The 142894-nt window shown below is 49.2% G+C and overlaps 1 protein-coding gene and 1 long non-coding RNA gene across 11 annotated transcripts; one reads left to right on the forward strand and one right to left on the reverse strand.

Moving 5' to 3' along the window:
- Positions 1–3397: 3397 nt before the first annotated feature.
- LOC147995576 (uncharacterized) lies at positions 3398–5622 on the reverse strand. Its single transcript, XR_015684506.1, has 2 exons — positions 5388–5622; positions 3398–3589 (listed from the first exon to the last, which is right to left on the reverse strand). It is a non-coding gene; the product is annotated as an uncharacterized LOC147995576 (long non-coding RNA).
- A 117-nt stretch (positions 5623–5739) lies between these two features.
- Chst1 (carbohydrate sulfotransferase 1) lies at positions 5740–70125 on the forward strand. Of its 10 annotated transcripts, none has more exons than XM_087650870.1 (8): positions 5751–5836; positions 9599–10044; positions 47502–47795; positions 51546–51683; positions 53839–53952; positions 54028–54165; positions 66679–66808; positions 67998–70104. In XM_087650870.1, the coding sequence occupies exon 8, from the start codon at positions 68040–68042 to the stop codon at positions 69273–69275; it is 1236 nt and encodes a 411-aa protein (XP_087506996.1). In that variant the 5' UTR covers positions 5751–5836; positions 9599–10044; positions 47502–47795; positions 51546–51683; positions 53839–53952; positions 54028–54165; positions 66679–66808; positions 67998–68039; the 3' UTR covers positions 69276–70104.
- Positions 70126–142894: the final 72769 nt, after the last annotated feature.

A 142894-nucleotide genomic window follows, 5' to 3' on the forward strand; every position in this document is an offset into this window, starting at 1 on the left:
AGCCAAGAGGATGAGACTTTCGAAAGAGTAGTGCTGAGTACCACACCTTTATTTTTAGAAGATGGGACTAGAGATGAAGGGAGAGAGGAGACAAAGAGGGGAGTGGTGGGGAGTATTAGAAAGGAAGGATTGGCTACAATAGGAGTTGAGAGCTGCGCTTTCCAGAAGCCCTGAGGGGAAAACCCGTGCTTGGCACTTAGCTGTCACTCAGTAAGTGCTAGCTATTATCAATCCTCTGGGAGGGGCAGTGGAGGGTCTACCTGTGTCCTGTGGTTTGGATAAAAAAAAAAAAAAGTGGAACTGAGTGGAGACTTTAAAAGAGAGAGCCAGGAAAACAGGCTGTTACAGTTGCCTTTTTTGTCTCTCCCTGGGTTTGTTAGAGTTGCAGAGGCCAAGTCCCATTAGGGAATGGGAGGGAAAGCTGGAGCTAAGGAGTAAGGCATGTGCTGCGGCTGGTAGCCCAGTGACTGAGCAGCGCCATGAGGGGTGGGGTGCAGTGACAACTCTTTCACATAGGGCCTTCGAGCAGTGAGGACAAAGAAGTGGAAGCTGGAGAATGGGACAGAGTATGGGCAGGAGCGGGCGGAGCCACGTCAGCCTATAATAGTGGTTGTGGTTGCTGGGGGTGGGCAAGAGCCCACCTACTCATTTCTTCTAGTCAAAAGAACTAGGGTAGAGAATGTTTACTGGGAGATGTCTCACATATCACTCTCTAAAGTGACAACTTACTCAGGGATCACTGATTGTTATGGTCTGACAGGAAAAATCCCCCAAACCCAACCCTGCAAAGAGAACCAGAGACAAATGGATTTCCAAATCTGTTTGACAGGAATGCTCCGAATACAGAGGGAATAGTGCAGTCCATCCACTGAGGTTTAATGAGGTTCCCATGCTGCGTCTATTTCTCTTGGCCTTTCCTACACCCACTGTTTTGTGTTTCCTTTTATCAAGCCATTGAATCTGAGGCATCTGTTAGGGTAGGGGATGCAGGGTGGGCCACTCTTGAGGCAGCTAAGAGAAATCATATGATGTTGATTTTGAAAGAAAAAGAAGTTGAACTTCAAAAGTAAGGGCTGAGGGAACCAGAAAGGCATTTTTTTTTGCAACGAAGTGAAAATTGAAAAGCCACTTGGGTTAGTCTACCCAAGCTAAGGAACTCTGGTCTATGATATAGGGAGAAAGCATGTGGGAGAGGGAGACACCAAACAGGCAAGGAGAGAGAGAGATGGGAGGAGAGAGGGGGGAAGGGACAGAGGCATGACAGAGACCTGTGGCAGCAGGGCCTAAGGACAGAGACTAGAAAGAGACAGCTCTGAAACTAGCCAGTGCGTGTATTTGCTAAGCTTTCCAAGTCTTCTTTATTCTCATTTCCGCTGACTGTGGTTCTAAGCCATTTTTGCAGAGAAGAGATCTATAAAGTGCCATCTTCGTGTTTCTAGGGAGTGTTGCATTTGTTATTTTCGTTTTCCATTCTCCACGAACCTTCTTCAAAATCTCTCTGATGCTCCAGAGCAAAGTCTGAGAGGTTGTGTGCTCACGGGGTTTAGACGAAGGGAAGAAGAGGCGGGAAGCCATGGAGAGGAGGGAGGAAAGGAGGGCTTCTGAAAGGCCAGAGCTAAGAAGTCAGCTTCTGGAAGCTGTTCTCCTTTTTCATCTCCATGGATGAAGCGCTGACCAGGGGCTTGGAATGACAGCGTGAGGAGACTGGGAAGGTGTGGCAGCGTGGTGGCTTCCCACTTGAGAAAGCAGTAATGGGAAGTGTTGTCTTTGAGGGCGTTGGCCTCACTGTGGAAAGTATGGTGGCTGTGAAGGTGGGAGAGGGTGAGCTGGAGACGGGTCCTCCATGAAGCCTGGTTTAGGATAACACTGAATTGCTGATTTTACTCGTAGCAGGTGACTAGCATTTCTCCCCATCCAACAAAAGGTCGGGAAAGTGGGAGCTACCGAACATGAACAGGGCCCGGAAGCCAAGTGTTGCTAGAATGAGTAGATTTGCACCTCATCCCACCAAGAGGGAACACAAACAGGTCAGAGAAATGCTCAGGCAGAGACAGAGCTGGGGAGACACAACAGAGACGTGAGCAAGATGGTCGGCAAACTGATTCTTGAAGTCAACCCAGATGTCTCCCCACCCACGCCACCCCTGCTCTTTTGATATCCCATATCTGGAAAGCAGTGATAAGCATCTGATAGCCAGTCGTTAGATCTTTAGAAACCAAGAAAGAGTGAGGGAGGGGCACAGAGGAAACTTTATTCTGAAGGGAGAAGTCCCGCCCATGGTAGAAGATCAAGTGGCACTTGAGTCCCTTGTTGTCCTCTGTCTCTTTTAGGCCATGTCCTATGAGAATCCATGTCACCCTTCTCAATCCCCCATGGTTGGCATCTTCATCTCTCTCAGAGCGGGAGTGGAAACTGTGTTGTGTGTTGTGTGTTGTCTGTGTATATATGTATTACCTGTTGGGCATGTAAAGGCAAGAGAGCTAATGGTGGGAGGATTGCTTGAGCCAAGGCAAGGTCAAATACAGAGAAAGATGGGACCTTTGGAGAGGTGACCCTGTCTTCTGCATCTTGTCATAATCTCTGGTTCCACTCAATAGAAGGCCACTCAGCCATTCCATAAAGAATTCAGAGCCCTCTGCTCCGGTCACCTGACTTCCTGATTTTGCTCAACTGATGACTGATGACCGATGATTCTTCTTGCCAGTTGAGGAGGAGCAAAAGCAACTCAGACAGAGCACTAAGTCCTAGACAAGGCAGGGCACTCTTGGGAGACAGTCCCTAAAAATTGCCCACTTCTTTTCCACATTGGCAACTGTGGAGCAATGAAGGCCGAATCAGACACAAAGGTGGAAGAACAGGCCTGTGCAACTGTGACCTTGCCTCTGAGCAGGCAGGGAGAGGAGTTAACTGCTTCAGTTTGAAATGGTCTGGTTGAGAGAGGGGAGCTGAGGAGAGTATTATGGTAATGACATAAGGCAAGGCTGAGGAGCTGCCTGTGTGGCCTGGCTCTCCCTGGAGCCGTGTGGAAGAGGACCCTCCGGGAGTAATTGACACTTTGGTGCTATTTAAGATTCAGGAGTGATGTTTTGGGTAAATTGTTTTCTTAATTTTCAAGGAATGAATGACATTGTCTTAAGTAAGACTTAAACCAACTCCCCATTCTCAGATGGCTCTTGGCCCTTCCCTGGCTCAGGGTTCCTCCTGCAAAGCATCTTATTGTGAGAATTGGAGAAGTCCCACTGGGGCAGAGCAGGGGCGGGGTCAGGTCGGGGGCACGGGCAGGGGGCATGGGGCAAGGGGGCGATGGTGTAAAGCTGTATGCTAGCTAGCATTCACAGCTGCCATGGGATGAGAGCGCATTCCCAATTAACCACAGCAGCTCAGGACAAGGCGAGAGTTACTCAAACAGCATCTTTATTTAAAAAAAAACAAAAAACCAAATCAACCAACAAAACAAAAAACATGTGCAAGACAGGAGCGTACAGGTTTTTGTTTCACTGACAGTCTTTGCCCCATCAGCAGTGTGTTGGGGCCATTCCGGTCTTGTGCTAAATGGATTCCTCCTTCACCCTGGGGCATCTCCTTCCTCCTGGTGAGGAAAGAAGCAGGCAGTCTATCCCCAACCTGTTGTTAAGTTCCTCCTCTCTGTCCATCTCACCTCCTGATTTCTCTGTCCTTGGACAGACTTTTCTGTCTTGGCCACACACATTCTACTGTAGGCCTCTTCACTGGGTTGACTGAGGGAACTCGAGCCCTCCCCTGTATGCCAGCTATTTAGGGATATGAAGAGGCATTAAAGCTGTAGAACAGTGAGCACGCTGTCAGCAAAGGAAGGAGCCCTGCCCAAGGCTTGTTAGACATCTTTTTTGAAGGGTCATAAAGAGTCTTCCCCTCCCCGATCCCTGTCTTCATGGTTACAGAATCCAGTCTTTACAGTTTTCCAAAATTAATGTTGAATATTGTGAAAGAGCCTGGTGTGGAAAAGGTTCAGTTCTTTACAGAGCCCAAAGCTCAACGCCTGTGCTCTCTCCACTGTCAACCTAAACACAAGTGCTGTTTAGGCAGAGAATGAATTTAGGCTTGCGCTGAAGTGTTAGGCCGGTGGGCTAGGAGGAAGAGCGGCGGGGCTTAGTGGTCTGAGGTGGACGGGGTATCTCTGGGGACCCTTGGCAGCCTTGCAGCACATGGCTCTTGGGTTTTGGGTGTTTATTAGTGAAGTAAGTGAAGATTATATATGGTAGAGCTCAAGTTCTATGTGATTCTAGGGTGAGCTGTCTGGGGATGGGGGTCAGTCAGCCTGAGGGAGACTTCAGAGACAGAGGGCCCTAAGTCAGTTGGGTGATGTGTTTCAAAGAGAGTGAAGAAGAGGAAGGCTGGAGAAGGATGTACCTATCTCCTAAAGTGTCTTGTTTGTGCCAAGCTGGTGGCAGGAACTGTGGGATCAGTGTTGCAGTACAGGGGTGACTGGCAGGCCGAGGAGGTTTCTCTTGGAGCCAGTGAGAATTGTGGGGTGAGAGTTGAGGAGGTGGGTTGGAGTCATTTTCTAAAGCAGTGCACTGAGTTCCTCACACCCATACCTTCTTAGGGTGAACGAGTGAGAAAACCTGCTGCCTGCTGGATTCCTGGGAAGGCCAGAGCCAGGATCTGGCTCTCCATGCTTTTCATTCCTGGCTTTTCCTAGTTCTCCAGAGTTCTCAGCATTTCCCTCCTTCCCCACTGTCCCTCTGACAATCGGGCAAAGGAATGATGGTAATGGTGAAGAGAAGGATGCTTTGTAGAGGAGGAAGAAAAAATCAAGACAATGTTGAGTCGAATCACAGATGAAAGCCTTGCTGGAGCAGAGTGGGCTGGAGTCTAAAGACAGGTGGCTCAGGATCCAGCAGGTCTTTTGAGCTGGTCAGGAGAGTGGTTGAAGGATCCTTGTACAAAGGCCAGCCAGGACACTTTCTGGCATGGCTCTGAGTGGTATCTGTGGTCTCGCTGTGGCCAGTGGGCAGGGAGGCACCCGGAGGGTAGGTCAATGCAATGGTAGGAAGTACCAGGGATTGTCTGATTGACAATCCGTAGGGCCTGGCATGGCCACCATCAGGGCCCTTCAGAATTCCCAGTGTCATTTCCATATCCTGGGCTCTCCCAAGAACTCCTGGGGTGGGGGGTTGGGGGGTGGGGGTGGGGGGAGGGATGGAGTCATGTCCATCCGTAGGAAGAGACAGTAAGTGTGAGGGAGAGGTTTGTGTAAGAAAAGGTGACATCCTTCCCTCTTTACAATGTTCTTGTGTGCCATTAGTCACAGTATGGTAATCTCCAGTACTTAGAGCATTCTATTAAAAATATACTATTGATACTTTATGTCAGACAACCCTCCTGAGCTTGCAGAGAGTCCTTACCTTCACAGAAGCAGGCCCGATCAGTTGGGTACCTTAGTGGTGGTTTCTGAGTCACTTAGGGAATATGGAGAGCTCAGTGGGGTATGAAGAGGGAGATTTCATGCCAGATGCCTTCTTTTCCTCTTCTTGGTGTGCCATATAACGGAGGAACAATGTTCCCACCCTGGGTGATCCAGGAGAGAAAAGGGTAACAAAAGGCCGAGGGCTGGGGTAAGAGGACGGCTGAGATGACTAGGAAGACAGGAAGCAGTCAGACCCACTTAAATACCACAAGAGGCACAGTGTGGGTTTAGGACAGGAAATCAAGTGACAGGAAGTGAGAGCCTGATAGACAGTTCTGTCCCTCTGCACCACTTAAAACTCATTCTTTATATGTGGCATCTTCACTGGGCCCTGGATGTGGATCTAGATAGGACCTGTTGGGAATCGTGCCATAGCTGGTGGAACAGGTACCCTAATCACAAGGGGGTTGAGGCAGCCAGTGGGCAGAATACAGTATGCTCTGGCTCTCCACTTTTGGTCAGCATGACCAAACTCCTCTTCAAGCTCCTCCTCACTGTCATGGCTACCCAGCTCTGCTTTTATCTTTGTAGTTATCTCTCCAGATGGCTCATGTCAAAAGAACCGGGGAGTCTGGCAAAATAATGGCAAGGTGGTAGCTAAAGGGTGGGGAGTGGGTGCTTGTTCTTGATGGCAAAAAGCTTTAGGGTATGAATCGTCTGATTTTACTTAAGATATGCACAAGTAGAAGACCCTCTGCCAGAGGGTGGCTGGAAGAAGAATGGTTAGTCTTATTCATTGGCAGGCAAAATGCAAGGTTACTTTTTAGGGTGTGTTGGGTTAGTTATGGGAGGTCATGAGTGAGGATGTTTTGGAAGACTGGGTGACTGGTGAGGCAGAGTCATTTCTCTGTAGATTGCCTATGCAGTTTTTAGGCACTGGGGATGCCCTCGGAAATGAAAAGGAGAAGTAGGTTCTGCTGGTGAAAGGTCGGAGTTCATGTTTCCTTCCTCTAAAGCCCACTCTAGGGCTGGTGCTTGAGGGCACCCTTCCTCTACTTCCTGTTTTCATTATTCATACTTTTCGGTGATCATTGTCTCTCTAATGGGGAACAAAATTGGATGAGCAGAAGGAGACAAACAAAGACTGACCCTGTTGATAAGTCTTTCTGTTTTATCCAGCTACCTCTCCAAAGAGCTTCTTCTGATGCAAAATTGGAGCCTTTCAACAGTTCAAAGTGACAACAGAAAAGGGAGCTGCACACAGCTGCCCTTTCCAAGTTTGTCTGCTCCTCAACTATGGGGCTCAGACTTGTGTGCACAAAGAGGACCAGAAGGTAGAGAGACCTTTGTGAGTCAGGGATAGGTGGAAGGCAATTTCTTCCTTGACTGCCTAGAGCAGACTCTGGCAACTAGCACATAGTAAGAGCTCAATAAATAGGGAGTCATTATATAGAACGAAATTATTTGTTGAATTTCCATGTGGGTAAATACACAAAGCTGGTTTCACTAGAGGGAGGAAGAACCATAAATGGAGAGTGTTGAGCAGGAGATGGTCCTCAGAGAGGAGCAGAATGAGGCCTCTACAGAGTGAGGATGGGGTGGATGTGGAAAAGGAACCAGGTAAAACAAAATGGAAGAGGGACAGGCGACAAGCACTGAAAGACCAAGGCAGCCTAGGACAATGGCTGTGACTTCTCAGAACCCATGCATACTTCTTCCTCAGAAAGTTCTTAAGTCTTTCCTGTGAGTCGTGGATCTGGCAAGGAAGAGTCCCCACCTCCTCCTGCCAGCATACTAAGTATGGTCAGAGGTCACCATTGCCAGAACCTAGGATGAGGGGGATGAGGAAGAGGAAGAGGGGAGGGGTAGGAGGAGGAGAAGGAGACGGAGGAGGAAGAGGATGAATCTCCACATGATGTGGGAGCTGTAGTGTCTCAAGGAAGATGGCCTCTGTCTAGGAGGAGATCAGAATAACAGTACAACTGTGAAAGAGTTCTGACTCAAATATAAGCCAGAGGTGCTTGTGAGTTCCAGTGAGATTCAACAACGGCAGAATCTCTTCTCGATTGACCATTTTGCAGGGAGCAGATAGGTCACATGCTGCGTGTTAATGTGTGTGCATACATGCCTTCATCCCCAACCCAATCTTTACAGTTACTGTGTGTCAACCAGAGGAATGACTAGCTCATGGTTGTGACATAGCCTCCATGACAGCTGGAGAAAGGAGAGCTGGTGGCCAATAAGTTCTTGATCTGAGCTCCAGAGAGCAGTGTACAATGAGGTTCCCCACTCTTTGAAGCTTCAGTGTTGGAGGTCCTTCAAAGGTCTGCTCTCCTCCAAAACTGTTGAAGTTTGCTTTTCAAATTTTGGGAGACCAGCTTTTTCTTTCTTTTAGGCTAGGAGCATTACACATCTAAATGTGGTGTCCAGTCACTTCCATTTCACAAAACGTTTTAACTCTGCCAAAACAGAAAAGGATAAAACCTCAAAAAGTGATTCTTGTGAGTCAGACTGTCAAAATGGGAGAGGCAGTCCTAGATCTCAGGACACACAACACTTTCAGATTTCATTTTGGGGCCTAAAGGACTCCTTCCATCTTGCTGCCTTGCCTCTGCTTTGACAACAGCAGTGGCTTTTACCTTGTCACCTGGTGGGCGGGAAAGATGCTAGGGGTGGCCACCAGCATTCTGGTTATGCCAGACTAATAAATCCCAGGTTCCCACCCATGTCCTAGAGTCAAATGCCTATTACTAGCTTAAAAAATCACATATATATCTTCCACTTGTCTCCCCCCCCCCCGTTTAATGAATGACTAAATCCTACTCATCCTTCAAAACCCAGCTCGAGTGCCTCAGCCTCATGTCCACTTTGAGACTCTCATATCTTCCTAGAAGGAAGGAACTTCAGATGAGACCTGCCACTCTGAGTGGTGTACTGATGTGGTGACTTCTCTGCTAAACTGAGAGCTCTTTGGAGGTCAGGGTTTATGTGTGTGCTCCCCACCCAGTGCCTGATATGCAGGAAATTATGTAAAGTCTCTCATCGGGAGCTGATGCACAAGGTGTTTTGTCAAATTGCTTTAAAGTTAGTGACCAAGTATGGCCTCAGGTTTGCTGGCAACGTGCAAGAGATGGTGATCCAGGTTGGCGTCTGTTTGATGTCTGTGAGCTGGGAAGCCTTACTTAGCCATGGGGGTTGGCCCTAAGGACCTGATTATAGACAGACACTGGGGTGCAGAGTGAGGCTCCAGTTCTAGAAAGAGAGGACAGAATGAAGAGCTAATCAGCTCCCACACACTTGAGCATGACTTCACCCTTCACAATCTGTCCTTATGGAAATGACTGTTGGCAACAATGCCCAGGGCTCAGGCTGGAGCTCATATGTTTCCTGTGCCACAGCAGACCCCTCCCCTCCCCCACGCCCCCAGCAGAGCTGACTTGGTCCAGTTGTGCTGGACAGTTCTTAGAATTGGTAAGAAAACTGGCTGGCTGCTTTCTGAGCTATCTGTCTAGGGGAATTTTCATACTACCTCATGGCAGGGAGCGGATCACTGAGGGCAGGTAGCATTTGTCATTGAAAGTTCTTGATGTTCTTGGTGTCTTTTGTTGAACTGAAGCCTATCTTCTTTATAACTAGTCTTTTGGGGTTCTAGTTCAGTCTTCAGTACCCCATTGAAATCAAAATCTCCCCTTCACAAAGCAAGCCAGGAGCTCCTTTAAGTACCTCTCATTGGCTCTTCCAGCTACCTACCACCCCACCCTTTCCCACTGTGTGTTGGAATCTTTCCACTACTGTTTGCCCTTCTTTGGGCTTGCAATAAATCATAGATGTCCCTGACAGTACGGAGAGTTAAATCACCCATTTCCTGGAAATTTAGTTAACACAGTCCTAGGAAGCTGTAGACAGAGAAAAAGTCAGTCATCTGGTATCCCCCCCCCTTTTTTTTTTTTTTTTTTTTTTTTTTTTTTTAGAAATCTGCCCTGTTATGGAGCAAGGCTGCCCATTTCATACCCAGGGAGAGTGATCAAGGAGCAGGATGGGTGGGCGTTTCCTTAGTAAATCTCAGGCCTGCTTGATGCTTCACAGTCTTTTCAGATGCGTTCTGAGTCATGATCCTGACCGGTGATATGAACTGTAGTTCTTTATTTTCTGCCATTATGTACAAGGAAGGGCGCTACCTTTATGCTTTGTTTTCCACCATTTAAACAGGACATGGAGTGACATGGAGCCTGATGGAATATGGCCGGGGCGAATCACACAGCCACAGTCATCTATTGTCCCACCACCCTGCACACACTCCCATTGGACATGAGTGTTATGAGAGGCGCATCACATCAACAGAATTTCCCCATGGCTTCTGGTTCTTAGTCATCCAATCAAAACAGGTGACTTGAGTGTGGGATGACACTGTGATGGGGCAACCACCTGGACAGATGTCTCAACACCTGTTGTCTTGTTGTTGGTAAAACCTCCTGGGAAAGCCACTACTTTCTCTTTTCTGATTCTGTGTTTACCGAGCAATATTGTATTCTGCTGTCTTCATCAAATTGTTTGGCCAAGAAGAATGGGCCCTGTGGAGGTGGCTGAGGCTAAACCGATTGCCAACTGAAAAGGAATTTGCCAATGAGCTATAAGATCAGTTCCTGAGGAACTAGGTAAACTGGAACCTTGTCCTTGGAGCATGCTTGAGGAAATGGACAAACTAGTGTTGCTGGTGCACTCTTGGGATGTAATGACTTAGGGTTAATGTGGGACAGAAATCACTGGTAGAGTTTACGGTAAAGATAGAGGAGGGATAATACTGGAGTAGGGAGAAAAAAGTCTATTGTCTACTGGAATCTTTTAACAATTATTCATTTCCCCTTCCAAGATTCCTAACAGAAGTTAAGAAAGGATCAATCTACTAGCTTACGTGCCCTTGTTAGATGCTCTATGAAAGCAATGAGGCACTGTAGTGAAGGCTGCAGTTGGTTTGTAAAGACCAGTGGGAGTGCTTTCCCATCATGATGTTCCTTACTGGGTCATCTGAGCAGAGGCAACATTGGGGAGTTTACTTTTGAACGCCATCTTCAGTCATTCTTGTAGTTCCAGCTTCTGCCCAGGTCCCAGGGGTGGTCAGGCCTAGGTCCTAAGGAGCATGTGTCTCATCAGACAACATGGCATAGGATCAGGAACTGGCTTCTGGTTCCTGCTTCAGAGGTGGGGTGGGGGTGGGGGTGGGGAATGAAGTAGGGAGGAAGGGAAAAAAGAGGGAGGGGGAGAGGTGGGAGAGGGGGGAAAAGAGATCTTTCTGTTCCCCTTTTGATACTTTCCTAGTGTCTTCCTGGAGAGCACAGTCTAGTCCCTCTTTTGTTTTGAGGACATTAGACAATGTCCTTTCCTAGATTCATCTTACCCTGGCTTCTCCCTCTACCTTGAAACAGGAAGATGGTCTTAATAGGTTTCCCCACCCCTGCTCCCCTAAAGCAGGAACTCCTTTTAGGTGGCTGCCCCTTTCTCCCAAGATGACAGCAGCGAGGCCAAAGATTTGAAAGCCTAAGGCTACCAGGTAGAAATCCGAGAGAGGGGCAGAAATAATAGAAAGTCTTGACACAAAAGCAATCTCTTAAAAGTTTAAACTTCCCTGGTACAAGCATGTTCCTAAATAAAATTGTCTTCCTTCTGGCCCCACTCTTTACTGTTCTATTCCTTGATGCAGTAAATCCCCAGTACCCCCAACTCTTCCCTAATTCTCTACGAACTATCGCTTCTTTCTGGCAAATATATTCAATATGGCGGCAGGCAGGAGGCTGCCGTGCACACCTGCTCCTCACTTCCCTTGTTTGTGGTCTGAGAATCGTTTTTTCTCACTTCTCTCTTGGTGGGATGCTACTTTCAGAATCTGAGTTCAGAACATCTCTAGATGTGCATATCAGTTTGTTCTTAACGGATGTCTCCTTGCTAGTGGCAGAGTTGGTGTGTGAGGTTGGGTGTTTCCTAAAGGTGTTTTAGTCTCTTGATGTGGGGATGGTGTGGTTTCTGCAAGGCTTAGGAGCAGGAACTTGGAGAAAGGCAGAAACAAAAAAGGATGAATAAATGGTCTTTAAGTGGTATTGGAAATATGCCCACATCATGACACTGTTCCCTCTTCCTCACCACTACTATGAAGATAATCGGCCATGCTTATCTCCATTCAGTCCCAGTGAGCCTCAGTACTTCTCCTTTCTATGCCTCTGTTGCTGCAAGCTGTTCATCTACTTGTTCTTAATAGCATTTGACTGAGCCCTTGTGTTGAGGGACACCAATGTGTAATGTCATATGTGATTCATTACATCCTCCTCTCTTTCCTCTCAATATTCAGGGTAGTTTACATGGGGCTGTTAAATGTCACTGGACAAATGATAGCTCCTTGTAAGACTTGGAGACTCTCGGAGGCTGACTAGGATACACATTCAATAAGCCGGTAGGTAGGCTGGATCATGTACAATAAAGATCTGCTGATCTCCACATCGATGGCTAGTTTTATACATTTTTTTCCTGGTGTCTTTAGCTTTTATCATTGAAGCGGTTTGTTCCACTCCTCGGCGGAACGTTAAGACCTTGGTTCAAATGTTGCTGTTTCAGAAAGGCAAACAAGCAAACTGTTTCACAGTGCCATGGCTCCAAGGCTGCCCAGGTCTGGGGGCAATCTTAATATTTGACAACTGTCCTTCTTCTCTGACAGAAGTGTAGGCTCCAAGAAAGCACACACACTGACTTTCATGACTCATGGTATCCTGGGCACCTAGTATGAGTGCTGTACACAGTAAGTGCTCAAGCAATTGCTTGACGGATGCATTAAACTTGCCAAGTGAATGCCAAATGTATGGGAAACAAGGGTAGAAAGAATGCCTTGGGAGAGGTCTTACTGTCTTATTTCAGATCTTATGGTAACAGGCTGTCCTGGTTTTTCTCAGTGAAGTGTTAGAGGAACCATCATACTTACTTCTCTGTCAGTATTAACTCACATTCTATTAATGAAGAGGCTAGGCATGTCAAACTCAGACTCAGGAACTGGAACATGCTAAGTGTGAAGCGGCTCCCTTAGACGGCTCCCTTCGGTTACGACGCTTCTCACGTTCACCACATCACCACACCACGGCCCAAATGGGGCAGCCGAAAAGCAGGAGATTAAGCAGCTTTCAGAATTGCTTCTGAGTCTAGCTTGATGGGAGGTGATAACACACAAAACAAACCTTGGAATCAGTGTCCTTGGCATTGACTTAAGGGGCACAGACCTTGGCAGTACCTGGTGTGGACAGTGAGTGTCACCGATCAGAGTGTGCACTCAAACGGCTGCTGTTCTTTGCTCTTGAAGGTGGCTCTGGAGCTCGACTCTCCCATTAGAGGTGATTTCTGTCTTACTTTGGGCCAGACACCTCTGAGAGCTCCTTTGAGAACAAGAGTACGCCCATCAGTTTTGGAGACTCAACTTACAGTGTACTTACTATGTTCTGTCTTTGTGTGTTCCTGACACAAAAGGCATTTTCAAAGAGAAATTGTGAAGAGCTTCCATCTCCACTGAAGAGTTGAAGTTTTATTTCTTTAGAAAGCATCCTGTAGGTGTTAAGCTATGGCTTCACATCTGTTAGCCTCATGCAAAGACCCCAGGCTTGAGTGCAAATCTACCTCACATTTGTGTATCTGGTAGCATCACCGGAACCAATGGGCCCGCAGAAGAGCAGACGCTGAAAGCCTGAGGCGTTCACTGAGGCAGGTCCCCCTTCAGCTGCTGAGGATGTCTAGGGAAAGGTCCCTCTTTAGGGGGTCCTTGGGGCCAGGAAAGCTGGAAGGGACATAAGACTGAGTCTGAAGGGCTAGAGTCCTATGTCTCAGCATTAGGGTTCTTGCGTAGCATATATGAGGCTCTGGGTACCACCCCCACCCTCATCACAAGAAAACCCAAGACGACTTGAGTCTGAAGAGCACAAATGAAACTCTTGTAGATTAGATGTGTAAGTCTTGCACTCAGGGAAGCTGGCTCACAGTCTGCAAGGAAACAAAGACAATGAACAACTGTTGTCAGCTTCAAGGCAATCTCTAGAAAGTTCAGCAAATGACAAAAATGACCCAGGAGACACAGGAGTTTCTTTGGGTGTATGGCAGGGATAAGAAACTGGAAGACATTTGGGTAAGGAAGCATTTTGTCATGCCCAGTTGGGTAGGTAGGTGGACTGCTGTTGAGAGGCCCTGCCTGGGCCCAGCTCTGTATCAACAGGAGAGGATGGTGTCTAGGCAGCAAGAGGAAGAAGCTTGGCTGGCGTGGAAGACAGACTGTCCACTGAGTGGTTCCTTGTCTTTTCTTTCTTGTAGACTGGGAGCTCGCTCCTAGAGCAGGGCCTACGTCTAATCTAGAGGAACTTCGACTGCTCTCTTTAGTCATAATCTTATTGCCCTTTCTGGGAGGTGGGGGAGGGGTGGGGGGTGAAGAAGGAATGGAGCAGCTCTGAAAACATGGGGGTTTAAGGACAGATTAAGGCTTTGTCTCTGGACTAGAACATCTCAACAGGGGGCACTCAACAGCTGGAAGAAGGAGGGAGGAGGAGGAGGAGAGAGAGAGAGGGAGGGAGAGAAAGAGAGAGATATTGATTTTCCTTTTGTTTGAGATGAGTTGTATGGTTTGTTTGACATGGGTCAAAACCTTAGCAACTGGCCTTCTTTTAATGCTGAACTGGCTACAGGAATCAGTGTGGCCACTAGGTTCTGCAGATAGAGTGAATTGCGCAGGCTCAGGAGGCTTTGACTATGCTGGTGTGGGTGCTAGCTTGAGGGGCCTTTGTGCCAACAATCGCTGAAAGCATCGGTGCAGACACTTTTCCTTGGTCTCTTCCACAGGATGCAGAATGGCATGGCTTCCATTCAGCACCTTCATCCGTTCAGCAGGGAGTCTTCTCTCTGTCAAGGTGGTTTTGACTCTAACCTCTTGAAAGACTTCTGAGTGCACAGTCTCCATGGCTTGCACAGTCGCTGGTGTGGGTGCATGGGAGAAAGAGTTGTTTATAGCTTCATTGTTGCTCGCTCGAAATCTGCTGGTTCAAGGTTCAAACCTGCATCTTCAGATGACACCCTGATTACCTCTTCACGATGTTCTCTTTCAGTCGTCTGCTGACCTCAGGCAACTGTGGCAGCCTCTCTACTCTCGGACAGCTGCTCCTTGCATGATGACACTTTGTGTTTGTTGGGCTGGTTCTTTGGAATCATGTCACTCTGGTTAAACACATCAGTGTCAGTGGAGAGAGAGAGAGAGAGAGAGAGAGGAGTTTCATAGAAGAGTTGTTGGTGGTTGGCTCTGACACCAAACTGAAATTCAGAGTAAGCTGATGAAAAGTTTCGGGTTCTTGATAACAGTACTGAGTTGGCCAACATGGACATTTCTGCTTTAAATACAAACAAAAGTCAGGTGTGACTGCTCAGGCAACGATCAATAAGACTTTGTCTTATTCCTCAAGAAGTGGAAAATTCATGGATAAAAAATGGAGAGGCTGGAACTCCAGGGAGAGCCTGTAGCATAAATTAACATCTCGGTATCTACGTTCAAGGATAAGTGTTTACAGAAGAGTTGGTGCATAGGTAGGCAGTGGCTTGAAGCCCTGTCATGTTCACCTAGGAGACAATGAGATGCCTGTGCCTTCTGAGATGTTGGGGGGTAGGGGTTCCACAGGCACACATCTATCAAAGATCCTACTGCCCATCATGACTAAAGCTCCTGGGCTCCAGAGGTGTTTTGAGTCTGTCTCCCATGCATTTCCAAGCAGGGATCTATCCACTCTGATACCTGCTCTGTTCGCCCGTTTCTCATAGTCAATGGGAATACATTTCATCCCTCCTTTTTACTTTCTTCCACTGTGATGTTTCCTCCAGAGAGCCACTGCAGGTGTGTTCTACCATTATTTATTGCTTCCTAACTATCCAACTGAAGGGGGTGGAGAGGGCAAGTGAAGACACCACCAGTAGTAGGGGCTATCTCTTTGGGGGTTTAATGCAGTCAGGCCTCAATATCCTAAACTTGGAATTTGTGGCTGTGAGATTGCTCTCTTGAGAAAGGACCACATCTGAGTTACTGTGCTTTCAGTCCTGGGCTGGAAAGGTGTGTCCCATAGGCTTAGAGGCCTTTTTTTTTTTTTTTTTTTTTTTTGGCTTGTTAAAGTCAGGGGTATCATTAGGCAGAAGATGTTGACTTTTTAGGTGGGGTATCAGCTTGCCTGACACTGCTCCTATTCCAGCCTCCTCCTCTTACCTGGCCCCCCATCACCAGCACAGAGCACCATAGACATCCTTTTCCCCCTACTGAGAGCCTCATTAGCGTACAAGTAGATACAGAGCTGTTCTCCCTCAATTTCATGCTCAGTGAGCTCGCTGAGGGCCCTCTGCTGCCTGTTGTAAGGTGGATGGTGCCTTTCTCACTAAGAGGCATTGTATGCTGCCTCCTTAGCTTCCAGGATAAAGCAGTGGCAAAGGGGGATTTATTATTACTAATGAGAACAGTTACCAGGAACTTTCCAAAAGTTCTGAAACATAGCCCTTACAAATCTGCTACCCTACTGTGAATTAGAGGGCCTGTCCCCATTTTACACATGAGGAAATAGAGGCTCAAAGAAGTTATATAACTAAGAGGACCGGAGAGGGCTGTTAATCCTCTCTCTCAGTGGCCAGTTTCTTTTGAGCCCTGTTACTCATTACTGTAGTAGTACAGACGAGTGGACTGGCTCTGTTTGCACGTAACCACTCCACTATCTAAGCATGCAGTCTGGAACTCTAGCACCCTGACCCCCTGCACGTCTTCCTGCAGGCACAACTAACGTTTAATGGTCCAGGTTGAATTACTACCTGGTGGGACTGGAAGAGAGACTCAATGGCCTGGCGCAAGCTCACAAATTTTCATACACTACTTTTTTTTCTTCCTTCAGTTTTCTCCTGATATCAAAGCACTTTTGTATCTGAGCTCTCAGTGGACCCTGAGAATAATCTAAAAAGCAGGACTGAGATGATTATTGACAGTTGATAGACAAGGAATTTGAGGCTCTGTGGGCCTGAGCGAAAGGCCCCCAGTCCATAGATGAAAAGATTTGAAGGTGAAGTAGGAGTTCTCTTTGGTTACCTAGCTGTAGTTCATTCTTCTAGGGAAGCCTAGCTACTTGAAGCACTTAGTTGAGGACGTTGTCTTAATCAGAGCGCTTAAACTAGTCTTGGCAAATTGGGGTTCTAGGAATAGAGGCTTGAGGAGGTTTGTAGCATGGTCTCCCTACTGATTTCTTTTGGGGTTAAAAGTGATGATTCACGTTTCTAACTTCAGTCTAATCCTTGCTACTTGGATCATGGTCTTTTCTCCACTGCCAGGGTGATAGAGTTAACTCTTGAGAGAAAATTATTGTCAGGAGAACAAACTGGGTACCCCAAGATAAGAGGAGACTAATGGCCTGCCAGCAGGGGCTGTGTAGCTCTCTCCTTGGGCAGGGAGAAACTGGGAAGGGCCAGGCAAACTTCCTTCCTTTTTAGCTAGAGATGCAGCCAGCGGTGGTGGCAGGGAGAGAAGAGAGAAGGTGTTCTCAGAGTCTGTCAGGTCCAGTTGGTAGACTATGCTGGATGTGACATGGGAGGGAGAAAGCATGGGAGCAAAGGCTTGGTTTCACAATGGGATATCTTCCAAAGTGAGGCAAGGCAGTGGAAGAATCTTGAATAGAGTGAAACATGCACGGCATGGACAATCTTTCGACCTCTGGTAGCTACCCAAGATCAGCTCTTTTCTTTTTTTTCCTTTTTTTGGTTGGGCAAAATTCGAGTCAATTCAAAACAGACTGTATTTCACCCAGAATACAGTTTTGGGTCACTGAGCTAGGTAGAGCCCAGGGAAGGTATCTACTGACTGGAGAGCTGGTCTAGTCTGAGGTGGGATGCTGAGGGCTGTGATGTATCTCCCTGGATGGTCATTTCACGTCTCTGAGCATGCTTCTTCATAGGAAAGATAGAGACACTCTGTTACACAGAAGAGGAAGGCCCTTCAGCTGAGGTTTTAGATGCTCGGTAACTGGAGCTGTGAGAGTTAGGCAGTGTTTGGATTCTTGGGCTTGTGGTCAAAACTTGGAGAATGGTGGCTTAGGAGAGGCTTCGACTTACCTGGTACCTGTCAGGGGTTCCTCATCCCCACTTAAGATGGGTTGGAAATTCCATGCAGTGTTAGTGACAGAAAGTCTTGCAAACCCATCTTAAAGAGATGATACTGGTGGTGAGGACAATCTCAGAGCCCCCAGGTCCAGCATCCCTTGGGGATGCTATTTCAGCCCTTTGAGGTAAGAAAGGTCACTTGGGCCCAACCTGCTTTGGCTTTCAAAGCATCTACATAGCTGACACTTCCCCATGTGACCCAGAGACTTGCTCCTCAAGGCTTAGTTCTAAGGTCACCAGTTACACACTTCCTCATTCTCAAGGCATGAGAGGCTGGCTGCCGGAAGCCTCCTGTTGGCTTCAATAAGCTCTGTGTTGCACCTGCTGTGCTTGGGCTGGGAGAGCGGCTGCTGTCTCCAGGAGAAGGCCCCTGGCCCTGGGAGCCACTCAGGATCTCCTGTTTGTACTTTCCTGAGATGAAGTAGCAAGGGTGGGGATGGGGATGCTAGCCACTTTGGGAGTCTTTTTCATTTTGTGGAATCTTTTAGATGCTGCTGGCTCTTTTAGATGCTTTATGAAATCCCCCATTTGGGGTGATCAAGGCTTCCACCAACCAGGTCTCTAGGGATCTCTTCTTGAACTTCTGGGATCTGGCCTCCTCTGCCTCCAGGCTTGTTGCCTGCCAAAGGTGCCTTACTCCCTCATTGCCCCCATCTGTGGTCACCTGATGACCACATGCTTACCCTCCAGTCATGCACAGGCAGTGCCCAGCGCTGCTGCTCCCGGGAACTAAGGGTCAAGCCACCCTTTTTCATTTCTCATTCCACTACATGTTCTCATGCCAACAGCGTGACCATGAACCCCTGGTCTCATTTTCATGTCTTGTGTTCCAGACACTGGGTGCTAGGACTCTCCTTGGGCACAGCCCATACCTGGGATCTTTTCGGTTCAGGGCTTTCTTGGACCTTTTTTTTTTTTTTCTTGTGTTCTCATCAGGAGCCCCGCCTACTGGCCCTTCGCTCCCCAGTCTGCTCTGTTTGCGGTTTGGTTATTTTATCTTGTATCTTTGGACTTCTGCCTAGGAAGCCTTTTCCACATCTTGCCTACCTGGAAAAGTACTGTGCCTCCCTCCAGGTCCTGTGGAAGTCTTCTAGACAAAATGAGGAAGGGCTCTTCTTAGCCACCCTTGCCACTCACTCCTTTGCTCTCTGCTTTCCGATGGCTAACGAACCCTCTGAGACCAAAAGGGCATGTTCTTTGTCTTTTTAGTGCCCAATAGTGTCAATTATTGCTTTTAGAGCAGGAAGCCTGGTGGGTTCCCCAAGCCTCTAGGAGCAAGGAGTGAAGGAGAAGCAACTCACGATTCACTCTGGGTTCAGCTTTGCTCTAGGTGTTTATGACGTTTACTTGTGCAAAACAGAAAGAAGTTGAGGTTCACTGCCTCCTCTCTGGCCTGAGCTTGGAAAACTGGAAGGGGCTGGGGGAGGGTGGAGGTGGAGGTGGAGGAAAAAGGGGTATGGAGGGAGACGCAGAGGATAAAATGAAAATAATCAGCTAATCTTCCTAATAACAGCCGATTTCCTGATTTGGTATTTGGCATTACTTACAGTTACTTGCTAGGAGAACATGAAGAACCAGCCTGCCTCTGTTTTAGGCTTAAAAGCTAACTTACAATAAAGACAAACTAGGTTCATTCCTGTTTGTGAGTAAGCCTCAGTTTTTCATGGATGCCTGTCCGGGGATGGCACGGGGATGGCAGTCATGGCTTTGTTTTCAAAAGTTATTTATAACTGTCTTGCCACCCTACCTTTGTTTTGGAATGTTATACATCCGCCTATGGCTCCCTAGTTATGACTGTGGCTGCCTTGTTGTACCCAACTTGTAACCATGCCTTTGTTTCAGGAGGACTAACTATGCTAATGTCCTGCTCCTGTAATCCCTCCCATTTTGCCCACCAAATCCTCTGTTTGGAAACCCCCCTACCCCTGAGCTAGAAAAGTCTTCCTCAGGTCCAGTGCTGATCTCTGGAACCCCACCTTGGGGGAGGCAGCCCATGTGCATGAATAAAAAGACTTGCTTTAATTAATTGCTTGCTTTTGACATGATGATTTGGGTAAATGGTCTATCCCCTCCCATCTTTGGGATTAACCAATAGGGCGTTAACCATCACTTGTGGTCCTCTGCAGAGTTGTGAGGGTGCTTGGTGGCTTGGCAGCTGGGATGTTCAGAGACTCCGAGGAAGACAGAAGAGGTTTCGGACAAGGCTTGGGTGGAATCCCTATGAATGCTGCTTGCCTGTGGGTGGTTTTGATCAAGTGAGTCATGCCTGTGTCAAAGTGTTCCTCTGTTTGGGGGCTTGAGGGACACTGTGAGAATGCTTGCCTACATCTGGTGTGAAAGGAAAGTGGAGGGGATCTGTGGTTCTGTTGGAGACATGGGCTCAAGTCTCAGCAAGAGCTGAGACTTCCACTCTGCACATAGTGCTGCTTCCAAAGCCTCTGGGAGAATCATGAGGCAGTCACCCTGGGAGCTAGAAAGAAAGTTCCAGTTCTAGTTAAATAGTATTCTGTTCAAGCTTCAAGGGCAGGTTATGGTTCTGACATCACTGCTAACTGGTAGTGCAGCGTTGGGCTTCTGTTTCCTCTTTCGGTTATGCAAGAGGCAGAGGTTTTTAGAATCATCTAGATTCTAAAAGCATTGGGGGTAGAGCCACATACAAGGAGCCACTTGTCTCCTCTAGCCACACTGTTCAAATCTACCACCATCTTGAAGGTCAATCTCAAGGTCTGTTCTTTGTGAGCCTTTCCTGGGGAGGGTATTCCTTCTTATACCCCAGACCAGCAGTAGTTGGTGTCTACTGCCTTTGTTAGAACATACTAGCTGTCCCCCAGGGCCCTTGTTTCCACTTCCCTTGTGGAATGCCCCCACCCAATAACCACACAGATGGCTGCTTCGCTTCTTCAGGTGTCTTAAAGAGTCTTCCTCTCCATCCTGTGGAAAAGACATTCTCATCACGGTTCCATTATCACCCCAACCCCACCCTTGGTGGGCTGTTATAAAAAGGTATTAACATAAACTTTAAGCATGAAAGTTAAGAAACAGAGAGGCAGGCCCTCAGAAGGTTCCCATCTCACTGCCTCTGACATAGAAAATACAGATAGCATTTTGTGGGGTTTAAAGCTATTGTCTTCAAAGAGTTGCTAGAAACATGAGAACACAGAGTGATTCCTGAGTGGGCACCTGATGGTACTGTAATTGATAAGGCATGAATTTAAGAAAAGTGGATGTCTTTACAAACAAAGTTAATAGTCTGGTTTGAGATTCTCAGGTAACTTCTGGGGAAAGGAAAAGGACCTGCCAGGCCATAAACATCTGGATCATAAGCTTGAGTCTTTGCTTTTTCAGCAAAACATCTGTATAGGAAAGGAGCATTGACAGAGGAGCATTGACACTTTGCTATGGCTGACATTGTTGTGCTGGGATTCTCAGGTGGTTGGAGGCTTTACCTAAATTCCTGGGTGAGGGGTTTTTGTTTTTTTTTTTTTTTTTTTTTTTTTTTTTTGTCTTTTCCTCTCCGTTGCCCTTGTCTTTCTATACGTTTCTTCTTCTCTGCCATCTTGAGACTTGTCCTTTAATCTTAGGTGTTGATGAAGGTCAAAGTCGTGTCTTCTGCAGTTTCTTCCTTACTAGATGGGGACTCCTGCCACACTTCTCCATGGATTAAAAGTCTCAACCCATATGCAATCTGAGGGGGCAGGGTACGAGCACATCTGAGCCTCGTAGGTTGGAGGGTCACTATCTGAAGGGAATCTGGAAGATAGGATGTGACTTGAGCCATCAAAACATCTGTAAGCAAAAAGCATATGGTAGACAGTTACAACCAAGAACAACACCCAAAATACCAGAGCCTTTGCATGGCCCCTGATAATCATGATGTAATTGTTAATTTTTAAGGCAGGAGCTGATGATTATTGGGGTTTGCACATCTTAGTTGGCCAGGACATGCTGTTCCAGTTGTTGGGCATATGCAGAGCCCAGATTCCCTTCCCGTGTCTCCTGAGCATAGCAAAAGCCACCAGTTCTTGGAAGATAAGCTACCTATCATCTGAACTTCCTGAGTTTAAGAGTGAGATTCGTTGATCACTAGGTTTTAAACAGCATTTAACCACTGCTCCCCGTCATCACACATGGAGGCCTCAAAGAACGAATGAATGAATGAATGAATGAATGAATGAATGAGCAGACTGTTTCCATAACCCCCTAGGCTTCTCAGCACTGGGTTTGTTTTTGTTTTTTTGTTCAAGAGCAATTGACTAACAGAAGATACAGTGTTTGGGGCTAGAGGGAAACTATGTACTTTTGATATTTGATATACTTATTTTTTTTTTGAGGTAGGGTTTCTCTGTGTAGCCCCAGATATCCTGGAACTCACTCTGTAGACCAAGCTGTCCTCGAACCCAGAGAATCACCTGACTCTGCCTCTTGAGTGATGGGATTAAAGGCCTGTGCCACCACCACCCAGCCATATTGTCTTCATTTCTAATGAGACATTTGTCACAGACCAGAAACGACTTGAAGTCTTTACATGTTATCTCGCCTGGCCTTCATGAAACACTTCAAGGTGCTGATATTCTTGTTTGTAGATGGCAAAACCAAGCCGCAGAGAATGTGCTTTCCCAGGCCTCACTTTTGCAGGCATGGCTCAGGAAGCAATGGAGATGGGATGGGAACTTGGCTCTGCCTGACACTAAAGTGCTTTTTCATTTCCATTATGCTGCCCACCGAAGGATGCACAGGGAGGTGGGTGCCCTGAGCCTGCCCGAGGCAGACACTCTGCCCCCAGTTTTGGCACAGTGACTGCAAACTGCTCAATATTTTTTTTCCTTCTCGCTTGTCTTCATCTCTTTCATTTTCCTTGTCCTCAAGACTAGAACCTTCCCTCATGCTCCTGATTTTTGAGGCTAGACATTTCCATTTGCAGCTGAGAGACTCACAGACCTCCCAGGCTGGTCCTTCTCAGTCATCTAGCTTCAAGCCCTAGGTTTCCAGGGCCCTGTGGCAGAGCCCGGCTCAGACCCTTGCTGCGGCTTATGTGTGGTGCCCATGCGAGACCGAAAGACAGGCACTTGTCTTACTCCCCCTACTTTTCCAGCTGGATTAAGATCAAAGGGATCCTTTCTTGGGGAGCCATGGATGACCAAGAGGGGCCACACCTCCTTGGGGGATAGAAATAAGTGGCATGTGTGGTGGGGTGGGGGATGGAGAGGATGATACCCCCTTCCTGTCTTTTGGAACTCTCAGTCTGCCTGGGACTCCAAGTAACCTCTTGAGTAAAGAGCTTAAGGGTCGTGCATGAGCCCCCACATCCTAAAATAGTTTAGTTGTATCATTTGTGATGGTTTTGAGTTTGGGTTTTTAAAAGAAACTGCAGTGAAGCATTTGGAGCCCAGTAAACCGGGGAGCCTGTTGAGTTAGAGTCTCTCTTATCCTTTAGGAGAGGGCAATGGGCCTCGGGTGCATGAGGGCAATGGGCAGAGGGAAGAGCTTACAGATGGCCCCAAAGACTCTGGAGCAGATGTCCTTTACGAGTATCTTAAGCATTACTTACACTCTGGATTCCTGGACATCTTTTTGGTCTCTGAGACACTGCTTATATAGATTTGCACATAGTAGGTCTTTTCCAGCCTTCCAGGCATCTCTGGGCCTTGGATCTGATGGAGAGGAGGTTCAGACCTTGAAGGAGCTAGATGGCATGGGTCTTGTTTTAGTCGGATGAGGAGGCCGTGGTTGCTTTCTTAGCTTCGGGGTTGTGCAAAGCAGAGACAGGAGCAGGTGGTGACAACTTTAAGTGTCTTTGGAGTTCTCTTCCAGTTTTTACCTTCTGTAGGTTTTATAGAGAGATGGGTAGTGAGGAGAGAGTGTGCCTCTGACTCTCCAGTTCTTACTTTCCACAAGGCACGTGATGGGTAAACCATGTGACACAGAGTCAGGTCCAGGGGATATGAGAAATTAAAAGGGGCCCTGATGGAGCTCGGAAGGGTGGCAGGCGAGCTAAGAGATAGTGTTTCTGCCGTGACAGGAAAGCAGCAAGAGATGGAAGGGGTGCCGCAGAGAGGAAGGCCAAGTGGGGACCTTACTCCTGCCTCCCGAGATCTGACCAGGATAAAAAGAGGAGCCAAGTCTGTGACAGGAGGTGGCACACAGTGTGTGTGTGTGTGTGTGTGTGTGTGTGTGTGTGTGCGTGTGTGCGTGTGTGCATGTGTGCGTGTGTGCGCGTGTGCATGTGTGCGTGTGTGCGTGTGTGTGTGTGGTGAGGGGGTGGTTGAAGAATTGGGGAGAGGTGGGCTTAAAACTTCCTGGGTAAAGGCAGGGAATTTACTAGTCAGCCGCAGCTCCCTGACTATTCTCCCCTGACCCCCGCCTCTGCAGGAGGAGCCAGGCTGAGTGGACAGACTGCAAGATGGGTATATTGTGTTCTACCTGCACATCCACACCTGTATGCCTGAGGAGCTGGCAAGGATGCCATTTCAGGGTGTTCTGCTCAGCTAGCAACTGACCGCCTGTCACAAGGTGGCTTTCCTGTCCTGACATAGAAAGCATATGGTAATGGAGACCAGAGACTTCCCCTTAATCCAGCTTCCTTTCCTCCTCTCTATGCTCGGAGATGGATACCTAGGCCATCTTTCCAGACTCTGACATGACTTGGAATTCCTGTCCCCAGCTCCTACTGATACAGCTCTTCAGTCTCTGAGGGAATTTGTCCCTCCCAGGATAGCTGAGGCAGGGGACGCATTCCTGCTCTTCCCCGTCTTTCCCTCCTAACAATCCCTGTGTCCCCGTTTTCCACCTTTGCCTCCTTTGGACATGGTGTGGTGAGAAAGGACATGTGCCGAGTACAGAAAACTTGGAGATGTGCACTTGGAAAGGAATCCAGAAGAGAACAGATGCAAACCTTGCTGTACAGCCACGGCACAGGGCTCTGCCTGCTTCTCTTCCTGACCTAGAGACTTGGCCAGCTAAGCACACAGATGGCTTGCATATGACATGCCAAGACTTTCCTCAGAATAATGCCCATTTCCTTATGTCATTACAGTTCTTTAAGATCGTGTTGCAAATACACTCTCTTGTCTACTTTAAACAGGTTATTTGGCTGTCAGACGTTTTGGTGACATTTTGTTTTCTCCAATTATAAGCTCTTCTTATTTTTTTTTAAAGCCTGTTTCTGTACAATGCTTCCATCCAAGGGTGGACTGTAATCCTAAAAGACCCAAAGAGCTGGCTCTGGATCAAACTGCACAAGACTCTCACCTTCCCCTTTCCCCCACTTAGGGTGCGCAGTGCTTTCCATAGCTTACCCTTTAATAAATGGCCAGGGGAGACTGTCAGGAAAGCACCAATTATCACTTACCCTCCCGCCCTCAAGGCAACGCAGCCAAATCAAAGGATCCCGGGTGAGGTGGCTTCTCTCAATACTTCCTACTAACTGTGGGAAGATGTCTACATCCCAGGACCTAGCTGTCTCAGGCCCTGGCCAGGTGGACACGATGGGTTCAGGCTGAGAAGAGAGAACACAGGCCAAAGACTCAGTGTTCATGCACTGTCCCATGACACATAGGGTCTCTTCCAGTTCTAAGTAGCATACGTCGAAGGAATCAAGTCTTACACTGGTCTCTTAAGTAAACTATTTATATGGGTCCGTCTTTAGAAACAGGCTTGGATAAAAAATGAAAGACAGTCATGGTAACACTCAAGTGGTACCCACAGTGTCCAAGAGTCCTTGATGTAGGGAAATGTCAAGTCCTGGTTTTCCAGATGATTGCTAACTTGTGTGTGTGTGTCTAGAGAACACCAGTAGCTATGTCCCATCCCTTTCCACTCATCAAGTATGGATTGGGAAGGCCATGTGTCATGGCTTCTGGGGCTAGATTATGGATAGGTTTGGGGAAGGGTCTGGGGTGGTTTCTCTTCAAGAAGCCCAGAAACAGACTGGGGAGGCTGTGAGGCATCCAGATACCCAGGACGGACTTCATGCTAGTGGCTCCAAGGAACAGGCAGCTCTAGTTAACTCTGGATCAGAGGGTCTCGTCGACTGAGAAAGCAGTGTAATTATGGCAGGGCATTGGGAGAGGGGCAGGGCTCGAGTTGCAGGTATGCAAATAGGCCTTACAGTATGGTGGGCAGAGAAGGAGGGGGAGGGCAGGCATGGCTTAGGGGGCTTCTTGACTGTGTCCCTGAGTGTGATTTTCAGTTTACCTATGGGGGGGTGCAAGCTTTCCCACAAGACCAGGAATAAGCAACCAGAAGGGTGAGGCAAGAAGTTGACCCAAGGAGGTGTGGGAAATGGGTCTCGGTCCAAATGAGGGACTCCTTGGGTAGCTGACCACCTGGGGCAGATCTGGGAAAGCTGTCTCTGGTGGAACCCTGGTTTGAAGATTGCTCTTTGAGTCTCACTTGAGGAAGAGGTGGCTTCATCTTGGGACCTGTGGGGGCAATCATACTTTATACACACTTCTGTGAAACACAACATAGGAGGCTTCTCATGCAGTTCCCCCAACTTTTCCTGTCAGCATAACAGGACCTCATTCCTCACACAGGGATGACTTATGCTTGGCTTTGATTCCTCCTGACTCATCAGGCTCAGGCCCCTAAGTAATTAGGCTGCCTTGCATCTTCCTCTGGGTGTGAAGAAACAAGGCTTAGAGAGGCCCAAAGAATGTAGCACCTCTCTACCCAATGAGGGTCATTTTGAGGGCCAATTCTCTTTACACTGGGAAAGGCCATAGTGGGGTAATGGGATGGAGGTGGGGCAGTGGCCGTAAGGATGTGGATAGCATTCTGAGAAGGAATAGGGAAGAAAAGAAGAGGGTGCTGGAGAACTGGCATTACCATGGCTGTGTGGCTAGGGGCCTCTAGCCTCCATTCTGGATACACTCAAGACATCATCTGATTCTAATCCTCAAATACTTCCCACTCTCAATGGCACGGGGACAAAGCCTTTTGACCTCCACTTCTTTGATATGAAGGGTGCTGTCTGAGAGACTGTCTTCCCTGGGGTGGCTGTGGCCAAGAGTTTGGGCTCTCAGGACCTCACCTGGATCTAAATACTGTCTCTCATATTCGCCAGTTCTGTGACACTGGGGGCATCGCTGACCTACCCTGAGCCTGTTCCCTCATCTGTAAAATGGGGATAATAATAAGCCTGCCTGGTGCTGTGTGCTGTGGATGGAGACGGAATGGAGGGAGGTGTTGGTAGCAAAACTTTGAGTGTTGCTTGTTCCATTAAAAAAAAAAGCCCTTTGCTATGTTTCTCTCACTCCGGCATGCTACTTACATCTCTAGCAAAACCACCTCTGGGTAGTTTCCAGTGCTGTGATTTGCCCCCAACATGTGAAGCTTATGGGACTTTGGGTTCTGAGCCCTTGTGGACCTATCCCTTTCTCTCTGGTCTTCTCATCTTGAATCTAGGATTAATCGAGTCATTATTAAGGTCCCCGAATCCTAGAACCTGAGACCCAGAATGTTCTCTGAGTTAAATTCTTGTTTGTGCCTCAGTCTGAGCTGGAGCTTGTGATCTCCCACTAAGACCTAACACTGCTAGTCCTAGTCCAGTTTTCTACATCCCCTTCCCCCAGAGACTCTTGGAGTCAGATGCAGTAGAGCCCCCTCCCACCCAGGACAGTTGTGAGGCTTCGTTTAAGGTCAGTGCTGAGAAAAGCTCCTTAGGATTGGACAGTTTGGACAAACACACTAGCACGCTCCTGGGTGGGGGAATGGGGTAGGCTGGGGCATTCTGGCTTTGTCTTAGGTAGAGAAGGTGTTCCAAACCAGTGAAACGAGACAGGCAGCTTTGAGGGGTTGACTGAAGACAACAGCAAGACCCAGACTTGCTGGACAGATGGTATGGAGTGGGGGCAATCTAAAAAGTAGTAGGGGTAGGATGGGCAGGAACATAGGGACTTGGTTCTTCTGTTGGATTGACAACTACCGAAGACTTCCAACACTTAGCAGGTGCAGTATCCCGCACAGTCCTCAGCCCCAGGTTGCTTCTGGGAGCATTAGCAATTCCTTCCTTGCTTAGGGTCTGGGTCCTGATCCACTGTTGGCAGGAAGCCCCTTACAGCTGGCAGTCTCCAGAGATGCCAGTTGTACAGGTCCAACACGGAGCCCAGGGAGTCTTTATCTTTCACAAACTTGCTGACTATTCGGGCTTCCAAGATCCTGTGACTACCTGAGAAGCCCGATTCCGGGGACTATAGAGTAGGAACATACTAATCCAGGGAGAGCAAGCAGGCAGTGCTTGGAAGGAACAGTGGGGTCTTTATTGAACTTGGTGTTCATGATCCATGTTGTACACCTACTGGGTTGCACATCCTCAGCCACAAGGCACTAGAGGATGCAAACTGAGACAGACCAAGACCAAATCATTCAGATGGGTCTTAGAATGGGAAAGTATTGTAAGAAAAAGGTTGGCAGGTGACTTGAGTCTGGGAGGTCTAGGACTTGCCTAAGGTCACATAGCTAGTTAGCTGCAAGACCACACTAGTCCCTCTCAAATGAACCCAGTCAAAGTGTATGATACGATCAGAACACTTTAGGACCTCTCTGTGTGTAAGATGTGCCGGATGTGAGCAGTGCTCAGAGTCATTATGATGGGGGAGGAAGGTCATTGTAAGACACTACTGTCAGTCCATCTACTGGGATGTACTTGGAATGATATGGGGGAAAGTAAGTAGAGGACCTGAGAGGGCTTGGAGTTCCCAGAATCCATGTCCTGGTGCTTTTTATATAAAGAGTGAGCACCAGATCTCAACTGAATGACTTTCTTAGTAGAGTCTGGCAGATTCTCGGGTCCTCTTATTTACCAATGGTAAAGAAATAAAGTACCCTAGTACAAATGAGGCACAGGGTTGGCAGAGAGAGTTGTTTCCAGGTCTGTCTCCCAGAATCCCATTCATGCTTCTGACTTACTGAGTGAGGACTGTAGGAAACGAATGTTTTCAATTTCCCTTGAAAAGAATATCCAGCCTTAGCAGGGAGCAGGGTGGCACACAGGCAGGGAACCTATGCAGTACACTCTCTGTGACCCCAGACGGATGTGCTGTGTGTAGAGAGGGGGTGACAGAGACTTACTGTCAGATCTGTCATATTAAGGTCCCTGAAGCAGGCACACTTCTAAGGACCACTGTGGAAACCCAGTCAGGAAGATGGGAAGGAGCTACCTCTCCATCTGACTCTAATCTGAGAAAGGTCTAAGAGTCAGGAAGCCTGGGCCTGGAGATGATGGGTGGACTGGGACAAACCCCTTGACCTTTAGGGACTCAGGGTTTTCAACTGGAAATACTATTTGAACACTTTAGTAGAGTGGTAATGAGGTGGGAGCTTAAAGACCTTTGACCACTCCGGTGAGACCGGGCTTGCACAAAAGTTTACCTGGAAAGGGCTAAGGGCTAGGACGGGTTCAGAGGCAGACTCAGCAGTCTCACTTGGTAGCTTGTAGACTTCCTTTCTGACACACTCACCTGGGTGAAAGGTTGGTGATTAGCTTAAGCCCTACCCGTGCTGCCCCTCGCCTCTGGATCTTCAGTGGGAGCAAGTTGAGATTACAATAGCACGAGGCAGGTTAGGTTGGAACGAAGATTCAGGAGCCGGGTGCCTTGTGAGCATAGATGAGGATTTTTTTTCCTAATTTTTCCAATTCTCTTCAACACCATTCTAGGTGCTACTTCTAGATTCATCTTAAAATACTATCTTTTTTTAATTACACCCCTCCCCCACCCACTTAATCTGCCTTATGTAGTCCCAACACTTCCAATTCTTTGTTCAAAGCAGAACAACCTCTTTTGGTCTATGACACATGACCTTGGACCTCTGAAACACTAGCTGTGGGTCCCTGTAACAAAGAAAAGGTTTCTGATCTTCCCCTGGAAGCTTGTCTTGTTCATTGGAGTCAAGCGAGTGCCAGAAGTACTTACTTTCCTGGCCTCCAGGAGTGTGTCTTATCCAGAGAGACGGGGACAGACAAGACACATGGCAGACGTGGAGTGCCAGTGCCTGTTCCTACATGGAGATTGGAGAATCTTACACTTGATCTTAGCCAAAAGGCTGAGAAGCAGTGAGGTGTGTGTCTTATAAGAAGGCTCCTTTTGACTTAGAGGTTGGAGAAGCAGCCAGGGGTCCTTATTGATTGGAATATTCAAAGCCTGGGGTGGATGAGAGTGGGGAGGGTGGGGAGGAAGGGCAGGAGAGAGAAGAAATAGAAGAGGACAGGAGGAGATAGTATCTGAATTGAGTCCTTTCTATGGGAGCCCAGAGGGGTTGGAGAGAAGCCAGGATTTACAGGACACATCGCCCTCTTCTGAGAATCCATGTTCTGAAAAGAGAGGGGCCTCCTAAGGAACTCTTCCAGGGGCCAGATGGCGGCTCCCATGGGTGGTGGAGGGCTTGGGGAAGAGTGGGTTGGAGTGGCTGAAAAGGGTTCACATGGCTTAAGCGCGTGAGAAGACTCTTGCAGAAATCTATCCAGGACTGACGGGTGTGGAGTGAGAGAGAGCAAGGAGGAGGCAAAAGGCAAAAGGCAAAAGCAAAGTCCGTCTGAGAGGGGCTTCCAGCTGCTCAGTGCTTTTTATCTCAGTTGTTCACGTCACAATAGAATAAAATAGCAAGAGAACCAGAGGTCATAGGGTCTAGCCCCCTTTCCACTAGACAGATGGGAAAAGATGGTCCCAGCAGCGGGACCAGAGGAGACAAGTCCTGCTGCATGTGCACAGGGCCTGTGTCAGGTACAGGTGAATCAGGCGACGTCTTGAAAAACATGAGCATCCCAACCTACTAGGTAGCTAAGAGTAGCATCCAGCTCTGTATGACAAGGACTGGCCAGTGCAGTTCAAGCTGCTTTGAAGGTACCATGTTGGTGCCCATCTACCAAGGAGGCCAGAATGCAGTTTTAAATGTGATTTTTTGCTGGGTAAGGCCTAACATTAGGCCTCTGGGTTCTGTATAATAAAAGAGCTACGGCTTTTAAAACTACCACCTAGAAATGCAAATTAAACTGTTGGAAACTTCCTGAAAAGTTGTCAAGGGATTAGTGTGTGGTTCCCCAGTGACCACAAAACTATAAGGAGAAAGAATTTCCAGGACCTGCCCTAGCATCTGCATCACCTTTAGCTCTGGAGGTTTGATTCTGCGAACTAAGTCTTGGTCAGTGACCATAGAAAGTATCTGAAATAGTACTTGTTCTACAAAAGGAGAGAGAAATCCAGGTTAGTATGTGGCCCGAGATGATGATAAAACATGAGTGATTCTAACTCCTAGAATCCCCGAGAAAGGGCTCGGGGCCACCCAATGCTTTAGTTTTCTGATTATTGTAATTATGTGTCCATAATACGTGTTATAGGCAAAAAAAAAAAAAAAAAGATAAGCAGGTCCTAAGCTATAATACCCTAGCAGCTTGTGCAGCCTCACACATGTTGTTCTCCTTTTTAAAAAAAAAAATAACAAAGGGCTTGGATGTGCTGCAGTCTACTTACTTTGGTTTTCATTACTTGGGTGTTTCTGCAAGGCTATGTCAATGAGAAAAGGAAATTTTTCCTGTGCAGGATAATGCAGATTTTAGTTGTGAACTCTGGTCAAGTTGTTGTTGTATAAACAAAACTCAGGTAGAACATTTCCAGGCATCAGAGGGCCATATCGCTAGGCCTCAGTTTCCTCATTTGTAAAATAAGACATTTGTAGCCTGGTGTGGCAGCACACACGTGTAATCCCCCACTCCCACACACTTGAGAGGCTAAAGCAGGAGGATTGGGAGTTTGAGGCCAGCCTGGGCTACATAGTGAGCTACATAGAGGCTCTTGTTTCAATTAAAAAAAAAAGATAATTTACAAATGTCCAAGCCAATTGCTTCTTCTGCAAGAACTCTTCTTGGCTATGGCATTTTTAGTGGGTGTGAGAAGACTCAGAAGAAACACTGGATGAGGGGATGTGAGAAAATGAGCTCAGTTGGCTGAAGTCCCTTGGAGCATCACACGTTTGTTGAGCTGTGCTTTTGGTCTGATTTTGACTTGCACTCTAGATTCTGTGAGAGGCATCATGCCCCAAACATTGGTTTGCTCTCATGAGACCAGTGTTGCCCTGCTCCGTGAGCCTCTGCTCTCTTAACAGTACCTTGTTACTGCCTCATAGCCTGTCATGCTGCTGATGCAAGACATGTCACCTGATGGGTGTTATTGAGAGAAGAAACCTCCAGGGGGTAACAGGCACCATCCCCTGACTCCCAGACTTCTGGTTTCCTGCATTTGTTTCAAACTTTGCCTTGCCGGATCCCAGTCACTGCTCTGTGCACAAATCCTTCACAGCCCTGAGGCCAACTCTGATTTCTTTCATTGTAGGTCTCTGACTGTCAATACTGACAACGTCTCCCTCTTCTTCATTTCTAGATCCCTGGTTACCTTATTGATGAAGACAGATATTCCTGGCTTAGTACGGCCTAGTGTCTCCTAGTTCTAAAAATGCAAAGGAAGGAAAAAAAGGGTGTTGGGAGTGGGGGTAAACACTGTCCTACCTTAAATCATGATTGGTTATTTCCAGAAATGCTCACAACATAACTTTTTGTTGTTCAGTAACTAGCCAGCAATTTTGTAAGGCAGCCATATAATTTCCCCCTTGACTGAAGCTGTGTCCCAGTTCTCACCAACTGCATCTCGTTGAGTTGTGTCTTATGTGTCCATGCCCCTTAGTTAAAGGCCACCAGAAACATACCTTTGGACAGAGATTTTTGTTGGCTCATTGCAATCAAAGAGATACACACATACACTACTCATGGGATCTCGGGGAATTTGGGTAAGATGTTAGAAAAGACTCAAGGATTTGAGCTTGTTTTAGGTGATCTGGAGACTCAAGGACTTGGACTTCTTTGGACTGGATGCTGACAGGTGAAGGCATTCACCCTAAACACTCATCCTAATACATTTTTGTTGTGTGGTAACGGTGTGCATGACACATGCCTATGCGTACATGAGTAGGTGCAGATTCGTGTGTGCACACAGGAGTGCATGGAGGCCAGAGGTCTGCAAGGCAGGTGTCTTCCTCTACTGCTCTCTGCCTGGTTTTTTGAGACAGAGTCTCTCACTGAACCTAGAGCTCATCGACTGGCTAGACTGGCCAATGAGCTCCAGGCGTTCTCCTGTCTCCACTCCTCCCCCAGCGCCAGTAATACAGTTGTGTATTATCACACCCAAGGTTTGTTTCTCATTGTAATGTGGGTGCCAGGGACCCAGATTCAGGTCCTTTTGATTGTACAGCACCAAGCACTAAAATTGCTGAACTGTCTCCCCAGCTCCTCGCAGTCCACCAATCCAAAGGAAATCTTACGGGGTGAATGAGCCTTCTACCATGATTGGTAAAAAGCAACCCTCTCTGCTCTTAGCTAGACCTGATAGATGGCTGCTCATTTTTCTGTGACTTGGAGGACACCCAGATATAGTCACTATGTTTTGGGGGAGTTGACTGGATTCTTCTTGGGTTAGGTTGCTTCTTCCCTGCCCCACTACTCAGAAGGGGAAGGATGAAGCCAGCTCCAGGAAATGGAAGACAGCACCTGCCCAGGGGCAGACTGTGGCACAGTGTGGGTCTTTTCTGTTGTCAACATTTTCACAGTTAGAGGTTGGTCAGGGAATGGCACCTGTACTTGGATAAGAGTTCATTTTATGCCCTTTGGGAAGAGTTGGTCTTTCAACCTGATGAGACAAGGGTTGCACAGAGTGCAGGAAGACTCTGAAGAGAAGGCGCCAGCAGAAACACAACATAGTCCTAAGAACAGACCCGTTAAGACCAGGCTTGGATGTCCAACTCCAGGCAAGGCCACCATGTCTCTAATCCAAGTGACATCTTTCTAGACATTCAGCTGGCTTTTCTTTACTTTAGAACATGGGCCGTTCTATGTGAATCTGAGGCACACCTTGCCCTACTAGACTAAGTAGGAGGGCATCAAGTGCCACAATATCTTAGAATAAAGAACAGCACCTTCTGGCCTGCACATTCACATGTAAACTAGCTGGTTGGGTTTCCAGAGTCAGGAGCTTGTGTGAGTTAAAGGAGCCCAATAAAGTCAGGGAGGGTTTGGAACCTTTTTGGGATGGTCTTGATTACTGCAGTGTGCACAGGATGCATACAGAGAGTGGTTGCCTGGGAGGGTGTTCAGTTATCCCATGTTTGTCTTGTTTTGGAACTTTCTGGGCATTCCTTTCAGGGGAATCTCATTCTCTAAATGTTTGTAATTTTTAAATATCTCAAAGTCTCTAAAAACTCTAAAGAGAGAGGACAAAGTAATGTGTATGCACGAGACTGGTGCCTACAAGGGAAGCAGAATGGCCAGCCAGCCCAGTGTCCCTGACATCCATCGTCCACACCCTTTGATCTCTGATGTCACTTATTCCAACAAGGGGGAGCTAGGCTTTTACATTTTTAAAGTTTTCCCTCATCAAGTGGGATGCTTCCTTTGAATAGGAGAAAAGTATGGTGGAGAATCTCTGAAAGGAGCCCACTATTACAACAAGAACCATCTCAAGACCAGTTTCCACTTGTAATAGGCCATAATTTGCTAGTGAGGTTACAATGACATAAACAGAAACATCTTTCTGAAATGGGGTTGAAATAGAGATTTCTTGTTTTGTTTTGTTTTTCGAGACAGAGTTTTTTCTGTGTAGCCTTGGCTGTCCTGGAACTTACTCTGTAGACCAGGCTGGCCTTGAACTCATCGAGACAGAGATTCACTGCCTCTGCTTCCCAAGAGCTGGGACTAAAGATGTGTGTACCACCACCTGGCCAAAAAGTCTAAATTTAAAAAAAAATGTTTGGAATTAATCAGAGCTGATAAATTTATGCATCCAAACACTTAGACAGAAAGCTAGCTTCTGATTGATTTAAAGGAACTTAAACATTTGTCACCATTCAAATTCCTTCCGATTTAACCGTGAGCTGACACAACACAGGGTGTTTATTTTATTCTTTAGGGATAGAAGGCCTTGGTGGGTGTGTTAGACAGATAAAAATCCACTGGATTAAGATTAGGGAAGGTTATGTTGAGAAGTCTTTGAATTGTATTTAATTACAATAAGACAGACAGTAATGTGTAGCAGAAGTGTCATAGGCAGATAAAAATCCACAGGATTAAGATTAGGGAAGGTTATGTTAAAAGTCTTTGGATTGCATTTAATTACAATAAGACAGTAATGTGTAGCAAAAGTGTCATGGGCCTTGGCAGGAGCCCCCACTTCTGAAGTCAGTGCTGGCTTCTTTGTGGTTATCTATTCTTTAAGAACATTTCAAACCCCTCAGTTTGAGTTGCCCGAGGATGGATGGCCTGCCATTGTGCGCTCTCTCTGCTTCAGGAAGGCACCACCATGAGGGTCAGCTCTATGGTCTTCTCCAGTGGGTTAGTTGTCAGCAGTCTTTGTTAATGGCTTTCAAGACAACAGGGAGTCCATGTTCATCTACACAGCTTGAGAATGCTAAGCTAACAGACTTCTGGGGGCTGTACAGAGGCTTGTGTGGAGCCTGGCCAAGACTGAGGCCCAGGTTCCTTAGCTGCGTGCACACGCCCTTACTCCAGTCCTGAGGCCTGAAGTGTGCAGAACCCATTTTTCCCATACACCAGAGGCAAACACAGTTGGATTTATGGAGCCAGCACTTCATAACAGGACCAACATGGCCAGGGACTGGGTCAGGGGCTTTTTAAACCCTTAAATCTCTTCCTTGGCAAGAGGGGACAGGGCTCAGTGATGCCTTGTGGCAGGCTTCATGGCTCCTGGCCAAGAACAAAGGAGTCAGCAGGTGCCCTTTAAACTATTAGCTGTGAGTTCTGCAGGAACTCAACCACTCAAAGGGAGGTTGCCATGTTCAGAAGGATCATCGGCTAGGCTTGCCTTTGTCTAGAGGTAGAGAACCAGGGAAGGAGAGCGGGGATTGAGACTCCTCTGAGAGCACAGGGAATCCAGACCCCTACGACTGAGAGATTGCTACCACTCCCCTTGGCCCTGAACTGGGACCATGGGCCTATAGAGGGTTCACAAAGGTGAAGAGAAAGCCGGAAGAAGGAAGTGGGCCCCAAGAGCGGCTGGGCATGGTATGCTCTCCTGTTCTGAGGAGGGCCTCTAAAGTGCTCTCTCTGCATTGTTTTTCTTCTTCACTCTGCCCTGAAGGGGAAGGATGGCCGTGGGGCCAGGGAGGGACAGGGCTGAGTGCTGGCTCAGAATCAGCTCTAGGACATAGCAAATGGAGCATGGAGAGGGACAGACCTGGTGGCTGGTGTGAAAGGAGAGGGTCATGGCTGAATCCAAGCAGGACCCCAGAGGCTGGCCCAAGTCCCCTCTGCCTCCTTTGAACTGAAGAGCCCAGTCCCCTGGACTGAGTTAACCTCATCCCTCCCCAAGCTCTGTAGACAGGTCTGCTTGAGGGCCCCATCCTTTCCCACGAAGGGTCTCTCTCCAACGTCTCTCATTCCAAATCCATCTTCATTAGTAACTATAAACGTCAGAATCTGAGCCTTAGAAGGCTGTTCCCAGATAAGTAAGGCCTTTCATATTTAATTTATGAGTGCCCTCTTTAGGGTGTGGTGGGTTAATTAAGAGCTGAATTAGATGGAACTGCATGTCCCCAAGGACACTCGATTAAGCTCTTTGTGGCAAAAAAGAGGGGGGGGGGAGGGAGAGAGAGAGAGAGAGAGAGAGAGAGAGAGAGAGAGAGAGAGAACTGACAGTAGCTTTAAGAGAAAAGGCCCTGTGGGAGTGACATCTCACCACAGCCTTGACCTTGGGTCTGAAGACCCCTCAGTTTCACCCTTATTTTCAGTTTGAAGACTCCTGAGGCCCTCTGACCTGCTGTCCAGGGACTCTGCAGGACCTTGAGGCTAGGCTGGCTTTCCTGGATGGCTTCAGGTTAATACTTTGCAGCTGGGCAGCTTCCTATACAGGACAGGGCACTGCTAGGGTTTACTGACTTGAGAGTCAGCATTGTCAGCCCAGGATTGCTCTCTGACATTCCAATCCCATTCCTAGGGCATATAGTCCCAGACCTAAACCCTTCACATAGGCTGAGTAGATGAGGTTTTTCGACTTGGAGTTTCATAGCCCAACAGGCAGTGACTGAGAGCCATCTTCTGACAGAACATCTCCCCTGCCCTCTACCTGACCTCACCGCTGAAGACCAGGGTCTGACTGGGAAGGAGGCTATGCCCGGCTCAGGAAGGGGCTGAGGAGAAAGGTCCTTGCCTGTGGCTGCTGACAATCCACCTGTCCCATACTGCTACCGACCACCAGACTGCAGGACTCCAGCAGTTTGATTTAACTGAGGAGGCTGAGATCCTTAGGAGGGAAGCAATATGGCTGCTCTTGAGTGAGTTAGTCTAGAGATGGGGGAAGGATCACAAACTACTGACACCAGCACCTGTGACCGTGTGTCGCACACGTGCACCTGGCTCTTTAGAAACCCTGCTGATGTGGGCTTACTCTTGTCCAACATCCCTGATGTCTCCAGAGGCTGGTGGGGACAGATGTGCCCCCTGGATCTCACCCTGATTCTTTGGTCTCTTGTTCATACTTACACTGCAGACAAGCGCGCCTCCCTTCATGCCTGAAGAGACTGTGACACACTTGGTTGTCCATGGTCTGCACACTTTTAGAGTAATAAATGCTGTCGGCACCCAGTGTTCACATACAGCCCCTAAATGCCAGACACTCACCTTGTCTCTTGACCTCGCCTAAGTTTTTGGCTAGGGAGAGAGAGTCCAGGGCTCAAGTGCAGACTGCCCTGTTGTTGTACTAAGTACAGACATCTCCGTGGCTGCTGCTAGATCTCCTGAGAGGTTAGCTGCAGACTCTGCAGGAAGTGGACGACAAATGTTCTTGGGAAAAGTAGGAAAAAGAGAGCCAGAAAGAGCAGCCCTTGGTGTAAGTGGGCCGGCGATGCCCCCCAGAGCCCAAAAGGTTCTGAAGAGACAAAGACCTCTGTTTGTTCCCTCATCCATCACTGAGGACTTTGTGACATCTTGCATGCTGAGGGCCCATTTCGTTCTCAGGGTTCCCCCTCACTCAGCAAGTCATGTGATCTCCTAGTCTTCTGCAACTTACAAGATCTATAGCTTGACTCTCCATGGGGGAGCTTTCTTGACTTTCTACACTCAGCTGGGTTCTGATTTGGGGCTCACCTCCAGTTTCAAAACTAAAGTCTATTTATACTTGGGGATGGATGATGTGGTTTCTTGGTAAGCCCTTGTGAGCTTCCCATCTTTGACAACGCCGCTCAAGATAGCCATTCACCTTGGAAGCTATCCAAGGTTGGGTCCTCATTCTTACTTCAGGAAGCACCTCAGAGATCACCCCAAGTCCCCAATGCACAGGAAAAGGAGGGATGTGACCAGGACCTGTTGTAGCAGGACAGGGGCATGTGGCAGTCAGGTCTAGGCTTCCTGGCTGCTGTTGGATTTCTCTTTCCTGCCACCATCTCTTTCCCTCTTTGCTTGTGCCTCAGTGTCATGGTTTTTTTTTTGTTGTTGTTGTTGTTTTGTTTGTTTGTTTGTTTTTTGTTTTTGCTTTTGTTTTTATCTGGCTCTAGCGTATCTTGCTTTATATAACATTTAAGTTCTTTGCCACATTAATTCAACATGGTCAAGCATGCGCCTTTTCCCAAAGGAGGTTGTTCTGGGGTCCTATTGTTGCTCCTGTCATTACTTGTAAAGGGGCCTGCATAGATCTTTTGGTTGTTGCAGAGTCCTGGGAAGTCAGTGGGATGGGCTATAGGTGGGCTTCACTCCACTGTTCAGGTAAGGATGTTGAGACCCATGAAAGGGAAGGTAAAACTTCAGCCTTTTGGTGGAAAGTTCTTGCCTACCCTGTTGCTGAATTCCATGTCAGAAAAAATACTTCACCTGGAAACCATTGCTTAGGGCTAGTGGTGTGTTGTCCAAAGCATGTTCTATAGAAAGCTGGTTGTGAGAAATCCTTGCTGGAATAAGGCTTCCTTGGTCACGGTTAGAGAGAACTACCTGTTGGCTTTTCTCTTTGCACACATTGGAGCTTCTAGAAGGACTTGACAGGGAATCCCTGCTGAACCATCCTTTTTCTCCTTGATCATAGAAGCCGTCCTGGAGATAACACCGTTGAGTGAACACACAGTGAAAAACACCGATCTCATTTAGTTTTTATGTTAATCAGAATTTTTCCCTTCTCTGGTTCAGGGGAGAGTAACAGCCACAACATTTCTTTCTTGTTTTTGTTTGATTTTTTGTCTCTTAGGCTTCCCTAGCTTTCTACCTTTAGCCCTCATGGCGTTGTTTTCTCTGACTCCTTGAGTAGAAGGAGTTAAATAAAGCAGGGGAGGGCTCATTGTAGGGCCAAGAGAATGTCTGGGAAGAGCCCATGGGGGGGTACCCACAAGTGATCCTGGAGCTTGCAGGGCGAGCAGACACAGTGTGGATGTGGAGGAATATAGTTTCAGTCTACTGCCCTTGGAGCCTGTTCTGTGGGGCCTCTGTTGTCACTGTCACCCCCTACCGGACTGTGGCATCTGCTCCTTGTCCATCCATATTACCCATGATGTTTTCTGGACTCCCCCACTTCCTTACTTTCTCACTAAATTGCAATTTACACTTATTGTTTTACCTGAACATTGGCCTGGGGCACCATGGAAAGTCAGGCATCTGCCACCTGCAATGGCTTTTCTCTCCCTCCAGGCTCAGTCCAGTGTGGGTTTCTCCACAGGTAGCTGTTGGGTACAGGAGGCCAGGCCTCACAATGAACCCCTGCTTTCGATGCCCTCTTGTCTTTAGAGAGGAACGCAAGGTGGCTCTTGGTCCTTCTCCATCCTCCTCTTTCAGGGCCACATGCAGGACAAACATCCTCTGCCATACATAGCTCCATTGCTGAGTCTTTCGTTTATGGTCCCTGAGGGCTCTGAAGGGCTTCTAAAGGCCTTGTATACTTGGGTCCCTTCCCTGGGTTCACAATTGGCTTTTTTTTTATACAGATAATGGTGCCCTTACTTCTAATGACTTACATTGTTCTAGCAGCCTACCTGGTGCTTGTACAATGGTCCTCAACCTGTCACTCAGTGTACAAGTGTTCTGGATGTGAGGTGGAATGACTTGAGCTCCACAAAGCTAAACTTAATTCATCAAGCCACAAATAAGGGAACTAAGTGCCTTCTACACAGGAATTCCCTGAGGGCTCAATGGAATCCATCTGAAGGGGTTCTATCAACTTGAAGCAACTATGAACAGCTCATCAAATCCTGTTTGAGGATGGAGGACCCCTCCTCAAGGTTTGAATGGAGATGCAATGAGAGGTATCAGCTCAACCACAGGATTTTAGCAAAGAGAACTTTCCAAGGTCTATGGTCAGCATCCTGGCTCTGAATGCCAACCCAAGTTTCCCAGGGTTTTTAGCTCCAATACAAGAACCTATACTGGGGCTGAGTAGCTATGCCACATAGATTATGTTCTGAGCCCTTGAATCATTGTCAGCAGAGTTAGGGTCAGACCTTGGGCCTCTGACAGGCCAGGCTCCGTCTCCCTTCCTCAAATGGCCCATTATATAAGTAATATGGATGAGCAGAAAAAAAGAGATTCATTCGACATGACCACGCTGGGAGGAGGAACAACGAGCCCGATATCCCTCGCCCCAAGTCCCCTTTCAAGGTCTATAATATAAAGTTTAGGCTTAAATAAAAGAGAGAGAGGTGTGCATGGTTAAGCAGCTTGGTCAAGATGTGGTCCTACTCACTGTTAGTGTCTAGGCTGCAGACTCTCCTGCAAGGTGGTCAGACAAGTTGTCAGAACTGCGTGAAATCTTTTCCTGGGCTCTGGGCTGCTTCTTTCTCTGAGCATGATTATTCCTGGGGAAATTCTAATTCCTTGGGGTTCATTGTTTCAATAGTCTGATAACCCAAGTGAGCAACACTTCAGTGTCCCTTCAGAATATCAGAGGGCTGGAGAAATGGCTTAGCAGCTCAAAGCGCTTGCCTCCCAAGCCTGATGACCTGAGTTTAATTCTTGGAACCCATGTTGGAAACAGAGGACAGGACACCCTCATTCCTGCCAGGGTGGCTACAAGATATCTTGATAGGATTCAGTTGTGCCCTAACTGGTGTACTTCCTGTGTGTTGAATGAATGAATGATCCGTCTGGAGAAAACAGTCTGTTGTCTTCCTGGCCATGGGATCTTTCTCAGATTGTCATTCGGAGACTCCCCGGTGTCTCGGGGAGACTATCAATGGATCTGCAGGCTGCAAGGGGCAGCTGCTGAGTATCACTTGGACGTGCTCCAGCGATACTACCAGATTGTGCTTTCTGGACCCTTCTATGGGATCCCTCCTGCTGTGATAAAACCTCATGACCAGAAGCTTATTTTGGCTTATGGTTGTAGAGGGTTAGAGTCCATGGTGGTGCTGAAGTCCATGGTGGCGCTGAAGCATGAGAGCGAGCAGCAGACACAGCAGGATCAGCAGGAAGGTGAGAATTCACAAGTTCAAACCCAAACATAAAGCAGAGAGAGAGAGAGAGAGAGAGAGAGAGAGAGAGAGAGAGAGAACTGGAAGAGAGATGAGGCTTTATATTCTCAGTGCCCCACAACAAGGCCAGAAGTCCTAGCCAGTGCCACCAACTGGAGACCAATTGTTCAAATGCTTGCACATATAGGGGATGTTTTGAATCCCCCTCTTCATGTCAGCGGAGCATTGGACCCTGAAGGCTGACTGAAGCCTGGGACTAAGGGCAGTGGGGTCAGTTGACCACTATGCAGTAAAGGGTAACTGGACTTTCCCGTGAGGCTAGCTGGAGCCTGAGTAGGCCGGGGGACCTCCTTGCTGGCATTTGGATGCAGATCTTTCCTTTCTCCCTGAAGGAAGAGTGCGGAGGGTGTATGCTGAGCAACCAGAGTGGCTGCCCGTGGCCCTGCATTCAGGGCTTTATCCTTGGAGCAAAGGAGTCTCCTTCCCATCCAAGGCTCATGCCTGGGTAGGGGCTCTCTATATAAAGGAAGGGGGCTGTGTGGAAGGACTTGCTGGCCCAATCCAGGGCCCAAGATCCTAGTACCTTGCTTTTCAGTCCTTTGTATGAACTCACTTGTTGGTGGCGTTGACCTCGCTTTGTGTGATCACTCCCACAATTCACTTGTTGGCACGTTAGTAACCACCAGCTATGATAGAGGTTTCCCGGATGCCACTGGTAGGGCAATCAAGGGAGATGGCTCAGGGTCAGGATGGGCCATTGTCCCCTTTGGAAGCCATGGGGCACAGGTGGTGTTAATAAAGGCAAGGGATGGTGGAGCTTGCAGATGCCCCCTTCCCACCCCTATGCTACATAGCATATTAAATGGGACTTTGTCTGGATATGGTCTCCTGCAGAACTGTTGGCCCCTGAGCAACCCCTGAAGTCACTGTGCTATCCCACAGAATGGGAAGAGAGGGACGCAGAGCTTGGAAGCAGAGTTGCCTTGGCTTAAGGAGTGTGACTTGAGAGCTCATCGTGTGCCCTACAGGAAGGCATGAAGTAAAGAAGCTGGCAGGTGGAATGAACTTTGAGAGCAGGCATGGTTCCTGGAGGTCTCAAGGGTTGAACTCCCCCAGAGCTCTGCCTCATACACAGGTTTAAGGCATTGCCCACAACCACCTCTGCCAGTGACTGTGTGCTTACCTTCTTGGGTGCCCACACTCTCTCCTTGCACAACCCCACCCAGGTCTTGCCTGCTGGTCAGATCCTGCCTGGCTGCCTTTAGCAGTAGCCTCTGCAGTCTGCAAGGCTTCCTAGGAACCTGACCCTGCTCTCCCCCTGTGCTTCCGCTCACCACCTCTAGCTCCAAATGCTCTCCTATTTGTGGGCGAAGCCCCCTCCAGGGAGTCCAGTTTCTTCTCCTTATTATTTTACAAGGTTGAGCAGATATGTCACTGGTGGGGAAGGGATAGGAACCAGCAGAAGGATGCTTCTTAGGCAGTCTCAGCCACAATACTAATTCTAGCACTAATAATAATAGCACCTGACATTTATTGAGTATCTACTGTGCTTGTTACTACTGTTAAATGTTAGCTCATGTACTTCTTTCCTTTACTCCTCTCAACAACCCAATGAGGTGTGCACTATTGCTGCCCCCACTTTAGATGGAGGCCGATCGTGGACGAGGAGAGACTGCTGTTTCACCGTACTCTTATCAGGAGACCTTCATCTTCAAGTGAGGAACTCAGTAAAGGTCACTGAGGAAGAGGTGGCCTTGGTGGGCAAACCATGCCCATTGAGAGAGGAGGGGTTTGGTTAAGACTGGAAGCAGGTCTGGGTGAGAGCTGCTTCTTCAGCAGGCCCTTGTACCGTATTCCAGTTCACAAACAGAAGGTTGCTCCTGTGCTCCACCCATAACATATCCCTGGATGAGAGCAGTGTCCATCCCACCTGCCTCACCCTACCGCTGCCGTGCAACGAAACTGTAGGGCTGCAACCCTCTTGTTTCCAAGTTGTTGACTTAGGATGTATCTCTTTGTGGGCTGGGGCAAGGGTCTACACTGCCAAATCCTTCTCTAGGGATCCTTCATAATGCTTCTCTTGGCTCCTCGGAGCTAAACTGCTTCCCTGCTCCAGGCTGGGGTTCTCCTTCCTTCTCTCCACTCTTCAGCGGGGACTAGCAGCAACTACTCTCTGACAGATGTGAAGAACAGGTTAGGAGATGTTGGGTATCTGGATGCCTTAGAATGTGTTGTCTTGCTGTTCCCATAGCCTGCACTGCAGGCTGCTATTGGAAGAGGTTGTCCTCTTGAAAGATGTCCTTCCTTTAGAAAGTCTGGAGTCAGCACCTAGAGAGGGGAGACACCCCCAGAATGGGTGTGTTCTAACCCTGATTCTTGGAAAACAGCTGAGGGACAGGAGTTTAGCCATCTTGGAGAGGGGCAGAAGTAACTCACCCTGGACTATTTAGATGAGCTGTCCACAAGAACCCGGTGAGCACACTCACGAGGCCCCCGTTTTATCTTCAAACTCTGGAAGGGAAAAGGCACTTAAATGCACTAAAAATTGGCAGAGATGAGGCACTTGGTAATGCTGGGTCAATGGCTGAATCCTACCAGAGACCTCTTGGAGAGAGCATTTCTGCTATAGATTGAGAATAGTGAAGGAGAGATGGAACTGTGTTAGGGTCTTTAGAGACCTCATAACCTCAGATGAGGGCCTGCCTGCTAAGGAATAACAAGTGGGAAACTTCTCAGCTCCATGAGGGAGGCTGGACCTGGTGAGGTCAGTCACAATGTTGGGGAGGAAGCTCATGCCAGCCTGTCCTGGGTCCCAGCCTAGCTCCGAGTTGGTTGCCTATTGGAACTGTGGTGTGCTCAATTGAAAAGTGGGGGTATTTCTATTCACCTGCCTCTCTGTCCTCATGGTGTTAGGAGTGGTTGATGTGGTGGTGGTGGTGGTGGTGGTGGTGGTGGTGTGTGTGTGTGAGGGGGAGCAGGATAAAGTCTCCAGAAGATCCCCTTCCTGAATCTGTCCCTCCGAATTCCATGGTCTTCAGCTCCCCCTTAGATCCAGTACTTGCCATCATCTTGCCTGGCCCCTAACATACTGTGTCTACTCCCAACCCAGCACGCCTACTATACTGGCATTCAGTTCTTTGAAGGTGGGGGCTGCTACTGGTTCATTCTGATTTCTTCTGTGCCTGCTCGTCGCCTCTGAGCTGAATTGATGATCCTTTGTGTTGGCTGAGGGAGGGCTCCAGGCAGTGGGCTGGGTCTTAGGGCAAGGTAGTGGGGACAGATGAGGAAGAGGAGTTTCTGTCTACTGGCACCACTGCTCAGAGTCTTTGAAGAATCCATATTCAGACAGTAGTTCATCTCTGTGTGAAACTCAGAGGTTCACAACTTGGCTTCTAGGCCAGCCCAGCCCACGTCTGCGGGTCTCAGTGGCAGGTTGCCTGCAGAAGTTGAAAGCCTCGAGGGCTCTGTGGGATAAAGAAGGTGATTAGGGTAACTGCTGCGACAGGGCAGGAGCCTTTCCCGGAGCTCAGGACTGCCACGCTCCTCCGCTCAGTTTCTCTCAGATGCTTAGAGATAGGTTTTTGACCCAGAGCTACTCAGCTCTGTGACTTTCACTTTCCTGACAACTCTCACGTGTATGTGTGGAGTGGAGAGGGGGAACCCAGGGGACGCACCCAGTCATGGATTCAGGAAGAGGTGCATGTTTTGTAAACTGTTAAAAGACAAAAAACAAAACTCTGTTCTGATTATGGTCTAGGCTGGCCTGGCCCAGTCCTTGTTTAACAAAGGCTCTTAGTGGCTTAATGAAGAAAACTCCAGCTCCAGAGCTTTCTCCTGGGATTGATTAATTTCTTTCATTTTTTTTTAAAGGATGAAAGAATTTATTTTAGCTTATGGTTCCAGAGGGGCTAGAAGTCTGTCATGGCGGGGGAGACAGGCCATCTGGCAGGATCAGGAAGCTGGCTGATCACATTCAATGGAGTTACCTTATACGGGAGTAACAATGGCGCTACTACATGCCTCAGGCTGACACACAAAAAGCTCAGGGGCATAAATGGCTGGTGAGATCCTGTACACCCCTAAACTTTACAGGCTACTGCTCCTGGTTACTCTCCAGAACTTGATGGAAAGACCCTATTGCTGGCTGGGGTTTCTTTTAGGACACATGTACTCTGCTTTAGGCTCAGGGATTAGGGGTCACGCTGACTCAGTTCTCCGCACAACCGTTCAAATAGACAGTAGGTCATTGTCTTCTTACTAGAAATAAGAAAGCAGGTGCAAGGAAATGGATGTCTAGGGTCTGAAGGCCAGGACATTGGTGGGAGCGGGGTTTGAACTCGGGACAGTGAGTCACACTTGATCTTTTCAAAAAGCCGTGTGCTTAGCTGTTGGTCGGCTAAAGCCTCTCAGCCTTTACTCTCATGTCGGGTCTCTCAGCTTAGGTGACAGTTTCCTATAAGCCTCTCAGCCTGGATTTCTGGAATGTCCCCAGGCCCAGACCACTATTAGCTGGGGTTTGTCTGCAGACACCAGGGAGGAGGCAGAGATGCGGCCTTTGAGCCACTGGGCTTGGGGAGTCCACTGCCGGCTGGAAAAGCAGATGACTATCAGCATCCTACAGCACACATCTCGCACAGGCATCTAGGGTGCTCAGCTTTATGAGGTCTGTACCTGCTCTGGTGCTTCAACCTGGTCCATCTCCCGGTCACAGGTGGGTCCTGGAGAGTCTAGAGCGGGGGTCAGCCCAGCCAGCTGTGGGGAGGGGGGTTGGAGTGGCGATAACCAGAAGGGCTTGTGTGACGATATGGGCTACAAAAACCATTGGAAATAATAGCTGGGAACTTGCAGCCCAGGCTCTCTAATCGCTTGTTTTAATTTCCTTTCATTTTTGAATAAGTGATTTGCTCCCAAGGGTGAGGCAAAAGCTGGTCCTGTGGAAATGTTTCCTCCTGCCTCTGTCTCGAGCCAGGCGCCTCTCCCCAGAGCAGACGTGGTTTCTGTAGGTCTATGTGGAGGTGATCTACACACACACGCAGACAGGTAGAGATGGTACGTTAGAATATGTGCCTGAACATTTCCCTGGAACAGAACCTCTTGCATGCTGTTCTCTCCCCTTAATGGACTATTTTGGGAGACTTGTGTGAGGATCCAAAGTACTTCCTTGTTGGAAATTTAATTTTGCGGCTGGAAAAAGTTCCATCTCATGGCAGCAACTTAGACTGTGTTTTTCCTATTTTGCCAGGATCTTCAGTGGGCCACACAGTGGACCTCTGCAGACATGCACACCCATTTGGTTGCAATCTTTAAGGATGGGGTCTCAGAAAGACCCCCTTTGCTTCTTCCTAGTTAAGACTGCTGTGTAGAAGTCACTGTCGCCTCTGTTTTCTTTTCTTTAAAATGTGGTGTAAGGGCTGGCGATGTAGTTCAGTGGTAGAGTGCTTGCCTAGCACGCACGGGTCCCTGGCAACAACAAATAGTATTGGGGTGTTATCCTGGGACTCAACCACAGGTTGTTGTGAGGGTAATGCATGCATACAGTAATTGCTCAATAAAGATGATTGGTGTTCTTATAAATCCCTGCCTGGTGCTCCTTCTGTTGTCTCTGCTTGTGCTCTTTGGTTCTAGGTGCCCCGCCCCTACCTCCCAAAGTGAACATACTTAATGCACTGTCTCGCCACCAAGGCAGACCAATGGGGTCACTACGCACAGGCTGGGTGGTGTGAATGGCCCCATTGTTCCTGGGCTGGGCTCCCAGAGCCCTGCAGGTGTGGCAGTGACTAGGCCTGGGCTGTCCAGTGGGAGAAGTGACCTCAGTCTTCTGACCAAGAGCTGGCCATCCCTGACCTATTCTTCAGAGAGAGGAAGGGAATGATTCTGACCTGCTCCTGGTATGACTACATGCCTACTATTTCCTAAGCTACTGCAGCCATGGTGGGGACTGGATTGGATGGCATTGATGTAATCTGATCTCAGGGATTGGTTGGAAGAGCCTCCCAGTAACCCTAAAGACTCAGGAATGGAAGATGTCCTTGATGGGTGTCTTAGGTATTACACCCTGGATTCCTGGACATCTTTTTAGTCTGTGGCACTCACTGCTTATACAGATTTGCACATAGTAGGTCTTTTCCAGCCTTCCAGGCATCTCTAGGCCTTGGATCTGATGGAGAACATTTGGACCCTTTAGGTCTTGTTTTTGTTGGGTGAGGAGGGTGAAGTTGCAGTTGAGGAAGGGACAGAGTCTGAGCTCCTCCTGGCCTGAGGGGAAGGGAAGAGGTGCCCACCATACTCCACACTGCCTTATTTCCCCGGCGTCAGGGCAGATAATGGCCCCCAAGGGGGTACCTTGAGATAAGAGGCTGCAGTCCAAGTAAGAGACATTGGCTCTGGATATCTGCTTTTGGCCTCTCTCCTGGGATGAGTGTGGGCAGTTCCAGTGAGGGTCTCACGGAGGCAAGAGTCTATAGAGACCTCCACTGCCATGTCTTTTCTCCTTCAGGAAGCCTCTCGGACGGGCACTCCAGGCCACTTTGAGGAAGATTCCTGAGCAAGACTTCGGAAATGGCCCTTTATTTCTGTCTCCTGGCCTTCCCCTGTGGATTCCTGCCTGTTAAAGGCAATGCCTATTCCTGCCTGCCTGTCGCCCCTGCCTACAGAGAATGGTGCAGAAGTGCCTCCAACCTTCTCAAGCCCAGCTGAGGGCTTGCTGCAAGGTGGAAGTGGGGACCGGAAGGTGTCAAACCCCTTGAGCAAGGGGGATGGTGAGAGATGCTGGAGGTGGACAGACAAGCAGGTAGGAGGGAAGAGTGGACAGGGACAGGCCAGAGGCTAAGGAGGGGTATTAGACCTGGGCCTATCAGACAAGGATCAGGTTTGCTGAGGGCTTGTGGTGCAAGGAAGTCAGTGACTACTCTAGATAGCTCTTCTTATTCCTAGCGTTTCACAGTGACCTCAGATAGTCCCAGAATAAGATCTTGAGCTATTCTCTGGACCTGGATACTGTAGCTTCCTTTCTATCTCTGCCACATTAGTAAGGCCTTGTCCACAGGGCTTGCAGCAGGTTATCCCCCCAGCCTCTGCTCTCTGGCACTTGCCAAGCTCTGAGCTGTACTGCATGCTCTGTGTTGAAGGGTCGCATCTGGGACAGTGGCAGGAGCAGAGGAGGGAGCCTTGGGGCCAGGTGCCTGTCTTTCCCCTGGGGTCAGCCTCTATTAACAATGGAAAAGCCCCATAGAGGCCTGAAAACTACTTACAGGAGAATTTTAACTGTAGTCTATAATCTTCCTCTTCTGCTATTTGCCCCCCTCTTAACCTCAGGGCCCGTGAGACAATGACAGTGTCATCTTGTTATTAGTAAGGGACAGGGTTGCAGGGCTACAGACTTTGCTGTCTTGTATCAGAGTGTTTGCCTCCTCAGGACTCTGAGGTCAGTTTCTCAGGAGTTGGCTCTGGTGTCAAATAAATAATTATGGTGATGGAAGAGGAGGAGGAAGAGGAGGAGGGGGTGGTGGTAGAGGTGGAAGCAGTGGTGGTGGAAGTTGTGCTGGACATGGTGGAGGTGTAAGTGTAGGTAAAAGTTAAGCTTGTAGTGGTGGTGGTGGTAAAGGTGGAGGTGGTGGTGATGGTGGTGGTGGAGATGGTGAAGGTGGAGGTGGAGTTGGTGGCGGTGGATGTAGAGGTAGAGGTGGAGATTGTGGTCAAGGTGAAGGTGGAGGTGGTGGTGGTGGCAGAGGAGAAGGTGGAGGGGAAGGTCAAGGTGGAGGTTGTGGTAAAGGTGGTGGTGGAAGTGGAGATGGTGGTAGAAGTGAAGGTGGTGGAGGTGGAGGTATAGGTAGTGGAGGTGGTGGAGGTGTTGGTTGTGGTGGAGGTGGAGATAATGGTAGTGGTGGTGGTGGTGGCAGTGGTGGTGATAAAGGGGTGATGGTGGTGGTGGAGCTTGTGGTGGTGATGGTGGTGCAGGTAGAGTTGTGTTGTTGTTGTTGGTGGAGGTGGTGGTAATGGTGGTGGAGGTAAAGGTAGAGGTAGAATTGGTGGAAGTGGAGGTGGAGATTGTGGTGGTGGTGGTGGTTCAGGTGGTGGTGGTGATGGAGTTAGGTGGTGTGGTGGAGGTCAAATTGGTGGTGGTGAAAGTGGAGATTTTGGTGGTGGTGGTGGTGGTGGTAATGTTGGTGGAGGTGGTGATGGTGGTGGGGGAGGAGGGGAAGATGGATGTAGAGGTGTTAAAGGTGGTGGTGGAGGTGGAAGTTGTGTTGGAGGTGGTGGTAAAGGAGGAGGTGGAGGTGATGTTGTTGAAGGTTAGGCAGTGGAGGTGGAGATTTTGGTGTTGGTGTTGGTAGTAGTGATGGAAGTGAAGGTGGTGTTGGTGTTGTTGTTGTTTGTAGTGGTAGAGGTGGAGATTGTGAAGGTGGAGGTGGACGTAGAGGTGAATGTGGTGGTGGTGGTGGTTGTGGAGGTGAAGGTAGAGGTATGGTGGAGGTGGAGGTGGTGGTGCTGGTGGCAGAGGTGGAGGCTGTGGTGGAGGTGGAAGTGGAAATGGAGGAGGGGAAGGTGGAGGTAGAGGTTGTGTTAGAGGTGGAGGTGGTGGTGGAGGTGGAGTTTGTGGTGGTGGTGGTGGAGGTGGTGGTGGTTGAGGTGATGGTTTTGGTGGAGGTGGTGGAGCTGGGGCTTGTGTTGTTGGTATTAGTCTTGTTGTTGTTGGTGGTGGTGGAGGAGAAGGGGAAGGTGGAGATGGAGGTTGTGGTGGTAGTGGTGGTTGTGTAGTTGGAGATTGTGTTGGAGGTGTTGGTGGAGGTGGAATTGGTGGTGGTGGAGGTTGAGGTAGAGGTAGAGATTGTAAGGTGGAGGTGGAGGCGGAGGTAGTGGAGGTGTTGGAAATGGAGGAGGTGGTGGAGGTGGTGGAGGCAGTGGTAAAGTTGGTGGAGGTGGTGTTGGAGGTGGAGGTGGTGGAGGTGGAGGTAGTAGAGGTGTTGGAGGTCGTGAAGGGGGTGGAGGTGGTGGTAGTGGTGGTGGAGATAATGGTTGTGGTGGTGGTGGTAGAGCTTGTGGTAGTGATTGTGGTGGAGGTGGAGGTAGAGGTTGTGGTTGTGGTGGTGGAGGTTGTAGTGCAGGTGGTTGAGGTAGTGGTGGTTGTGGCGGTTGTGGTTGAGGTGGTGGAGGTGGTAGTGGCTGAGGAGGAGGTGGAGGTGATGGTTGTGGTGGTTGAGGTGGTGGAGGTGGTAGAGGTGGAAGTGGAGCTTGTGTTGGGTAGAGGTTCAAGTGGAGGTAGTGGTTTTGCTGGAGGTGATTGAGGTGGAGGTGGTTGTTGTGGTGGTGGTGGTGGAGGTGGAGGTTGTATTGGTGGAGGTGATGGTGGAGGTGGAGGCGGTGGTGGTGGTGGTGATGAGCCTATTTAAATGAGCTGGACCCAGGTCTGCAGCGATTTTTCCCCTGCTGCAATTCTGTGGAGTAGCCCTTGGGAATCAAGCTCTGAGTCCTAAGAGCACACTTATCCCTACCCAGGCCTCTGAATCTTCACTTGGGCCACAGAGCCAAGAGTGGCAAGGGCTGGCAAAGTGGGCTAGAAAAGGCTTTTCCTCAAAGCATGGCGGGGGCAGGCCTATTCCTCAGAAGGAAGTGGACATTTGGCTTTCTCCAACCTCTCCTTCCTTTGGAAACTTAAGGGATTCCAGTACCACTTACCTTGGCAAGAGTTTTCTGGACCACATTAGGTCAAAGGAAGGAAGGTAGAGCCTGGAGCTTGCCTGCTCTTCCTGATCCTCCGTGTGGAAGGCTCTACTTCTGTTTCCCTATCAGACTCCGGGAAGCCAAGAGCCTCTGAGGGTGGTGTGGAGCTGGGAGCTGTTCAGTAACAAGTGTGTCACAAGATGATTGTTCAAATCTCGGTCTGGCTCCTGACCAGAGCAAACCCTCTAACTTCTCTGTTCCCTCCCTTTCAGGATTTGGTGGCTTCCTCTCTTCTCCCTGGGGGACTTGGATCTGTAACTGGGGAGGAAGGGACTTTCTTCTGGAGTGGCTTATAGGAACAAAACAGTCCAGAGAGAGAAGGACTTTTGTCCTGGGCCCCTCAGCCTGACCTGAGTCCAGGGGTTAGAGGTTAGAGTTGCCAGCAGGACACATGTTTACCACGGTCACTAGAGACTAATATAGTATTGTCATTTTGTGCCACAAGGCACTGGGAAGATGGTAATTTTTCTGCATCTTGGGGGAAGGGAGACCCACCCTTCCAGCCTCCTCTGCAGGAGCAAAGAACACAACAGATGGCTAGTGGTGGTGGCTGGTGATCTGCTGGTCTGGGAACAGCACAATGTCCCTCTGAAGAATTCACAGTTCTATGCATACAGCGGGGAGGCACTTCAAGGGACCCCATCTAGAGGACTTTGTGGGCTCAGCGTTTAGCGCTGGTGTGTCCTGTTGAAGCTACGAGCTCACCAGGGCTGGCAACCTCTGGTTGCAGAGAAGCAGAGGGAACAATCACATGCTACAATGTGGGGGGTCTAACAAGTGTGCAGTCACAGGTAAGGTTCAAATACTTGTTCCCTTCCAGCCATGGAGACATTCCCTCCAATTTATCCAGAAAGGGAACACATCTGAAGTGGGTCAGAGGCAGAAGCAAAAAGCGTATGAGCCTGGTCTCTCAGGAAGCTACAGACTTGAAGCTAAATGCACCCCCGTGTAGCCTTAGGTAAGTCACTTGCATGCTTTGAACCCCAGTTTCTCCATCAGGCTCTCACGGAGTGACGTTCCTTTGCAGGGGTCCTTTCCCCTGCCCAGTGGAGTAGGGCCTGCTGGGCCTACCTACCCTGTGCAGGGTGGTCTGGTTAGGACTTTCTCTACAGGCACTGAAGCTGTTGTGCCTGGATTCCAGAGACCGTTGGGAGTCACCTTCTACAGGCTTGTAGTCTTGTCACTGTCCCAGGGAGACATGAAATGGAGGACCTTTCCTGCACATCCTAAGTCAAAGCCTGGGTCATCAATTTCCCAGAACAGACTGAAATAACAAGGAAGGTGGCCCTGACCGTCACATGGACCCTTGAAAGGGATTAAAGTGCCACAATGCCAGAACCCCAAATCCCTTAACACGTTTCCAGTTGCCTCTGAGACCAGAATGCTGGGGAAGGGGAGGAAATGCCTAGTTTTGAGTTCTTGGGAGACCGAGGGGCCTCTATTCAAGGAAGCATCTATGTTTGGGGGCTCTGAAAAGTCCTACCCTCGAGCTCACCTGGCATTCTGTCTGTCCTTGAGCCAGGCTGGTCCAGTGTGGCCCCTGTGGGATGCCCTGGCTCGGCTACTGTGTAGCTAAGCAGTTCTGCAAACTGGGCAAATCACAGGACTCCTTAGTCCTTAAAGAAGGGATGGCGATTCCTGCCACATCAGGCCACTTTTGAGGATCCAACAAAATGTTCTCCATGAGGTGAACAGCTCAGTGCCTGGCTTGCTCGGGGGTGGGGTGAAGAGCCTGGGCATCAGCCATTACTACAGCCTTCTTACCCACCACCAAAGGGTCAGGCTGGTTGCTGTTTCCTCTCTTGCCTTGTGTGACCTGTCCATCCACAGCTGCAGTTCCTGGAGTTTCCTCCTCCTCCAGGAAACTCTTCCGGAAGGAAGGCTTTTCCTCCAAGGCTTTATTTTATCTTCCTTCCCCTGGCTTCCCAGGCCACTTAGAAAAATTCAAATGTTCAATTCTTTCTAAAGTTGTGTTTCGTTTTTTTGTTTTTTGTTTTTTTAACATTTGTTTTACGTATATCTATGTGTGCGTGTGTCTGTGTGTGTGAATGTAGGCCAGAAGAGGGCATCAGATCCCCCTGGAGCAGGAACCACAGGCACTTGTGAACTGTTCAACATGGGTGTTGAGAACTGAAGAGGCCTCTGTAAAGCCGCATGTGCTCTTAATGGCTGAGGCGCCCCTCCAGCCCCTCTCCCCTGTCCCCCTCCCCCGTGACTATTTGCTGTGTCACTGTGCAGTAGCCAAACTTTCTAGTTTCCCGAGCACAAAGCCTTTGCTTCTCCCTCCCTGACAGCACCTACCACAGTGCCTTCCTTGCACATGGTAGGCAACTAAGAAACATGGTAACTGGAAACAGAATCACGGTACCTCTGAGACCAGGTCTTTGTCTATTTTCAGAGTTTAAATGTATTTTCCCCAATTCCACTCCCTCTTTACATTTTAACCTCACCGTCCTCTCCATCCAAAATATAGCAGAGTTTGAAAAATGACTTTCTGGGACCAGAGAGTGGGAGATAGGGAAGCCTCTAAGCCCTGACTATTCTGGTGTAACTGAGATTCAGGCTGGGATTAACCTAGGTCAAAGAGACAGTTCTGGTTCATCCAGGGTGATGGAAGCCAGGCTGTTCATGGACAAACGAGAGGGGTCTGAAACCTGGAGTGCTCCTGCAAGACCAGCTTTCTCTCCGTGGCCATTTCAAAACACAGCCACTTACCACGAGGGTGAGCAGGTGACTGAACCTATGCGGCCACTCTGGTGCTAGGGCTGAGGACTGGCCCACAGCCGTGGCCGCAGGGGGAGCTCCTGTGTAGAGCTGCAGCTTCAGCTGCTGCTTCAGGGATATCAGGAAAGTGGATGTCACTGCCTTCTCTGAGGAGGTAGCGGGGGACAGGAGTGTATATTTAGGAGTTGGCAACTGTAACCAAGACAAATGGCCACGTGGCCTACTGGGACCCTTGGAGCAGGGGCCTTCATGTCCTTTGGTTCCTCGTGGAGACTTCTCTGAAGATACGCCTCTTGAGGTCTCCCAGAGAAGTCTAGACATTATTCTCTTTGTAGTGAGCAAATGAACATCACTCCAAACCAACAGCTAACATGTAGTTGTTGTTCTAGGAGATCAGAAAAAGCATCTCCACTTTCCCTGTGAGAAAACCGAGGCACAGAGGGGCTGCATCCTGGGGTCACACAGCAGACCCACAAGGGCTCCTCTGCCCTGGGAAACTCCAGGTGAATATAACCTCATTTTAAAAACTCCTGTTGTAGCAGGAGTGACAGATGGACAGACTGTGGAAATGATTCTAGGAGACTTAAGAGATGGCAGAGACAGAAGCCCACTCCTTTGGACCATCACTACCCCTTTGGACGAAATCTACCACTGCCTACGGACAATCTCCTGTTCCGAGCTCTGCAACACACCTACGCATCTTCAGGTGGAAACAGGTCAGGATCCAGCTCAGGGCCACAGACATTCCTCTGCTGGCTTACTCTGTTTTTCCTCCAGGCCACACTGAGGGCTCAGGGGTATGTTTCTCTTGTCACTAGCAAGTGTTTGGTGCTTATGACATGCAGGAGAAGCTCAGTCAATATTTGTGCAGAGGACGAAGGAAGGACCACTGTAGTGCCAGGGCTTTGTGGCTGTTCTGATCCCACAAGTGCAGCTTGTGGACTGGTTTCTACCTGGGAAGACAGATGCAGCCTAGGAGGAAGGGACTGGCGAGAGACTGGGCAAAGGAACTCTAGTGTCCGACTAACCCGCCAGCTCTGCCCAGGCCCCACTGAAAAGGGATGACAGGATCTGGCAAGTGAAACATTTCTTTAGTTGTGGGTGAAGGAAGAGAAGCAGGGGGGAGGGGTATGTAGTGGAATATAGACTTTAGTTCTGGATTTAGGAGTCTTTGGTTGCCCTGGCTGGGCAAAGGGAGCCAGAGTCTGGTTGGATCTGTAGCCAGACTTGGGTGTCCAGAGGCTTTGGCTGTGTGGATAGAGCCATGCTTCGTTAGTCTGGGGTGCAGGGGAGAGGACAGGCCAAGAGATACCGGTGCTCCAGCCGCCTGGCCCCCTCAACTCTGGGGTGGGCGTGGTTGCCTCGGCCGGCCGGTGGGTTGGCTTCGGGGCTCTGCTAGTAGCGGTGTCCCAGCGCTCCCCGCCTGGGCTGCGCGGGGGGCGGGAGGGCGCGCGCTGACGGGGTCGGGCGGAGAGGGGGCGGGCGGCGCTGGGGGTGGAGCCGGGACCGCAGCGCCTACCACCAGCTAGCTCGGCATTGAAGCGGCCACCGCCGATTTCGGCTCGAGGACTCGAGGAGGGTACTCCGTGAGGCTCCGGCCTCCGTGGCTGCTGCTGTCCTCCGGAGCCTGGGGCTGCAGTGCTCGGGGTCCCGGTGCCTGACCCTGCGCCCCTCTGGCCCACGTTCTCTCTCTCTCTCTCTCTCTCTCTCTCTCTCATCTTTCTTTCTCTGCTCAGGAAAAGACAACACTGTGGTGAGCGAGCCACCCGGGGCTAGCGCCCCCGGGCCATGGAGAGGGGCCCGTGAGGGACGCGCGGAGGCGGAGGAAGAGGCTCGGGAGGAGGGAGGCCGAGAAACAGGGCGCGGGAGGAGGAGGAGGAGGATGCCTCCGCCACCGCCACCACCACCCGCGGGCCCCCGGCGAGCCTGACTCCAGACCGAGGATGGAGCCGACGCTGGGCGCTGCAGCGGCTCCGGGCGCGCAGGCCACCAGGTATCAGCCGGGCCCACGGGCCCCGGGGCAGGCGGGAGCGGACTGCACCGCAGCAGCCGGGAGGGGCGCGGGCGCGGCGGGAGACGCCCCTAGCTCGGGGCCGGTGTCTCCGGGCAGTGCGCGGAGGCGGTGGCCGGGGACCGCAGAGTGCTGGGCTCTGGGAGGGGCTGACCGGGGCTGGTAGCCCTCCCGGGAGCTCCAGGATCGCCCCTGACCTCCTCCTCTGGCGAGGGCAGCAAACTTGGGATGAGCGTCAGCCCGGGGCTCCCTTTCTGCTGCGGAACGCGCTTGGGTGTCTGCTCCCGGTTCATCGTGTAACAGTCTGCTAGACGCCGCAGAGGCTGCCAGAGACCCTGTGCCTCCTCTAACTTTCCAAACCAGGCTTACACCCTGAGGCAAAGCGCTGTCCAGGCTTCTTGCTTCTAGACTCGGTCTTGTATTGGCTTCTACCATGCTGGTGATGGGCTGGGCCCTTAGTAGGGGGGACAGTGCAGAGCTCTCCCACGCGAGGCCAAAACAATCCTAGCTCCTCTCTGAGTAGGATATGGGGTGGTCAGCTTCTCTCAGGGTTCAGGGAGGGACACAGTGTTTGACTTTACAGTATCAATAGACAGTGGCCCTAGCTTTCCATGGGTTAAAAGGCCAAGCTAACTGAGGAAGGAAGGTAAGACCTCAAGGTCCTGCTAGGGTGGCACCTTGGCCTGATTGCAGGTACCTCACCATGCCACCTCTCTCTATTCTAGGTCTGCTCCTTTTTCAGATTACATTCCTTAGTGCCCGCTTCCGGATGGGCTTAACAACCGTTTAAGCAAGAGGCTTCTGGACACCAAGGCTTTTGGGGTTCAGGTGCCAGGGATGTTATAGCTGACCACTGAGACGTTGAGGCTGGGACCGGGATGGGGAGCAGGTGCATGTCCACACAGGGACAGGAATTCAGCCCACCATCTTCAGGAGCCTAGGGACAGAAGAGACCTATGATGGTGGCAGGAGACAAGCATGCTGGCTGGGCAAGGAACTAGGGGCCGTTTGGGAAAGCAAAGCTACCAGTGGATGTAAGAGGCAGATAGAGATGGACTCATAGGCCAGGGGGCTACTTTCTCGGGTTCCTTAGCCCCTTAGATGGGGCCCGGCTGTCTCACAAAGAGCTCTTACCTGGCAGGCAATTCCCAGGCTCCAGTCCTCAGTAGCTGCCACACTTCTAGGCATCGTGATGACCCTGTTTCTTTTTCAAAGTGCTTCAATCCTCATGACTCACACACTGGATTCACCAGGGAGGTATCAAGCTTCCAACCTAGTCTATTCCCCGCCCTCTTGGGTCTTTAGGGAGCTGCTGAGGAAGGGAGGGGTAGGTTTGCCCTTGGGTCTTGGACCCCTGCAGGAGGCTGGCACTGCAAACTTTCATTGCTTGCTGTCCTCCTTGATCCTTGATCTTGGTGGGTGAGTTGGCTCAAGACCAGCAGTCCCGGTCACAGAAGCTGTGGAGAGAGGAGGGGTGTGCAAGTGAGAGGAAGCCATGCTCATTATCCTCCCAATATTGCTGGAGCTTTGAGATCGCGCACCTTTCTCCTTCCCCTAACACCTTGCTTCTGACTTGCTTCTTCATCTCAGAGCAGAACCCCCTCCTCAACTCCAAATCCAAATTTCCCTCTTTGCTGAGTGGTTGTGAGGCTTTGGGTTGATGGTTTCCTTTTGAGTATCCTAAGTTAGCCCACCTCCTCCTACCCTGCCCCCATGACACATCTGCTCAGTGTAGGCTCTGATTCAAGGTGTGGGTTTAGATTCTCTGTCCTCTCTCCCAGGAGCCCTGGGTGTCAGGTTCTGAGTGAGGCCTGGTTTGTATGCCCCGCCCCCAGGCCCCTCTTGCCCATTTGCTGAGCCCCAGCCTTATACAGAGAGTCTGAATTGGTGCTGAGGAGGGAACGCTTGACAGTCATAATCTGGTTCAGAGAAGGTCCCGAAGCCCTGAGTCACTGTATGGTTTCCATGGAAACAGACTTGTTCAGAGGACTCGATGTAGTGAGGCATTGGGAGGGGGAGGGAACCATACAGTAAAATCAGGCTCCACAAGTGTGATGGAGCTGGACCAACTCCCTTTGGTGGGAAAGATAGATGAGTAAGACAGGTTCTGGCCTCCGGAGGGGAGGCTGCTTCTCTCCACACAAGGGTTTCTTCCTTGGGGGCCCTTACAAGGCAGGCAACTGACCCTTCCAGGGATCTTCTGGGTAGGTTCCCAAGCTTCCAGTGACCTATCAATGCCTCAGTTTCTTTCCTTGTAAACTGAGGGTTGCAAGACTTATCACCTAATAGACCCCGAAGGTCAAGTTTATTAATGTGAAGCACAGAACAAAACCACAGGGTGTGTGGGGAGAGTGTTGTGGTTACTTATCTCATGGGGAGGGGTTTATCTGGCTCCCTCCCCTGGCTCCCAGCAGGCAGTCTGACATCTGTCTGGGCTGGCCTGCTTGGGAAGAGTGGTCCCCCGTAGCCCTGGCAACCCCGTGCCGGGAGTCAGACACTCCTCTCATCCCATAGAGATTTATTTAGGACTGTTCAGCCTGGTACTCTGCAGCCTGGCTCTTATTTGAGACTCTACCTGCCCAGGAAGCTTCTAAGACAAAGCCCTCCAAGGGCACATGGGTTTGCCTCAGCCTCCTGAGAGAGGGTTGGTTGCCGAACTCCATGGGGCTAGGACAGGAGACATATAGGTAGAAAGGAGCCCATGACAGAGAGAAGGGCTCAGCCCCAGTCCCCAGATCCTGGAGAGGCAGGCCCATCAGGTAATGAGAATCAGCACAGTCGATAGGTTGAAGCCTCCATTGCCCAGCTGGTGGGGCAGGGAGAGGTTTATTTTAACAGTGCCAACCCCAGCAGAATCATCGGGGAGCGTAGTGGGCTGGGGAGAATGGCCTAGGAAGATTCAGACTGGCAGTGACAGTCTCCTTCACCTGCCCACTATAAGGGGAATTCTGCCTCAAGTTCCCCAAACTCCCGGCACCCACCCCTTCCAGCTCTCTTGAGCTGCACAGGAGCTGTCTGCTGGCTCTTCTATTCACAGATGCCAAAAATAAAACTCCTGGGGTTTGCCCGCTCAGCCAGGCCAGAGCCTAAGCTAGCTGTCACCTCTTCTCATCTGCACAGCAGCCTGGGGGCAGGGGAGATCTCTTCCCCACCCTTGGCTCTCCAAGAAGCTTGGTAACTGCCTTCCTCCGCCACCCCAGTCCATCGCTGCCAGCTATGGGGTCTCCTTTCTTGAGTCTCGCTAGACCACTTTGCTATCCTCATTGGTGTTCACAACACCTTACAATTTAATATCCTCTGCAAATTTCATTAGTGGACTGTTTACTCCCTCTCTCAGGATCATTAATGAAGATGTTAGATAAGATCTGGCCTGGCACAGGCTGGGCAGCCCTGCCTCCGCTCCCAGACTCTTCGTCTTCCAGCCCTTGCCCGTGGCCTTGCCTCCTCCACTCAGGACTCTTGGGACATGGCCCCTCCTGCCTTTAGGCCCCATGACAAGACCTGAGGGCCAAGTCTGTTTGAATTAATTTTGTAAGATTACTCGAGGCGCTGTATCAAATGCTTTGCTAAAAATCAAGATATATTACCCTGCCTGCATTTCCTTCATCTACGGGTCTTGTAATTCTATCAAGAAAGCTATCAAGTTTGTCAGGCATGATTTGTTCTCTATAAATCCCCATGGTGCCGTGTGGGGGCACAGGGTTCCTGAGTTTTCTAAATGTTTAGAGATTCTCTCTGTGTTTGTTCCTTGATTAGAGCTGGAAGGCTGTAAGCTGGGAATTGCTGGCAGCATGGCCTCCTTCACGGGGATGGGGAGGAAGGCAAGGTCCTGCTTTTCTTTGGAGTCTGTGGGGTGCCTGTGAGTTATTTGGGACATTTGAGTGTGCAGGTATCCCGAGCTCCACACTGTGTTGGGGAGGGGATCCCTGGAGCTGTTTTTCAAGGATCCTGCAGGATAGAGAAAATGACAGGCAGGTGAGAAGTCACTGTACTGGATTCCGTTTAGTCCTGAGAACTGGGCGTGACCTTCCCTTCCTTTGTGCCAGGCTCAGAGAGGGTCCGGTTGCCTAAGGCTTAGGGTTCCGGCTTCCACCCTCCTGTACTGCTTAGGCCTGGACTATGGGTCAGCAGGGTCAGGGAAACTAAGTGGCCTCCAAAATTTGCAGGAGGCTGGAGGGAAAAGGAAGGGAGGCAGATAGGCAGGCTTGGAGACTGGGGCACCCCTCCACCACACACACTACTATATCTGAGTTGTGTGATCCATCCATCTAAGTGTTCTCTCTTTAAAGAGGGCATTACATATTATCTATTGTGTGTGTGTGCATGTGGATGTATGTATGCGGATGTGTGTATGCTGTAGCACCTGAGGTCAGAGGAGGAGGAGGTCAGAACATCAGGCTCATTGGCAGTCACCTTTACTTGATGTCTCTCTGGTCTATTATATAACCTTTCTAAGTCTTGCTTGTGACGTGGACACAGCTCTGTCTGCACTCTGAGCTTGCAGTAGGTCTCCTGGGGTGATGGTTCTGAATTCTGGGGGAACAGGTACATTACACCTCATGCTGGATGTCTTTCCTCAGTGACCAGAGATGCTCATTCTACCTGTCAGGAGCATGGGCAGAGTGTGATACTCCCTAGTTCTGTTACCCGAGAGGCAGCAAACGAGACATGCAGGCATGTCCTTGGTGCCAGCTTTGGTGGTGAGGTCTGAGTGTAGAGAGAGTCTCCAGGCCTTGAGCCTAACTAAGTCCTGCTATTCAGTCCACACCTTGTAGTCATAAAGTCATTCTCTGAAGTTCTCTGGCTGCAGACTATTGTTGCACTCCTGGGTTAAAACTTCTAGGTCGTAACTCTCTTGGAGCCCCAAGTTGGGGGGTGCAGAAGGTAACAGAGACACATCCACTTGTGGTCATCTTTGCTCCTGTCATTCAGCAGGGAAGGGAGAACCCTGGGAGGCACTGAGAAAGCCAGGTCCATTCACATGCCAGGGTGGGAAGCCATAAGCAGCCTCTGTCCCCAGCAGGTGACACCATCAGAACCTGATCTTGTCAGTAGGGATTGGGCTGAGGGTGGGTGGTAAGGGCATGAGCTTCTCTAGCCTATCTGGGCTGACCTTCTTGGTTCTGCATCTGCCCTCCGGTGTCCTGGTTGTCCTTAGGTGTGGCCTGGGGCTTACTCTGTGGTTGCAACCAGAGTGTGGGTCATTGCATTGAATGGGTATCCTCCTTGCATGTAGACTAGCTGATTTTTGCTGGCTGGGCTTCCCACTTGTTTGAGCCTTTCTGCTCCTCATCAGGGAGAAAACCTATTTGTGGTATCCAGGTCTTGTCGTCGCTAGGTTGGCTCCATCCCACTTGAGCCTCAAGACTCAGGTGATCCCTGGTGCCCCATCCTCTCTCACTGTCCCAACCCATCTCTTGTACACACAGGGCAGCTGGGCCTCATGCAGATGGCTGGAGACGCATAAGGATCTAAGGATGTAGAAACGGGAGGTCCCTCTGCCAGCTGCCTGCTGTGTGTCGCTGTGGGCGGTTCAGGCTCCTGTTGATAGTCTCTCATCCAAGCCAGGATCCAGTGGGTGGGGCTCCGTACTTTTCTGACTGGACAGGCTGTGGCTGTGCTGAGCAGCGGGGGGAGGGGGGCAGGAAACCAGGGCTTTTCCGTCTAGTGCTGGGGCAGTAGTTCCGCCTCCCACAGACTGGCCCGGCTGAGACAGGGACCAGCCTTCTGACTCATCTCTCCTCTCAGGTTCCTGTACACTAGGCCCTTGTGTCGACACAGGAGGATAGTCACTCACCCCACAGCAGAGAGGGCTTTGCTCCCAGGCCACCGGACACTGGATAGAAGTTGCTTCCTTCCTTTAAAGCTGAGGGCCCTGCACGTGGTACTCAAGCCGCACCTGTGAACTTTTCCAAGGGTTGTGGTCTAGACCAGTGGAAACCCTTTCATGAGTCTTGCCTGTACACAGGTTATATTGAGCTGTTGTATCCTCGGCTTCCAGCTTCCTGCTTCCGGCTGTGATAGCCCTGTTTCTTTCATTCAGTGTGACAGAGGCCAGCCGAGGTTGAGCGTCTCGTTCCAGGCTTCCGAGCCATCAAATAGCTGGAGCGAGGTTCTCACCCAACCCCCCTATGCAGATCCTTCCTCCAGTGCCCACCTACTTTACACAGAGGCTTGAGATGAATGTCAGTGCCATCTCCCATGGGCACTAGAATGACCTGCCTGGAGGTTTCACTCAACTCTGTCTATGGTGAAAAGATAAAGGATTCTCTGACTCTCTGTATGGTTGGGTCTGCCTTGAGGACCCTGTCCTTAAGACCCGTTCCTGCTGGGTATGCTCAAAAGAGGGTCTGGTACTGCCTCAGAGCTCCAGAGGCTGGGCATAGACCACCTTGCTGTGTCACGCAGGTCCTGCAGGACAGACCTGTAGACCTTACTGAGCTTAAAGTGGACACGGGCCTGGTACCAAAGGGAAGCTTCCAGTGTTCCCCGGACTGGCTGCCATCCCTGCGTGGTCACTCTGTATTCTTCATTTTGCTAATTCTGAGGGTTGCTCCAGCACACAGCCCTAGGGAACCAGTCCTGGGGTTCTGTGAGGTGTGGGATCTTGGGTTCATGGTGCTGTGTGGCTTTGGAGACCTCTTGGGAGATCTTGTGATCCCAGCCTCTCTGAGCCAAATGTCTTTTGATCAGATGCTTTACTCTTATCTCCTGGATCTCATGAAGCATGTAACTGAGTTACTTCTCGTTTCTCATTGGCTGCCAGGAAGCTCTATCCCATAAGCCCACAAATTACTTGGCTCTTAGAGCTGACTTTCACAATCTTTTCTTCTTGTTGCCTCATTTTCATGATGGAGTTTTCCTTGAGAGGGAAAATAATCTCCTGGCTGTTTTGTTAGTTTAGCCTTTAAACAAACATCGATGGTCAGTCAGGGCTGGCCAGACAGGTTAAAACACGTAGTTTCCCGAGGCTACCTTCCAGCTAACTTTCTCCCTGCCCAAGTCCTTTTTCCCCTGCTCAGATGTCTGCACAGCACGGCATGGCATGCTGGAGCCTTGGAATCCCTGTGTCCTGGCTTGGTTCAGGTAGTGGATATTTGGCTTCACGTTCCCTTGCTCTGTTCCCTGCTCCCCATGCCACTTTAAGAGCATTTTGAAGAAGTCACTTGTGTGAGCTTAGCCTCAGCCACTTCCTGCAGAACTTCCAGGACCTTCTGAGGTCCTACTTGCTGCAGGTTCTGTCCGACCTCAGCAGCCTCCAGCCAACCACAAGTCCTCATGTCCACCAGAGCAGGGCTCATGCTTCGTGTTAGGACAAGGAAGTCTTGACCAGACTCGTTGAACGTTGGGAAGGAGAAAGGCTGATAAGCAGTGTCCCTGGGGCAAAGAAGAAAGCCTCAAGGCTGGACTGAGGTGTCGGACTGTTTTCAGTTGCCAACTCTGTCCTCAGACACCACTCTAGCTCCTCTATGGGAACAAGGTCACCGTTATCTCCACAGATAATAAACTCAAAGCTTGTTGCAAACTGTTCTCACTCCTTTGTAGGCTCTTGGGTCTCCTCCTCCCAGACAGCCATACTTACTGGCACAGTGCACAAGGTTCCAAGGGCCGTTCATGTGTTGTGTGCCCTAACCAATGGCGCAACTGAACACATGTGTTTTGTGGCTTTCTTGACTGTAGTTTTTTGTTTGTCTTTGGCTCATTTCCATGAGCATCCTCTGCCTCAATCAGAAAGGCAGCCTGGTCAGTAACGAGGGAGCCCAGTTTCTGTGAAGTAAAGCAGTAGCCTATACCCTCCCTTCAGGAGCTTCAGAACCATCCAAATTGTGTGTGCAAAACTGGGCACAGGGAGCCTTTTCTGGGAGGATGGGCTGTGTTTCCAAGGAGCCTGTGGAACAGGGAAGGTAAGCTGCTCTGCTGTGGTATGCCGAGATCCCAAAGGGTGGCACGAGGGGCTCGGTGAAGGGCAGAGCCCTTGGGTCCTTGGGTCCTTGAGGACAGTGGGGATGAGGGATCAGGCTGGGGCTTGTGGTTGTTGGGGGGTGGCAGAGACATAGAGCATGGACTTTTTCTGGAGAGTGACTTGAGTTTTCCCACAGTCCACAGGGGTTCTCTCTGTCTGGTGTGGACTTAGCCTTAACTGGACCTGAACATGGGGTGGGATCTTCCAAAGGCAGAGAGGTCCTTGTTACTGTTTTAGAGGAATTCCCCAGGGACAGAAGTGTAGGTCTTGACCCAGTGTCACTTGTCTAGGGATAGGCAGAAGCTGCAAGCCACTCCTGTTTGAGGTGTTCTGTTCAACACTCCTTCTCCAGCCTGGGCAGCATGAGGTGTGAGGGCTGTGCAGGGGTAAAGGTCAGGATAAAGCCAGACTGCCTATTGCTGCTTGCCTCTTGGGGTGCAGCTGAGGAAGAGTATCCCCATGTCTCAGAAGCCATCATCACTCTTCACTGCAATCTGCAGCAACGTATTTCTATCACGGTTGTTCCTTTGTTTTCACTGTTAGGCCTGAATTTCTAACACAGCAAAAAGACAAGAGCTAGGAGGCTGTACTACCAGTTTTTCCCACTAGAGGGAAGCAGGACTACCATCGCCACAGCCAGGCACAGAAAATTCTAGCAGGGCAAGTGGTTTGGGAAGGGGTTGTGGGCAAAGCCCTACAGAGGTCTCCCTCTGTCAGAGCAGACTCTAAGAGTACAGGTATCTAGCTCTGAGGTGCTTCCCCAAGATAAAAAGCAAAATTCAGAGATCTAGGCAAGGTTCTCAGCAGATAAACAGTTGAGCTGGGTTCCATGGGGCTGGTGTCAGAGGTCACTTGACAAACACAAAGCAGAATCTTGTCCTAATGTTGGGCATGAAAAATGGTTCAGGTCAGTTACAAACATTACTTTGTTCAGGCCACCTTTATAGATGGGGACAGGGACGTTTGGGCCCAACTGGCAGTGTGTGCTTAGCCACTGACATGCAGGCAGGTTTGAGCCCTTAGCTGCAAATTACAGCTTCCCTGTACAGCATTCTCCACTCCCAACCTGACCGTAGAGCTGCAGTCTGAGCCATCCAGACTGGTCATCAGGTCCTCTGTCTTCCAACAAAAAGGTGGATTCTGGGCTTCTGTGCCCAAGGCTTGATCCGCCAATGAGGGAGGTCATAACAGAAGCTTCTAGAAACCCAGAAAGGGTAGTGGGCCCTCAAGTCTGGCTTGGAGGACCAGGCCATTGAGAAATCTCTTGCAGAGGCCAAGGTTTGCCTGGGAACAACAGGACCTGGCCCCAGGGCCTTTGGTTTCCAGGGCAGATGCCTCCAGCATACCAAGGACCCTTGGCTAGCTCTGGGCTGGGCTGTGCCAGGCTGGCCGGGGAACAGAGCATTTCAGCTCTGGCTGTGCCCTCCTGGAAGGCGGGCATATGGCCCTCAGCCGGGCATCAAGCTTATGCTGAACTTTGAAAAGTCTCCTCACCTTAGACCTGGCCTTGAGTTTCTCCAAGTGGGGTGGGAAGGGAAATTGGGAGAAAGAGCTCGAACAGTCTGTCCCCTTCTGGGCAAGACAGAGGGTTCCCCTCTGAAGAAAAACTCAGTGTGTGTTCTATCTTTAGAGTTGGAATTGCAGGCTGAAGGCCCAAGGAAACCTATCTTGTACAAATCAAAGGGAATGAAATAAGGGATGGGCCAGGAGCAGACCCAACCACTGGCTTTGAACATGATTTTGAGAGCACCTAGCCTTGGCTGGGATCTTGGTTCACCCTGCTTCTTCGGGCATGAACTTGGAAAAGCTGTTGTAACCCAAGGAGCCTCAACTTTTTTTCCTGCCAAATGGGTTGTGAAGTGCTGACCTCCAAGCCTTGAGGTTGGGGTTGGGGACCATACCCCTGAGCCTGAGGGTGTGGCACTGACACAGGAGCCCCTGGGGAGTGCTGACTTCCCTTGGTATCAATTCATCAGTGGTGCCTGTTGGTCTGGATCGCCTGTAGATGCCTATGAAGAAACACAGCTGAGTTTAGTGTTGTCACAACTGAAGAAAGAGGGCTGGTATTCCCTGAAGCACTTGTCAGGGACCTGGGATTAAAAAGTAGAGAGGGCTCTCCACGACCCTCAGCCTTCCCTTCATGGGGCAGAGACATCTGCCACAGGGGCTAGGATGGGTATGGTCCAGATTGGGTGACTTTTTTTTTTTTTTTTTGGTTCTTTTTTTTTTTTTTTTTCGGAGCTGGGGACCGAACCCAGGGCCTTGCGCTTCCTAGGCAAGCGCTCTACCACTGAACTAAATTCCCAACCCCAGATTGGGTGACTTTGATCACACCGAGAGCTTCCTAAGAATCTGGGCTGTACTGCTTCCTCTAATAACTATCTCTTGGTGGTGACTTGGTGCTGATTTCTGCACATAGTATGGTGTTTCACACTTTAAATAGGACCCTCAGAGTCCAAGGCATGGCCATTTTGGCTGAGGCCTTGTGCTTTTCCCCAGGCAAGCGGAGCCTGCAGCCCCACTTTCTTCCTTGGGACAAGGAAGGGATTAGATGTACTGGTCTGACCCTGAGGCAGAAGGACTTGGGTCCCTGATATTTCCCACATAAGTCATAGAGTGGTCTTTAAATTCTCCATCTGAGCAATGGGAGGGGGCCCCTGCCCTACCAGAGCAGTTTGTAAGGGATGACAGGGTACCCAAAATGACAACGCTTGTTTGCTTGGGACTTGGGGGTCTACTTGTCTCCTAGAGTAGCCAGGACAACAGCAGATTGTTGTGGGAAGGTTGTCCACAAAGGATTCAAGTTTACACGCCAGCCATGAGACAACCAATAAATGGACCTCATGGCAAGAAAGATACCTACCATGCATTCTGCGTCTCAGAACTCACAAACTTACATGCTTCCATTCTGGTCCCTCCGGTGCTGATTTGTGGATGGGCTGGGACATAATCTGGTACTTGTTTGAAGGCCAAGTGTGCTTAAGCATGAGGAACAGAGTTGTTTTCTTAGAGGGGAGGTATGCAGGTTCCGGGGCAGGGGGGTTGTACAGGTTCCAGATGGGGATTGGTTGAAGCAGGTGGTAGGCCCCAGTAGCCACTGCTGCCTGTGCTGTGGGTTATACCTACTTTCAGAGTGAATGTTTGTTTACCTAAAGGCCTTAGCCCTGTGTGAGCATTTAGTAGGTGTTAACTAGAGTTGTGCTGGCTCTGGTGTCTTACTTGGTTGGGCTTGGTAAAATTAGCCTTTGGTTTCAGGTAACTGCTGTGTGTGCTGCATGTGGTTGGAAGAAGACCCCTGTCCCCAGCTGTTCCTTTGGAGCGACCTTCTCTACCTGAAGGCCTGGGGTGAGCCACCTCCATCCCAGGACCAGCTGAGTTCCAGAAGGTGAGAATTGTTTCCATCCATTTCTAATTCAGAACCCACCTAGGCTGGTGGCCTGAGACACTTGGGCACACAGGCTAGCCAGCTCCTGCCCACAGGAGCCCTAGTGTGGGGAGAGGGATCATGGCTTGTTAGGGGTGGGACATAGAGGTTGCAGTTTGACAGTTGGGGCTGCACGGCTTAGGGGTGATGTTAGATCGGCTGGAGCCCTGAGATAGCAGTCAGTGTGAGGAGCAGGAAAAGTCATGTTTTGTGGCCTGAGGCAGAGCGCAAATCACTGGTCCCCTTTACAGCAGTCCTTTGGTAAGTGTTGAGCTCCTTGGCACTGAGTCTGGAAGCATCCCTGGCATCTCTGGTGGCTGAGGCAGCATGCCTTGGGGTATATTGTGAGCCCGTGGCATAGGCTTCCCTTTCCCATTTTCCCATACCCTTCCTCCCCCTCCCCCACTTTTATGGACCAGAAACAAGCTGAGTCCTGTGCAGAGAGACTTAGCCTCTGGAACCTGCCCTTGCTCCAGGCCAGTTGACTCACAACACTGCAGGTGCCTGGAAGTCCACATCTGGAGGTAGCTGGGCTTCCTCATTTGCAAGGTAGAAAGGCCATGGCCCAGGGTGGGCAGTTCCTGGTCCAGCTGGGTTCTGTTGTCAACTCAGAATTCATGGGGCACAGGGCTCCCTGCTCTCCTGGATTTGTTTGTGGAGGGGAATTTGGTGTGTATCCTTCCTCTAGGGGTAAAAAGAGGACATAGAAAAAGACCATGGTCTGGGAGGGTGAGTATCAGCCTGTGTGATTAGAAGATGCTTAAAATCCAGGAAATGCAGGCAGGGATCAAAGGAGTGTTGGGGTGTGGCATGAGTCATTCCCTGAGCCCCCTCCCCTAAGTGTGGAAGTTGGGGGAGTTGGGCTTTGACATAGTAAGTAGACTGGGCTAGGAAAACCAGAGCTCAACATAGGAGGCCTCTGCAACCACAATTCATTTAGCTCTTGGGGTTCATGGAGTCTGTCTAGCTCTTTGAAGCTCCCAGGAGACACCAAGAAGATGACAGTTGAGTGTGTGCTCTGTAGGTCCTACAGGATGTGTGATGGGTAGGGGCTGTGTGAGCACCGGGTTGGGGCTGGGTATTTTCCTGGATCCCATGGTGGCTCTTGGCTGTGGGAAGCACTTAACCCCTGGCTGTCTTCTGCCCACAGACCCCGTGCCTTGGAGCAGCAGCCCCATGACGGTGCCCAGCCATGCAATGTTCCTGGAAGGCTGTCCTCCTCCTCGCCCTGGCCTCCATTGCCATCCAGTACACAGCCATCCGCACATTCACTGCCAAGTCTTTCCACACTTGCCCTGGGCTGACAGAAACTGGGCTGGCAGAGCGGCTGTGTGAGGAGGGCCCCACCTTCTCCTATAACCTCTCCAGAAAGACCCACGTCCTCATCTTGGCCACCACACGCAGTGGTTCATCCTTTGTGGGCCAGCTCTTCAACCAGCACATGGATGTCTTCTACCTGTTTGAGCCTCTCTACCACGTCCAGAACACGCTCATCCCCCGCTTCACCCAGGGCAAGAGCCCCGCCGACCGCAGGGTCATGCTAGGTGCCAGCCGGGACCTGCTGAGGAGCCTTTATGATTGTGATCTCTACTTTCTGGAGAATTACATCAAGCCACCTCCGGTCAACCACACCACCGACCGGGTCTTCCGCCGAGGGGCCAGCAGGGTCCTCTGTTCCCGTCCTGTGTGTGACCCTCCTGGGGCCTCTGACCTGATCCTGGAGGAGGGGGACTGTGTGCGTAAGTGCGGCTTGCTGAACCTGACCTTGGCAGCTGAGGCTTGTCGTGAGCGCAGCCATGTGGCCATCAAGACTGTGCGGGTGCCTGAGGTGAATGACTTGCGGGCCCTAGTGGAAGACCCCAGGTTGAATCTCAAGGTCATCCAGCTGGTGCGAGACCCTCGTGGTATCTTAGCTTCTCGGAGTGAGACTTTCCGGGACACATACCGACTCTGGCGGCTTTGGTACGGCACAGGGAGGAAGCCCTACAACCTGGACGTGACCCAGCTGACCACAGTGTGTGAGGATTTCTCTAGCTCTGTGTCTACTGGCCTCATGCGGCCCTCCTGGCTCAAGGGCAAGTACATGTTGGTACGTTATGAGGACCTGGCCAGGAATCCAATGAAGAAGACAGAGGAGATCTACGAATTCCTGGGTATCCCCCTGGACAGTCACGTGGCACGCTGGATCCAGAACAATACGAGGGGTGACCCCACTTTGGGCAAGCACAAATACGGCACAGTGCGCAACTCTGCAGCCACAGCTGAGAAGTGGCGCTTCCGCCTCTCCTATGACATCGTGGCCTTTGCTCAGAACGCCTGCCAGCATGTGCTGGCACAGCTGGGCTACAAGATGGCCACCTCGGAGGAGGAGCTGAAGAACCCAGCCATCAGCCTAGTGGAGGAGCGCGACTTCCGCCCTTTTTTGTGACCTGGGTGTGGTGGGGGTGGGAGGCAGGTGGCTCTGGTTTTGCTGATGTGGACCTACTACGGGCCGTTTTTTAACTGTTGCCTTATCTCTCTCCTCCCTCTCCCACCCTGTTTGTGTGTCCTTTCCACACAATCCCCCACCCCGGGTCTACTCCTCTCCCACGCCATCTGCGCATCCTTCTTGCCCTTGTCCACTCCCTTTCCTCCTGCCTCTTTCTGCCCCTGAAATTTGCACTATGTCTCTGGAGGGGAACACTGGGCAGAGGGCGTGTGATGTGGGGTTACAGCCCCCCACCCCATTTAGACACAAGGCTGCTGGGTCTCTATGCGGATGGGGACAATGTTTACAGGCACCCAGTCACACATTCACGTGTGCACACAGGCACACGACGAGAGGCACCCCAGCACATAGCTTGTAGTTTTTGCAATTGTCTTCTCCAGGTAATAGGATGGACACAAAGGGGCCACACCCCCCAGTTTAAGAAAAGAGTCCATCCCAACCCCCTCCCTGCTCCTCCCCTGGAGCAGGGCACCCATCCCTCCTGCACACCCTTGCCTGGTGGTGAGCAGGGTTTTACTGTGAGGTGAATTGGGATTACTTTCTTTCTATTTGGTTTGTGGTGAGCTTGTCTGTCTGAGTCTTGTGTCTACCCCTAGACCAGTAATGGCTAATGAATCTTAGAAATTTCTGATTGATCTTGGGGTCCCTCTGTGATATTTCTTTGTGCCAAAAAGATATAAAAAAAAGACAAAAATATGTGAATCAGTTTGCTAAATGAAAATTGAAATGCTTTATTTGTGTTTTCTGTAAATAAAAATGTGCAGCACTGCCTGCGTGTGATTTGGAGAAACCTTCTGAATGGTAAACAATGGGCTTAGGATATTCCCGGCTTTGGAGATAACACAAGGAGAGTGGGAATTCAGTGGCAAACCTGCCTTTCAGAACTATTTTATTAAAAAAGTACTAGACTGTCCTTTTAAAGTCCTTTTGCTTGCATACATATAAAGGCCCTGTCTTGATCATATGTTCCCCAGCTCCCCCTCCCACTTCACCCAGGAGCCTCCAACTCCCCCATTTCATTCCCTCTAGGAGTCCCTGCCACTCATATCTCCTGCCACCCTCCATGCTGGCTTGGGGCTTTCAGTTTTGTTCCCTTCTCAGCTGAGGTGGGTGGTACCTTCTGGTCAGGGTGCTCAAAGTATTTAAGAAGAGGATTTGGATTCAGAGTGGTTGAGGGAAAGGGATCTGGAGACCTTTCTGTTCAGAGGTTCCTCCTTCAGTTCAGGGGTTGGGGACCGGGGAGAAGGGACATCCAATGTACAGGTGGATCAGGGCAAGTGCTGCTTACTAACCTGCCTAGAAGTCGTCTTAGGAGCTAGCCAAGTGTGCCGGTGCACGCAGTGGGGATCTGCTGTGCTCATTCACCTTTCCGAGATGATCTAGCGGCTCTCCTGAGTCCTCACCTCAAGAAAGACACACAACATGAAATTTCCTAAAAAAAAAATGAAACTGGCACATTTTACCATGCTTTAAAAACCAGAGAAACTGACCCATCTGCCTGGTTAACATGAAATTTCAAAAAAAAAAAAAAATGAAACTGGCACATTTTACCATGATTTAAAAACCAGAGAAACTGACCCATCTGCCTGGTTAGATCAGGTGGCCCAGTATTGAACCCCAGCAGACCACAACCCCCAAGCTGCCATCTCTAAGCTCCCAGAAACATCAAATTTACCATAAAGACTGAAATCTTGGGCTCCAGAGCTTACCCCCAACATTTTATGTATATGGCGTTTTGGCTGCATGGATGGATGTCTGTGCACAGTGTGAATACCTGGTCCCTGGGGAAGTCAGAAGAGGTCATTGGATCCCCTGGAAGTTATGATTGGTTGTGAGTGTCCATGTACATGCTGGGAATTGAACCTCCGGCTGCTGTGGAAGAACAGCCAGTGCTTTTTAGCCGCAGAGCCATCTCTCCAGCCGCCATCTTTGCTGTTTTTAAGTGCACATCCTGTTAAGTAATTCTATACCACCCTCCTCCATAACTTCATCTTGCAAAACTCTAAAGTCTATTTCTTCAAAACAACCCATCCCTGTCTTTCCCACGGCCCCTGGCAACCATCTTACTTTCTGTCTGCATGTTTCCGACTACAGTGAGTGCCACATGTGAATGAGATCATGCAACATTTGCCTCCAGGTGACTGGCGTATTTCCCTGAGCATAGTGTCTTTAAGGTTCCTCACCTTGTACAACAATCAGCTATCCTTCCTTTTAAGGCCAGCGGACCCCACGTCTGTCTTAGCTGTTGGTCCTTTAATGGGCCTTGGGTCATATCCACGTTTCAGCTGCTGTGAATAATGAATGCAACGAGAAGAGTCCACTTAGAAGCAGAATTGCTGGGTCCTCTGGCAATTATTCTTCACTCTTAAGATCCTCTCCCTTCTCCACAGTGGTCACGATATATTTTTTATGTGTGCATAAACTCCTGTGTGTGGGCTGCCTAGCTGTGTGCTTGTGTGCAAGGTGGCCAGGGTTCCCTGTCACTCCACTTTACTTCTTTGAGGCACGGTTTCTTCCTGACCCAGGAGCTCATGGCCAGCGGCCAGCAAAACCATCGATTCTCCTTCGCTCACCGCGTTGATCTTACATCGGACTACACCTGGCTGGTTTCGTTAGTGTTGGGATTTTTAAACTCAGGTCCTCCTCCTTGCCTGACAAACATTTTACTAACAGAACCGTCTCTCCAGCCTCTGCACTATTTCAGATTGCTGTACTGCACAAGGTTTCAATCACTTCACATCCTTTTCAACTCTTCCCTCTCGTCCCTTTCATTGGTAGCCGCCTCAGGTGTGTGAGGTGACAAACTGGCCTACTTTCTTCCATTTCCCCCCACAGAAGGGTCTGGATGGTGTCTTAGGTCATGTGCTCAGAGATCATGGGCTCTGGCTCCAACTTTGTTGCCGAGTTCCATCTTCCTAAGGCATTGCCCTTGGCTGCATGGTCTAATAGCTTCGCAAGCTGCGGCGAGGAGGGGAAATGGGGAAGGAAGGGATACACACACCTCTGCTTACATGAGTGCAGTCCAAAAGTCACATCCCTTCCCCTCCGTTCTTGATCATGTGGGCGTGGCCAGATGCAAGGCAGAGCTGGCTCTTTTGTCTGAGTGGCCTGTCCTGTGAAAGGGACGTCCATGGGACTCAGGTTTCTCCTGTAGAAGAGACAATGTGATTGGCACCGAGAAGCTGGTCTGGAAAAGTCTACCAGGCTGGGCAGGCTGGGCAGGCTGGGCCTGGGCTTTTCTCTGCTTTCTGGTTTTTAGGAGTTATATCCAGGCCATGAGAAAGAAGTTAAGAAGTCAGGTGATGCCATGGCACAGCATCCTTTGTGGTCCCCGGTTGGCCATTCTAATACCAGAGAAGGCTGGCTTTAATCAGGACTACTGCTGGATGGTCCTTTCCCTGGTAAAGCAGACGAGTGCATAGTGTGTTCATGTGGATACATGTGTGCAGTTATGTGTGGAGGCCAGAGTTTCCTCAGGGGCTGCCCGCCTTGTTTTGTGAATCGGGGTCTCTCACTGGGACCTGGGGCTCACTGACAAGGATAGGCTGGGTGGCCAGTGAGTTCCAGATTGCAAGCACACACCCTCCTGCCTGGCTTTTTAAAATGTGAGTTCTGAGATTTGAACTCAGCTCCTCACACTTGCACAGCAAACCCTTTCCACTCTGAGGCGTCTCCCCAGGTCCCCAACGCGCTCCCCTCAGACAGACCTGAGCCAGTGGCCTCTCTCCTTCAGGGAGTGGCTTTTCATAGGAATTGAGAGATACCAGGGATCCCTTCAGCTGGAAGGAAGCGTTGTCATGATGGAAGGTTTATTCAAGGCTGCCTGGGGCTCTCTGGAGAGAGTTCTTTGCTGATGGGATTATTAATTTCTGAATGTATTCATGCAGGCACTAGGGGTGTGGACATTCAAGAAACACTGTGTAGTGAAGGCCAACTGGAGGAAATATGACTGTAGTAAAGGCAACCCGTGGGCTGAGCCACAGGCAGAGTTGGCACCATATTGACTCAATCTTAGAACGATGGCCATAGGCTGGTCCTTCAGCTTCAAGATCTCATTCTTTGTGTCCTTTTCTAGGGATTGGTGGAGTCAGGGTTATTTTAGAGTGGTGGTGCCTGAATTGGGTCTTGGGGAGGGAGGGCTAAGCATGGGAGGGCTGCTCCCAGCTGGGGGAGAAGCACAGCCACAGTATGGATGGGAGGCCTGAGATGTTACGCTGGAATGAGCTGTACCAGGGATGTGCGGGCTGGACCAGCCAGACCATCACCTTCTAAAGCTTGCAAACTTCGCATTTTACCAGAGATGTTTGACCTACACTCCCTCCCCACCTCCCAAATCTCTTGTAGCCCAGGCTGGCCTCGAAGTCAATAGGTAGCCAAGAATGACTTCAATTTTTGATTCTCAACCTCCTGAGTGTTGGGATTACGGGCAGGTGCTATCACACTTGGTATTCTGGGATGTCGGGATTGATAGCAGAGCTACATGCTCATGAGGCAAGCATACTAACTAAGCCATGCCCCAGCTCTGCAGTAGATTTTTGTTTTGGATGAACAAAGCCTCCTGCTTTTAGGATAAGACCAGATCCTCAAGCTGTTCTCTGCAGCCCAGCACATGCCAGTCTCTGTTCTTCTTGGGCTGCACTCTCTTATCTCTGTTTATTTCAGCCTGAACACTCTGGGGTAGAGTTCTGCAATCATGGCGTCCATTTAAACACGCCTCCCTCTTAACTGTGGGCATGAGCTGTGGCTGCTGACACCTGCTTTGGGTTTAGCCAAGTGCCTTGTTTTGGTCAATAGAATGAGAACAGCTGCAGGGGTAATGGCTGTCTCCTCTGCCCTCTGAGGTAAGCGCCACACGTTCCTAGAGAGTTTACAACCATAGGCCGGGGACTCAGGAACCCTAGTTCTGGCCCGGCAGTTACAGGCAGCTGCCTGAGTCTAGCCAGGTTTCTGATTCAGCATTGAGGACTAAAAGCAGGTTTTTTTTTGTTTTAAGATACTGAGTTTCAGCACAACTTATTCTGTGCCAGATCTGACGGACACACAGACTCTGCTCCATGCCGGAGTCGGTACAGTTTGTTCCTCATGCCCGCGCTACTGTTCCTTTCTCTAGCTAAAGTCTGTTCATTCTTTCAAACCAAACTTTTATCATCACTTCCTTGCTTTTACCAGGTCGGCTCATTTGTCTGGACCATGGGCCCTTATGAAGCTGCTTTTCTGTTTTATATATCCCGATCACAGGCCGTTATAGCACCATGCACATCTCTTTTATTGTGTTTACTATAGTTGTAATCACTCCTTTTACAGCAGGACCCAGTGCGCAATGCGTGTCCAGTAAACACCCATTGATCGAGTACGAGAACGGATGAATCAGGTGTTTCCAGGCTGATGAAAGAGCTTGCCTGTCTGGGGCCTTCACACGGAGTGGGCAAAGCCTCTCGAGGATCCGAGGGACTGGACAGCTCGTGCCCTCCCAGAAGGTTGCTGGCATGTGCTAGGAGGATGGGCTTTGTTCTACATCCTTCCCTGACCGACATCCTTAGTCTACACTCAGCACACAACACTAGCATTCCAGTGTCCTTGTGATGTCATCACCTGCCTTGATGTTTGTTGTGTGTGCTGGGCTGATACCCTGAGTAACAGTGACTGCCACATGGTCTGGGTTTACAGTTTACAAATCACCCTCACCTGTGAGTCAACCGTCTCCAGTGGTGGCTTCCTGCTGACCAAGGAAGTTCCTCTTTCTAGCCAGGAAATGATGCTCAGGGTGCCACGTATACAGGACTGGCCCTGAACCCACGTCTGTGTGTTGTTCTAGAAAGCTTAGATCCTGAGGCATGCAGGAGTCACTTCCTGGCCTTGTCCCCAGACTCTGGGCCGGTCTCACGCTGTGGAGCCTACACTGCCTGCATCCTGTATTTTCTTGCGGCACACACTTCCTCTGTTTGTGTGTTCCCACCTGCTCACCTGGCCCCTCTCCCTGCTCGTCACAAACACGTTGCATGGAATCCTGAGGAGCCCAATAGGGACCCCACTTCCTATAATGAAGAGGATATTGTCCAAGAACAGACTCACCTTCCTGGCTCATCCCCTCTGCAGGAAAACCTCTCTCTGGGGAAGGATCTCACTAGGCCAGAATGCCTTTCCTGGTTGGGAAATTGCACATGAAGAAGAGCCTCCCTGCAGTCAGAGAAACAGGAGCAGTATCCTGAAGACTGCGGGGCAGGCTGGCCAGAGTCAAGCCTCATCAATAATTAGCCATGGTCAGGATTCACGCAAGCCTAACTGTCGCCACCAAATGTCACATATGCATGTACAAAGGGCGCTCACTGTCACGCTGAGGGGCTGGGATAGTGCAGCCTGCCTCCCTAGGTACCCACAAGACAATTGCTAAGACTTGGCTGGCCTTCCATGGCCCCATGAGAACACAGGCTCTGCTGAGTTTGAGTCTGACCTGTCCCGGAAATACTATTACCAAAAGTCTGGCTCTGGGTTAGTGTCTGGTCTCTGCCATTTATTTACTGTGTGACTCACTTAACCTTTCTGTTCCCTCCACTGTACAGAAATAATCATGAGACCTGCTTTCAGAGGGATACTATGAAGATGTCTTAAGTTTGGGTGGTACATTTAATTACATAGAGCTTGGGCTGTGGAGAGTGCCCAGTTGGTGCTAGCTATTGTCACCACCACCACCACCACCACCATCACCACCATCACCTCCATCACCACCACCACCACTATCATCACTATCATCACCACCACCACCACTATCATCACTATCATCACCACCATCACCACTATCACCACTATCACCATCACCATTACCACCATCACTACCACCACCACAATCACCAGCACTATCACCACCATCACCACCACCAATACCACCATCACCACCACCAACACCACCATCAACACCACCACCACCACCATCACCACCACCACCACATCATCACCACCACCACCACCACCACCACCATCACCACCATCAACACCATCAACACCATCAACACCATCACCACCATCACCACCATATCATCACCACCACAACCACCACCACCACCACCACCACCACCACCACCACCACCACCACCACCACCACCACCACCACAATCATTTTAGCCATAGTGCCTCCTCAGATGCCTGGAATCTAACAGTCATTAAATGAATTTTTGTTGAACAACTACATTTGGGGTTTTTCTCATGTGAACTGTTATCAGTGGCTACAGTGTTGCACTTCAGGTAGATGACTAGTGAAGTCTGGTTTGCAAAAGCCTACAGCTTAGGTCTAAGAGGAGGGAAGCAAGGTAAGTCTGAGGTTCCCACAGAATAGTGGCTGTGCTCAGGGACAATGTTGCCCATCCACTGTATGGTACTCAGAGGCGCCAGGCTTCACCAGAGGTGGGTGTTGCCCAAGTGTGATAAAACACTGTGAGAGAAAGCAGCTGAGGGGAGAAAGCATTTACTTTAGCTCCCAGGTACAGGTGGTCATTCCTTACTGTAGGGACCACATGGTGGCAGTGGCTAGAAGCTGCTGGCCGCATGATAGTATCATTCACTGTTAATCAGTGTCAGCCTGGCAGATGACAGCAAGTGTCACATCACAGCGCCACATCCATCATCAAGAACAGGGGAGTCAATGAGTGTGTTTGCATGGGTGCTCAGAACCCACAGCCCAAAGTGTCCAGGGCCCAAAGCCAGAAGTGTTGCCAACACTTTTAGGCTGGATCTTCTTGAATCAACTAAGGCAACAGTGAAGGTTTCCCACAGCCATGTAAGGGGCTAACCTAATCTAGACAACCCTTCATGGAGACACTTTTAGGACTTAGACTTCACTGATTTTAGGATGTGTCAAATTGACAAAACTACCCAGCACACCGAATGAATCCTTTGGTCATATTCCCAAGGTGCCAGGTTTATGACTGAAAGTCTCCGGAGAGTCCTAAGCTGCATGATACCTTTCTGTCCCTGCAGCGTCCCTGGGCTGTGCTGCCTTTCTAGTCATGTCCTAGTTAAACCCCTGTTGCTGGCACACAACACTGACCAAAAATGAATCGCAGAAGGAAGGGTTAGTCTTACACTTCAACCTCACAGTTCATTGCAGAAGGACATCAGGACAGGAACTCAAAGCAGGGGCCTGGAGGCAGGAACTGAAGGGGGAAGCCATGGATGAGTGCGACTTATTGGTTGGCCATCCATGGCTTGTCCTGTCTGCCTTTTTTATACAACCCAGAACCCCTTGCCCTGGAGTGGCCCTGACCACAGTAGTCTGGGCCCCCTCACATCAGTCATGAATCCAGAAAATTCCTCATGAGACTTGGCTATAGACTAATCAGATGGTGACATTTTCTCAGTTGTGGATCCTTCTCAGATGACCATAGATTGTGTCAAGTTGAAAAAAAAGAATCATCACAACTTGTAAACAGCCAAGATTTTTTTCGCCCAAAACCTGTTTAATGAATTCATTGAGGAAGGGGCAGGGCTTTTGTTTTTAGTCTTCCTCTCCCTGGAAATAGCTAGCCAGCTACATCCTCCTACTGAGACTTCCTTCTGTTACACTCCAGCAGACTGGACTTGACCATGCTCTGCCTGCATGGCACCCTGCTTCCTTTTCTCCCAGATAAGTCTCAGCCTTCAGTCACTCTGAGGTGACTTTGGAAAGCTGGGTGTAACATTAGAGACAGGGAAGTCTTAGCCATGAGGGTAGCAGAAGGCATTTAGAACTATCCAGCGAGGGGAGGAAATCTGTGAGTTAAGTGACAAGAAGCTCAAATTGAGACCTTGTCCTATTGTATCTGGCTGGATAAATGAGAGATCTTATCGGGACATCTATGGCTCTGCAGTAGTCTGGGGACAATGAGGGGAAACAGTATGCTTTTTTGACTGGGGAAATAGCTCAGTCAATAAAGTACTTGCTTTGCAAGCATGAGGACATAAATTTGATCTCCAAAGCCTATATAAAATAGCCCCATGGTGTGCTTGCAATCCCAGTGCTGGCAGAGACAGGCAAAACCAAGACCTTGTCTCAAAAACCAACCAACCAAACAAAAACAAAACAGCACACACACACACACCACACACACACACACACACACACACACACACACACACACACACACACACACACACACACACACGGTAAAGAGAAACCGAGGAAGATATCTGAGGTTGACCTCTGACATCTACACATGACCTCAGACACATGTACTCACCTACACATAGACATGTATACATAAAAACACACTCTCTAGGAGGATTGAATTCTGTAGATAAGGCAGAATAATGGATAGCAGATGAAAATGAGATAGGATAACCACATTCTCCAAATAGCTATTCTGTCTTTAAAAAAAAAATCTTCTTATTCTGTTTGATCCTGAGAAGGTACAATAAGATCTCACCCTATCACAGCAGAATCATCTGTTCTTTAGTATTTCTAGTTTTCTTTCTTTCTTTCTTTCTTTCTTTCTTTCTTTCTTTCTTTCTTTCTTTCTTTTTTTTTTTGCATTATGGTTTTGAGACTGTGTTTCCAGTTACATATAAGTACAACATTGTTACTTATTTCTTGTGAACAGAATCTGCCACCATTTTAAAGAGTTTCCCGTTACTGTCTGAGTCGCTTAGATCTTAAATACACCTTGAAATCTCATGTGTTGGAGGCTTGGTCACCAGGGAGGGTGCTGTTGGAAGGTGGTGGAAACATTAAGAAGTAGGACCAAGTGGAAATTCCTTAGGTCACTGAGGTTTATGTCATTGAAGAGGACTCTGGGAGCCCAGGATCTTCCTTCACCCTTTTTCTTCTAGGGCCACAAGGTGCGCAATTCTCTCCAGGGTGAGCTGTCTCTGTTTTGCCTGCACAGTCTGAAAGTAACGGAGCCAACTGATCATGGGATTGATCCCTTGGCCCCATGAGTACAGAGAACTGCCTCCCTTTCTAAGCTGACTGCCCCAAGAGATACCATGACCATGGCAACTCTTATGAAAGAAAGCATTTAACTGGGCACTTGCTTACAGTTTCAGATTATCATCATGGTGGCACATGTGCGGTTGGAGGAGAGAATTCTGATCCACAGGCAAAGAGGGGAAGAAAAATGCTAGGCCTGTCGTTGTCATGGGCCTTTGAAACCTCAAAACTGGTGCCCAGTGACAGACTTTCCAATTCTTCCTAAGGCCATACCTCCCAATTCTTCTCATCTTTTCAAATAGTGCTACTCCCTAGCTGTGAACAATCAAATATATGAGCCTATTTGGGGACATTCTTATTTAAACCATTAAAGCCAACATGCCTGGCTCAGCATGCATCTTCTTGTCTTTTCTAGTAAATTTTTTACCTCCACTAATGTGTGTGTGTGTGTGTGTGTGTGTGTGTGTGTGCGCGCGCCATGCACATATACCATAGCACATGTGCACACACTTATGGTAGAAGTCAGAGCCTTGGGCATGTGCTAGGCAACTATCCTGTATTATATGTCCAGAGATCTTTGTACAGTGTCTCAGTTGCCTAGACTGGCCTTGAACTCTCTTCTGTAGTCCAGGTAGTCCTGAATCTTGAGATTCGCCTGCCTTGGACTCCCAAGAAGCTCAGATTTCAGGCCTCTGCCTCTAGGCCTTGCTGCTTCTCCAAATTATAAATTTGTTCCTATTCTTTCAGTGGAGCCTTAGACTTTGCAGACTCCGATCTCTGTGTATCCAAGCCCAAAGTTAATCAATATCTTCATTCTTCTCTTGAAAGCACACTTAATACCACAATGCACTGTAATTCCATTCTCCTTTAAACCTTCTGTGTGTGGCGATGCACTTTTGAAGCTAGCATACCGCAGTTACCTTTTTATTTACTTATTTAAAAGTAATCAACTTCTCTGAGGTATCGTTTGGACAGAATGAAATTCACTCATTTCAGGTATATTGTCTGATAAGTTTAACAAATGAGTGCTTGCATAATTGCTCCCATGATCAGGATGTGGAATTATCTCTTCTGATTCCCCAGACCCCCTGTGTTCCCTTGCTGTCACTTCTCTTCACCTGTCTACAGGCCCATGGCAACCTTTTTTTGCTGCTGGTTTTCGTGAGACACATTCTTCTGTAGCCCAGGCAAGCCTCAGTAAAGGCCTGAGGTTGCCTTTGACCTTCTGACCTTTCACTTCCACCTTTGGGTGTTGGAGTTACAGGAATGAGTCACCACACCTGGTTTTTGTGGTACTGGGGTCAAATCCAGAGCTTCATGCATGCTAGGCCAATCCTCTACTTCTGCTAACCAACCACAACCCCAGCCCAGCCTCCACTCTGCCATTGTTAAAAATATCTCAGGCTTCTCTGTAGGAATGGAGCTCTGAAGACTTGGGCCCACCATGTTGACTCTCTGTGGGTTCTTTTTACACAGCAGTCTTCATCTTTTTGGGTCATTTTCCTTCTGTTTGAGAAACTTTATTTAACATTTCTTGATAACTTCTCCCAGGTCCCGTTTGTCCCACACTCTCCATTTTTGTCTCCATTTCCCTGAAAGATATCTCACTGGATCAGACATCAGGCATGGAGATGCAGAATGTAGGGTTTGTCCTGCTTGTTTTTGGTCTTGTTTTAGTCCAGTATCTCCTCACTGAGCTTCCTTTCCTCCCTTTTGGAATGGTAATGTATCCTGTGCCATTGTATGTTGGAAGTATGTCATCTGAGTATGTCATCTGCATTTTGATTCTGATTTTACGGGGAGTGCAGTTAGGAGATTGCCATGACTCCCAGAAGAGACTTTGGACTTTTAAACAGTATAAAAATGTGATGGATTACAGACATCTTTGAGGTTGAGCTGAATGCATTTGGCATAATGATTTGGCTACGAGCCTGTGAAAGCCTGGGTGTGAACTGTGGTGGCTTGAGTGAAAATAACTTCATAGGCTCCTATAGTTAAACACTATGCTCCCAGTCGGTTGACTGTTGGGAAGGGTTAGGAGACATGGCCTCGTTGGAGTAGGTGCAGCACTGGGGGTGGGCTTTGAGACTTCAAAAGCTCATGACAGACCTAGTATTGCTCTTCTGCCTGCTGCCTGTGGATCAGGATGTAAAGCTCTCAGCTACTGCTCCAGCACCTGACTGTCTGCCTGCCACCACGCTTCCTGCCATGATGACAATGGAGTAACTCTCTGAAACTGTAAGCAATCCCTCAATTAAGTACTTTATTTTATGAGTTGATGTAGTCCTGATGCCTCTTCACAGCAATAGAAACCTTAATGTTTTCTTTAATGGATTAAGAATTCCAAGTGGATAGTTCCTTATTCAGTGCTTTTCAGCGTCTTTGTTTTCCGTTTGTTTGGTTCTGTTTTCTGGTGACAGCAAATTTAATCGCATGCCGGGCAAGCACTCTACTGTGGTCTTAGTTCTTCCTTATTGCTGTGCCAAAGCACTCTCAAAGCATCTTTTTAAGTGAAGATTTCTTTCGGCTCCCAGTTCAAGCTGTGGTCCATCATGGTAGAGTGAAGTTTGAGAAGAGTTGGTCCACACATCTTGAAATGTATGAAAATGATAAACCCACAAACACAGGCAATTCAGTGGATTCCAAGTAGGATAAAAATAAACATATGAATGCACACCACCATCAGAAGCAGAGCTGGAGAGACGACTCAGTGGTGAGAAGCACTATTGCTTTTGCAGAGGACCTAGGTTTGGTCTCCAGCACCCACCTGGTGGCTCACAGCTGCACAGTTCCAGAGATCTAGTGGCTTTTCTGGCTTCCATGGGTCCTGCATACCCACACATGCATGCATGAATGTATGCACACGTGTGTGTGTGTGTCCCCAGTTGGTAGAACTGTTTGGGAAGGATTAGGAGGCATGGCCTTGTTGGAGGAGGTGTGCCACTGGGAGTGGGTTTGAGGTTTCAAAGCCCATGCCGTTCCCACTTAACTCTTTCTCTACCTCATGGTTGTCTCAACATGTAAGCTCTTAGCTACTGCTCCTGCACCATGCCTACCTGCCTGCTGCCACGCTCCCCACCGTGATGGTCATGGACTCACCCTCTGAAGCTGTAAGCAAGCCCATCATGAAATGGTTTCTTTGGTAAGTTGTCTTGGTCACTGTCTCTTCACAGCAATAGAACAGTAACTAAGACACAGTTGCAGGCTAGAGCTCAGTTTACTTTCTCCATTTGTGTAGTCCAGGGTCCTCTGCCCATGGAGTGAGCCCATCAAGAGGAGTCTTTCTAAATCAGTTATGTAATCAAGATAACCTCTTACCCATGTGCCTAGAGAACTATCACCCAGATGATTCTAGATTTTGTAAGTTGACATACTAACCACAACATGTACTGTTATACCCACCCCAGACCTCTTTTTACTTTACGCTATGAGATCTCACTAAGCTAGCCATAATGTTTTTAATTCACTGTGTAGCCTAGGTGAAACTTGAACTCGTGACCCTCCCATTTCAGCCTTTAGAGTAGCTGGGACTATTGGTCTGTACCAGGAAGCCTGACTTTTATATTGCCATTCTTTTAAATTCTGTATTTAAAAAACATATTACGGGATCTGTGGGGATGACTCAGTAGATAAGATGCTTGTTACACAAGGATAAGAATCTGAATTTGGACCCCAGCACCCTTGGCAAAAGCTCAGCATGGCTGTTGAAGGAGACCCCCACACTGCTCAGAGTCCTCATGGACCCCAGATTAGGCAAAAAGGACACTTAAAAACCTGTTTGTAGAGAGAGATCCTTTATTAAGTGGGGAGAAGAGTTAAAGTGGCTGCTTTCTGACTCAGACAGACCTTACAGCCAAAGACCTTGCAGGTGTAATTTTTAAAAAGAGAAAAAAGGGAAGGACTGTGTTATTGTGGAGTACAATGTAGTGGTATATTTTGATTGAGCATGTTAATTACATGTACCAAAGGGGCTTTTGATTGCTAGATGTTGATACTTTGATAGCAGGACCTTGGTGGCCAACCTCAGGAGGTGGCATTGACCAAGTGAGGAAATAGACCTTGGGGGGTAGCTTTAGAAATGTAATCTGTTTTGTTATGGTTGTTTTGTTTTGTTTTGTTTTTAAGCAAGGTAAAAAGAATGGGAGAGAAGGGCAAGGTCTGGCAGAGCTTTGTTCGTCAGGACCAGGCTGCTCGATCCCTTCAGCTATACACACCAGTTATCCCAGCACTAGGTGGTACAGAGACAGGAGGATTGGTGGGTCTGGCTGGGCAGCTAGGATGGGCCAAATGAGGTCAGATCCAGGTCCAGTGAGAGACACTGTCTCATGAGAATAAGGTGGACAGCAATAGAGGAAGGTACTTGCTGTAGACCTTAGGCCTCAGAAAACATACATGCATGGGTGAGTATATCCATATACATACACACACACACACACACACACACACACACACACACACACACACACCCCTCATAATCAGAATACAATTTATGGGAGTCAGTTCTCTTCCATCATTTGGTTTCCAGGGATTGAACTGCAAACTCTGGCTTGGTGGTAAGCACTTTTACCCAACTGAGTCATCTTACCAGCCTTATTTCTTTTAAACAATCAATACTTACTTTATGGGTACCTTTAAAATCTCACTGACTTTGGAATATGCAGTTTTACAATGATGAGTCTGGGTGTAGATGAAGACATCTATTAATCTGTTAATTAATCTATTAATCTATCAATTAATCTGTTGGACTGGCTGTGCCTTTTGAGTCTATGGGTTGATGTTTATCAGTTCTGAAGTCCTTGGCTATTCATCTCTAAAGGGCTGACTTTGCCTTGCTACTTTGCAGTTTTCCTCTGAGAACTGTAAGATGTGGATTGGTTTTTCACTCCTCCAACCTTTCTTCCTTTAGTTTCCTCTATCTCTTTGCTTTTTCTGCTGAATTCTGGAGAATTTCTTTGCAACTATCTTCCAGTTTAACCAATCTCCTCTTTAACTGTGTCTAATCTGTTATTAAACACATCTACCTAGTACTCAGTTTTTCTTTTCTTTCTTATTTTCCCATCTGCTTTAGTCATTCTCTGATGTCTCTTATTCCTTGGAGGTGTTTTCAAACTTAAACTTTTTAAAAGTAGTGACATCTTTGGTAAAGTGGGGCCCTTGGAGTCCTTGGTGATCTGTTTGTTGCCAGTTGTCACTGCTTACTTTCTGCTATGGTTGCCTCATTTTCTTGAGTGGTTGGTTTGTAGCAGGGGTAGATTGTTTTCCATAGATTTCTAAATTAAAAGAAGTAAAGCTGCTAAGGGTCCTTCCCAAGTGTAAAAATAAAAACACATACAGACACACACACAGACACAACACAGACACACACACTGAGACACACAGAGACACACAGACACACACACACACAACACAGACAAACACACACACAGACACACAGACACACATACACAGACACAGACACAGACACACACACACACACACACACACACACACACACGTCCTTCCACAGACATACTGCGCCCCCACCACACACACATCACACATACCACACACACTTGCCTCTGCCAGGAGCACTACCCGGCAGAGACTGCACTAATCCTTGGCTCATGGAGCATTTGCACCCCCCAGAAGGTGTGAATCCAGGTTAAGTGCAATGTAGTGGAGGCTGACAGCTCCAGATTCTTGGCAGTTACTTTTCCCATTTTCAACTTAGCACTTCATTTTGAGGCAATCACTCTCCCCACCGTGAAGGGCTTGGGGTATTTCTATTAGTCATGGTTCTGGCCTGAAGCTCTTGAACATTTCAGCTCTTTGGTGGGAGACATTCTAGGCCTGCTTTTCCAGGACTCTGGACTTTGTGAGTTCTTCCTTTGCCCTAGACACCAGGGAAGCTGGAGCTCTGCCCCCAGGGGCGAGTGACCAACTCTGGGTGGGTGACATTGCTTCACTTGGCTCCTGCCATCACCTCAGTTTTCCTCTTGTATATTTGTTCTCTTCTTAAAGGCTTACTTTACACTCAAGGAGACTTGTGGCTACTCTTCGCAGACGTTTTAATCGTTTCCCATAGTTGTTTAGGGCTATTTCAGACTCAGAACACAAAATATTAACAAACTGAGGAGCAGAGCCAGACTGAGTTCCTTCTCCATTACTGGGCAGGTTCTTGGTCACTATTGACAAAGAAATTAATAATCTGAGAGTGAGCGAGCGTGCTTGTGCTCAGTGAGGGATGCAGGGGAGCTTGTCAGCAGGGGAGCACTGACGGAGGAGGTGCTTGACTAGTGGAGCTGTCCCCATCTGAAAATCTTATAGCTTCAGTGCGCTGATGTCACTCAGAGGTTGAGGACCTGCCTCATATGTGCAAAGCCTTGAGCTCCACCCCAGCACTCTTCAAGCAAAACAAAGCACTTGCCTAGCATTCATGAAGCCCTGGGTTTAACCCCTAGCACTGTGTAAACTGGACGTGGTGGTGCACCCAGAAGGATGGAAAATTCAAGGTCATCCTCAGCTACATATCGAGCTAGCCTGGGATACATGAGACCTTGTCCCCCAAACAAAACAAAATGAAAGTAACAGCTCTCTACGAGCCAGTTTCAGAACCATTATTTCTAAAAACTGACTTTATTTTTAACTGATACACGATACAAAGTTGTAGGTGTTTATAAGGTGACACATGGTGTACTGAAACAGCACAGGTCGAGCAGAATTAAGGCAGGTAAAACATTTCTGCATGGCCAAACTTTGAAAGACGCTTTCTTACAAAGTATCTTTTTCTCCTGCTGACATTCATTGTTTCTGCCGCTATTCTTGTGCAACTGTGCCTTGGAACCTGATGGAAACTCAGTACCCATTGATGAGTCTCTTCATTTGAAGGAGGTCCCCAGGTTATTTGTGTTCTCAGAAAGGTTCTGGCAACTCTTCCTCCCCAGTGTTCAGCTGTGCTTGTTGTGAATAGGTAACTGTGCTACTGCACAGTGTGAGGAAGAGATTCCCACAGCCCTCAGGGGCCATGTAGGGTGGCCCCCTCATTTTGGTTGGCCTGGAACTTTACATTTTAGCGCTGGAAGAACCACATTCCTGGCAACCTCTCAGCCCAAGAAAGAGATGGGTTGGTTCCCTTCCACATGGGGCCAGGGCTTCCTGCTGGGCAGTGGAGGACAGCTCATGGTCTCAGGGGGCTTTGTGAGGAGAAGCCACATCTGAAGGGTTTTACCAACTGGGTACCCATCTTAGCCTAGTTTCTGTGACCTTCATAAAATAGGAAAGACTGGGTAATATAGAAAGAATAAAGGTTGTTCAGCTCATGGTTCTGAAGGCTGGGGAGTTCAAGATGAAGGGACGCCACATCCGGTGGAGACTCTGCAAAATCACCGAGTTGGTTAGGACATGTAGGGGTGCCATACAAAAGACAGGATTCAAGCAAACACAAGCAAACCCACTCTGAAGTACCCATGTACCCACAAATCAGGAGTGGACAAACCCACCCAGGAGGGGAGAGATTTCAGAACTCAACTGCCTCTTAAAGGTCCCTCTGGTTCCCATCTTAAACCCAACTATGCAGATCAAGTTTTGGTGAGGATGTTCAAACCAGAGCAACATCTGGCCAGAAGCTGGCTGTTAGGTCCTGCAGTTGGCAGAGGAGCTCATGTGCTGTTGAGCCACAAGTGTGAGGGGGAGGTTGGCTGTGAGGATGATTGGAAGTGGGATGGGACCCCTTGCCAGTGTGACTCCAGGTTTAGGGTTCAAATCTCTCTCTCTCGGCAAAGATTAAAACAGAGACTGAAGGAACACCCATTCAGAGCCTGCCCCACAGGTGGCCCATACATATACAGCCACCCAATTGGACAAGATGGATGAAGCAAAGAAGTGCAGACCGACAGGAGCCGGATGTAGATCGCTCCTGAGAGACACAGCCAGAATACAGCAAATACAGAGGCGAATGCCAGCAGCAAACCACTGAACTGAGAATAGGTCCCCCGTTGAAGGAATCAGAGAAGGAACTGGAAGAGCTTGAAGGGGCTCAAGACCCCAAAAGTACAACAATGTCAAGCAACCAGAGCTTCCAGGGACTAAGCCACTACCTAAATACTATACATGGACTGACCCTGGACTCTGACCCCATAGGTAGCAATGAATATCCTAGTAAGAGCACCAGTGGAAGGGGAAGCCCTGGGTCCTGCTAAGACTGAACCCCCAGTGAACTAGACTATGGGGGGAGGGCGGCAATGGGGGGAGGGTTGGGAGGGGGACACCCATAAGGAAGGGGAGGGGGGAGGGGGATGTTTGCCCGGAAACCGGGAAAGGGAATAACACTTGAAATGTATATAAGAAATACTCAAGTTAATAAAAAAATAATAAAAAAATAAAAAAAATAAAATAAAAAAATAAAATAAAACAAATCTCTCTCTCTCTCTCTCTCTCTCTCTCTCTCTCTCTCAAATCTAGAGGTTGAACATCTGGCACATGGCAGGCAAGCACTCTACTAGTGAGCTACATCTCCAGACTCGCTCTTGTGTGGGACCAGAGGTTGATATCAGCTATCTTTCTCAGTTGTTCCACACCTTACATTTTGAGGCAGGGTAATTCCCAGAACCTGGAGCTCACCGACTGGGCTAGACTGGCTGAGTAGAAGAGAGCTCAGGGACCCATCCATCAGCCCTCTTCTAGCATTGGGGTTAAAGATGTGTGACGAAGCGTCTGGCTTTCACAGGGGTATGTGGGATCCAGATTTGGCTCCTTATGCTTTCAGGGCAAGCACCTTACCTGTCGAGCCATCTCCTGGGCCCCACACCATTCAGAATAAAATGGAATTATTTCATTATTGTTATTACTGTTATTGCTTTGGTATAGGCTCTCACTAAGTTGCCCAGCCATACCTTGAGTTTACATCATCTTGCCTCAGCCTCTGGAGTGGCAGGATGACAAGTCTACAGCCCCAGTCTGGCTTCTCTGTCTTTAAGTACAGTGGCAACCGATCATGTGCCTTTTTTGGGTGACTTCCAAGTTAGCTGCAAGGAGAGGACTCCAGTACACTCTGCAAATTAAAACTTCATCCTCATTTCGAGACCCTGATATAAGATGGTTGATGGTATTCACAGCAGCATGAGCCCCTTCAACAATCTATCTGTCCAGGGAAGGAGGAAAGCTGGTAGATTCTTTTAATACCATTTCAAGTAATCTACATCTTTGAACAGTTATGAAACAGTTTTTACATTTTTAAATCACATACTTGTGTGCATGAAAATATCCTGACAAAGTTGACTTTCAAGAGTTTGAAGAGACCATCCTTGTTATAAATCCCCGGTTAAGAACGGTGTTGATGCTGCTGCTGGTGGAAGCCTTTAAGCCCAGCACTTGGGAGGTGGAGGCAGGCAGATCTCTTGAGTTTGAGGTCTCAGTCTGGTCTACAGAGTGACTTCCAGGACAGCCAGGGCTACACAGAGAAACCCTGTCTAGAAACCAAACTGAACCAAACAAACGAACAGAAAGAATGGTGTTGACCATTTGACACAGAAAGCCTGTTGTATATACTTAAGTGTGTTCATAGAAGACAATTCAAGCTCTTTATTAGGTTTACTGAAGAGATTTTATTGGGAGGTTTTATACATATTCAATATTTAGCATTTGCCCTATTTCCTACCTATTTTTCTTACCAGAATTATAGAAGGAAAATGTTTTTCTGCCCAGTTCCCTGCAGATGCTCCCAAATCACCTCCAGTTTATCTCCACTCACTATGCTGATGCTGTCATTTGCACTGTGTGAGACAGCAGGGGTCCCTGGGCATCTTCCTCTGTCCTTCCAGATGCCCCACTTCTCCGAACCAATGGGGATCTCACTGTACTTAGGTCATATCCACCCTTATCTCCCTTGCTATCTGGGAGAACCCCCTCCTTCAGTGAAAATCTCAACCACCTCAAATGGTTGCTATGGAAACCACAGGTTGGGAGGAGCGGGGTTGTCCTCACAGATAGGCCACAGGGGAAGATACTGGGAAAGATACTGGTTTCTAGGTCAGTTATGGATGAGGAGGGTTTGTGTGCCAGAGCACAGTCATTCCTGAGACACACCCTGGCCTGCTGTCTCCTGGACAGCTGGCACCTAGATTTCACATATAGTCTCAGGACCTTGCACTCTCCTTACACAGTCAGTGGCCCCCACCAGGCTTGAACCTCCAGAATTTACAGCACACTTTTCTGGGTTGGTGGAATGAGGGTGTGCCTAGTCTCTGGGGTCAGAGTATATAGACCATCAGTTCTCAATCTGTGGGGTCACAACCCCTTCGGTGATCACGTAACAACATCCTGCACATCAAACATTTACATTACAATTCATAACAATAGCAAAATTACAGATGTGAAGCAGCAACAAAAATGATTTTATGGTTGGAGGCCACCACAACGGAGGAATTTTAATGAAAGGGTCACAGCTTTAGGAAGGTTGAGAACCACTGATAAACTCTAATGTGTTCTTTGCCTCTTTTAGAGAGTCATTTAACCCAGTCTTGTGCATGCAGAATGTCACATATCAGTCAACACCTGTTCCAGCCCAGGACCCCACAAGTTGCCCACCATCAGTGTTAATGAAGACCGACCTCATTACCACTCCCTCAACTCGACTTACTCTTTTTATTTCATTTCTTAAAAAGGTTCACAACCAAATCCTGTCTGGGATCAGGATAGCTTGGAATCCTCTTCATTCTTTATAAAGATCTAACTCTAGAAGACAGCTCAGTGTGTACTATTAAACATGAAGGTCTGTGTTCAGATCCCCAAACCCATGTAAAAAGCCAGGGGTGGTGACACTCATGTGTAAGTCAGTGCTGGTGGAGAGAGCGGAGACAGATGGATCCCACGGGCTCCAGAGGTGGCCAATCTCACTGCTGATGACAAGTCCCAGGACAGGAGGAGATCCTGCCTCAAAAAAATAAGGTAGAGAACAGAAGAGTAAGATGCTTGGAGTTGACCACACACACACACACATACCACACACACACACACACACACACACACACACACACACACCACATACCACACACACACACATACACACACACCACATACCACACACACATACACACACACACCACATATACCTCACACACACACACATACCACACACACACACACAAACCACATACACACACACACATACACACACACACAACATCCCTACCCCCCTCCCCACTAAACTGACTCCTTAAGAAAATAATACCACAAGACAGAGTGGAAACCAAACCACCCTGGAATGTTGAGCAGACAGAGCAGTAATTGCGACTCTTGGGGGAGAAAGTCATAAACGAGTCAGTGGAAAGTACCCCTGCGAGCCTATTCTATACCCATTATAAAATGGCCCAGAAATGTAGCTAATATCCCGTCCTGCTGGGGCTTGACTCGGGGCTTTGAAACTGAGCTCTGGTGGTCAGCAGTGTCTGACCATCAGCTATCTGACCACCATTAATGACTATCTTGATTGGAAGGGTCCCTGGGTCCGACTGGTTGGAAGGTTTAACATCTTGGTCACAGACTGATAACGAACGGCTTGCTGACCAGCAGTCCCATTGTGCAGTGTTCTTCTGTGTGTGCTCTTTTCTGAGCTGTGTTTCTTCTGTGCAATACGGTTTGAACTGGGTTTTTCTAGGAAGCAGGGTCTGAGATAAAATTCGAGTTGGGGATACTTGTCACGGAAACCCCATGAGCTGGATGTCTGTGGTGGGGTAAGGAGGCAGGGTAGAGAGGAACTCAGGCTAGGATGCTGGTCCACTGACAGTCCAGATTACCTCAGAGATGTCTGCAGCGTCCACTAGCCAATCAGAGTCATCTGGATGACCAAAAGGCCAGACCTTTCTCCTGCCCGCCTCTTCAACTGATTGCAGATGTGGGCTGTCCTGGGATGGTGAGAATGCTGGTGATGGCTCTTGGCGGCAGCTGTGAGTTCCTGTGAATCCTGAAGGAGCACTTCAGGCATTAGAGCAACGAACCCTTCTTTTCAAGCTATAGGTTGCATGTTTAAGAACCTATCATGAAAGGTAATCTGAGGCTGGGCCAGGGACTGGAACTTTACCCCAGTGACACCTCTGCATACTCACGGGCCCTCTAAGTTTACCACACTCTTCAGTTTAACGAATCCAACTTTATTTTAGTGACTAGCACAGCAAGGCTCAGCCCCAAGGTCCCTCAGCCAGCCTGTGTCCCTTCCTCAGGCCTCCACTCCATGGGATGCCCTTGAGTAAGGAATGCTGGCTCTATAGGCTGTGCTGGATGCTCCAGTGCCCAGGGCAACCTTCCCTCCACCCATTCCCTTCACCCAGGACCATATCGAGGCCCTGTCTCTTTTGTCCTGTCTCTTGAAGGATGACTTCTCTCCTGCAGCCTTGAGATGTTCTCTGCAGGACCCCGTGGGCTAGGCGGGCCCAGTGGCAGACATTTGCCAGACATGGCCAGAGTTTGCTAAGCACTTCGTTGGTACAGGGACAGTTGTAAGAGCTTTGACTGTATTGACTTAGTAAATCTTCATAAGAAAACTGTAGGGGCGCGCTAAGCTTAGGGACAAATGAAGGAAGGGATGAGACTGACGTGGAATCTCTGGCAGTGTGGCCCATGGAGGCTGGGCCCACCATAGAAGCACACTCTTCTCCTTCCGGCTTTAGATCTTCTGATGGCCTCCTTGGGAAACTCAACATCGCTTAAGCAGGGTCCACCTCTGCTTCACGGTGTTGGTTCCCGCAGAGAGATTTGGGGTTCTGTTTCTGCCCCACATCATTGGCTCCTGCTGGATGAGCCTTTCTTCCTTGATGCCTTATTCTACATCCAGTTTCCTCCTTTCATGCCCAGTGCTCTGGCGAGACTGCCTCTGACTGTTTAACTGTTTTTTTCTGGAAAGGGATCTCATGCAGCCAAGGTTGGCCTTGAACTCATTCCTCATCTTCTGTCTCCAGCTCCCAAGTGCCAGGATTTCGTGTGGGCCTCATCAAGCTCAACTCCGAGTTTTGCACTCTGATGAAGCCTCTATGTCCTTACGCGCACACCCTTAAAGCTCTCTAACTAGCAGGGTGATGAAAGTCTAATTCTAGTTCCTCTGCCTCTCAGGTTGTGTTTCTAGAGACGGAGCCAGACGGGTCCGCATGCCTGTAGTCTGTGACTTGTAATCCCTGTGTCTTCCTTGTCCCCCAGCAATGCAGGCCCAGAAGCTTCCAAGCATCTTCCCTCCATTCTTCCTACCCAATCTCATACTTTTTGTACAGATCCGAGATCTGTATCTGGAAGGGAATTTCCAGTAAAAGTGTACAGACCATGTACTTCCTTTGACTACATACATTCAACACCCTCTACTCCTGGACTATACTGTGAGCTCTCCCACTTCTAGGTTAGGAAATTTTCATTTTAATAAAGGACTGGGAGTAGCTCAGGCGGTGGGGTGCTTGCCTCCAGTGCACAAGGTCCTGGGTTCAGTGCCCAGCACTGATTTATCCTGGCCATGGTGGCTTAGACCTGTAATCCGAACCCCTGGAGGTAGAGGCAGGAGGGCCACAAGTTCAAGGTTTTTCTCACCTACTTAGAGAGGTAGAGGCCAGACCGGAATAATGAAAGCCCATCTCGAAAACAAAATAGAAACAATTTAGACACTGGACACCAAAGCAAACAGAGAATGGGTTTGGTCCACTGGTCTCCAAGATGGAGCTTGGACTAGGATTATATTTAATGTTGAGTCTCTTGTTGGTGTCTCCCCAGGCAGGGCAGATTCAGTCCATCTTTGGACAAGTTCAGCCACTTCTCACACAGCCCCTTAGCAGGACCCTGAGTCAGGCTTGATGAACTGTGTGCCGGGTGAGGAAGGAGCTAACTCCCAGAGGCCTTAACCTCTTAAGCCTCTCGGTCTTTCAGGACCATTGGGCAGATGAGGTACTTCACAGGACGTGCTCCCTACTTGTGCTCCTGCAGCCTGCAGAATTCTGTTTAGAAGAAGAGGAAAAAGGAGGGAGAAAGCCTAGGGATGGGGGCCATCTTACATTTTGTTACTATTTTACAAGCTCAGGAAGCTGGATGCTCAAGTCCAGGACAGCAGCATGGCTGGACTTTGGTGTGGGCCCTTCCTCAGTGTATCCTCATACAGCAAAAATAGGCCAAGAGAGAGCTCTGGGCTTTCTTTACAAGGGTGTGAATCTCCATCTGAGGGATTCATTTTCACGACCTAATCACATCTCAAAAGGCCTGTCTCCAAACAGTGTCACCCTGGGGATTCATTTTTAACCTACGCATTTTGCAAGTACACAGACCTCCAGTCTGTAATAGGGGCACTCATGGCAACTCTGCCTCCTCAAGCAAGAAGAGAGATTGTCTGGATGAAGACACATTCTGGTAATCTCAGCACTCGGGAGGCTGAGGTGTGAAGAGCTGAAGTTCAGGGCCAACCTGGGTCACACTGGGAAGTTCTATTCCAAACTCGTACCAAGCAACAAGCAAACAGGATGAGAACGGATAATGTTTAGACTATAATGGGCCTGAAAGCATTCAGCATCGGGAAAGGCCAGGCCATTGTGTGGTCTTAGACAATGGCTACAGGTGTCCAGAGAGCATTTTTGAGAGACCAGGATAATAGCTATACGTCTTCCGGTTTCAAACCAGCTGTGGCTCCTCTATTCCAGCCATGCCTCCTTGACTCTCTAGCCCTCTCTGGGAGGTTCCTAGTTCCCTAAACCTGAAGTCTACTTTCCACTGAGCAGCACTAGGATGAAGCCAAACAGTCCTGGGCACCGGCCAGACTTGAACCTATGTGCCATGCCTATGAGCCTCAGTTTTCTTACCTGCAAGTTGCTGGTGGTATCACCCACCTTACAGAGCACACTGAAGGGGAGCAGTCCTCAGGTCACAAAAGTAAACCAGTAAGAAGGATTGTTTTCTTTTACATTACATTTTTTTGGTTTGTTTGTTTTCATTGTGGGTGGTATGCATATTCTATTCTGAGCATATGGAGGTCAGAGGGCATGTGACGGTCAGGGGACAACTTCCTGGAGTTAGTTCTCTCCTTTGACCATGTGGGTCCTGGGGATTGAACTCAGGTCATCAGGCTTGGCGCCAACCAAGTTCCTTTACCACTGAGCTATGTTCCCAGCCCCAGGTGGGGATTTCAAAAAGCAGTGCAGCAAAACAGCAACGAATACGTATTTTCTTAGGTCCGCCATGTTCCTGGTTTGGAGACAAGTACCACAGTATGTTGGGTTGTGTCCTGGCTTGCACAGATGGAGGCACAGATGGACTTGGGGACCCAGTAAGGGATCGGTCAAGGTAGATCTGCTGTGTTGTGGCCTCTTGTCTGCATGCCAGTATGAGAAGTAACTTAAAAATATATATTTATATTTTTGTTATTCTTAAGTGCTGTGTGTGTGTGTGTGTGTGTGTGTGTGTGTGTGTGTGTGTGAGAGAGAGAGAGAGAGAGAGAGAGAGAGAGAGAGAGAGAGAGAGAGAGAGAGATACATGAGTGCAGGTGCCCAAGGGGCTCAGAAGCATCAGGTCCTCTGGAGTTTCTAGGTCTAAGAATTAAGTGTTTATTTGCCAACGACCTAGTAAATATTGGAATCTGCAGTTAGTTCAAGCAGAATCCTCAGTATTGCCAGAGACTCAGACCTAAGGGAAGTTTCCAGAAGGAACACCCAGAGCCACACACCAGAGTTGGCCTCACAGGGAAAGGGTTGTTGCCACTGGGATATGTGCCAGGACCCTGCCTGCAGCCAGAGTTGCTTCTTGTGATCTTCTGATGACACTCTGGAAACAGAGGGCCCTTGTCTGCTCCCCAATGGGCTCAGCTTGTATTCTCGAGATGGGGAGCTTGGGAGTTAAGTTTAAAACTTTCTACTAGGATGGGGGCCTGGAGCTGAGTGTGGTGTCTCATGCCTATAATTTCAGCATGTGGGGGCCTGAGGAATGGAGACCTAGAACTTGAGGCAAGCCTGAGCGACCCAGCCAGACTCTGCCTCAGCAAAGGGGTGACGATGGTGAGGATTTCCCCGCCTGAGGAACTACTAGTGAAAATAATCTGTTACCAATACATAGATGTCCCTAGGCGGCTACTGAAAACACCATGCAGAGATTTGAGGGATCAGACCCAGCACTTAAAAGTGTGCCCGTTCAGTGCAGTAGGCAAATATTCCTATAGAGTTTGCTGGTGAGTAGAGGGAACTTACAGAGACATGGGGCATCCCCACACATGTGCAGGCAGGTGTGGTGTGGTGTGTACACATGCGTGTGTGCTTGTGTGCATGTCATATGTGCACATGCCTGTACATGTATGCATACATGTGTGCATGTGGTGTGGTGTGTATAAGTGTGCATGTGGCGCATGTGTGCATGTGTGCGCATGTGTGCCTGTGTGTGCCTGTGTGTGCGTGCGCGCACGTGTGTGTGTGTGTGTGTGTGTGTGTGTGTGTGTGTGTGTGTTGGTTTGAATCACAACTGTCTCCCACAGTCTCATGTGTTTGAACATTTGGTCTCCAGCTGGTAGTGCTGTTTGCGAAGGTTATGGAACCTTTAGGAAGTAGAGCCCTGCTAGAGGAAGCTGGTCATCAGGGGAGGCTTTGAAGATGTGTAACCTGGCCCCATTTTCTGCATGATCTCTCTGTTTCCTGACTGCCGGGCAGTCTCATGCTCCTGTTGCCATACTGCCCTACCATGGTGGGCTGCATCCTCTCTTGGACTATAAGTGAAATTCAACCCTTTTCTCCTCTAAGTTGCTCTTGGTTATGGTAATTTATTCTAGCAACAGACAAGTAAGCAATACAGTGTGGCTCCTGTGGCCAGCTGATGGGGTATGTGTGGGGACACCACGACCTTCTCTTTAGGAGTGAGGGTCGACTGTGGAAAGGATAGGGATCCAGGCTCAGCTCTGCAGAACCTTGTTCCTTCACCCATATGAAACAATAGCACCTACGTCATGGCTGCTGCTCATGTTGGTAAATGGCCTGAACCACCATGTCTAGTAGAAGGGGTAGCTGGTAGTGAGCAACACGGGTTTGATGAGAGAGCGTTCCTTCAAGGGTCTGGATACTCTACTTTGAGAGAAGGGGCGGCTACCTCTGTCTGGCAGGTTGTGGAAAGTCTGACTCTTTGTTATCAATAGCATCCTTGGGACTAACTGAACAGCCTTTCATTTGTGAAGCTGCGATCTCAACTGCCATTACAAAAACACGACCAAACATCCCCCTGTCTCAGTGAGGCGGCACGCCCTCCCTGCAGCAGGTTCCTCTTGCTCACAGGCCCTGCTCAGAGCTTTCCTGCTCTGGGTTGGGGGCCATGGCTGGAAGGCGAGCTCCATCGTGCACCCAGGGATGCTTTGCAGCTGTCTCCTGCTTCCTGGGTGTAGTGGGGCTTAGGGAGTGGCATCCCTGTAGAGTGGGCAACTTGTCCTATAGTCAGGTCCCCAGAGCACCTTCTGCTGGCTTCTTCCTGGGGAAACTAAGTCAACTGTTCTCACTTTCCCCGGGCTTCTACATGTCCACATGAACTTCTCAGGTCTTGACAGTTCGTTCTGGATCCTCGCTAGGGGAAAGGACAGTTCGGAGAGTGACAACATGGTGAGGAGAAAGAGGGGAGCAGCTTTGCAGTCAGGTGGGCTGCAGGTGATACCTGGCTCTACCTCTTCTCTTGTAAGTGGTTTGGGGTGAGATACCCCTGTCCTCAGCTACAGGGTAGGCATCATATAACCTCGTTGTAAGCTGGCAACCATCTGTGTAGCAACCACCGTTCCCCTCCTCCCTCCTTCTATACCATGCCCCCGAAAAAAGTCATCATGGATGCTGGGGAAACAGTGCAGAACTTGAGTTCAAATCCCACAATAAGAGGCTGAATATGGTACTCTGCACTCTGTTGCTATGGAGGCAGAGTCCGGTGGATCTCTGGGGCTGATTGGTCAGCTAGTCAGGCCTAATCAGCAAGCTTCAAGCCAATGGAACTCTCATCTCAGAAAATAGAGTGGACAGCTACCCGAGATCAATACCAAAGGTGTCCCCTGGCCTCCACATACAGGACACACACACACACACACACACACACACACACACACACACACACACACATACAGAGTCACTTCTGAGCACATAAAAGAGTCACTGTGAGCCAATGGACAGGTAGAAAGCCTCAGAGAACAGATTTTAAACATCATGAAAGAAAGATGGGACCAATGGCTTCCACTGATAACACAGATGACCCACAGTATAGCCCTCTAGAGACAAGACTGCTCATAAAATGGTTGGAAAATTCCAGTGTGGGGGGAGGGAGGAGAGAAAATCCCAGAAATTTGTGACATTAAATCCTAAATAAGTGAATAAGGAATAAAAAAAGAAGTGTTTCTGGCAGCCTGCTGCCTGGGGGAGGTTCAAAATAAAAGGGAGAAGTGGGCTAGAAGTTTCCTCTAAACTAAAGCAAACTTCATTCCAGCTGGATTAAATGGAAAGAGTGGTTTGATTTAGCAGCTCAGATGACATCACAGATACAGCGCTAGAGCCCACAAAGCCCCCTTTCTCACATGAACAATCCCCCCACAACCTGTTTTTGTCTGCATGTGTCTCTGTGCACCCCTTGTTAGCTTTGTGCCTGCAACGGCTAGAAAAGGGAGTCAGATATCCTAGAACTAGAATTTCAGATGTTTGTGAACTGCCAAGGGTGTGCTGGGAATTGAACCTGTATCTTCTGGAAGAACAGCCAGTGTTCTTAACAATTGAGCCATCTCTATTGTTCCTGGACATTCATTTTGCCATAGCCAGACTTCTGGCAGCTGCTAGTCTAGACTCAAGTTCCTAAGTTCAAGTCCAGCATAATGCCTAGCCCTGGAGTCCTAGGAAACATGTTATTGGTTGAACTGGATTGTGTGATTATTTACTTCAGTGTGTATGTGTGTGTGTGCGTGCATGCATGCGTACGTGTGTGTATGTGTGTGTGCATGTGTGTGTGCATGTGTGTGAATGAGTGTATGTGTGTGCATGTGTGTGCAGGTGAACATTCAAACGTGTGTGTATGTGAAGGACAGAGGTTTGTCTTCTTCAATCACTTCCCATAGGGTCTCTCACTGAACCTGGAAGTCATCAATTCAGCTGCACTACCTGGGTAGCCAGCCCCAGGGATACACCTGACTCTGCCTTTCCAGTGCTAGGATTACGACTTTTTTCATGTAGGTAATGGAAATCTATCACAGGTTCTCACATAATGCAGCAATTACAGAACACACTGAGCCATCTCCTCAGCCTCTAATTGTTTTTAAACTCATGGATGTGGGCAGAGAACAAGTTACTTTGATTGATAGCTGTTATGAGCCTATCAGTAGAGTTTAGGGGGTTGGACAAACCCAGTGCCAGCTTTTTCTAGGAGTGTGGAGGAATGTGGAGAGTGGAGTGTGCCTGTGCTGGGTCGCTTTATGTCAAGTTGACACAAATAGTCACTGGAGACAGAGAAAGGTTCCTCAATTGAGAAAATGCCTCAATAAGACGGTGCTAAAGGCAAGTGTGTAGTACATTTTCTTAATTTTCTTAATTAGTGATTGATTTGTGGAAGGACCCAGGCCATTGTGGGTGGTGCCACACCCAGGCTGGTGGTCTTGAGTTCTATAAGAAAGCAAGCTGAGCAAACCATGAGGAGCAAGCCAACAAGCAGCACCCCTCCATGGCCTCTGCATCACCTCCTGCCTCCAGTTCCTGTCCTGTTTGAGTTCCTGTCCTGACTTTGATGATGAAACGTGATGTGGAAATGTAAGCTGAGTAAACCCTTTCCTCTCGAAGTTGCTTTGGTCATGGTGCTTCATGTGCAATAGTAAACATAACAAGACAGCTCCCCAGAAGGAAGTCGGGTACTGAGATCAAAATAAGACAAAATGTACCCTAAGTGGTAAAAAGCCAATGCCTACTGTGATGAGCAGGAACAGAGGGTGCCAGCAGGCAGTAGGTCAATGACCCAACCATCAAGGGAAACAGAAAAAGTTTAACAGATTTTATAACAAAAAGGTAATGGGAATAAGATTTGGGGGGTTAAAATCACACGTTTGAAAGGTACCTCTAGGGAATGACTCAAAAATTCTTTAGTGAATAAACCTTGGTCATCTTCTTCCAGCCTTTTCTGGTCATGGCAGGGAGATTATCTTTCTGCTGTCTGGAAATGGATAGATGGGACTATCTGATCAATTTTTTAAAAAAATGTTTCATAAAGGCACATATATTAAAAAACTGATCTGGGGTTGGTGATGCACACCTTTAATCCCAGCACTTGGGAGGCAGAGGCAAGCGGATCTCAGTGCACTGGAGGCTAACCTTGTCTACATGTTGAGCTCCAGAACAGTCAGGGTTACATAGTGAGTTCCTGGCTCAAAAAGCAAAAGCAAAACTAAATAAAGCAGACACAGTTGTTTGGGGGCTACACGTTCAGTGTCTTCTAGGTTTAAGACTTGAATCCCTTTTTAATGGAAGTTTGCTCTCTTGGTCTGATATGGATGAAGAGGAGAGGGCTGCGGTCTCCCACTGTCTTTGGGGTTCTGCCAATAGCTTCTTGGACTGCTGAGAATCTGTGCTTAATATATTCCACATTCTTATCTCTGGCACATTAAAGTTCATGGCCCTGACAATGGCTTCATTACTGACCATAACTTTTATCCATGTCGAATGATTTTCTGCCCTATTTAGTGCATCTTACCTCATCTTTCCACTGCCCCTTATGGAGCTGGCCCTGTGCTCTTGGTTTCCCATTTCCCCACTTATATGTGGATCTAACTGTGCTTGTGGACAGCTGCACACAGAGCAGAATTATTATCTCCTTGTTTACTCCTATGCCTTCTTTTAGGGTCAGCGGGGTACAGGCACGAAGGGAAGCAGTTAAAATGGGTAAAAGCATACTGTGAACTGAGGGGCGTGGCTCAGGCGAGCTGGGGGTGTGGCTCAGGAGTAGAGTGCCTTTGCACATGCACAGTATCTTGATTTGATCCCTAGCACCATGGAGGAGGAGGAAGGGGAGAAGGAGAAGGAAGTGCCTTATGGTTGGAGGTATTTGTCTGTAGTCCGGTGTTTGTTTATAATCCACCAGTGAGGTGTTGGTGCCTAGTGGTGTCTGCACAGAATCCACAGTGAAGGGCTGGGTGTACCTCTTAGACCAGTTTGAGCATCAGCACATAAAGAACAATTTTAAATAAAAAAGTGTCTTGTGCTTCTTTGCTGGGCTGCAGACTGAACGGGGTAGATGCTGAGCCAATGTTGTCCTGGAGGGCTGGTAGTGTCCTGATAGTTTCTGAAGATAGGCTGGGTGCGAGCTCTTTTCCCTCTCAGAAGACGAAGAGTAAGTATCCCAGTTACAGTTTCTGTTGCTGTGGTAAACACCGGGACTCAAAGCAAGCTGAGAAGGAAAGAGTTTATTTGACTTACATGTCCAGATTCCAGTCCATCGTCGAGAGAAGCAGAGCAAGAACTCATCCAGGACAGGACTCAACCTGGGGCAGGAACCGAAGCAGAGGTCGTGGAGAAACGCTCTTCATTGGCCTCCTCTTTATTGCTTGCTCTGCCTGGTTTTTTATATAACGAGGACCACCTTCCCAGGGATGGCACCACTGTGGGTGGTCCCACCCATATCTCCATCAATCAAGTAAAAGCCCCTCAGACTTGCTTACAGGCCAACCTGATGGAAGCATATTTTTTTTATTGAGGTTCCTGTTCCCCAGACGACTTTAGCTCATGTCAGGCTGACAAAAACTAACTGGTACAACATGGACTCTGGTGCTAAAAGGGCAGACATTTCTCTGTGGGAGACAGTACAAGGGCCAGTGACTCACAAGATCCTTTCTGGGAAAGGGGACAACGTGATCAGAACTTGGCGTGGACGCACCAAGAGCAAACCTTATCATAGAACTGAAGTCCTTCCGCAGTCTTATGGGACTTGAGCAAGATGTCAATCTCTTTAATTATAAAAAGGAAGGACGGAAGCCACAATGAAGCCACTGTCCCCGTCCCCCACTTCAGCGGTGTTTGGCTCACGGCCAGCCTTGCTTCACTCCTAACCTCTTTTCCTCCACCCCTGCCCCAAGTATTTTGAAGAAATATTTCACTCTGCCTCATTCCCCGAGCCCACTCATGCCATCCTCACCCCTGGATTCCTGTCTACTGCTGCATGATGAAATTGTCACCTACCCCTGCTTACAGTAATGGTGCCTACCTCTGGCGATGTGATCCAATTAAAGTTGTTTTTTTGTTGTTGTTTTGTTTTGTTTTGTTTTACTTTGTTTTTTTTTTTTTTTGGTTTTTTGTTTTGTTTTTTTTTTCAATTTAGGGCTCTGGTGGAAAATAGAAACTCATCAGGACCTCAGATGGGGTGGGGGTGCGGTGGGGAGAGAACAAGCTGCTGCCACCATCTCTGGAAATAGAGACAAGAGACCAGGGAGGCAGTGAGAAGGTCAGATTCCAAACTCGGAGTTGGAGCTCAGATTTACCGAGAATTCCTACCCAGCTGCTGGATGCCTGGGGCAGAAAAAAGCAATCTATAAGAAAGCTACCTTCTCCCATCTTCTATCTCTGATGTCACCTCAGTGCTCCCAGTGGATCAGCCTGTTAGATAAGGACACTTCTGGGGTTTGGGTGAGTCCCCAGATTACACATTTTAGAGACTCATTCCCAGTGCAATGGGTTGGCGTCTGGAAACTTTAAGAGCTGACAAGAGGTTCCTCAGAATGGAGAAAACCATTACCACAGGAGTGGGGTCAGGCTCCTTCCTTCTTACTCTCATTGTCTCTTGTCCTTCTATGTAGCTCTCTCCACAGTACAGCACATCTCAAAGGCTTTTGTCAGGTGGTGGTGACAGGCTGTGGCCTCCAGGCTGTGAGTCTAGTTCATTTCTATTTGGCATAAATGACCTAAGCTCAGATATTTTGTTATATAGGCAGAAACAGACTAAGACCAGCAGGTGATTTACAGGGTCAAATCTGCCTCCAAACAAAACCTGGTGGGGAGAGAGGGTGATCTGAGCAATGAGCTAACAAAAGTGTTTTGCAGCTGAACTGGCTACATTTCTTGTGGCTGTTACAAAGTATTTGACAAAGGCAACTCAAGGAAGACGCTGTTCACTTTGGTTCAGTTCCAGCTACAGGCTATCATGGAAGGAAAGGAATGGTCCCCCAGAGAAAGGCAGCTGGTCACGGTGTATCTACCATGAGAAAGCAGAGAGAGATGAATGACGCTCAGCTCTGTGTCTGCTTTTTATTCAGTCCGTGATGATGGTGCCTACTTTCAGGGTGGGTCTTCTCACCATAGTTAAAAATCTCTGGGAACTCCCAGGGGTGTGTCTCTGATGGGATGCCAAATCTAGTCAAGTAAGTAGTGATGATGAGCCACCCCAGCATCCATTGGGTTATATGATGCTTGGATGGTTGTAGTCAGGACCCCCCTAGAGCATTTGATGAGGCTTAGCCTGATTTGTCTGTGGACAAGATGGAAAGTTCAAACAACACGAGACAGTGCCTGCATGGGGTGTTGTTCAGATGGAACGTGTGTATTGTGAACGAATGGTTCAGTATCTACCCTCAGGGAGACTCCTGTCAGGTTTAGTCTTTGACCCTGGGCTGCTTAGCAGTTTTGTCAATTATTTGATTGAAGGTAAAGAGAATACAGAAGTGCACGTTTGTGTGTGTGTGTGTGTGTGTGTGTGTGTGTGTGTGTGTGTGTGTGTGTGTATGCACCTAGGAAGAGCCTGAGCCAGAAAGGGAAAAGCTAGGAGCTTTCCTCGGGCTCCTCCCATGCCCAGATGTCCAGGTGAGCTGATTTCTTCCTCAGTTCACACTCTCCCATCAGCTCTTTCCCGACACCTGTGAAAGCTGTGGTCCATACTGTCCAAAACATGGTGGGACAGGCGACCGTGGTTGTTGTCTAGTTACAAGCTCTTTTTGAATGCCTCTGATTTTTGTAGCCCCAAAAAATCTCTTCTCTAACCTGACAAAGTCCCTTCCTGGATGGTCTAAGAACAGAGTAGCAAACCGAGGACTCGGTTGAGCATCTGGCACATAAAGGGGAATTTGCCTGATGTGCAGGTGAAAGGGTGATGTGACAGGTGTTGCCCATGTGTGGGGTCAGAGTGGGGTGTTCTTGCTGAGGGTAGAGGAAGATATGTCCAAGTAGGGACAAGTTACACTTCCTCTGTGGCATAGAGGGACCCCTGCCATTGGCAGCAGACCCCAGGACATCTATGAATGTGCTTTGACTGTCTCCCATCCCTATTAAACTTCTGTGGTCACTTCTATCTTAATCAGTCATGTAGGCTCTTGCTATGTGGTACAGGCAAGAGTGCCCAAGGGCCCCCTATGAGCCGGTATTGATGCTAGAGCTTGTCACACTCAAGCCATTTTGCTTGCTGAGACTGCTGTCTGAGCTCTTTTTTGGAATATGCTCAAGGGAAGAACTGGGCGAGCAGTGGAGAGTCAGCTACTCAACAAGTGATGTTGGGAAGCTTCATCTATCTGTGCATCCACACATTCATGCCAATCACGCTCCCAACCATCCATCACCCAACAATTCATGTATGAATGGATCCACTCATCTATCATTCACGCAGCCATACATCCACCCATCCATTTATCCATCCATCCATCATCTAGACACACATTCTCCTAACTGTCTTTCTGTCCATCCTTCCATTCATCCATCACACATGCATTCATGCTGTACAAATTCACCTTCTCTCCATCCAGTTGCCCATCTAGCCTCCCTTGGTTTTCTCCCTCATCCCTCACGCACCATCTCCATCTGTGGAGAACACAATGGTGCTGCCTGGGTTCCCCTGTGATGAAGCACTGCCACTCTCGACGGCGGCTAGCAGTGTTAGTGTCAGGGAGTCTTTCTGTCTGCTCCTTCAGCTGTTATCTCAGCCACAGAGAGCTGCTTGCCCAAGAGCACGCCCCTCCCAATGCCTCCTGCATCCAGTGACTGATATGTGGGAATCTAAAGGGCGGGGGTACCCTGACCCTTAAGGGTATGTCTGGTGCTGATCTTGCCCTAGAGTTCTCCAGCCACGGTGTGTTGCTTAAAGCTTGGCTTCAGTCTGTGCACTCCTGATTTTTTCTTTTCCTTCCACAATGTGGATCCTGTGTAAACATCCTACCCATTAAAACTCTGGCACGAGATCTTCCTGTGGACCCTACTGAAGACCCTGTCCAGCCTTTCGTTCATGCATGTGTTCGTCCGTGTGCCTAGCCTCCCGCTCAAAAAGGAAGCATTTATCTGCAATGTGCTATATGTTTGGGGTGCCTGACCTAAATGTAGGCTCTGCTCTCAAACCCAGCTCCTGGTCTGATGGGGATGTTCAAAGCTCACCACTCATAGCTCTTATGAGGGAGGTGAATGGGGCATGGCCACTCCACATCGAGGGCTCCAGGAAAGCTCCCTGGAGGACATAATGCTTACGTTGGAAGTGTTGGGGATGGATGTGGGCTCATTTGCACCCAGGGGGACTTGTGGAAGCATACAGTGGGAGCAATGAGAGTCCCCAGCCACAGGGAGGAGCAGGTCTGACAGCTGGGCACAGCTGGACCTTGCATCACTTCCTCTGCTTCCCATCCCACCTTTCTCCCATGGAGTTCTTCCTTCCCTCCCACCTGCCTCCCTACAGGAAATGTGGCTTGGCTGCCAGCCAAAGCCTGGCAGCCATCACACGGAGGGACAAAGGCCACAGCAGAAAGGAAATAGCTGCAGAGCCAGGGAGGTACAGCATGCCAGGCAAGCTCTTTCACCTGGGAAGGCTTTTCTCTTAGAACCTGCTTTCCTCCCTCTGTTTGCATTAATAAGAAGCCAGATGGACCCAGCCGGGTGGTAAAAGTTGTATGCTAATGAGGCCAAGGTTGCAGTGACCCCTGGAGGTGCCTAGAAGCTTTCTGTGCAGAAAGTCTGTCCATAGATCTCTGACCTGGGCACAGATGGCAGGCAACCTTGACCTTGGCTTAATACAAAGCCCCTGGTCTTGCCATTGACTGAGCCCTGGTCCTGCTCTCAGACTGAGCTGGAATCTGGCTGCAGAATGGTCCTTGAACACCAATCCATCAATTCATTAGCAGCTGACAGCCCTGCATGCAGTGGCTGCTAGAGTTTGTAAGAGCTATTCCAGGATGTTGGAGATGAAGTGTCACCCAGTGGGGCTGTGGCCCCGCAGGCTCCTGAAATGGTAGGCATGTCCCCTGCATCTAAAGGACATGTGCTCAGAGCTCCTTGGTCTGCTCGTTTCATGGGAGACTTTCTGTCTTTCCTCCACCCTGTGCTGCAGAGGACTGAGCTTTTTGTATGTGTGAGTGTGCGGGTGATATATGTATGTTTCTGTGGGTCTGTGTCCGCACGTGTGTGGAAGCAGAGGTTGGAATTACTCCTTGATTACTCCCCACATTATTTTTAAGGCTCTGTCTCTCACTGATCTTGGAGCTCACCAATTGGCTAGGGCTGAATGGCCAATGAGCTCCAGGGATCCCCCTGGTTTTTGCTTACCCTGCCCCCCTGCTTTACCAGTGCTGGGCTACACATGTGTGCTGTCACATCCAGCGTTTCACAAGGGTGCTGGACATCAGAACTCAGAGCTCATGCTAGTAGGGTGGACACTTTATGACTAAGTTACCTCCCCTACTAGGGCTGCTCAGTGAGCAGTGAGCTCTCCAGCAAAGAAACTGACAGGCAGAGAGCAGAGCACGAGGGCACTGGCAGGGGGCTTTTGCTTGCTAATAAGTGGCCTGGGCCAATGGCTTGCCTTTTTGCAGCCTCAGTTTCTCCAACTGTGCAACAGAAATGAGGAAGTGTGTACTCCCTGGCCCTCTAGAGAGCCTTTGATAAGATTGTGTGTGCACTGCTCTTATGTCCAGATCTTGTAGGCAGGCACTGTCACTACAACAGGTGGGATGAGGGACTTTGGGCTTTCAGGCATGCCAGGAAAGTCACAGCGAATGCTGCCCTTCTTCCCTGACGGCCATAGCTATGGCCTCGCTTCCCCTCTGAGTCTCACTCCACTTGTGAGACCATATGACTCACGACTTCAAGCAGAAAGATACAAGAGGCTCTGGACCCATCTGTGGGGGAAGACCAGAAACCATTCTGTTCCCCTCCCTCCTCCTTTAGGGGAGACTCATGACCTTCTGCATGCAGCCTCGGCAGAATTTCAGGTTACAAGGAGAAGCCCCATCCCATTGGCGTGACTTGGGGCTGGGAAATGAGTTCCCAAGGCAAAGCTGCCCTTGGCTGTGTCACACAATTGCTATCCCAGAGGGGCAGTTTGGGACAAGGTGTGCTGAGACCAAGACCTCTGCCCTTCCAACTCTGTGTCCTTCAGCTACCTGACCTTTGAGATTCAGAGTCCTTCGTTAGAAGCCTGGGGAAGTTCTTTATTAGGCTATACCTTCCTCCTAATCCCACATTTACTTGTATACTCCAAGCAGTTCTGACTCAATGTCCTTCCTAACTCTTCTCTTCCCAAGACATGTCTGGGAAGGAACTTGAACCAGAATGAGTTTAATAAACTACAGATTGGCTAGGGTCACCCTCACAGAATCCCCAGAACTTCCCCTGGCCCAGGTCTCCAGCTCATCTCAGAGATGTTCTCCATACATGGCCACTCTCACCCCCAGCCCTCTCCCAGACCCCCTCTCCCCACCCCTGGTCCTCATCCCAGAGTCCCTCCTCACCCCCTTTCCCACCCTGTTCCCTCCCTTCCTCCACCTCCAATGACTGTTTTATTTCCCCTTCTGAGTGAGATTCAAACGTCTTCCCTTGGACCCTCCTTGTTCCTTAGCTTCTTTAGGTCTGTGGATTGCGGGATGGTTATGCTGTACTTTCTGGCTAATGTCCACTTACAAGTGAGTGCATACCAGTGCACACCACTCATGTAAAGATCAAGTATAGTGGCACACTTTCTGGGTCTCAGGATGACATTTACTAGTTCCACCCATCTGCATGCAAATTTCACGATGTCTCTGTCTTTAATAGCTGCATCCATTGTGTAGACATAGCATATCTTATTGCCCAGTCTTCAGTTGAGAGGCATCTAGGTTGCTTCTAGTTTCTGGCTAGCTGAGACTCCTACCAGCAGGGCATATAAAGACTGAGTGGCTGCCTCCTGTAGCCAGGCAGGACTTCCAGTAGAGAGAGGGAGACATCTATCCCCCCACAAATCCTTCAACCCAAAATTTGTCCTGCCTAAAAGATGTGCAGGGCTAAAGACGGAAGCGAGAATGGGGGAGCTGCTAACCAGTGACTGGCCCATGTGAGAGAGCCAAGCCCTGACACTATTGATGATACTCAGTTATGCTTGCAGACAGGAACCTAACATAACTGTCTCCTGAGAGGCTTCATCCAGCAGTGGATGGAAACAGATGCAGAGACCCACAGCCAAACAGCAGGTGGAGCTTGGGGAGTCCTGTGGAAGAGTGAGGGATAGAAGTGAGTAATCCAAAGGGGTCAAGAGGGCCACAAAAAGATGTACAGAGTCTACTAACCTGGGCCTATGGGGATCACAGAGACTGAACCACCAAGAGCATGCATGTGGGGGCTGGACCTAGGCCCCTAGACATTTGTAGCAGATATTTCACTTGGTCTTCATGTGGGTCCCCTAACAACTGGAGCAGAGCCTGTCTCTTATTCTATTGCTTGCCATTGGATCCCCTTCCCCTAACTGGACAGCCTGGTTTGGTCTCAGTGAGAGAGGATATGTTTAGTCCTACTGCAACTGGATGTCCCAGTTGGGGACCCAAGAGGAGCTTCCCCTTCTGTGAGGTGATGATGAGGAGGTAATGGGGGGAGGGATTTGTAAGGGTGGGACTTGGAGGAGAGGGGGGACAAGAGGCACAATCATGATGGAAAGTGAATAAATAAATTAATAAAAAAATTACAGTTGGATTAAGCCATTGCTGCTTAAAAACCTTCAATATCTCCCTAGGTGCTTTGAGAATAGTACCAAACTCCTATGCTGGCTCGGGCCTACCCTGAGAGGGAGAGGGGAAGGGCGAGAGGGAAGGGGGAGGGAAGGGGAGAGGGAGAGGGAGGGAGGGGTGGGGGGAGAGGGAGGGAAGGGGGAGAGGAAGAGGGAGAGGTTTTGACTGCTGTAGAGCTCATCCTTGGTCAGCCCTGGGTTATCTCATCCACACCCACCCCTGTCTGCCTGCTGATGGCAGTCTACTCACCCCATTCCTTTCTCCTCCTGGAGGGCAGGGCTCAGGAAGCTAATGTGGAGGAAGATCAGATCAGTCAGGAACTTCTAGGTCACAACTGACATTCACCAGCTGTCTTCTGCCTCCAGGGGTGTGTCTGCCTCCACCCAAGTGTGTGGCTCTATTTGATAAGGCTGTTCAAGAAGGAAGGGGGGAGGGGAGGACAAGAGAATAGGAGAGTAAGAAATCAGAAGGGACAGAGGGAGGGAGCAAGGAGGGGAAGGACAGAGGGACAGAGGGAGGGATGGAGGGAAGGATGGAGGGAGGGAGGGATGGAGGGAGGGAGGAAAGCTGGAATCTCTCTGAGGCTGGTCCTCAGGTGGGAGGCAGGGGCATGATTGGATGTGATGTCCCTCTGCAGTGGAGGAAGTGGGGATCTACAGCAGCTGTACTTGAGAGCTTATTGCATGACACTTCCTTGGCAGAGGGGCTCCCTGGACCAGTGAGCACCAGAGGCCATGGCCTGGCTGGAGGTGCAGTCCCAAACCCCACCTACTTAGAAGGCAGGAGAATCAAAAGGTCAAGACCAGCCTGGCAACTCAGTAAGATGATCTCTTTAAAAAAAAAAAGATAAAAATAGAAATAAAGAGGAGACTAGGTAGACAGCTCAGTTAGAAAAATGCCTGCCACACAAGCACAAGGGCCTGAGTTCAAATCCCTCCTACTCAGGTAAAGCTTAACTATGGTGGTACTCTTCTATAGCCCCAGGGCAGGGGGTGGGTGGCAGAGACAGCTCCATCCTGGTTGCTCATCGGGCCAGTTAGCCTAGGTGACTCAAAGTGCTTTAGGTACAGTGAGAGACTGTGTCTCAAAAAATTAGGTGGGTGACCGGCAGGATGGCTCAAAGGGTAAAGGCACTTGCCACCAAGCCTGACGCCCTGAGTTTGATCCCTGACCCACATGGCAGAAGAAAGAGAACTAACTCTCACAAGTTCTTCTTAATTTCCACATGCACATTATAGTATTACATGTCTATGCCTCACCCCTACAAATAAATAACTGTAAAACATATATAGTGAAGAGGACTGAGGAGAAAACCTGACACTGATCTCTGGCTAGCATGTCTACATGCACACACACACACACACACACACACACACACACACACACACTCACACATGCGAACACAGACATATATAAATACGTACCTATACACCTACACATGTATGTGAACACACACATATGTAAGCATGTACATATACCACACATAACTACACACATATGTGTACACACACATGTGAACACACACATATAAATATGTACATACACCACACACACACACACACACACACACACACACACACACACACACACACACACACACAGGGGCTTGGAATACAGCTTAGTGGCCTCGTCTAACACATCTGAGGCCCCAAGTTTAATCTCTAGCACCAAAAGAAAAAGGAGCAGCACCTCAGGGCACTGACACAACACACTGTCTGTTCCACGGGCAGCTGGGTACTGATTACAGAGGCCCCGAGGAAAGAGACCGAAAGTCCCACGGGTGACAGCAAGGATTGCACAGGAGTGTGGTCAGACGCAGCGTACCAATTATCAGCCATTTGTTACAGTCTTGGGGCACATGTAATTTGCATATATATGCATATATAATTAATTACTCTCCTGAGGGAGACCTTGAAAGAGGGACCTATGGCTTCTGCTTCTGTCCTGTTGAGAGGGGCATCCACCATTCTTGTGCCTTCTGTGGGTGGATTGGGGGACTGAGTTGGACCTGTGTTTGGGTCCTAGGGAAGGTCCTCTTTCATGGAGATGGCCCTGCCCTAGCTCCTCTCTTTTGCCTCAGACTTGTCCCCCATGGTGACCACTCTGGATACATTCCTAACGGTGCTTAGCATCTTGACCACAGGCCCATTTTGAGGCTTGTCTCAATTGTCCCCCTTTCTCCCCTGTCTTCAGCTCTGGCCTTTGGGAGCTTGGGGGAAGGGAGGCTCAGTGGTCGGCTAGACAACCTTCCCACTGAGGGACACAGGCAGGGCATCGAGCACGCCTGCCTGTTTGGTCCCCAGGAACTGAACTCCAGCCCCCAGGTAGGCATTTCCAGTTTTCTCAAGAGGGCCCAGTGAGCTGTTCTTGCCATACAGAGTTAGGGAAGCATTTGTGGTTTTGAGAGGCTAATGGCAGAGGTGGTAGGGGTGGGGCGATCTCTCTGAGTCTGTGGCAGGTTGGAACGCTGTGATAACAGGGTGCTGCCCTCCTATGGTCCTGCGCACGGTGATATCCTTTACTTTCTTGCCTGTGTTGTGCCTTCTCCATCATGTAAAGGAGGCAAGTTTCTTTTAGAATTGTAAAAACAGCTATTGAAGGATTCCTATTCTTCCACTTCACAGTTTCTGTTTTGCTCAACTTACAATCCCCGATATGCCAGTGTGGAAGGTAGATGCAGGTTTAGAGCCTTTCTGCAGTCCTCTTCCCAAGAGCCATAAAACCAAATGCCATGGGCTGTGGAGTCAGTGGTTTGGTTCAAATACAACTTCATGGCTAACAGCCATAGAGGGGTTGGCTGACCTTTCCGAGCCCCGGTTCATCCACTGTAAGTACTTTGCAACACCTGTGCTTGGTGTTATGAAAATAAAGCATGTAGGGGGCTGGAGAGGAAGCTCAGGAGTTAAGAACACTGGCTGCTCTTCCAGAGGACCCATGTTCAATTCCCAGCGCCCACATGATGGATCACCAACCATCTGTAACTCCAGTGCCAGGGGTATGTGGTGCAGAGGCATACACGTAGGCGACACACCCGCACACATGAAATAAAAATAGATGAGAATGAATAAACATGAAAAGCTGTTAACTTATTTTCTTTCTCAGCACAGGCTCCAGAACATGCTAAGCATCGTGTAAATGATGTGCTGTGTTTATAAGAATGGAAAGGGCTGCTTTGTGAAAGTAACCCCGTGTCTCCCATGGAAACCCATATCTGGATCTCTCCTGACCTTTGATGTTTGACTCCTTGCCGGTCAGCTGTCCTCCAATGCAGGTGGATGGTGGGATGGCAGATGCTGATGGTGTGTAGAGAACACTGGAGTCACCATGACAGTGTTGTTGGGACCCAGGCCTTTGTCTAGTCAGTGGGACAGTCTTATGGGCAAGAAGCAGAGCAGGAAGGGTGAAGTGACAGTGAGGCCAGACTCATAATTTGAAGGAGTTCTCCAAGCTTTGGCACACATTAAAACACTGTAACAAATCCCACACTGACACTTCCCCACCCCACATACACATGCACACACACACATGCACATGCAAGTAAACATGCATGTGGGTGTGTGTACACACTCATGTACTTACACACATGCTCATGCACACACAGAGACATATGTGTACACATGAAGCCGTGCAGATGGCACTTACACACATAGCCTAAACCTGGTGTGATAAAGAGACCATCTTCAGAGCAGGCAAGGCAGCACCCTCGAAGCCCAAGGGATGTTCTCTCAGACTTCTTGCTAGATACTATGCCAGCTAGAAGGTTGTGGGAACATCTCCACCCCCTAAAAAAAACCCAAACAAAAAAACCAACCAACCACCACCACCACCAACAACAACAACAACACTTCCTTTCGAAGCCAAGGGCAGTCAGTGACCACTCCACCCTGCAGGGTCAGGCCTGGTTTGTTCCTTACATTGTGTGTGTAAGAAATGTGGTCCCCAGAGCAGCAGTTTTGAGAGGTAGAGTCTTTGACAGGCAGTGGGGGTTCAGAGGACTCTGCCCTCATACATAGGTAAATGTATTCATGGATTCCTGGTGAATGGTGATCATAGAAGCAGCTTTGTTATAAGGCTGGGCGTTCTTCAGCATCCTCTACAAGCACGCACTTGGCCTTGTAGGAGGTAGCATGTCCTTCCCAGGCTATCAGACTGCCCATCTTTCACAACTTTGAGCTAAGCAAACCTTTAGTCATTGTAGATGTACCTAGCCTCAAGTGTTTTGCTACAGCAAGAGAAAACAGACTGTGACAGTGAATAAATAACCCCACGGGATGCTGACAGTTGTGGGGAAAGAAAGCAATGTGACAGATGCTGAAGGTGACAGACACTGACAACTTCCGGAAGCATGTAAAAGAAAACAGCTTTCCAGGTTGGGGGACCAGCAGGTGCAAAGTTCCTAAGGAGTGTGGGTGGGAGTTAGTAAGGAGGGGAGAAGTGTATGAGGAAGAGAGAGGGTGATGAGGTCAGAGAGATGGGGACGGGCCTGGTCACAGAAGCCCCTGCAGCCTTTGAGGCAGCTGGGTTAATGGTCCTTATGTCAGCTCCTCCATCTGCCTTGCACCTCATTTCTTTCTCTGTGACAATGGAATGTGGGTTCTAGAGGCAGTCAACAAACATCAGTCCTTACTGGTGCTCGCTGTACCTTCACGTCCTCCAGATGAAGTGGCAGGAAGAGGTAGATTCCGCAGCTTTATCCGACTGGAACATTCTCTGCACTTCTGGAAGGAAGTTGAGTTCTGCAGCAAAACCATTAGAAACATCACTCCAAAATGAAGATAAAGTGTCCCGGAAATTGTGTTGTAAATCACGGCTGAGATGGGATTCCACTTATAAGATTTCAATGAGAACATGATTTTCTCAGAAACACACACCCTCTTGTGCTGTGTAAAGTCGACGGTGAGCAACACATGTCCTTGCAGGCTGTCCCCTGCACCTTATCTCCCGTAGCTAGAGTGACTTTGAGTAGCTCTTTGAGGATGAGGCCCCTCAATAAAGGAGATAGTTAACCTTGAGACTCTGGCAGCCCTGAGCTCCAGGGTTGGTCTAGCAGAATTTGAGAAAAACCTAACCTTAGGGGACTCCAAGGCATCCATGAGGATCTTCAGGCCTAGTACTGTTGATCCCTAAAGAACCCAGAACTCCAACAGAGCCCCACCTCCAGAGTGGACCCCTGGCCCAGTGAGGCAATGCATTGATGAGTGACTTAGAAGTAGTCCTGGCATCTTCTCTGGTAGGCTGTCCAGGCTGCCTCTGACAGTTGACCAGCATGGACAGATGGCTGGATCTCTCTGCAGTCTCTAGTCTAGATGGGCTTCTTTGTGGAGGCTCAGAAAGGGCAGTCGGGTTGCTCCAAGGACACTAAGCTAACAAGAGGACTCACCTGGCCCTCCAGCTTTCCTTATTTCCAGTTGACCTCGGGATGGGAGGTGCCTCGAAAGATTGGGAAGGCGTACATGTCCCAGACCAGGCCACCTGACACAGGAATGCTGTTCTGCCAGGGCCTTCTGGTCTTGCCACCTCCTACTTTCAGTCAATAGGATTAGGTATTTAGTGTCAAGGGTGGAGAGAGCAAGCAGCTCTCTCTCTCTCTCTCTCTCTCTCTCTCTCTCTCTCTCTCTCTCTCTCTCTCATCTCCTTCCTTGCTTCTGCTTCCCTGTGGTGTGCCTTGAACTGTGAGCTAAAACAGAGCCTTCCTTCCTTCATTTCCTCTGTCAGAGTATTTTCTCCCAGCAGCAAGAAAAGAAATCAAGACACCGTTTTCAGTTTCCTTGTCATTTTGGTTGCTAAAGCTTAAAATACAAACCAAAACCAAAAGCCATATCCCCCATCCCACTTAGCCCATTCTGGGAGCCGGTCTGTGGCTCTCACTGCTCTCACGGAAGGCTGAAGGCCTCTCATTTATACAGGGACACTTTTTGCCTCCCTCATCTTACTTTTTTGACAGCTAACCTCCGACCTCTAATATCAGCACCCCAAATTCTGGAGTGGGTTCAGGTAGGTTCTCAAGTTTGTCTCATCCCTCCATGACCCTGGGACTTAGATTCCATGTAACTTGGGCATAAATAACCCCTCGGCCCTGGAGTGTCTGGGCTCCACCACAAAGTAGGAGCTGGAGAACCCAGAGAGACTGGGGTGTGGTAGGTCCTTGAGGCATGTTGAAAGGTGTCCTCCACCATTCCCCTCTGTACTCGGGATCAGCCATGGTGTATTTCCACCGAACGGTTTGGTAATCATCTGCTCTTAAGCTAAACGAAAAATTATCCTTCTCTTGCCACAATGGCAGCTCCCTTGGATGTTTTAAAAAATAAAAATATCTATCATCTTAATGCAGGCAGCTCAATAATAAAAATGATCTGTGCCATTAGTAATTATACCACAAGTACAATGCAAGCCAACAGAGACCCTGCTGGAGTCTCAGCACGGTGGGTGTCTCCCTGGTCTACAGCAGGTCGTCTAGCCCAGGGAGGTCCTAACAGAGATGAGCCAGGAGCTCACAGAGAGGCCCGCTTGGGCATGGGGGAGCTGGGGAGCACAGCCTGGATTTGGGTATGCTAGAGCTTGGAAGGGCACAGGGCAGCCCATGCCCATATTACAGTGATGCTAATCACTGAAGTGTTTCCCAGGCCCCCAGACAAGGAAATTGCTGAGTTTACTGTCAGAGCTTCTGAAAGGCCCCGTGGAGAGGCAGCTGCAGGCAGGGCATTCAGACTCACATGCCCCTGAGCAGCAGCAGCAGCAGCAGCAGCAGCAGCAGCATGGGTGCAGGAAAAACAGAGTGGAAGGCCTTTGCCTAACTGGGAGATGAATTCAAACCCAGAAACCTTTGCTGCTCATTCTCTCTCTCTCTCTGTCTCTCTCTCTCTCTCTCTCTCTGTCTTTCTCTCTCTCTCTGTCTTTCTCTGTCTCTCACTCTCTGTCTTTCTCTGTCTCTCTGTCTCTGTCTGTGTCTCTGTGTCTCTGTCTCTGTCTGTCTCTCTGTCTGTCTCTGTCTCTCTGTCTTTCTGTCTCTGTCTCTCTCTGTCTCTCCCTGTCTGTCTCTCTGTCTGTCTCTGTCTCTCTGTCTTTCTGTCTCTGTCTCTCTGTCTTTCTGTCTCTGTCTCTGTCTGTCTGTCTGTCTCTCTCTGTGTGTGTGTGTGTGTGTGTGTGTGTGTGTGTGTGTGTGTGTGTTTGTACATGGTGTGTGAGTGCTAGAGGATAACATTTGGTGTTGTTCCTTAAGAGCCATCCACCTTTTTTTCTGTCTTTCTCCAAGTCAGCCTGGAATTTACCAAGTAGGCTGGGTTGGCCAGCCAGCCTCACAGTGCCTGGAACTTTTTCATGGTAGGTTCTGGGGTCTGTACTTGGGTCACAGCAAGCATTTTATAGCACTTTGGAACTATCTCCCCAGCTCTAAAAAAACCTTTTTAATAAGACAAGCATTTAAATACAGAGTAGGCAAATACAAAATGTTGCAAGTTGCACTTGAGCAGGGACCATGAGTTTGAGTTACTGGTCTGAGCCACAACTTCTTTGCGCCTATTCCTCCATGTGGCCTGGTGGGGGACCTTGGGAGGCCAGAGGGACAAGTGTGTAGACAGAGACACTAGGCCTGTCCTCTCTAAGGCTAGGAACAGATCACAGGGTGCCTTTGCGTTCCGGAGGGGCCAGGAGAAGCCGGGATTAGAGGCAGGATATGGGGCACGAACAAAGCCTGAAGCATCCCCAACTCTCAGCAGTTAAGGCATTGGATCCTAGAGCTGAGCTCCGGGGATGAAAGTGGCAGAGGAAAGTGAGGTTTGCTTAGTTTCAGATTCGAGTTGGGCTGTGGTTCTAACTTGTGACTTAAGGAAGCAGGATGGGTTAGTCAAGACCCACTGTGCTTTAAGAAAATATTTTGACTCATGGCATGAGAAACATTCCAGGGCGTAGCTGAATTTGGTTCAAGCACAGGCTGGATTCGGGGCTTGTGTGACTCTTTTTTTAAATGGTGAAAATATAAAGTTATAAAAACAGAGATTAAAGACATTGAAAGCTGCAAGCATGTGCCTCGGAGAGCATCGGACTCATGGGGAACAGACGCTGTGAGCAGCACACTGTCTCGTATTGGCTACTTTAGCGGAAGGAGCAAGCCTGCTACAGGAGCCAGACAGAGGTCCTATTGGCTACTTTAGCGGAAGGAGCAAGCCTGCTACAGGAGCCAGACAGAGGTCCTATTGGCTACTTTAGCGGAAGGAGCAAGCCTGCTACAGGAGCCAGACGGAGTTCCTGGGATTGAATCTCTGCTGTGATTGGCACAGACAGGGCAACTGCTCATCCTTGAACCAATCACTCTGGTGAGCACAGTTTACAGGCTGTGGGCAGGCTTTACCATACAGAGGAAGAAGAAAGGGGGATTGGCGGGATCCCATGATAATGCTTTCGGTGTGTCAGGACTGTCTCAGGCTCTTAACGGACTTTCATTTACTGGCACTGTGTTCTACCCGTGTTTCCAGCGTGGAACCAGAGAGGAACCTGGTGGCATGAGTCTATAATCACAGGACTTGGGAGGAAGACGCAGGAGGAGCAGAAGTTCAAGGTCGTCCTTGGCTGCACAGCAAACTCAAAGCCAGCCTGCATTATGGGACATCCTGTCTCCATCAATCAATTAATTAATCACTTGATGGAGGAACAGGGACCTGAGAAATTAGCTACTCATCTACTGGCTGGCAGAGACAGGCTGTGTTATTAGTACTGACCAAAACGTGGGGCTCGGAGACGGCAGCACCTGCTTGCTTGTTCTGTAGACGGTGAGGTAGGCGTCAGCACCCATCTTCCTCATGGGGTCTCTCCCTTTTCTTCACTGTCGTTAGGTTACAAGCCAGACAGTGGCTCTTTCCTCGGGGCCTGAATGATAAGGACCGGCCACTCCTTGCCTTCTCCTCATGGCTTGCAGCACAGGGAAGGTGTTGGGTCTCCCTTGACTGCTCTGTCTCATCTTTGAGCCAGGGCTCTGGAAGCCCACATTCCCACATGGAACCTGCAAACCAGCTGCCCAGTCTCCTACTCAGAGGCCATGGGGGAACCTCTCGGAACCTTCAGGGCTCCCCAGAATGTGGTCCTAGCCATTGGTCACAGCTAGGAGTGGTGACTGAGTCTCAGACATTTGGAGACTCTCCATGGTAGCCTTCTTGGAAGCTCCAATGCCCATGGCCTTTCCAGGTAGGCATAACCCTAGGCAGGTCTTAGCCTCGAGATACTCTTGTCTCACCTGAGACAATCAGGAAGTGAGAAGGGGCCAGTTCCTTCACAACCAAGTGGCATAGTCTCCCCAGGCTACCACTGGGTGTGGGGTGGGTCTAGGCCAAGAACAGCCCTGTGGCTCTTCTAGGTCCTCATGCTTACCAGTCTCCATCCAGCTGTGACAGGCTGGCATTGCGCTCCCTTCCAGGCAGCCCTAGAGTGACAGGTAAGAGCTGGAGAAAAGGGAAGCCTGTGTTCTGGCCCCACCCCCTACCCCCTTCAAACCCATCAAACTTTCTCCTGCCATTGTTTCCAAGGTTGCTAATACTCATGAGTGACTTTCCCATTGTGCTTGCAGTTTTCCAGCTGAGCCAGGCAGACACTCTCCCTCTCCATTAATAGGAGACAAAGCTCCCCATTCAGGTCTTATTAGCAAGTCTCCCTTAGGTTCTGGGCCCCTTGATAGGCGTGCTTCACACTACAGCAACAGCCAGAGCAGGTCTGAATCCAATGTGACTCTCAGATCCCATCCCAGAGACACAAAGAGGAAGGCAGGCAGGAGGGCAGCCGCCTGAGCCAGGTGTCTTATTAAGGGGCTCTGAAAGGGTTGTGACAGGGTGGGTGGACGGGGAGGCTCCCTCTACTCCCGAAAGCCGCCATTCACCCAGTCTTCCTTCCAATCCTTTGTCCTTTTTTTTATTCAGCAAAATATTTGCCAAGTGCTTCCTTCCCTTGTGCCCAGTTTTATTCAGCAAAATATTTGCCAAGTGCTTCCTTCCCTTGTGCCCAGTCTGAGCTGGGTTCTGGGATGTTGCTTGACATGCTCTTCCCTCCTTAACTTTGGGGCAGTGGGAGGCAGCTGTGTGTGTCCACACAAGTCCTCTGGCAGGCACTGTGAAGAGAACAACACTGTGCTTTGGCCCCCAGAGATGGACAGTGAAATCAAACCGGGCTTAGCAGCACCTGGGAACAGCTGGAGAGAGCACGGGACACATGTGGGTGGGCAGCAGGGCTGCAAGCCAGTGCCAGGACCACTTTGACCTTGAAAAAGTTCCTTCCCAGTGCTTAGCAGCGCTGTGATCTGTCTCACTCTCCCCTTCCTTCCCAACTTCCTTCATCCCTGGATCTGGAGTCTGCCCTATCCCCTTCCCCACATGCTGCTGCAGCTTTGGCAGGAGGGCCGTCCATCTCCAAATACCCAGAGATGAGAGATGGAGCTAAGAAAGTATTCTCTAACCTGCCTGGGTTGGGTACATCCTGCCTTTGCTCTCCAAGGCAGCAGAAATATGGAGGCTCTGCAGAAAGGGAACCTAAAGAGGGTGACTTTGAGCTGAAGAAGCCAAGGAGAGGGTATATTGAGGTTGGGGTCCGTTCAAGAGGACACCACTGTTGCCAGCCTGAGCTTTCTGAATCACCAGTGCCTGAGCTGGAACTGTCTCAGCTCTTAGGTAGCTGTGTGACCCTGAGAGAGCCTCATAACCTTTCTGGGCCACACGGGAGGTGATCATGAGAACTAAGTCAGAGTGTGGATGTAAAATGGTGAGGCTGCCATGGAACAGGCCCCTCGAACAGTTGGGATTTTGATTGTTGTTATTTTGAGACTGGCCTCTCAGTGGCCTCAGCTGGCGAGCAGCTGAGCTCTTACTACTTCGGGAGAGTGGGTGGAAGCTGGATGCTCTGTCCTTTGACCTCGGGCTGGACAGAGGCAAGGGATATTAGAAGAGGATCACACGAGTGGTTAGCTATTGAGGCTGGCAGCTGAGGAAAAGGGACTCAGCCCTCACAGGCTGGCCTCTGGACAGGTACCTTGGAGGATTCTCCCTGGGAGTAATGCAGAGCCAACACATCTAGAATAACCGAGCTGGAGTTGGAGACCATCCCCGCCAGCCCCCTTACTTCCCCTTAACCACTAATATTAGCTGTCTGCTGCCATGCTGACAGTTCTCCACACACTCGTGTTTAAAGCCACATTTGGGGGTTAGAAGATTTGGGACTAGCGAGATGGCTCAGTGGTTAAGAGTGATTGTGCTCTTGTAGGGACCCTGAGTTTGGCAACTAGCACTCACATCCAGCCTCTGACAAGTCCAGCTTAGACCAGATGCCATCTTCTGGCCTCTGTGGCTACTGCACACACACACACAGACACAGACACACACACAGACACACACACACACACACACACACACCACAATAAAAATAAAAATAAATAAAAAACAAATTTAAAGAAATCCAAAGATTTCTATTTTTAGTTTCAGAGGCCAGAGACCCCAATATGTAAGGATGAGCAGAAAGCCAAGCGTCTTGAATGTAAGTGTTACATCTCTGAGGGGAAAGGACTCCCCAGTACACGTGTTACAGCTCCGAAGGGAAAGGTATTCTGGCAGTCAGGAGCCAGGAAATACTACAAAGTCACACTGCACAACAAACCTCACGGAAAAGATGTAGGAGGAGGAAAAAACCCAGGAGGGTGGCTGCCTCTGCTGAGGAGAGAAGCAGCAGAGAACTGAGCAGAAGAGACGGTTTATATAGTTTCTTTTGTCCATGTGAGTGTGTGTGCATGTGTGTGTGCGCGTGCGTGCGTGCGTGCGTGCGTGTATGCGTGTGTGTGTGTGTGTGTGTGTGTGTGTGTGTGTGTGTGTGTGTGTGTAGCTTTCTGGGGTAAAGATTGGTGAGATTTCAAGTTCTGAGCTGGGGCTCTTTACTCTGAAGGGTGGAGTGGGTAGATCCTGGTGGTCGGAGGTCCTCAAGGGCAGGGCCTGGCCACTCAGGCCTTGAGGAACTTACATGGGGACTCAGGGGAGGATGTTGCTTTTCTGCTCTAGCTTGGAGGTTGTAGATGGTCCTTGGTGACAGCTGTGTGCCTTCTGCTCCTCTGAGGTATTTCTCCCTTTACTCATTAGGTTCATGTGAGCATTTACCACCGCCTAGACGGTAGGATGAAGGATAACATGCACATCTCAAGGTTCCCATTCATCAGGGATGTAAGCTATTCCTATGTGCCACAGAAGGGGCAACATCCCCAAGTTCCAGGAACTAGGGACTGATATCTTTAGGGGTCATCATTTAGCCTATCATAGCACCGAGCTTTTCTCAAGTTAATTTTATATTTAATGAACATGGTAAAATGAATCCAACAAGTTTCCCCTGAAGTTTGACTCTCAATAAGCAGAAAAAAAAAACTCTAAAAAAACGAACAAACAAACAAGTAAACCCAACAACAAACAACAGAAACCATGTGCCAGCATTAGGAGTCGGCGTGTTAGAGGGGATTGATCACTGAGGTGTTCTTAGTTTCCTGGCTCATGCCCTTTGTCTGTTTTGGGACCCATCCCTGGACACTACACTGTATCAGTCATGGGTCCTCTCTGTTCCCTTCCATTTCATGCACAGCCTCAGTCCTTCTTGTCTTTTGTGATCATATCTGACACTTAAAGAAAAATATGACCACATGTGTGTGTACATATGTACTTCTGCATGCTATGGCATATGTCGGGGGAGAGGCAGGGGTCATAAAAACCTCAGTGTCAGTTCCCCACCTTCTGCCTTGCTTGATCAGGTCTCCTGGGCTGGGCTCTGGGATGCTGGTTGCATCCCTGACACAGTCAAACTAAAGACCTTCAGCTTCAGGGAATCTCCTGTCTTTGCCCCCCATCTCATCCCAGAAGCACTGGGATTGCAGACCTGTGTGCTCACAATCTGCTTTATGTGGATGTTGGGGGTCTGAACTCAGGTCCTCACACTTGTGTGGCAATTGCTTTAGTCACCGCAACATCCTCTGAGCCCTCAGTCCTTGACACCCTGGACAGGCTTTTCACAGACTAGCCTGCTTTGGCTTGGTGAGTGCTCTCATGACCCCACCAAAGTTATGCCATGTTGGGACAGACAGAATGAAGGGTGTCTGTCTCAGAGAGACATGAGGATGGAGAGGCATCTGAGGCCAGCTATGTTACGTTTTCTCTCTTGGCTCTGTTCAGAGACTCACTATAAACTTAGGATTTCCCCTTTTCTAATTGCTCAGTACCAAGGGGACACTGTGGCCTTCCCCTGCCCTTGCTAAGTGACTACCACTAATTTTGTCTCTGTGAGGAAGCCTGGTCTGTGGTGATTGTGGCTTACTCCTGGCTCGCTTCTTCGTCTTTCACTTAGACCTCTCTAGGGTGGGGCTGTCCCTCCTGCTCCCGTGTGTCTACTTGTGGTGCATCTGTCCAGTGTAGGCTGGCAAGGATCAGCTTTACTCTGTGGGCTGGCCTTCAGCACCTTCTTTCCTTGTCTTCTTGGTCCAGTTCATTATTACAACTTTGGTCAGAGAAGCGTCTCTCTGCGGTGAGCAGCAGTTAATGCTGAGACTCGTAGGTATCCAAAGAGCTGAGAGCAAGTGACTATTGGATATGCAGCCCTAGATGACATTGCTACTTCACCACCTCTGCTCCAGCTAGGGGACTATGATGGAAGAGAGAAAAAGTAAGAGCTAGAAGATTCAAAGAAGTGCTGTGAACCACAGTCTTCTGGCCGTGACGCTGCAGTGTCCCGCGCGAACACACAGCAGCTAGGGTTACATGTACAAGACTTGCACAAGATCAAGCCAGCCAAAACTGCAGTGTAGATGAAGGACCGGTTCTGGAGGCCCCATCCCTAGCTGAGGAGCTGGGAGGGTTCACAGTCAGTGGCTTCTTGAGGAGAGAGAGTCAATTCTCTTCTGTGGTGTGGTTCCAACTAAGTCGTCCACGCCCAAGTGCGTGGCCCGGTAGCCATGTGCATGCAGAGAATGCGTCTCAGACTCAGTGAGTTATTGAAAAGAAAAGAAAGAGCACATGAAGGAAAGAAGGGAATGTGGTGGGGGTAAGGGGGTCTCAGGGGAAGAGGAAGGGAGGACTGGGGGATAGATATGATTAAGACGAACATGAGGCGGAAGTGAGTATTGACCCAGTTTCACGGCTGCTTCCTCAGGGACAGCCTTTGTCAAAGCACAGGTTGTAAGGTGGTGGATGGAAGATGCCAGAATTCCAGGGTAGAAGGTGCTTCCTTTAGAAATCATTTTCATCCCCAGTCAGGGCAGGATTGTATGCATAGGAAATTGTCAAAGAGTAAGTTAAAACAATCACTTTACAATCATTGATAGACTGATATGCAAATGATACTCTCCATTCCAGTAACAACCCCAGTAAGGCAGAGCTCCACAGAACATATCTGTAGTCTCAGGGCACGGAGGGGAGCTGGGAGGAGCCCTTGGGTTTGCTGGCCAACAAATAAAGCCAGGTCAAGGACTCAAGGAGTTGTAGGATCAGAGAGAGATCCCATTGCATACCCCTAATAAGGTAGGGAATGATTAAGGAAGACATGTGTCATTCACACACACACACACACACACACCCATACACACATGCACACATATCCACACATATATCCACACATATTCACTCATATACACACATATACACATATATACATATATACACACACATATATACACATACACACAAATACACATATACACATACACATATACACAATACACACATACACACATACACACACACGCACACACACACACACACACACACACACACACACACACATACACACCAATAGAATCTTTTGTCAGATGTGTGTTCCCTTTCTCTGTTTGTCAACATAGTGTACTCCATGTTGCTGGCCTCAGGAACTGCAAGTCCTGTGGCTCTGAGGCCTCATGGCCTGGTTGAGCATCGCTCACTCTGCCAGGGGAGTCCAGCAGCAGGAATGGATTCTTTTCCCAGGGGCAGAGAAGGATTGCTTATTAAGGAGCAGGCTGAATATGCCTTGATTTCAATCCCTGCTTTAAACTTAGCATGATTGTTTTTACAAGAAAGGCTGGTCTTTTCACAATGGGAACTGAGGGCCTGATCTTGTCATTCAAGCAGAAGAAAGCCAATTTCACTGCTAAAAAAGGAAAACACAAGTCAGATACCCACAGATGCCCCCAAACCTCTCCCCTCTCCCTCCTGCTGCTGCCTCTCCCCTCATGGATTTCTGCATACTGGCAGGACGGGGGCATAATGTGGCCTATGGCTGCCCTTCATGGGGGAGAAGCAACGAAGTCAGTGAGCTGAAGCCGAAGTGAGTCAGATGCAGACACGTGGCTGCTTTGGTGCTGGGGCCAGTGTTTTCCAAAGCGTGGGTCACTAGGTGCCAGAATCCTGCAGGAGGTTCTTCCTTGAGAACAGGGTCCAGCTCTGGACCAGGTAGGAGAAAGGCTCTGCAGGAGGTCCTGTGTCTTTAATGCCACTCCACTCTAGCCTGGCTCTGGCTTTAATGAAGGGAGCAGAGTGTCTGCACAGCTCTCCCTGGTAGTTTCTGTGGGCAGCCATTCTGGTTTTCAAATGTAGAAACAAAGAACTCCTTCCTATATCAATAGGTCTAGGACTGAAGGTGTAACTGAGTGGTAGAGAGTTTGCCTGAGTGCAGGAGGCTCTGGGTTCCATCCTCCCCACATCCTCAGTCCCCCTCCCCCACACAGGTATTAGAAGAATTTATATCCTTAGTCCTGGCTATTGAGGAGGTTGAGGCAGAAGGAATTCTTGAAGGCCATAGCAGGCAACACAATGAGACCCTGTGTCAAACACCAAACCAATTAAACAAACAAACTAAAAACAAAACAGAACAAATAAACACACACACACACACACACACACACACACACACACACAAACACACACACACACCCCCCGAAAGAAAGCTGGTGAGGAAGCCCAGTGGCCTCTTCTTTGCCGCCTTCAAACCCTTGGAAACCAAACCAATCAAAACAAGCATTCTCCACAGAAGTCAGCACACCTATGTTTGTTTGTTTGTTTGTTTGTTTGTTTTTTAAGTCATTGTAAAGAAACACACTAGGTAAGCAGACAGGTGGCTGGTGTACTGACTCAGAGCTCAGAGGGCACCTTGTGGTGCCTGAGGACAATTAGAAGCCACTGTGGGACCTGGGGACCTGGCTGAGTGCCTGCCATACAAGCAGGATCTGAGTTTGAATCCCCAGAATCCATTCAAAAGATGTGTATGGTAGTATGATTCTGGAACCCCAGTGCTGGGGAGTGGATAGATGGGGAGACAGAGACAGGACAATTCCCAGACTCATTGGATAGCCAGTCTTGCTGAACTGGTGAGGGCCAGGTTCAGTGAGAGACCCTGTCAACAAACAAGATGGAGAGCAAGTGAGGAAGACACCTGCTGTCAACCTCTGGTCTAAACACATATCCAAACCTGTGTGGGTACATGTGGGATCTCCCTCCCTCCCTCCCTCCCTCCCTCCCTCCCTCCCTCCCTCCCTCCCTCCCTCCCTCCCTCCCTTCTTCCCTCGGAATCCCAGAAGTCCAAAGCCACAAATCACTACTGAGGTCTGCACAGTGGCACATTCCTTACCAAAGGCAACTCTGAGTTTTCAAGGACACAGGTGGGATAGAGTTCCTCTAAGCTTGACTGCGCCCTATGTGGATGCTGCGCTCTGATTATTGTCACCTCACTTTCTTACCCTCCAAAGACACTCATGGATCAGTACACTTTGGCTTACCATGGGAGGGCAAAGGGACTTCCCATCTGCCCTTCTTCCCATGGGGCACCTGGGAGCAGGAGCTTCTGTGCTTGAGGTTAGCAAGGGCACCTGGGGAATCAGCACAGAGAGTGGTGATCTTCAAGTGGTCTGTGTGTGTGTGTGTGTGTGTGTGTGTGTGTGTGTGTGTGTGTGTGAGAGAGAGAGAGAGAGAGACAGAGACAGAGACAGAGACAGAGACAGACAGAGACAGACAGAGACAGAGTGTATGTGTGCATGTGAGAGTGTGTGTGTATGAGAAAGAGTCTGTATGTAAGAGAGTGTGTGTATGTGTGTGAGATAGATGGTGTGTTTGTGTGTGTGTGACAGAATTGTGTGTGTGTGTGTGAGAGAGAGAGACAAAGAGTATGTCTGAGAGAAAGAGAGTTTGTGTGTGTGAGAGAGAATCTATGTGAGTTTGTGTAGGTATGTGTGTGACAGTGTATGTGTATGAGAGACAGAGAGTGGGTGTTTGTGAGAAAAAGAGTGTGTGGAAGAAAGAGTGTGTATATGAGAGAGAGTCTGAGTGACAATTATGTGTGTGACAGAGAGACAGAGTATATGAGTGAGAGAAAGAGTCTATGTAAGAGTAAGAGAGAGAGTGTGTCTGTGTGTGTGATAGAGTGTATGTGTGTATGTATAAGAGAGAGAGTGGGTATGATAGATTTATGTGTGTGTGTGTGTGTGTTGGAGACATCGTGTATGTGAAAGTGTGTGTGTGTGTGTGTGTCCCCAAAGGGACTAGGGTGGCCAGAAACAATAGGACTGAAGTCTGAGTTGTATCTGGAGGAGAGTCTGTGAGAAGAGCTCTGGCAGAAGATCCTGGGAGGTTGCCAGAGGCAAGGCACACCTACATCTTGTCACCCCTTGGGCTATCCAGGGCCTTGTGGAGATAGACTGAATGTGCCTGACAGGTCCTAGGATTAGGAGTCTGACCTGTGCCTCATTACTGAGCTTTCCAGACTGTCTCTAGTCATGGACGAGTCACTTCCTGCTCATATGGGCAACACGGGATGTAGGATAAGAGAACAGGCATGACTTGCAGTCAGCCCACTTGGCACACTGCACTTCTCAGTAAGAAGCAGAGCACAGCACGCTCTGGAGGATTCCCAGAAGCCAGAGCACTGGATCCTGAAGTAGCATGGGTAGCTGGAGCTGGCCTGCGAAAGAGTCTCCGCTCTCCACAGCCCCTGCAACGTTCCTTTGCATGGAGACCTTGGGGCACAAGGTTCAATCGAAGGTCATGTGCTGACCAACCACAGACAATGGCTTCCACTCTGTCAGTAGTTGCTCATGTACAGTAAAGCAGACTCTGTCACCTGAAGCTGTCTCTAGAGTGGTTTTTCTCTGTGCCTTTTACCAACCCACAGGTATTGCAGTCTTGTTGGGCGACACCCGGTAATGATGGCTGATGGCGGCCGCAAAGGTCTGGCCTCCCCTGGTGTCCCTGAGGAAGTCTCCCCAGGGTCTAAGAGGTAACTGTCCCCTAACATTCCTGTCACATGCCAAAAGCATTCCAGGAAACTGTGGTCAGCAGGAATGAAAAACAAAACAAAACAAAACCAGGGAGGGGTTCTACGCGCGGTGTGGGTTGGGTCCCCAAGAAGCTGACTTGAGATGACTGTTTCTGTGCATGCTGGGATTGGGAGAGAGTGCTCAGGGAAGGAGTGAAGGACAGGGGAACAGCAGGCAGAGGATGGTGTGGGCTTAGCTGCAGCAGCAGCTGACTCTTGGCCTGCTCCACTGAGCTTTGAGGCAGGAATCGTGATAACATCCTTGCTAGTCACAGGGCCCTGGCTGCCTTGAGTCTGCGGTGACATTCTATGACCTCTGTATGTAGCATCTGCAGTCAGTCAAGGACAGTCCTTCAGAGAAGGCTGCAGCATGAGGACCAGCACCCCTGGGTGGGGCATCCAGTGACATCTGTGGTGTCCCCTCAGTTTTGGGGAAGTCATTGAAAGTTTATTTTATTCCCGTTGCTTCTAATCTTGGCATACTGGAGTGGCCTAGTGAGGGAAGAGATCTAAATGAGGACATAGGGGATCCCCATCTTTTCCCTACACTCAGCTGGCTGTCAATAGGGAATAAAAGAACACATGGTTGTATGGGAACTTGTGTCTGGCAAGATCCAGTGGGTCCAGGTCATCAGGAGCCCATAAACCAGACAAATGGATATTTGATAGAAACATAATTCTGGGCTCTGAGGGCCTTCGCCAGCCCCATGGTGAAATACAGCTGCTGTCTGACCTCTGTGAGGATAAATCTGCCCGGAGCTCTCCAGCCTGAGTCCTGGAATCCCCTGGTAGGCTGCTTCACTGGAGGGGTGCATTCACTCAGTATAGCTGTTAGTGTTCAGGCAGAGCTCCAGGACTCCATGGTCAGCCTGGCCACAGCTGCTCTCCTGCCCCAAGTACATTGGTGCTGTCCTGGTGCCCCAGGGCTGCCTGGAATGACCTGAAGCCAGTGCAGAGGAAGGAATTGTTGCCTCTTGTTGCCTTCAAGTCCTTGTTAAAGGAACGGGGCCAGGGAAGGAGAGACGGCTCAGCTGGTCAGGTGCTTGCCACCAAGCCTGATGGTCTGAATTTGATTGCTGGGACCTATATAGTAGAAGGAAAGAATCAACTCTCACAAGTTGCCCTCTAACCTCCAAACAAGTGCTGTGGTGTACACACACACACACACACACACACACACACACACACACACACACACACAGAGAGAGAGAGAGAGAGAGAGAGAGAGAGAGAGAGAGAGAGAGAGAAGGGGAAAGGTTAGGAGAGCGAGCACACTAGCTACCAGCATGAAGAGGGGCCACAGAGAGAGAGAGAGAGAGAGAGAGAGAGAGAGAGAGAGAGAGAGAAGGGGAAAGGTTAGGAGAGCGAGCACACTAGCTACCAGCATGAAGAGGTGGGAATATGGCTACGGATTTTTAGCCCCAGACCTAAGGGCAGTTAGTTACATACCAGCTTGAGAGCTAGCAGCTTTAGCCATTAGCATGGACTAACATTGGTCCTCCCCTCCTTGGGTTTGAGGGAGGAGAATCATGTGATTGTGTCTGGAGAACACTGTGAGGCACCTGTCACAGAGTCATTGCTTCTGGGAGGTCAGCCATTCTGAGGGCATACTGGTAATTTGCCTATAGAGTGATCAGTGGTGGCCCAGGGGTGTGGCTCAGTGGGTGATGTGGTTGTTTAGGTTGCACAAAGCTCTGGACTTGAGCCTCACCACCACATAAACTGGGTGTAAAGGCCAGTCCCTCCTGCACTCTGTCTCCTGCACGTGTCTGTCTCTCCTGCACTCTCGAAGTGGGGGAAGAACAGAAGCTCAAGATCGTCCTTAGTTATATAATAAATTCCAGGCCAACTTGGGCTTCGAGAGATCCTATCTCAAAATAAATGAATGAATAAATGAATATGGAGTGCACTGATTATATGAGAGAGAATCAAAACAGAATCCAGGCTGGAAACGATGCCAGGGCCATAACTTACAATGTCTGCTTCCTGGTCACCCACTACCTTCAGCTAGGTTCTCACCTCCTAAAAGTTCCACAAGTCCCCCCAAATAGCACCACTAGTCAGCATGTTCAAAAACAGGTATTTTTGCATTTAAATCTCCTAGCGTCAGAAGAGCTTGGGAAAGGGTATTGCTTGTTAGTCTTGGGAAAGGCATTTTTCTCCCTTTCTTTCTTTTCTAGTCTCCTATACCTGAACCATTCATCCCAAGGGGACAGAGCCTGTCTCAGAAGCCCTGGGGGGAAGCAATCCCTTTTCTCCTGCACTATCCCATTATGGTTTAAATGTCTCACCTCCACATCAGGTATTGATACTTAATGACCAACATGACAGTTTTCTTAATTAGCTGGGATAGAAGGTTCGGGTAAAGTTTGAGGCCAACGTGGGCTAAACAGTACAAAGTCTTCCTCCTGGAAGAGGCTCCATGAGGCCCTGGGCTCTCTTTCGCATCTGGATTTCTTGTGATAGGACAGGGTGGTAACTCCACTCCAATGATGGCACCGCAAACACCATCTTGTAAGAGGAGGACAGATGTTGCCAGACAAGCCTGCCTGACTTTGGACTTTCTAGCCTCTAGAAGGTCTAGGGATAGAGGACAAAGTCATGGCACCAGATGACACAACTTTTGGTGGCAGGATATGAAGTAGCGCTCCTGACGCTTTGTGTAAGGCTTTTTAGCTTTATCTCCACTTTAACACACACACACACACACACACACACACACACACACACACACACACACACACCCGACTTCACAATCATAGATTCCCCAGACTTTGAGAGTTGACTGCCGTCTTGCAGATCACATTAGCCAGTGGGTTTTGGACCCCAGAATAGGGGAGACATTGCCCATCCAAATATCCTGCATCTAGCAAGTGGAGGGTATAGGTAAGACCATGGTATTGTTTAGTTTGGTTCTTCCCTGCCCATAGGTCTCTGTACAACCAATCCAGGAGCTAGCTTGTCACAGCCCGGAGGTTATTTCCATAGACAACTGTTCTTGGCCTAAACACCTTCCAAAAATCCTAGCCAGCCGAGCAGATAGAGATCTGTCATTGGCTTAACAATGAGGTCACAGAACTAAAACAGAAAGCCGTGGGATTGACTCCATTTAGGACTGATCAGAAGACCAGGCAGGTCAAGCAACCGCTCCTAATGGCTGGAAGAACACAGAGTTGTAGACACATTTCAGCACCCAGGACAGCTCCACGTAGGCTGTAGCTCCTCCACAAAGCAGCTCGCGATCCTAGCTTTTTTTTTTTTTTTTTTTTTTTTCCTCCAAAAGAAATCTGAGCTTACTTAACTTGCAAGGGTTGGGGTAGACAGCCACAGGTTGACGGACAAGAACCCAAGTGTTTGCAGAAGCAAGGTGTGATTTGATTTTAAAATCTGTTTCCACCTTTAAGATAGGGTCTCATGCAGCTCAGGCTGGCCCCAAATTTGCTATAAGGCTAAGAATGACCTGTTGTCACCTCCAGAGAGCTGGGATTCCAGGAGTGGACTACCACGCCCAGTTTCTGTGGTTCTGGAGACCGAACTCAGGGCTCTCTGCAGGCTTGGTAAGCGCTCTACCAACTGAGTTCCACCCCTCCCCCATGTTCCCAAAGCAGTTTAAGATGAAGGAGGTGCCTAGCAGCAGCAGCAGCAGCAGGAGTGAGCCAGTTATTTTAGAATGTGTTTAAATGTTGGTACGCCTCTTCTATCCATAGTAAGGAAAGAAGAAGGAGGGAACAGGAGGGGGCATGATGAAGCAAAATGGGCAGGAAGGAGAAAGACTCTGGAGAAAGGGCATGAAGGGGCAGACGAAGGCTAAAGAGAAAGAAACAGTGAGCGGCTGGGATAAGAGAGGTTTCTCAGCTGCTGTGAAACTTCCACTGGGCTCTCTCACAGGGAAGGATGAGTAGGCTAACTGCTTCTCAAGTTCTTCAAGCACCATGAGCTCCTGAAGCTACACTCTGATTGGAACCACTAGAATAGTCTGTTAGAACAAACCCATCCCTGCAACCATCAGCATAGATTTTAGTGAGGCTGAAATGGCCTGGCACGGGACACTTGTTTACCCAGAGTCTGTTCCTTCGTTTCTGATCCTGAGGAGCGGATCCATAGAGGACAGACGTCCTTGGGCCACTTGTTGCAGACAGATGGAATGTGGAGTACCCTGCTGGGCCATTCAGTGATGCACCCAGCAGGCTTAGCATCTCTATGTGCCAGCAGAGAACCTGGGCAGATCCCATCACAGAGGCCCCAGTCTACCAATGTTAAGGGCTCAGTAGCACTCAGCGGGCTCTGTTTAAAAAGGTAGGAAGGTATGAAACACCCCCACAAACAATTCCATCAAGATAATTAAAGTTTAAAAGCTTAAAGGCATTAAGCTTCTGAATCAGGGGAGAGCTGATTCATGTGTGATACCTCACGGCCCACAGGAGCTGGACAGTAAGGCGTGTGCATTCAGCCAAAAGGCTGATGCTATTACAGTGAATTATAACAAATTAATCTGAGCCACAAAATATAATAATGTTGCAATGTTGTATGAAAAGGAATTCATATTCGCAGTTCTGTCACAGACAGGCATAGTGCCAAGGCTCTACAAGCTCTGATAGACTGGATTTCTGCCCAGCAGATAGCCACTTCCCTCTCCCCTGAGCCCATGCCTTCACCCCTGCCCCATCGCAGGATCCATCAAGTGATTTGACTTGGCCAACAGAAAGTAGATGGGAGTGATATTGGCCATATATGGAGCCCAAAGCTGAAGAGGCTGTGTGGATTAATCCAGTGAGCTCATCATAAGGTGGGCAGCCCCTTTGGAGATCCCCACATGAGTACAGAGTCCGTATCCTAAAGCAGAGATTCCCAGAAGAAGCTGGGTTGGATCACAGGACCATGTATGACCTCTGGGTTCAGAAATAAGTGTTTAGGAGCCAGAGACATGGCTCAGTGAGAAAAGAGCGTGTTGGCCAGAGTAGTGGGGAAGGTGAGTTTGCAGTTCAGCGAAAGACTCTGTCTCAAGGCAATAAGATAGAGAGGTATAGAGGAAGGCACCCATAATCCTACCATGACCTCCATATGTTCACGTGCATGTAATACATATGCCATACATACATGTATCATATATACACATACATACAGAAATAAGTGCTTCTTGTTGGTAGTCACTGGACAAAAGCTCAAAGGCTTTTTGTTTTTAGCAGAAAATAAATACAACACACACGGTCTGATCTTACCCCCTATCCCAATGCACTCTGCGAAGGGTACCACACATCTCCACATTTTAAATGTCCATCTCAAGGCCACGGAGTGGGGAGGGCAAGTGGTTGGCCCCATGCTGAGCTGGGGGAACTGCCTGGGCTCTGTGGGGCTGGTGTGTTCACCTGTGCAGTGACACTGAGGAGCCAGCCCTCCTTCCGGTTACTTCTCTGGTCCTTCCACTGGCTCAGGCTGGGTTGGGGGTGGGATGCAGGGAGAGCTCAGAAGCTCCTTTCAAAGAGCCAGCAGGAGCTCCCCACCCCGTGGTTACTGGAAAAGGTCACCGTTGGCGATTCAGCCCACAGAACAATGACATTTCAAGGATCAAAGAAAAGGTTAAAATATTCCTATAAATCTATTCTTGGGACTTTTAAGTATTTCCAATGTAGAGGGAAAATGTCATTTCTTTTCCCCCTTAGAGTGGTGGAGGGTGGGTTGCTAGGAATGGAAGTGGATGGGTTTGCCAGGCAAAGGATGGAAGGAAGGAAGGCTTCACTCCAGGACTTTCCACATGGAAATGGAGATACGGTTAACCTCAAACCTCATTTGTGTATGGAAATTGAATCTCCAATGGCCCCTGAAAAAGCTTCCCCAGGGGAGAGGTGGGCACTGTAAACTCCAGAGCTGTTCCCTCCCTGAGAGTGGGCCAGCGCTCTGGAGACCTCAGTGGTGGCAGGACTGGCTGGGATGAGGTGAGGAGGGCAGGGGCAGAGAAGCCCTGATGACCTGGCAGGCTACCCACTTGGGATTTCAAGTTCTTAAGGGAACTGAAGTTATTTTATTTTGAGTTTGAGTTTGTGTAGCCCCTGTTGGGTTAGATAACTATGCCCCAGAAGATGACCTTGAATGCCTGACCTTCCTTCTGCCACACCCCCCCCAGTGCTTTGTCACACATGCGTTCTAGCACCACACTCAACTTAAGGACTGCTGGGGGTTGGATCTGGGGCCTTGTGCATGCTAGAGAAGCATTCTATCAGTAACTGAGCAGCCACGGTTGAGCTTCAGGCCCTCAGAACTAAGCTACCCATGGATTTCTGGGAGGAGTCCCAGGCTCCTTCACCTTAGGGGAGCCCACACTGATGTCCCATCTTCTCCTAGATTGCAAGTTTGAAGGAGTGACATAGCCTTAAGTTGTATTCTGACTGCCAGACATTGTAAGGGACTCTTACCCTCCTTGAGACAGTTGGTAAACTATTTGTGGAGACAAGTATGAAAAGGGACAGGGACATACTGTGGTTGCATGACTAGCATATTTGGAGGTCAGGTGCTAAAGCAGAGCGGAGAAGGTTTTCAGAAAAGGTTTCCTAGTAGAGTTTGTTTAAGCTGAGGCAGACCCTTAAGGCATCTATGTTCATGGGGCAATGTGGGCAAAGGTTTGGGGATCACGGTGCACCAGAGGGAGAAGACAGCTTGCTAATGGCACTGCTCTGAGACAAGCATCCAGGTTGTCTGTGTAGGGGGGCTGCCCCCCACAGTCTTCCAGAAGCTGCTGTTATTCATAGTCCCCAAGCATCACTCACCTCCCACGGCCCATCAGTCACCCAGCCCTGTCTCATCTGCCTCCCAGACACCTCTCCTCTCTTTCTGCCTCTGCTGTCGCCCACAGCCACCCTACACAGGGACTCAGCATCCTCTAGGGGTAGGCCACTGATCTCTGCAGCAGGTCTCCCTGTGGACAGACTCCCTCCGTGCTGAGCGCACCCTGGGCAGTTTGGGGATAGATGTGCGTATCTTGGTCTCACACTCCCAGTGAGATCCTTCTATTGGCTCCCAATACTCAAAGGAAGAGGTTCCTCATGGACAACAGTGAACCACCCCAGCCTGTGGGTTCCTGGTGTCACCCACCCATCCACCCTGAGCATCTGGCTGCAGGGACCTTGTATTCTCACTGCCTCTGCCTAGAACTTCTTCCTTGCGCGTGTCTGCTCCATTACCTGCATGTGGTGCTTGAGACCCAGATGGATAAGGGAGGCTAAAAACCACGTATGGACCACCACAGCCTCTCCCCGTGTGTTACACTGCATATTCCTGCAGTGTTTGAAATCATCTTTGTGTGTACATATGTGTGCAGTGCATGCAGGTGCACATGCCGTGTAGGCAAGTGAAGATGTGCATTCGTGCAGGGGCCAAGGGAGGGTGTGGGGTGGTCCGTTCTACCATTTTCCACCTCAGTCCCTTGAAGCAGAGTCTCTTCCTGCATCTGGAGCTAGACTGGTGGCCAGCAAAACCCCCATCTCTTCTTCTACCCCCAGCTCCCAGTGCTGGGTTACAGATGTGTGTGGTCATGCCCCGCTGCTTAGATGGGCACTAGGCTATGAACTCAGGCCCTCTTACCTGCAGAGCCATTCCCCAAGCTTGAGATCACTTTTTCCTTTTTCTTTCTTTTTTTGTTCTTAATATTTTTTAAATTTTACTTATTTAAATTTACGTATTCACTTTATATCCCATTCATTGCCCCCTGCCTCCCAGTCATCCCCTACCACAATCCTTCCCACATTCCCTCCTTTTTTCAGCTCTACACAGTGCTCTCTGTGGAGTGCTCTACACAGTGGCCTCTGGCCAAAAGAAGCTCACAGGCAATGTGAATTGTAACACTGTTGTCTCTGGGGAAAAGAAGGTAAGGTCCTTGCTCCCTATTGGTGCAGAAAGGCTCAGTGAACCTCTGGGGCTGGGGCTAAGCCCACAAATAGGGCCCCTGGCTCAGAGGAACCACAGTTGGAGCCTGAGGTCTCCTGTCTGGCTGCTAATGTAGGGAAAGGCCAATAATAGGTTAATGGGATCAGCAGCCCCATTAATCTTGGAAAGAACAACCCCATGAGTCTTCATGTCTTCTCCCTGGCCTGAAAGACACTTTGTATCCTCAAAAGAGTGACTGGTTAGAAAGATTCCATGTCCTATAAAAGTGATTTAGTGATAGTGCTCGGGGAAGGGAACTGCAGTGCACAGGGCGGTGGGGGGCTGAGTCAGAAAGCCTGGGCAAAATCCCCCTGGGACCTCCTGCAGAAGCAGAGATGGGGAAGGGTAGAGCAGGGAGAGGAAGAGACCCTAGACCTGGGCCAGCACAGACACCTACACACACAGATCAACAGGCCGTTGGCCATGTGAGAGTTGGGCTAGCCTGGTGAATTTGAAGAGCAGGTGGAGATGGAAGCCTGCTGCAGAAGGAGCCAAGGGTGGGATCAAGAAGTCTTGAGTGCTGGTCTCCTTGCTGGCTATAGCGTGTGTGTGTGGTGTGGTGTGTGTGTGTGTGTGTGTGTGTGTGTGTGTGTGTGTGTGTGTGTGTTACTGCATGGGTGGTTCAACTTCCTCACCAATAGGGGTTTTGGAAATAGTGTCAGCTAGAGGCCATGCTCAGGGTAATGATGTGGTGTGGTCTGGGGAAGAACGGAACTGGGATGATCTAGGAGGGAAATGAGAAGGTGTTGAGGGACACTCTTCCATCCATGACTTGAGACTGCCTTCCCTCTGCCTGTACCTCATGTCTGCCCAGGAATGCTGCAGTCTTTTTGACTGACCGGTGAGCAAGCAAGTGATGGGCAGATGAGGAGACCACGGCTCTGAGAAGTGAAGGTCACTGAGAATCTTCTGACAGATGACAAGTAATTAGGCTGCTGTTAAATGGAGAAGGTCCTGGGAATGTGAGCCAAGCAGCCTGAGCAGATGCTGGGGTTCGTGGGGACATCATCTGGGAGCCATCCTCAGGATGGGAGAAGGATGCCCTGGGACCAGGCAATGAGGTAAGGACAGAGCTGGCTCATCCCCTGGGCAGCGAGTCCGAACAGCATTGAAATCTATAATCTCCTATGTCTGCCAGGGTGGCCCAGAGGCAGGATCCCTTGATTATCTTTGATCCTGAGACCCTGAGGGGTCCATGAAAGGCCCACGGTTACTTGCCAATTAGAGTCAAGGTCAGGGCTCAATCCACCTCGAGTGGATTGAATCAGAATCTGCATTCTGTTTTATTTTTGTTTTTGAGTGAGTCTCATGCTACTCACTCTTGTCTCCAACTGGAGTCACAAGTTCCCAGGATCTCTGAGACTACTAGTCTATCCCAGATTTCTGGAAGTCTCTCTAGAGGGAAGATGAGGAGCTCTAAATGGTATTTTTGCCTCCAGTGTATGCAGGGCAGGACTCTTCTCCATGGCTGGGAACATCACAGTGGGTTGGTCCCTTAGCCTTAAGTCCCTGAGGATTCAAGGGTGGGACTCAGAACCTTTTAGATCACTAGACAAGAGCAGTGTCTTCTTTGGCCTCTCTGGCCAGGAAAGCTTGTTTGTCAGTCATTCCTGGTTCTAGGATCTGGGAGGTAAGGACTGTGGTAGGGTTTTCCTACTTGCTTAAGCTCATTGTATGTCATTTCCATTTCTAACTTGGGTACCCACATCAGTCCAAGCCAATGAGAGGAAGACCAGATGCCTTAGACAGCAAGTGTTTGACATTTAGAGTCATAAACAAGAACTGGATCATCAAAGAGGTAAGACATTCCAAAGGAGTTACTGAACTCTGTGACCCAAGTATCCCTCAAGTTTGTGGCTCTTTCCCTTTTCTTTATCCGACATTCATGGATAGTCACAAAGTGACTGACACTGGTCCAAAATGTCAAAGCTTCACCTAGCTATACAGAAAGTAGAAATAGTTTGTTTTCTGGTTTTACAAGCAAGAAACGCTCTAACCTCTTCCAGATGCTGCTGCCCTCGCCAGGACTCTGCCCTTGTTTTGATGCTCAGAGCACCCCATGCCTTGCCCACCCCAGCTGTAGGGCTTTGCATTCCTTTGATTGGCTTGGTCAACTATGACTCACTCCCCAGGGTGGGAGGGGCTCAGTCATCACTGCTCTTATGTCATCAGGGAGACTCTGCCCTTCTCAGCTTTCTCTGCCTCTCCCTTCTCCACCCTGGGCTTGAATTTTCAGGAATATTTTCTCTCCCCACCACCTTGGCATCTCTTTACTAGCGTGCCAAGGACATGTGAGGTTCAGGGGTTGGGGTATAGAGGGTCCCACTTAGAAAGCTTACACTTCATTGTTGTCCTGCCCTAAATCTCTAGTGGCTGATTTCAGAACATCCTGTCTCCAGTCATGTATGGTCTCCATCCAAAAGCTTTCTGGGAGGTGCTTTTGTTCTCCCAGCCTCACAGAAGTGGTGTTGGTGCTGGCCCCCTCCAGGGATAGCAGGAAGCCACAGCTGGGCAGCGGCAAGAACCCAGGAGGTCTGAGATGATCTCCATTTAGTACAGCTTCCTAGACTATAGCATTCTGGGCTGGAGAGGACCTGGCGGGGCTGCTAGGCAGCAAGCAGGAGAGAGTAAGGAGGGCTTTGGGTGAATGCTCAGCCAGCTGCTGCTTCTCCTGTATTCTCAGAAAGGCTAGTGACTCCTGGGTGCCTGTGGCCCTGCTGTCTGTAAGAGAATTCATCTTTACTAAGGGGCCTTGTAGAGCCTAGGGGTGATGGAGCTTGTCAGGGGGAGATGAACTAGGGGATCCTGTTGGTAAAAACAGAGTCAATAACTGTCTCAGTTCGAACAGAAATGATGAGGTTTGCTCAGCCTAAGCCAGATGCCAGCCTCTGGCTTAATAGCAGGTGCTTAAGCCATTAGGGACTGTGGCTGAATGACTGTGAGGAGTGGCCTGGGAACCCACCTGACACAGACCCATTTTGCCTGCCTACAGATCTGCCTAGGAATAAGTGTCAATTTCCAGTTGTCTGTGAGGAGTATTCTGGGTAGGGCTGTGGCTGAGAGCTTGAAGGCTGCTCCTAGGATCACACAGCTTCTGCCTCCCCAGCAGGGTTCTGCTCCCTCCATACCAGAGGCTCAGGAATATCCCACCTGTAGTCCCCAAAGACTCTGCAAGTAACAGGGAGTCTGCGTGCCGTGGCTAAGACAGGCTAGGGACACATACCAAGGGGCATCACAGCTCTTTATGCTTTGGGACTTGGAGGTTTGGGGAGCTGGGCTCACCCTGGAAGACCGAGAGGTTACTGTGGCCTAGACAGCTCTTCCTCTGGACCTCTCTGCATCCATCTAGGTTCAACTTCAAAGGGTTCCAGATTCAAGTTACTGAAAACAGAACATCTATTTAAGTTTTGAGATTAAAAACAAGCAAACAAACACTTTCAAAGAATTTAAGTAAACCCAGGAATTGTAGTACACACCTGTGACCCCAAGACTCTGGAACCTGAGGCAGGGAAATTAAGATTCTGAGTCCAACTTGGGTTACATAGTGAGACCCTGTTTCAGAAAGTGTATCTAAGTTCAGGTGCGGTGGTCCAGGCCTGGAATCTTGGCACTCAAGAGTCAGGGGCAGGAGGATCACCTCAAGTCTGAGACCAGGAATAATACACAGGAAGATGGTATCTCAAAGAAATACAGGATGCAGTAAAACTCAACAAAACAAGTCACAAAATAAGTCTAAGAACATTTTATTGTAGAGTTCACTATTGATTGCCACCTGACCAACCACTGACTGTAGTATCAATTATTTGATAGACTATGTCCAATAGATTAGTCCCAAGGACAGGCATGAACACAGTGAGATGACAGAAGATTGAAGGCCATGTCTAAAAAGAAAGCACTGAAGACACTTGACCCTGACACACACACACACACACACACACACACACACACACACACACACACACACACACACCTGTTCCTTTGAAGACTCTGTATTGGAAAGAGGATGAAGCACTAAACTTGGAGTCCTCCTTATCAGTCCTTCTAACCCTAAAGATGTTATGGCTCCCTACTGCCTCCTGACAGCCTACTGGGATGGTTGGCTTCAATGGTAATTTGAGGGGATACAGACTAACTGGAGTGTGGTAGGTGTCTCAATGAGAGATTGTTTCCATTGGGTTGGCCTGTGAGGATTTCTGTAGGCATTTGTCCTACTTAAGTTAATTAATTGATGTAGAAAGAAAAAAGACCCACCGTGGGCAGCACCATTCCCTAGGCAGAAGGGTCTTGAAATGCCTTAAAATTCAGAAATAGAGCTGAACACAAATAAGTTAGCATTAATTTAACACTACTGTCTGCTGCCCTGTCAAAGTACAGGGAGTGGCGGGGGGGGGGGGTTGGTCTCTAACACAGCCCTTAGTCTATCAGCTTCTGTAGGATCAGGGTCTTTTGAGATCAGAAGGGCAGATTGGGTGGGCCACTGCTCTTTGGTGTCCTTGGCAGTCATGCCCCCCCTTTCTGATTTTTTAGTCCATTCTACTACTCATGCAGGCCAGAATCTTGTCTCTAAGAGTGGCTGGGGCTGATTTTAATAGAAATGAATCTTTTCTTGGCCACTCAGGCCCAAACCATGGTAAAAGGATAATTAATTGAAAGAGAAACATCGGCTCTATGTCAGGATGTTCTAGAGAACATCTTCCTTCTGTCTGTCTTCCCTCCCCACTTTTTTTTTTTTTTTTGCTTCATTTCCCTGCCCCACGTCTTTGGGCTGTAGATGAATGTCCCCTATCTGTGCGCTTCTGAGAGAGATCTCTGGTGGCCCACTATGATGGGCCATGTCACCAAGAGCTTCTTATTGTGTGATCATGGTGACAGAAAAGTTGGAGAGGAAGTCCGACCTCAACCTGTGTCAGGAGAGAGGATGGATGGGCTAGTCTGCCACAAGGTACCTGCCCTAGAAGCGCTTTCCAATGGGGGAAGGGTGGGACTGGTGTCTCCCTTGACCCAACCTGTTCCTTCTGCCTCTACTTCCCTTCTCCACTCTGCTCTTCAGGATTAGGTACATAGGAAACTGGAGACCTGGATGGGGTTGTCATTACTAAGACCCACAACTGTCATTACCATGTGGTGAGCACACACAGGCATTTCCTAAGGACTTCATGTGATTCTTGGGACCCACATCCCACCAACTCCATGCTGTCAATCCCATTTTACAGAGATGACAACCAAGGCACTGGGAAGTTAGGTTGCTCAGTCAGCCATGCAGTTCTAAGGTGGTAGAAGCAAGAATCAAGCCAGGGTTTGGCCCTCTCTGGCTGCCCCTGGGTACAATACTCAGCACGGACACAGCCACCAGACCCCCACCGACCCTCTCCCCATCATGGCCCCCTAGCCCTCTTCTTTCTACCTTCTCTGGTACAGTCATGCTCTCTCTTGCCACCTCTCTCTCTCTCTCATCTCTGCAATGACCCCAATCAAGACTGATCAGTGTAGCTCTTGTACAAGGACACCAAGGGGCCAGCACATGAAATTAGACATAATGAAGAACAAGAGTGCTCAGTTTAAAAGCCCTTGAGGAGTCCCCGAGGTCCCCTCCAGGATCACCACTGAGCGCTCTCATAGCCCTGCCCACTGGCCCCCAGTATGGCTACCTTGGAATTTAAGGACTGGACTTAGGGGCTGGAATGTAGCTCAGTTGGTAGCATTTACAGAGCCCTGGCTTCTATACTTAGTAGTGAGTACAAGTAGATTTGCTGACCCACACCCGTAATGCCAGTACATAGGAGGTGAGGCAGAAAGATCAGAAGGTCAAGGTCATTTTCAGCTATGTGGTGTGTTCAAGGCCGGCCTGGGCTGCATGAGGGCAGGGGTGGAGGTGTGCGTACGTGTGCGTGCGTGCGAGCGTGCGTGCGTGTGTGTGGTGAGATAGCTCTGCAGGTATAATGGTTTGAATGCCTCTATAGTCTCATATATTTGAATGTTTGGTCACCAGTTTGTGCAACTGTTTGGGAAGAATTAAGACAACAAATGTGGCCTTGTTGGTGGAGGTGTGGCCTTGTTGGAGTAGGATTAGCTTTATTAGAGTAGGTGTGGTCTTATTGGTGGAGGTGTGGCCTTGTTGGAGTAGGGTTAGCCTTGTTAGAGTAAATGTGGCCTTGTCAGAGTGGGTGTGGCCTTGTTGGTGGAGGTGTGGCCTTGTTGGAGGAAATGTGTCACTAGAAGTGGGCTTTGACCATCCAAAAGCCTACACCAGGCTTTGTCTCACTTTTTCTCTTTTTGCCTGCAACTTATAGATTAGATGTAAACTTTCAGCACCGTGCTAGCCTGTCTACACACTCCCCACCATAATGCCAATAATTCCCTGAAACTGCAAGCAAGACCCCAATTAAGTGCTTTCTCCAGTAAGCTGCCTTGTCATGATGTTTCATCACAGTAATAGAACAGTGACTAAGACATCAGGTAAAGGTCTTTGCTGTCAAGCCAGCTTTGATGACCTGCGTTCAGTTCCTGGGACCCACATGGGCAAAAGAGAGAGCTGACTCCTGTATGCTGTCATCTGACTGCCGCACATATGCTGCGTAGCATTCATGCTGTGTGGCGTGTGTGTGCATGTGTGCACACAGCAAACAAACAGATAAATGCAGTATTAAAAGATAGTCACTCTCAGTCAGCCATGCTTGTAGTCGTAGCACTCAAAAGGCTAAGGCCAGAGGATTGGAAGCAAGCTTCAGGCTAGCCTGGGCTATATAGAAACACTCTGGTTCTAGAAGACAAAGTCTGACTCAGTTCCTGAAATCTAAGGCAGTCTGACTGACCAGCATCTTGGGGTGAAGCTAGATTTCAAGACAAAACAGAGGGGTCCTTGAAGCAGGACATCTACATTAGGGTTTCTGTAAACCAGCAGACCCTTACCACTGTAGGGACAGCTGGGACCGGGAACAGGGGTGGAGCGAGCAGGAGGGACTACCTTTAGATTGAAGACACGTGCCCTCATGGGTCTTGTCTAATGACTTGCCCTCTGGTGAGTATCTCTGGAGTTCTGGAACACTTTGGGAGAACCTGAGGTTAACCTGATGTCCTGCTCTCATTGTTTGAGATCTGTAGAAAATCATGATGGTGGGCAGCCTCGTACTTGCCTCCTGTGGGAAAGATGAGCCTCTGAGCCTGTGCACAGCAGGCTGCATCGTAGTGGCCTCTTCAGTCAATAAGAATGCACGGGAGGCCTGGGGAGAGAGGGCCCGGTTAGTAGAGTGCTTGCTTTGCAAGCATGAGGACCTGAGTGTGCACACTGCAAAACCCTACATGTAAAGCAGGGTGTGGTGGCACAGGCTTGTGATCTCAGTGCTGCGGAAGCTGAAGCTGGTTGATCTCTGGGGCCCACTAGCCAGAGTGACCTACTTGCAACATTCCAGATTAGTGAGAGACCCTGTTTCAAACAAACAGAATGTCGGTATGCCAAAGAGTAACACTTGAATTTTCCTCTGGCTTCACACACCTTCATGTGTACACACACACACACACACACACACACACACACACACACACACACCTCCAAGACCATACAAGGCCTTGTATGTGATGGTTTGCATATGTTTGGCCCAGGGATTGACACTATTAGAGGGTGTGGTCCTGTTGGAATAGGTGTGTCACTGGACGTAGGGTTTAGGCCCCTTCTCCCAGATGCCTGGAAGCCAGTATTCTGCTAGCAGCCTTCAGATAAAGATGTAGAACTCTCAGTTCTGCCTGCACCATGCCTGCTTGGATGGGGCCATGTTCCAGCCTTGATCGTAATGGACTGAACCTCTGAACCTGTAAGCCACCCCCAACTAAATGTTGTCCTTACATGAGTTGCCTTGGTCATGGTGTCTCTTCACACAAGTAAAACCCTAAGATAGCCACCAAGAGCTTGATCCTGAAGTCAATTCAGGGAGAGAAAGGAGAAGAATGAGTAGATGGGGGACCTTCTTGTTCAGGAGGGAGTATCAGGGACTCGTCTTGTCAAGACTTGTGGTCTGCAGAGGATGGATCTGTACCAGTCCCGTGATCCTAATAAGTGGCTCTAACTCTCCTGAGGCTCAGTTGTCACATCTATAAAATGGGCTGACACCCCAACAACATAATCTAAAAGAGATCTGAGCTAGTGACTACATATCAAGGATGCTCAGAGATACTCACGCATGTCTTAGTGCTTCCCAGTCTGCATCTGTTGCAATGTTCTGTGCTGAGGTGACTATGACCCTTGCTCATTCTCTGAAGGGTCATAGTCTAGTATATAGTGGACCTCCAAATGCAATGTAGTCAGAGAACTTGTGGATTCCCCTTCTCTGACTGAATGAGCTAGAAAGGGCAGTATCTAACTTACTTCTCCTGCCCCCACCCAACTCTTATGAATCTTGTACTCCACTGAGGCTTGGAGCTATCCACTTGGAAATCTGGAGATCAGTTAGGACCTAGCTCTTATGATGGCTGGTGGCTGACCTGGATTCTGGGGAGGCAGCCACAGTATGCGCAGGCCTCTCCCATCCTGTCCGAGGGAGTCAGTGGATGATACCCACGAGGGGGACCATGTGAAGGTTGCTG

This window comes from Rattus norvegicus, chromosome 3 (genome assembly GCF_021556685.1).
Source record: "Rattus norvegicus strain SHRSP/BbbUtx chromosome 3, alternate assembly SHRSP_T2T, whole genome shotgun sequence".
Lineage (NCBI taxonomy): Eukaryota > Metazoa > Chordata > Mammalia > Rodentia > Muridae > Rattus > Rattus norvegicus.

Bases quoted from the DNA above. Each gene is read 5' to 3' on its own strand.
- Chst1 (XM_087650866.1), top strand. From the start codon at position 68,040: ATGCAATGTTCCTGGAAGGCTGTCCTCCTCCTCGCCCTGGCCTCCATT.